This window comes from Mytilus californianus, unplaced genomic scaffold (assembly GCF_021869535.1).
Source record: "Mytilus californianus isolate M0D057914Y unplaced genomic scaffold, xbMytCali1.0.p SCAF_8, whole genome shotgun sequence".
Classification (NCBI taxonomy): Eukaryota; Metazoa; Mollusca; class Bivalvia; order Mytilida; family Mytilidae; genus Mytilus; species Mytilus californianus.
The window spans coordinates 111,910,612-112,054,790 of record NW_026262734.1 but is presented as its reverse complement, the minus strand read 5'-3'; the positions used below and the strand labels follow the sequence as shown (position 1 = coordinate 112,054,790).

Below are 144,179 nucleotides of genomic sequence, written 5' to 3'. Positions count from 1 at the left end.
AAATACGAAACATTTCATTATTATTCAACTATAAACTTTTTAAAGACGTTTTTGACACATATTGAATATCCTGTTACTGTCACCATAGCAACCATAGTAACAGGATAGACATAACAGGATAGACAAATTTCTTCATTTATGAATGATGTTGTGAAATAACTACTCCCTTTGATGAAGCGATAAAGTTTTTCTGTTGTGAATTTGGTTTCCAACAAGTTATTGCACTTTTTACAAGTATAATATTGGTGTAATTAATAAATATGTTAGTAACATCATAGACATGACTAAAAGGTACACACTAATTTGTGTCACTAAATGTCTTGAAATTTCTTTTCTCTTCACTGTTATGCAAGAAGCGTGCTGTGTTGAATTTTTAGGTTGCTTTGTGCTTTTGAAATCAACACTCTATAGTTCAATATTCATAGGGAGAACAATTTAACGGTTGATTTAAGTAGCGGTAAAAGGATGGACACGAACTTAATGTACGCTGATTGAATTTTGTTTGTAGAAAAAATGTTACATAGAATAATAAAGAAGCTGCGATTTTTCATTAGAGTTATTATTAACATTCTTAAAAAGTCCCTTTAACAGATATCAAGGCAATCAGAAAATAGGGAAATAATAATTTGAAATGTGGTATCCTGACACTGTACGCACATAAATTACGCAAAAATCGGCCTTAAATATATTTTAATCGTATCAAAATAGATCTAAATCTTATTTACTATTAATGTTCTGACTCATGAATTCTACAAACTTTCATCTAAACACTTACAACTGCATTTTCCTTCGGATATAAAATTTTTAGCATAGGTGTACGTAAAATTTTTGAAAATGACCCATATATATGACAAATGCATATACTTTTTACATGGATCACTTGGCCAAACGTTGGCTTGTCAGAGGGGCCCCTTTTTCAAAATCTTGGATCAGCACCAGGATTTTGCCTTAGTCTCACCAGAGACAGATTCATAGTGTATAAATCCTTGCTAATCTGTACCAGAGACATATGATACAATTTATACGTATCTGTTAGCCTGGGATCCTGGCTCACTGCTCGACAGTAGACTATCGACGAAGTATTAGATTGGGTCAGGATGCCAGGCTAATGTATCTGTCTGTACTAAACCAAATGACTGAAAAAAGCTGGGGGCGCAACACCAATTTGCCAGCTGTCTGAATGCAAGCCCGGAACATACTAAATATATTGGCTTTGGTTATTCTTTTCCCGGAGACAAGTCATTAAAAAGGAAAATAACAAAAATACCGAACTCCAAGGAAATTTCAAAACGGAAAATCCCTTATCAAATTGCAAAATCAAAAGCTCAAACACATGAAACGAATAGAAAACAACGGTCGAATGTAGAAAAAGGTGGATTAAACCTGGTTTTATAGCTAGACAAACCTCTCACTTGTATGCCAGTCGCATAGAATTCCATTATATTGATAACAATGTGTGAGCAAAACAAACAGACATAATAGGTAAAAATGTCAAAAATTGAGGGGGGTAATACGGAATCCGTTAACATGTTAACAACACCTCGATTTTGGCAAAAACAGTTAACAACAAATTTAAAATGCTGATAACAGTTAACACCAACTTTAAATGAATAACTGATAACAGTGGTGTAAAAACTTCAATAACACTTAACAACCATATTGAAAAATAGAACTATGTTACAGCAAAATTCATTGAGTAAGTAGGTAAGGGTAATATCTTTGGTTAGCTTGCTTGCTAGCTGAACCGTGAAGTCATTCTTAGGTTAGGTATACTGCCCTCCTTTAAGAGTAGACTAGTCCGACATATAACCAATCTATCTGTCTGTAGGACTAGACTACTCCGAAAAGAGGGTAGTATAGTTATTCTTATAATGACTTCACGGTTCAGCTAACAAGCAAGCTAACCAAATATATTACCTTTACCTACACACTCAATGCATTTTGCTGTAAGGTTTTTGATTGTTCTATCCGAATTTGAAGAATTTTCAAAGCAAAATGGCGGGTGTCTTGCAAAAAGCAGGAAATGCTCACCCTTTCAAAGCATCTGAGTTCACTCCAGTTTTGATCATCGCAAGATGTTTTAGCGCGCGACCGCGGGTCTTACGACGAACAGGGGGAAAACAATATTTCATCGAGGGGAGAAATTTTTGCGTCCGAGAATTTTTTTTTCTACGAGGACCATCGCAAGATGTTTTATCAGGCGACCGCGGGTCTTTGCGATGCACCAGGGGAAAAAGAATTTCATCGAGGGGAGAAATTTTCACCTCATGGAAATGTTCTACGAGGACCATCAGAAGAAATTTTAGCGCTTTATTATAGCGGTAATGATCCTTCCGCAGGTTCACATACGGAAACCTTGTTACGACTTTTACTTCCTCTAGGCATTCAAGTTTGCGCGTCTTTTCAATCCCTAGAACGAAGGAGGTTCAACGGGTTACCCGACCTTTCCAGGAAAGGGCAAATACACGCTGATTCCTTCAGTGTAGCGTTCGTGCGGGTCCGAACATCTAAGGGTATCACAGACCTGCTATTGCTCAATCATGTGTGGCTAAACGCCACTTGTCCCTTTAAAATGTTGCGCTGACGTAAATGGGGATCAGCGATTTATTATCTGTTTTAACTGCAACAACTTTGATATACGCTATTGGAGCTGGAATTACCGCGGCTGCTGGCACCAGACTTGCCTTCCAATAGATCCTTGTTAAATGGTTTAAAGTATACTCATTCCAATTACGGGGCCTCGAAAGAGTCCCGTATTGTTATTTACATCACTACCTCCCCGTGCCAGGTTAGAGTAATTTGCGCGAGTGCTGCCTTCCATGGATGTGGGAGCCGTTTCTCGTTGCTCCATCTCCGGAATCAGTTACAACCATGGTAGGCATATCACGTACCATCGAAAGTAGATAGGGCAGATATTTGAAAGATACGTCGCCGGCGCGAGGCCGTGCGATCAGCACAAAGTTATCCAGTCTCACCAATCCGACCGGCACCTGCGAACCTGACTGGTTTTGATCTAATAAACGCACTCTTTCCGCGAGATGAGAGCCGTGCTTCATGTATTATCTCTATAATTACAACAGTTATCCAAGTAGGATTGTACGATCTAAGGAACCATAACTGATTTAATGAGCCATTCGCGGTTTCACTATGTAAAAGTATGTACTTAGACATGCATGGCTTAATCTTTGAGACAAGCATATGACTACTGGCAGGATCAACCAGATAAGTACCCGCAACCGATTTTTTTCTTTGGTTTGTCCCGTATCGGTATCGCCGGGCCAAAAGCCAAGGTGCCGTGGACATTGAAGGGGGGAAAGTTAGGGCCGCGCGTGACCCTACCGTCCAAAATCTTTGTTGTACCTCGCCACCAGCCTGACGTATCAACTTTTATGCATTTTTTTCCATCGTTTGTCCCGTCTGGTTGGGGTTCGTTCATTTCGACGTTTTTCTCCGTCGGAGAAAACAAGTCGATCGTTCGGACGAAGAAAGAAAGCTAAAAAGTGTGACGCAACCGACTCCACGAAATTAATGACTCGTAGGGGATAAACCAAGCTCTATCCCCATCCTCGCCCTCCTCCGTCGTGCCGGCGAGGCGTGTATTATTTTTTGTTTTTTCTTTTCTTTTCCGCCTCTCCTTTCTTTTTACCGTGCGCCGGCCGTTTCCCGGTTTAGACCGGGGCGACCTTTGAGAGACGTGTCAGATGCATGCGATGATACCAACGCTAGTACCGTGCGACTAATTTTTGCCAGCGTCTCTGGACCCATGCTTTGTCTTGGCTGACTATAGCCAGCGGGGTAGGGTCGTGCAGCCACTATGTCGCTTTACCAACTGACTTTTCTTGGGAGATTGGACAGGTAGCAACAGGACCGCATTCTACTACCTTCCTTTAGCAGTGAAGATCGGGTCTTCATTGCACTCATGATATGAAGTTGCACTTGACGCCTGGGGATTCCAAGATTTCATAAATACGGCGCAACCAGGGGGGGGGGGGGTTACGGACGGCTGTCAACCTGTTGATCTCCGCTATGTACCTGACACATTAGTTGTTTGCCGTTCTGGCTGGGAAGGAATTTTCAAGATTTTCACATTTTTCTACGAGACCTATTTTTACACATATGCTGTTTATGTTACTCATTTGATGTAGCACCGTAAACAAAGAGATTAATAGCAAATTTAATGTGATTAATGTGAATCTTGAAAATTCTTGTAAATAACGGTTAACAGAGATAGATCATGTCAAAAATAGTGAACACTTAAAGTATCAAGTAACAGATAACAGGAATCCCATTTCCATATAAAACAGTTAACATCATTGCCAATTTTAACAGAACAGATAACAGACAGTGGGTTGAAAACAGTTAACAGTTTATATAATATTTCAAATAACAGTTAACAACTGTCACCTTGAAATAGCCCAAAACAGGTTAACAGAAAAAGGTATTGCCCCCTCCAAAAATTGAGGTACGGCAGTCAACATTGTGTTATTACCATAAAAACAAACAACTAAGTCAACAAAGAAAATGATAGCATATAGACACATACCGAAAATGAAAGAGATCGAGAATAAAACAAATGACCATAGCACAATAATACAATGGCGGGATGTATAAATACCTTGCCACGCGAAAAGGATATCACCTGAAAAATGAAATAAACAGTAAAGGTTAAAAATATACAAAGACAAATAAATAGAACAGTATAACCCGTAATTAAGATGATTAACAACGTCAGCACATAGAATCTATAATTCAAGACCATCATATATTATTTGTGAAGTTGATACGGAATATTCATCAGCAAGGTCTTGGTATCTTCCGATATCAGATGAACGTTTTTTTTTAAAAAGGACGAGACGCTCTTTGGCATAACCCTGGTTCATTAACTTTCTGCTGACACTGGTGCCAATTTATAAAGAGTGAGTAGCAAAAGACAATACAATCTGTTTCTTTCAAATAGATCGTTAATCAACATGGAAGAAATGTTTTCGATGAGGGCCGCCACTTTACGTTGTTTGCGTTCTTTTACGTACGCGTTACTAGAAACATGTATCATTAAGGATGTAAAATCAAAACCTCTCGATTGCTTTTGTTCATCATTCCTATCCAATCCACGGTCCATCTACATGGGAAAGAAACTTATAATATAAGATACTGATGGAAATTTTATCTGAATGGATCAATGCTGTTGTGTCATATATTCAGAATAACATGATTACTACGATGTACCACATGATGAGCATAAGAGCTTCTAAGGACTTTGAAGAAGCTTGTAGAGTTATGAAGGCTATTTCTTTTCTAGATCGTATAAACCGACTCGAGCGTTGTTATCCAACACCTACACCGTCAAAACAGTATTATGTGTATATGCAAACTAGAGGTTCTAAAGAGCCTGTGTCGCTCACCTTGGTCTATGTGCATATTAAGCAAAGGACACCCTCCAACATTGTAGACGAGAATAGAATGCATGACAACAATCTCTGTTTTGTTGATCGTGTAGTGCTAATCATTTTGTCTGTTCAGTTTCTCTCTATCTTCTTTTGTTTATGCGAAAAGCACAAAAAAGGGTAAAAAAATCCTCATGTAAGGGCAATCACTCCTATTCTACTAACTATATCGGAAAAAAATTGACTTGTTAGTAGATCTTGCCTTGCTGATCACTTTTGTGATTTAAAGTGTCTATTTATCTATTATAATTTTTATCATATAGGGTAAAACGCAAAAAAAAAATGGTAAAAATCGTCATTAAAGGGCAAGAACTGCAATAAGGAGTCGTCAGACCGGTTCTTCCATTTGTCTTAATTATAGGACTTGTCTTGCTGATAATTTTTTTTTATTTCAATTTCTATCTATCTATTATAATTTTTAAGATACAAGGCAAAAACGCAAAAAAATGGTAAAAATTGTGACCAAAGGGGCAATAACTCAAATAAGGAGTCGAATGACGACTTTGACTATGAGACTTATTTGAAGAACTTGTCTTGCTGATCATTTTTGCATTTTAAAGTTTCTTTCTATCTTTTATAGTTTTTAAGATAATAGACAAAATTGAAAAAAAAATGGTAAAATTTGTCATTTAAGGGCAATAACTCCTTTAAGAAGTCGTCTGACAGTTTTTACGTATATGAACAATTGGTAGAACTCAACATTCTGACCAATTCTTCCCTTGTTAGATTTTCCCTATTTATAACGGTTTTCAAAATAATAGACAAAACTTGCATTATACCCCTATGTTCTATTTTTAGCCATGTCGGCCATCTTGGTTGGCAGACGATACCCCAGTGATGATTGTGGCCAAGTTCCGTTAAATTTGGTCCAGTAGTTTCAGAGAAGATTTGTGTAAAAGTTATTGGATGACGAAGACGACGGACGACGGACCCAAAGTGATGATAAAAGCTCACTTGGCCCTGTGGGCCAGGTGAGCTAAAAATGTCATTTTTCAATTTTACTACTAAACTATACAAATTGTAATTCACAGCAAATCCGGGAATCAGGATTAGTACACATTCATCATTCAAGCGTACTGAGGAGGATATTTATAACTATATATACAATTATTACGGGCTCGACTAGATGTTCAACTTATTTTTAAACCAATTTCTAAGATTCTTAATAACATTCTTCTAAAGTGAATATAGAAATAAGATGATGTGGTATGATTGCCAATGAGACAACTCCCCACAAGAGACCAAATGACACAGAAATTAACAACTATAGGTCACCATACGGCCTTCAACAATGAGTAAAGCCCATGCCGCATAGTCAGCAATAAAAGGCTCCGAAATGACAAATTTTAAACAATTCGAAACGAGAAAACTAACGGCCTAATTTATGTACAAAATAATGAACGAAAAACAAAAATGTTACACAGCAACAAACGACAACCTCTGAATTACAGGCTCCTGACTTGGGACAGGCACAATGGCATACAGAATGTGGCGGGGTTAAACTCGTTTGAAGGCGCCAACCCTCCCCTAACCTGGGACAGTGGTGTAACAGTTCAACATAAGAACAAACTATAAAAATCAGTTGAAAAAGGCTTAACTCATCAGATGGGTCCAAAAAGAAATACATCTAACAAAAACACAGAGAGAACGTGGACGGGTAAGCTGTTTTGATGGTTTGATATCTTAAAATACCAGACAAGTCATCTGATCTGTATATACTTAGCGATAGTGTCTTAGGCCAGTCCACCTCTCTGGGTTTCAAATTCATAGGTTCAATATTCAAAAACGTTAGCCCAATATAGACATACCACATTTTGAAATCCAGCCACCATGATCATAATCTTTATTATCTAAATTTACTATTCTAACATTTCCCTGTAATTATTGCATAGAAGCATTAGAGTTGTGTCCCTTTAACTGTGTGTTTTGATATTTTTAATGTTTCAAATTTATCATGAAAATTTATTCAAACTGAAATAAAACGGCTGTATTATTTAGAAGAGTAAGATTTTTTTTCTTCAAGGAAATGTTTTGCTTAAAAATAAAGTTTAATGACATCAAACTTGTCATATGTATGAAGGTATCTTACTGTTTAACAAAGTTGAAATAGACGAAATAAGAATAGCATGATACAAGCTTAATAGCAGTAAAACGGGATGCGTTGTACACATTTTGTAAAAATCAATGAGACAACAACCCAACATCGCCCAAAAACCAGGATACATTGGTTTAAGTAATGATAATTTAATCTCGACTATAGTTCAAAGATGCTGTCACTGAAGTCCAAACTCCTCTGGTTGAATTAAATTCAGCCCTGGTCGAATCGAGTCATGACACGGTTATCATCAACTTGAACTTTCGTATGAGTACATTTAAGACTTGGTAATCAAACCTGCACTTGTATGATTCTATGGTGGCACATTCCTGGCTGCTACTTGCCATATAATTAGGTTAACATAAAGGAAAACATGTAAAATAAGTATGTCGACTTTTTCATGAATAAAAGATCTGGACATCTCGCCTCTATTGGAAGCTATTACATTATTTTAGGAATGCCTGTAATATTTTTTTCTGTCTATGAAGAAATAACACCAAATAAGAGGTGCACGCAAAGCGAGTTATTTAAAAGTGTGCACCACATATTTGAGGTTATTTCGAATAAACAGAAATAAATATTACAGACTTTCCTTATAATTTAATTCTAAATTCCATTTTCAAGGAGTACATTATCACCGTGTCGAACGCCACATACGGGGTGTTGGCTAAGTTATAGTATCAAAATTTCTTTTTTTTGGTAATTGTTAGCACCAAATAAGATATTGCACGGAAGGAACCGAACCATAATCTATTTCCATCAAGCAGAAACCGACGTTTTCAGTGCTCTGTTTGCTCAAACACCTCTCCCTAGTTTTCCATGTTGCAGATTTTGAGACTTCATATGCAAGTTTCAGGATAAAAAACTACTTTGACAATTTTTTCCCATATGGTTTATATAAAAATTAATTCCTATTATAGAATTTAACCAAATGCCAGCTTCTTAGTCAACATTATTTGGGTTTAAAGTTGATTTTGCGTTTTATCGAAATGTAATGTGTCGCTCGGATGTCAGATTTTGCGTCTCATGCAAGGGAATGAGGCATTGATTAAAAGAAGGATAGATTTGCCTATAATTTGGTCCTAATTTGATAGTTTGTAATTCAAGCACACCCACTAAGTTATGATGACTCATCACAAAATTAAGGTATTTCATTTGGCACCATAACACGGAGCAAAAACACATGCAGAGCAGGTCTCCGTATAAGATTTACACAAGGCCGAAGCCACAAACACATAAACTTAATCAAATTTCTTCACCAGTTTTCTCTACAAAGCACACATGCACGCTGCATAAAGGACTTACTCCGAAACATTTGCCTACTAATTCCACAGAAATACTTACTGGCATCTATATTTACATTCTTTTCCTTAAAGAAAGTAAAAAGATAGATCTTGTTGGCATACATCTGTTTCTAAGGTAATTAAAAGTGAAATGTAGCTGCATATTTTGATACTTGTATTATCTATTATGATTATTCATACATATACTAGAGTATTGAGCAATGCAAGCTAACAAGGAAAAGAAGAAAGGAAATATTGTCTAATGGAAATTTGTTTTCTTTTAAAATTTTCTTTCATTGTTCACCATTTACCATTCATTCGTTAATTTCTTAATTTTTGTACACGTTAATCACAGCACTGTTCACTTTTAAACCACAACAAAACTGTATCTTATAGATAATTTTATATCATAATTATACTGTAACGGTATCACTTATATTTTTATCCATATGACAAAAATCTTGAAACAAGAAAAATTTGTCAATACCTTTTTCATTTCAAATACTAAAAAAATCATAGTTGTTTAGTTCATTATTCTTCAAGTCTACACTATTTGTCATCATTTGTTTATAGAAATTAAGAATCCTAAACAATTTCTTTGGATTTACCAAGTTATTATACCCCACCTAACAAATTAGATAAGGTTTTAACCTGTCAGTCTGCTTGTCTATTAGTCCTTTTCTTTTCATTGCAACTCCTCTGAAACCATGGTGGAATTTCAGAAAACTTTGTAGACAATTAGAACATATTATGTAGATTTTCATATCCACAAGAAGTTTTATCAGATGATTTTTGTAGGAGTTACGAGTCTTTGAAGCATGCTTTGAAGCATGTTCGTAAAGGTTCTTTAATTGATATCATTTTCATACTGGTCAATTATTTTTTACTTCCACCAGGCTTTGGAGAAGACATTTAAAAAAAAAGAACTAAATAAAATAAAACAGAAGTGTACTTCCTAGCTTATCTAGCCCCAATCGTCATGCCAGGTTTGGTCATTATCTAAAACTATCAGATATCTTCTAAGAAACAATTTCGACATTTCATTTAAACGAAATTTTTTACCAATGATATTTTTCAAATATCAAATTTACACCCCCTCCCCCCCCCCCCCCCCAAAAAAAAAAAAAAAAACCCAAGTAAGAAATGACCACCACAGAGGAACATAAATAGAACTATATAAATAGTGCATGCATGCAGGTTCTCAGATACCATCTCACATATTTTATCAGAATCATTTGATAATCCATGCAATTAGTGTCTCCTCCACTATGTAGTCTTGAACATAAAAACTAAATATTAAATAAACGACATTCTAGTTGTTTGGTGTTTGGTACAGGTTGGCTGTCACTGTGCAACACAGTTTAACATAGAACCCATTGGAAAAACAGAGAACTTGTTTTGTCAGGTCACACTGTCAAACATCAACACATACTATCCACACTGATCTGTGTCCATACTTGTTTTCTTTTACAATTAATTTGGATACATGAAAGAAAATCAGTCGCCAGATTATGTTCTTCTAGATGTTTAATTCCTGTTTTGAAATAGTTTAAAATTGATGTGTTATCTTCTTCAGGTCTTCTTATAGCGTTATTGTCATATGTGAATATAGATGCCGGTGAGTATTTTTGTGGAGTGAGTAAGCGAAATTGAATTCGTTTAGGAGTAAGTTCATTTTGCGGCATGAACGTGTGCTTTGTAGAGAAAACTGGTGAAGAAATTTGATGAAGTTAAGGTGTTGGTGCTGCGGCTTCGGGCAAAACTTATAAGGAGGTCTGCTCATCATTTGAGTTTGGTCCATGTTTTGGTGCATTAAGCCATAGCCATGACTTCTTCCTGACCATGATAGTAACTGAAAAGGAAAAAAAAATCATGTTCAGGTATAAAAAAATTTACTTCGAGGCTTATCTGTATTTCTAACATTAAATGCACATTACTCAAAACAAAAGTATGTGCCAAATTAAATTCTTTAACTTTTTGTTGAGTCATCATAATAGAGTAGGTGTGTTTGAATTACAAACTATCAGATAAAGACCGAGATATAGGCAACTCTATACTTCTTTTAATCAATGCCTCGACCCCTTGAGATGCAAAATCTGACGCCCCGGGTTAAATTCTATGATAGGACTTTATGTAAATCATACGGGAAAAATCGCCAATAGTACTTTCTTTATCCTAAAACTAGCATATAAAGTCTCAAAATCTGCAACACGGAAAACTAGGGAGAGGTGTTTGAGAAAATGGAGCACTGGAAACGTCTGCTTCTGCTTGATGGAAATAGATTATGGTTATGCTCCTTCCGTGCAATACATTATTTGGTGCTAACAATTATCAAAAATGAAATTTTTATACTTTTACTTACCTTGATCGCTTTTTCTCCGCTTCAAAACCGACACCACGTGTCAAGTATAGCCAACACCCCGCATGTGGCGTTTTACACGGTGATTATGTAAAAGTTGATGACGTTACGTTCACATGACAACATTATGTCCATGTTCTGATAGACAAAAAACTTTCAGCCAATCAGAAGACGTGTAACATCCAAAATATTATTATTACCTAATTATAAGTTAATTATATGACATGTCATCATTATTATTTGAGCAGTCGATATAAAGCATCTGACAAAATGACATACATATATGCTTTAGGTTAACTGGGTATACATTTATCTCAGGGAAGGGGAGGGTGGCACTTCAATCCTTAATTGATAGTGGGTGCCACTGGGGTTCTGTTACCCCACCCTTTTCATATTATTTAGTCTTAAAAATGTATGCCCTTTTCATATATTGCGTAGATAAAAATGTACCCTTTTCCCATATTGGTTGGGTTTCGTGTAGTGTGTTGAAAAGTGGAATATTTGAGGCTAAGATTCCTCATGTAATGTTACCTTACAGCGAGACTTTCGGATGTGAAAAAAATGACAGGACTTTTCATATCACAAGTAATGGAAACTTTATTGACCTTATCATATATTTCTGATAGCTTTCCCCTCCTATTCGCATATTTTCAAGCTCGAAAATGTGACCTATTCTAGTGGCACGTCCTATCATTTATAAGCTGTTGTTTACGAAACCACCTGGCAAATTTGAACCACCCTTGTACGCTCACACCGCCTTCCAAGGTTAAAGGGATGGTTGATCACTCACAATTATTTCAACCCTCCCCACATTCTTTATAAGAATGTCCCAAGACAGGTGTCGGTAAGTCGGTGTTTGTCGTTGGTTGCTGTCTATCATCATTGCTCAAGTTGAAGTATGAAGTGGGATATTTGGTTTCTCATTTTTTCATCCCCATGTTTTTGTATAGTCAGGAATAATATTTAGAACTATTTTCACAATAACCTGAATTGGGAAACGTGATTGCCATCAACCATATTTGATTCTGAATACCCAATTCTCTTAGCAATTTCTGGCCGAAACATCACGGCGAAATGTTTCAAAACTATAAGAGAGATATGATTGAAAGACACGTTACGAAAGATCCTCACTAAATGTTGATCAGATGGCAAACAAGTAGACAATGTTGACACATATTTCACATTAAAATCCCTTTTAATACTAAGTATCTCATTTGCATCCTCTTTTTATGTAACAGACAAATATTTAAGCGAACTCTGTCGGATAGATATACGGAAGGGTCTCTACTAACAATCTCATTTGGTCCAATTATATAAATACATGATCGCAAATAGCAAGTTTGTATTTTGATTGGTAATGTTTTTTAAATTTCATTTTCTTTTAAACTACATAGTTGATTTTAACAACAAAACTTTCCACAAATGGGGTATGAAAGGAGTGACCATCGGTGACTGAGTGGTCTAAGTAGTGGAACTGTTGTGAGTTCGAATTCCGCACGTGGCAGGTGTGCTCGACTCCAATTCTAATTGACTAAGATTGTCAGTTTTCCTACCGAAGGGCGGTGGTTCTCTCTGGGCATTACGGCTTCCTCTAACAATAAAAACTGACCACCACGAAATAGCACAATAGTGCTTAAAGTGGCGTTATACACCAACCAATCAATCAGGTATGAAAGGTCATCTACTGACTTTAATAATAAAGTATAACCAGTTGTCACTTTTGATTATGATCCAAGAATTGTGAAGAATCTCCTTTGAAACTATAGGGCAAACTCTCTCGAAGGCGCCTTAGTAAGAGTTTAAGAAAATACCAAAATAATGTTTCAGTAAACATTGTCTAGTAGTAAATTGCTTACATTGAGTGCGGGAGGTTCTGAATATGTATTTCAGTTGTTACTGGCTGTTAACAGCGATCGATCATCATCATCATATCATAACATTCTTGCTACCGCTATTTTGATATGGTTACCTTTCGAGTGCCAGACAATACGACAGCTTGACGTCTGCGACGTCAATTACACAACAATTACGTCATTTGATATATTACGTCACGCCCTATTGACCTACATTAGAGACCCATTGAAGAAAAACATTACACTGCTCGTGTGTCCCTCCGGCAGCAAGTAGCTTTTCTTATTATAGTTAACGCAATATTACATATATGCATTAAATACGTTCAGCAAATACTTCATAAATCTTCATTGAAATCTGTTGCATGAAATAGACATTGTCAAATAGAAAACGTCGGAAGCCCAGGATGTATGTATAGAATAATTGCCTTTTTGTTTTTGATACCGACTTAATCAGCAAGAATATCAAGCAAGCCCGCTAGGGTGAGCTGATATTCGAGCTGATGAAGTCGGTATCAAAACATAAAATGCCCTTATTCTTTTTACCGGCAATTTGTCTTAACTGTATGTTTTTTTGTGTGTTGCGAATATGAAATAAAATGAAATAGTTAGTAAAACTATTTTACGCACACAAAACGTTGTGATAGTTGTTCGGTTGTACGAATGAAGTCGTATGCATTTCATTGATGAATTAACGCGGATGGACATGAACATGTGACGGTGCGGCACTGATTCATGACGTCATTGCCTAATATTTTCAAGTATCAAGTCCCGTCCATGATCGAGAAAATATTAGGCAGTACGATCAAAGGGAAAATGTACAAATTGCCGATAAACATGCAATCTGGATTTTTGTTTTATGAATGACTTTCACCAATGATGTCATTGAACTATCGGTTCTTACTGTGACGTATATAATCATTGTGCAATAGGAAATAAAATTGAGAATGGAAATGGGGAATGTGTCAAAGAGACAACTACCCGACCAAAGAGCAAAAACAGCTCAAGACCACCAATGGGTCTTCAACACAGCGAGAAAATCCCGCACCCGGAGGCGGGCTTCAGCTGGTCCCTAAACAAAAATGTGTACTATTGCAGTGAAAATGGACGAGAAAATACATGTAGGAATTTGAAAACTCCAGGAGCTATATGACGAAAAGGGACCTTTGATAAACATCAGTTAATCAGTTTATATAAACTAAAACCTAACTTAAAATGTATTGCAATATTGTTATGAAAGTCCCCAAACAAATGGTAAAAAAAAAAGCTGTAACACATCTAACGAATGGTAAACAACTGTCACACTCCCTTGTTTTATAGCTAGCTAAACCTCTCACTTATATGACAATCGCACACAATTCCATTGACAACAATGTGTGAGCAAAACAAACAGACATAATATGTAAAAAAAATGTCAAAATTGGGTACAGCAGTCAACATTGTGTTATTATCTTAATCACTATAAAAACAATCAACAATGTCAACAAAGAAAAACAAAATGGCATAAAGACAATCTATCGACAAAAAGTAAAATAACGAAAATACCAAACTTCAAAGAAAATTCAAAACGGAAAGTCCCTTATAAAAAGTACATAAGCTAAAATGAAAAACTAGAATACAAGAAATGACTATAGCACAATAACACAATCATTATGGCAGAATGTATAAATACCGAGCCTCGCCAAAAGGATATTACAAAAAAGGAACTAAAATAGTAAAGGTTAAAAATATACAAAGACAAATAAAACGAACACTATTACAAGTAATTAAGACGATAAACAACGTCAATACCTAGAATCTATACTTCAAGACCATCTCATGTATTATTTGTAAAGTTGATACGGAATAAATATAGGTCTTTGTATCTTCCGATGAACTGTTTCCAGAAAAAGTACTAGACGTTCTTTGACATAACCCCGGTTATCATCAATTTTCAGACACTGGTGACGTTTTATGAAGTCTGAGTAGCAGCTGCAAGCTCTAGAATACCGAATATACTAATAAGTTGGGAAACGTATATCCCATATGCAGGTGACGTTGATATATTATTGATGCAAAAGTGGAGAAATTATTTATTTAAGACAGTTTTTCAATTTCCTATGGGAAATGGTGGTATAAAGTGTTGATACCATTACGCCAGTGAATACTTTCACAGTAACCAGGAGGACCTTCTTTCGCTGCGGACAGAATTTTAGTCAATCTAATGGACAGTTCCTTTGTACAAAATGCAGATGAGCTAGCAATGTAGCGTTTTTTGACCGGCATTTTGTGAAGCTTAGGTATCCAATACAAAACAAAATAAGTCTTCAGATTTGCTGTTTAATGTAATGTTCATTGAAGCCATTAAAGACTGATGATTGGCCAGAATTTCATCCTTGTGGAATGATATGTTTTTGTATGTGGAATTAGCTGAGTGCTCATTTATTCCTAAATCTGTTACAAGATGCTCGTAGTAGTACCATTTACATACAATAACAATATTATTTGAAGTTTTGTCAGCCAGAACAACAACGATTTCATCGTGAAGAGATGATATACATTTCACAGCTTCTTTGGTCGATCAATTTCACAGTTTTTTTAACTTTTTGATTCAATGTTTTATCAGATACTTGATGGCTTTAACCCCTTCTGACAAGGTGTCAAGTTAAACTTATTCTCGTTTAGCCCATGCTCTGACGTAGTCCTCAATGACATCCATAATTATTTTGAAGATAGGGTTCCAATTGATGTCCTCAAATTCTCTGAACTTAGGACCATGCTATATCACCTTTCGGAGATGTTTATGTTGAATTATGTTTAGATCCCCAGTAATGACATGGTCAGAGAGGCTGTAGATATACGGGAGCAACCATTTAACTTCAAGGGGTTATGGTTTTTATTTCTTAGTCAGAATTTCTTTTTTAGTTTTTCGACGCGATCAATCAGATTATTTTTCTCAAAATTTAACACTATAAGGTATGGGGGAGGGGGGGGGGGGGGATTTGCATTCAGAATATATTTTTTTGGTCATCTGCTTGACCAAAATATTTTTTTTCATCAAATTGGGGATCAGAATATAGTTGAATACTTTATGTGTAATGGTTTTGGTTTGTCTGTATGATACAATAGGAACAGACCGATTTTGAAAATAAGGTTGGATGTTAGATGTTACCTCTTTGCTGATGTTGGTATCATCGATTCTTTTATTAGACAACTGAAGTGGAAGGAACTTCCTTAATTCATCATGTAATTATCCCGATCTTACTGGTTTAAAAAGAAGGAAAATAGTTACACCACTAATTATACTGACCTGTCTGTATTTGGAGAAAATGTATAAGTGCATTCCGTGTCAAGTGCAAACTTCGAGTATTCTGATACTAAAAATCTGTGTCATGTTTTATGTGATTTATGCCAATCTAATTAATCAGGCCGTTTTCAACTGATTTTAAACAGTGTATTCTTATATCTTATGTTGTGCTGTTTACAATTGACCCAAGTTAAGTGAAGTTGAAAATTCTCAAACATGTTGACCAGGTCTGATATGGTGGTGTTACTTCTATCAAAGTCTATCCGAATTTTTTTTGCAAAGAATTCTGCTAGAGCCAGTGATAGGGACCGTCTTAGACTTGCAGTGAGGTGAGAGTTTTTCCCAATTCAGGAACCTTTTTATCATTTGTTTTCGTTGGCTGGTGTTTATCATATTTGTTTTTCGTTTATTGCTTTGCCGTTAATCAGGTCGTTGATTTGTCTTTAAAATTGTTTAACACTTTGTCATTATGGACACTTTTTTAGCTGTATTACTTTACGACATGGATTTGTTATTTGTTCCAAACCATAAGATGACCCATTTGTTGTTTAATTCCACGTCATTGGAACTCTGGTGGATATTTGAATCATCAGTAATCTTCTCATCTTCTATTTTCTATATGAAAGAATAGCCAAATCCAATTTGGTCTGATGGATTTTGTGTCTTAGTTTGATGATTCTTTAGACATATCAATAGAGAAAGTTTATTTTTTTTGTATGGTTTCGTATGAATTTTCAAACCTAAGTTTGTACCTAAGTATCAGGATATTTTCTTTATTCTATGATTATAACTATTATTTGTTAATATTTGTGTTGATTTATTTTGGTTTTCAATAATTATACTGGTTAAAGCATAATCTGAAAGGTCTTCTTTGACTCAAGGGAAAGAATAAGATAAACGTTTTGATATTTAATTGCTATATACATGCTATAAAAAGATGATGATGATGATGATGGATGGATGCTTTACTTCCAGCGGCAAAGTAATACGATATTCAGGACAAGAATATGTTAATGTAGTATGAACACTTACACTGCTTTGTACTATACCAACACGCTGAGCCGGATTTTTCACGTGCTAGTTCACAAGGTAACAGTCCACAGGAAGACATGTCACCTTACACCTTACTCGAGGCGAACATGCTACCACGAGACCACCGAGGCGGTTCTAAATGAAGAGAACACGAGAGGCAAACAGATAACATGGATATTTTCGGTGTATGATATAATTCTTTGTACTGGATGTGATATCCGACAATGATACACTGTTAATCACGAAGGGTGCCATAAGCGCAGTAGGAAGTGCTTCTAAAATAATTGTTTCCTTTGTGATACACGAGGGACTTTCCGCTCTGAAATCTACAATCGTATACAAACTGAGAAAGGACAAAAGTGAAGTCAAACCTGCACATAGATATTCAGATATATACATGAGGGAAATATAGTCTTAAAATAATAGCAAATTTTTACATCAAGTTATTTTCGGGGTATCTTTCAATATAATTTTGAAAACTGTTAAGAGTTGCCTAAAATGTACACGAAACGACTGCGAAATGTTTCGAAAATGAAACGCACCAGTTTTACATCAGTAAAAAAATCCCCATACCTATGCTTTCAAAACATAAAAAATGATGAAAGAAATAATTAAAAAATCACTACCATAAATTTTTTTCTTCACTCAAACATGTAGAAATAACAGACAATAGACAACAATGATAAAATAAAAGCAGCTACTGCTGACAATTATAGGAGGAGCATTCTTTTAAAGTGGCAATGTTGATATCTTTCAAATTGAGCTACTAAAATTACTTATACACTCTGCTGAGCTTTCCTGATGAAGTGCTTACTACGTTACGTGAGAGGTTTAGCTAGCTATAAAACCAGGTTCCATCCACCATTTTCTACATAAGAAAATGCCTGTACCAAGTCAGGAATATGACAGTTGTTATCCATTCGTTTGAGCTTTTGATTTTGCCATTTGATAAGGGACTTTCCGTTTTGAATTTTCCTCAAGTTCAGTATTTTTGCGATTTTACTTTTTACGTTATAGGTATTGATGACACGAGAACTTTCCCGTTCACATTGTTCAGTTTTCTAAGTACAAATTTTGCATATGATTTCTGTATGTTTCATTTTAATCAAATGTAAAATTGAGAATGGAAATTGGGAGTATGTCAAAGAGACAACAACCCGACCAAAGAGCAGTTAACAGCCGAAGGCCTTTCTTCAAACGAATTTAATGGGGGAAATATCAACATTTAAGAAAAACCTGTTTTGTATTCGAACTGTAGTTTAGCAGTGATAAAATATTATACGTATGTTAGTCGTAGAGTTTTCTAAAGGGAAACTTATATAGTTCGTTTCTTTGTATGCTGCATTGTCGTTTGTTTTTTTGTTGCACTTCAGTGTTTCTGTTGTTTCGTTGTTTTCCTCTTATAGTTGATGTGTGTCCCTCGGTTTTAGTTTGTAACCCGGATTTGTTTTCTCTCAATCGATTTATGACTTTTGAACAGCGGTATACTACTGTTGCCTTTATTTATAAGAATCTTTATTCGATACTTTTGCAAATTTTAAGTTTATATCCCTGAATTGCTGGAATGTCACAGGAAAAACAACAACACAGTTTGGTTTTTGTAAGCCAAAAGATTTTAAAATGACCATGAATAAGTGTAAAGTTATACAAATAAAACACTAGACAGAAAACTGATAAACATAATAATTGAGGTTATATCAATAGCCGAATTTTAAAAGGGATTTGTTTAAGGAGGTTTTTATATTATAGTTCGTTTCTGTGTGTGTTACATTTTAATGTTGTGTTTCTGTTGTGTCGTAGTTCTCCTCTTATATTTGATGTGTTTCCCTCAGTTTTAGTTTGTAACCCGGATTTGTTTTTTTCTCAATCGATTTATGAATTTTGAACAGCGGTATACTACTGTTGCCTTTATTTATCAACTATCTACCCGAGAGATCGTATTACTTTAAATGCAATAGAACGATATTTACAATAATGTGCACATACGATTGAGCACATACACTTTTCGGCTGTACTTTTAACTTTATGGAAGTCCTTCGACAGAGTAAATTTGTTAAATGATTGTTTAGGTGACATGAAAAAATAGATTTAGTTAATAACACTTCATACAGGATAAAAGGGTGAGTACAGTAATTTACGTTGATATTTCCTTAGAGGGATTAGTATTTATATTGACTTTCACTACATGGCTTTATGACGTGTAAAACTCAAATCTTTTTAAAACAGTATTTGTATTTCAAGAGTAAATGTGTGTTTAAAACACAAAATGTGTACAATATTTGTGTTAGACGATTAAGATACCTGGAACATATAAATAAGTGAAATCTTTTAATTTTACAGTAATGACAGGCCTTTTGATGTGTGTATACTTTACATTACTATTTCCTTGTCTGAACTGAAAGATCGACTTGGACAGAAAATTTTAGTCTTTGTACAAATATGGGAATCGTAGACACAAATTATTGTGGATACCAATTTTCGTCGATTTCGTGTGTACAGAAGAACCTCGAATTTAAATGTTCAATGAATATACATGTATAACGAATTTTCCAAAGGAATGTATGCAAACTTTGTCAAAACAACGAAATTAAATATCGACGAAAATGCAAGTTTTGCTCAATCCACAAACATTTGTACCCACGAAAATAGATGAATCAACAGTATTTCATTGCGTTTCCGATGAATTTACTTCTTAGCTGGTATTACCATCGTGGACGTAACGGTCACCAGCAGCGGTATTGACCTAGTGGTAGTAAGATAGGATGAACTGACTACTTAGCTGGTATTACCATCGTGGACTTAACGTTGACCAGCAGCGGTATTGACCTAGTGGTAGTAAGATAGGATGAACTGACTACTTAACTGGTATTACCATCGTGGACTTAACGTTCACCAGCAGCGGTATTGACCTGGTGGTAGTAAGATAGGATGAACTGACTACTTAACTGGTATTACCATCGTGGACTTAACGTTCACTAGCAGCGGTATTGACCTAGTGGTAGTAAGATAGGATGAACTGACTACTTAACTGGTATTACCATCGTGGACTTAACGTTCACCAGCAGAGGTATTGACCTAGTGGTAGTAAGATAGGATGAACTGACTACTTAACTGGTATTACCATCGTGGACTTAACGTTCACCAGCAGAGGTATTGACCTTGTGGTAGTAAGATAATAAACGGTACCAATTATACTACACCAATTGCGGGGGTAAATTAAACTACTCTTCAATTTAACCTTTTGTCATAATGGGCCCTTTTATAGCTGCATGGCTATATGGTAAGGATTTGTTATTTGTTCAAGACCGTATGATGACCCATAGTTGCTTAAATCCATGCAATTGGAACTCTGGGGTGGATATTTGTCTCATTCAATTAATCAGGCCGTTTCAACTGATTTTAAACAGTGTATTCTTATATCTTATGTTGTGCTGTTTACAATTGACCCAAGTTAAGTGAAGATGAAAACTCTCAAACATGTTGACCAGGTCTGATATGGTGGTGTTACTTCTAACAAAGTCTATCCGAATTATTTTTGCAAAGAATTCTGCTAGAGCCAGTGATAGGGACCGTCTTAGACTTGCAGTGAGGTGAGAGTTTTTCCCAAATCAGGAACCTTTTTATCAGTTGTTTTCGTTGGCTGGTGTTTATCATATTTGTTTTTCGTTTATTGCTTTGCCGTTAATCAGGTCGTTGATTTGTTTTTCAAATTGTTTAACATTTTGTCATTATGGAGACTTTTATAGCTGTATTACTTTACGACAGGGATTAGTTATTTATTCCAGACCATAAAATGACCCATTTGTTGTTTAATTCCACGTCATTGGAACTCTGGTGGATATTTGAATCATCAGCAATCTTCTCATCTTCTATTTTCTATATAAAAGAATAGCCAAATCCAATTTGGTCTGATGGATTTTGTGTTTTAGTTTGATGATTCTTTAGACATATCAATAGAGAATACATATATTTGTTTATTTTTTTTGTATGGTTTCGTATGAATTTTCAAACCTAAGTTAGTACCTAAGTATCAGGATATTTTCTTTATTCTATGATTATAACTATTATTTTTTGTGTTGATTTATTTTGGTTTTCAATAATTATACTGGTTAAAGCATAATCTGAAAGGTCATCTTTGACTCGAGAGAAAGAATAAGATAAACGTTTTTCTAAAGGAATGTATGCAAACTTTGTCAAAACAACGAAATTAAATATCGACGAAAATGCAAGTTTTGCTCAATCCACAAACATTTGTACCCACGAAAATAGATGAATCCACAGTATTTTATTGCGTTTCCGATGAACTGACTACTTAGCTGGTATTACCATCGTGGACTTAACGTTCACCAGCAGCGGTATTGACCTAGTGGTAGTAAGATAGGATGAACTGACTACTTAACTGGTATTCCCATCGTGGACTTAATGTTCACCAGCAGAGGTATTGACCTAGTGGTAGTAAGATAGGATGAACTGACTACTTAACTGGTATTACCATCGTGGACTTAACGTTCACCAGCAGCGGTATTGACCTAGTGGTAGTAAGATAGGATGAACTGACTACTCAACTGGTATTACCATCGTGGAATTAACGTTGACCAGCAGCGGTATTGACCTAGTGGTAGTAAGATAGGATGAACTGACTACTTAGCTGGTATTACCATCGTGGACTTAACGTTCACCAGCAGCGGTATTGACCTAGTGGTAGTAAGATAGGATGAACTGACTACTTAGCTGGTATTACCATCGTGGACTTAACATTCACCAGCAGCGGTATTGACCAAGTGGTAGTAAGATAGGATGAACTGACTACTTAGCTGGTATTACCATCGTGGACTTAACGTTCACCAGCAGCAGTATTGACCTAGTGGTAGTAAGATAGGATGAACTGACTACTTAGCTGGTATTACCATCGTGGACTTAACGTTCACCAGCAGAGGTATTGACCTAGTGGTAGTAAGATAGGATGAACTGACTACTTAGCTGGTATTACCATCGTGGACTTAACGTTCACCAGCAGAGGTATTGACCTAGTGGTAGTAAGATTATAAACGGTACCAATTATACTACACCAATTGCGGGAGTAAATTAAACTACTCTTCAATTTAACCTTTTGTCATAATGGGCCCTTTTAAAGCTGCATGACTATATGGTAAGGATTTGTTATTTGTTCAAGACCGTATGATGACCCATAGTTACTTAAATCCATGCAATTGGAACTCTGGGGTGGATATTTGTCTCATTAGCAATTTTGTCATCCTCTATTTTTGTATAAAAGAATAGCCAAATCTAATTTGGTCTGATGGATTTTGTGCCTTAGTTTGATGATAATTTAGACTTATACATAGATATTTTTACTTTGCTTTATATCCCCGATGGTAATACCAGCTAAGTAGTCAGTTCATCGGATACAGATATTGTTTCATTAAATTTTTTTTTTAAATAAAAAACTTGGCTGAAACCTCGATTAAATCTCGGCTATACAATAATCTTGCCATGCTTAAGGTGTTTTGTAAATTGTAAAATGTAGCTAGAAAACAATGCAGCTTGAAAACTTCCCGTTATCTTTATTTATCAAATATAGTAAGAAAGTGATCTTTCGTGCAATGATTTATTTTTGTACTAATATTTTCTTAACTATGATGCTGTAGCTTTTTAAGCTGTAGAATTTTAACAAATTAGGTCAATACCAGAAAAATAAGCCTCAAACAAAAAGTTTATATTTTTCTGACATTAATCTAGTTTTGTATAATTACGATATGAGTGTATTGGTTAGGTAATAATCCTTGGCATAATGTTGCTCAATCTGTGTCGGAATATATTTAAAAATTTAAGTACATTTTGTAGTTTACCGATGTTCATATCAAATAAATAGATCGATCGATCAAGAAGATAGAACTCAAACAAATAAAGATTCCATATAAAAACTAAAGAATTCGCATGAACTCCAAAAGGAGTACGACTGAGCATGTCCAGAAGGTAAGCGTCTTCTGCTATAAAAAAAGTAAAATCACAAAAATACTGAACAACGAGGAAAATTCAGAACGGAAAGTCCTTAATCAAATGTCAAAATCAGAATCTCAAACACATCAAACGAATGGACAACAACTGTCATATTCCTGACTTGGTACAGGCATTTTCTTATGTAGACAATGGTGGATTAAACCAGGCCTTTTCTTGTGTATAAAATTGTAGATTAAGCGAATGCATCACATGCCATTCAAATTCATACTCATTTATAAAGACCGCGCTGGCGATCGAGACACATGTTATCGGTCGACCAATTCGCGATGGTGACCGTAAATCGTATGTAAGGTCGATTTCAGTCGTACTTTGTCATAAGCTCTGATATCTTGTCAGGTTTTGGCTATACTTTATGGCCCCATTGATTGATCAGACTGGTCGATACCTCTGCTGGTAGGTTGTTAGTCACTGAGGAAATCCCCAGGCAAGAAGTCAGTACTTAATACATAACAATACGGATATTGTTTAATTTGAATTGTCCGATATAAACTTTTGAAATTATGGAATTTATCTCCCTCGTGTAACGCTCTGACACCTTGTTGTCCAACTTCTGCTATACTTAATGTCCTTTCTGGTTTAATAAGCTCTTCATCAGGTGTATTATAATTTGGCTATACTTAATGTCCTTTTTAATTTAATCAGCTCTTCAGCAGGTGTGTTATAAAATGGCTATACTTAATAGCACCTGAGATCACCCCCAGTTTTTGGTGGGGTTCGTGTTGCTTAGTCTTTAGTTTTCTATGTTGTGTCTTGTGTACTATTACTGTCTGTTTGTCTTTTTCTTTTTTAGCCATGGCGTTGTCAGTTTATTTTTCTATCTATGAGTTTGACTGTCCATCTGGTATCTTTCGCCCCTCTTTGAATGTCCTTTCTGGTTTAATCAGCTCTTCAACAGGTGTGTTATAAAATGGCTATACTTAATGTCCTTTCTGGTTTAATCAGCTCTTCAACAGGTGAATTAGAATATGAATTTTTAAATATTTTAGCCTCGAGCATCACTTAAGAGACATTAATACTGGTTCTCTGTAACAATTTAAACTCTTATATAGGGAGTGTGGCACGCATGGTCATGGATTTCCTTAAAACTTCACACACTTACTAGTCTTGATGAAACAAACAAAAAATGGCAAAATTTTTGTTGCTAAGCATATCGGTTGCCATAGCAACCGATGACCAGTTTTACCTCTTCTTAATATCTATGATTTTAAGCTGAAAAAGGCTATTTTCAACATAATTTTTCATAATAAATAATTAAGAGAATGAATATTGTTTTATGATTTTATTAAATATATGCATTTTATTAATGTAATTTAATAACTGATATTTTCATATTCCATTTCAATCATTATCACATATACCCCCCTTTTTATGTGGTTTGCATTAGGTAAAAAATACCCTGTTGAGGTCATTTTTAAATGCTCACCATAATTGTTTGCGGACACCTGAGTTAAAGTCAACCATGAATTCATAAATATCATAGACTTATCTTATCAATGATGCGAAAAAGTAATGGGGAAGTATGTCTCAATATTTTGTTACCATGGATACAAAATGCTTAGTTTTCATTTTTGGAGAAAAATTTTTTTTTGAAAATTTTGAAAAAAAAATGTTTTAAAACCTAATTCTGCAGTCCGATAAAAAAAAATATACAATATGCAGAAGTTATTGTAATCATCCAAATTTTAAACATATTCATATATAACGGTATTATAGTTTTAACTGTGTTGCTATGGAAACAATTTCATTTTGATACACAAGTTTAAAACAATTTTGAAAAAAGTTTCAGTTAGTTTCTTAAATGTGCACAAAAGTAGGAAAACTAAAACACTTATTAAGTTTCACTGTATACACACATCTGTATATATAAATGATTTTGCTAGTATAGTATTTCGATAATGATGTTACCACTTGAAGGAAACAAACACAATTTCTCTATTCTGGATAAAAGTGATGATTATAAAGAAATTTCAGTCTGTTTTCATGATCATGAAAAATATACAAGAAAAACAATTACTCAATCTAGAAAAAAACAAATAAAATCATGTAAAAAATTACATGTTCAATTGTTCAATATTTGCCATTCAATGTGCTGCCATGAAAACAAGTAGTTCATTTGCAAAAATACGGATAAGTATTAATTTTTACAAATGCGTTTTAATGAACTTCGATACATATAACAATGAATGTATACAGTTTTGCTTACATAAGCAGGTTTTCTTGTATTTGAGAAATATTAATAATATTCCAGGCATTATTAGTGATAGTGTTGCCATAGAAACAACAAATTACATGTATATGCATAAACTTTGAAAACGCTTGAAAATAGACTAAATCTCTCATACAAAAACTCTCTTCTGTAAGTTTTCAATTTAATGCAGTGTCAAAGAATGATGGCTTTTACAAGTCAGTCCATCAACTAGTATTCAAATGCTGTAGTGAAGATTAAAGATCAAAGTGCCACTTGGTGTTGACAGTTTGGAATTTTAGCTACTAGCTCCTAACTATTTATACATAATATTAAGAAGATACATTGACATTGACAGTTCAAGAAAGGCCAAGCTTAAAATTGTTTGTGTGAGGCACAGAAATATATACTTATCACAAATGAAAATAATCAAGATCGTTGGGGAGGGGGGGGGGGGGGGGGGTAAGATTTTGTAAAAATGAAATGATCGATTAGTTATGGTTTGATTTGTGTCCAGTGTCAAATATCTCATGCATATTTCAGAAGAGAACAAAATCAATAAAAATTTAATAGGAACATTGTTGGTCCAGTGCTAGTCTACTGACCCAAAATTAATTAAAGACAATAATTTGATACACTTCAACACAATAAAAAATAGAACAAAAAGAGTCAGACGGTGGTCCTCTAAGTAAATGATAATTGACCATCTAACCTTTTTTTCTATAAAGGAAAAAATACCTATATTATGAGCTGTTTATTTTTCTTATTCATTATTAAACTCAATGTTGAAATGGCAAAGCATGTATAGCTATACGTTTTGAATATTATTGTATTATTGGATGATGAGTATCTACATGAAGATCATTTTCGAGGTGAAGTTGAAAAAAATAGACAATTTCAAAAAGGTCCGGCAATATGGGTAGGCTGGGATGAAGGCGGACAATTTGAAATATCACTGGAAATCGGGATCAATTGGACAAGGACAGAAATTTCAATAGGTCAACTTGGGTGCCCCTAAAAGAATTAACACAAGGGTTCTTTAGCAAACAAAGGGTGTAACCAACAAGGGCGGGTACTGTCGGCCGTTGACCCGATGGTCCCTGCTATCCATCCGACACATTTCTTGTTTGCCGTTCTGGCCGGGGAGGAATTTTCGAGATTTTCCAAAAAGATTCGTTTCCCTACGAGAACCCGCGGAAAGTCTGTCAGATGGTGGCTGCGGGTCTTAAATATGGACAATTTTCATATAACGGGTCCCACTGACTGCCTACAGTGATGGCCCGCTACATTTATGCTTCAGTGATTCCATATGTAATCAACCAAATAATTCCAATAAATAAGGAGGGGATGGGCCCTCAGGGCCCCTGGATCCGCCTATGGTAGCACTATCTTAACATTAGTATTAGGCATTGGATTATTGAAATTTGAGAAAATAACAATTATCTTAAATTTATGGATTTTTAGCAGCAAATTAAAACAATATTGACCATAAATTATGCTAACTCTTTACCGTGAAAGGGTAACTTTAAAAGAATTATATACATGTGCATATAATTTGATTTTCACTGAACATGCTGAAAGCCCATTACACAAAGATGTTTCTCAAAATTAGTATATTGTCTTTCTTTTAACAAAAATAAAATTAGATTTTACTTTGAAACAGGACTCAATGTTTATAACATATAATACATGTGACTTTTTGTCCTTGACTTTTTGTCTGTGACTTTCTGTCCTATATTCTAACCGTTATCATGACCAGGAAAAATGACTTTATACCTATTTATATGTAATAGGCTTTGCATCAAATTTATAGAAACACTTAGATTGAACCATTAATTTTATCAAATAAGAAAATATAAAATGCTTTTCAAACATATTAGCAAACGATAAATGTATTGACTTTCGAGAACATTTGGCATACCTCAAGTTCAGTCGTTGAATATGTTTACTTATATTTTATTAAAATATTTTAAACTACTAAGATATCGTGCATGCAGGGGCTCGGGCATACCTCAAGTAGTCCGCGAAATTTTTATTTTTTTTATGAAAATATTTAAAACTACCAAGATATCCTACACAAGGCTCGGGCATGCCTTAAGTTGTACGTGGAAATAATTATTTACTGTTATGAAAATATTAAAAAACAATTATATTGGATTTATCAACTTACATGTATTTTTGGCCTACTTCACACCTTTTGTGTGTTACTTTATATTTGTAATCAAACGTGTCAAATTATAAACGGTAATATACAACATAATTTACAACACAGTAAAATACAATATATTACTCAATACCATAAAAGTTTAAATAACCTGGTGCCCGTCACAGTACCCTAAACTGTTTTTCCCGTTTTTTTTTATTATTTGATAAAGACTTTACCATTCAATCTTAATGGGTTTTTTTAAATAAGTTTTAAGCAAATCCTGTAAGATATAAATAGGTATTAGGTAGTACAACGATCAGGACACAGTCAATGTTGGTAAGGTCAAGTTTTTTTTTACCCAAAAACATATATTTTCTCCCTTTTTTTAATGATATAAAATAACACAGAAATTTTCTTCGGTAAGGTCATTGCTGTTGTTGGTCAGGTCATTGTCAACATTAGAAGGGTCACGTTTTCGGAATTTTTCGGAATTTTTTTAATATTTTTTTCTATATTTTTCATATAGTTATATATTAAATGATCAAATTTTATTATATTTCAAATTTAACCTAAATCCTTTAAGAAATAAAAAAGTAATGAGCATTTTCATTTGGTCCTGTCATTGTCAGCGTTGATCAGGTCACGTTTTATGAAGATTTAAAAGTTTTCTATAATTTTTCTTATATTTATGTATTAAATGGACTAAATTTATAGCAATTCAAATTTGACAAAATTTTTAAGAAATAAAAAAGTTATAAGCATTTTCGTTTTGGTCCAGTCATTAGTGTAACCCGTCAAAGGGAGATAATTCGTATTGTGAGGAATATTGCACAATGACCATTTTTTAGAAATTAATTTCAGATGTTTCTAAGTAGATTCCCCATAACTTTTTTTAAATTTTTGATAAAAACAAGGCTGAAATTAATTGTTTTTGTGTTTCTTTTTAATAGATGTAGCCGCATAATTTCACAACACTACACCAAATATTGTATTTTTCTCAAAATTCCCAACTTTCTCTGCTGTTACCATGGGAACCAACCAATATATATATCGGTTGGCATTATTTTTCTGACTAGGCTAAAAGGATATACATATCAGCCAATTTTCAGAAAGATCGGTGACTATGTGTGCCGAAAAAGTTTAAGTGGTTACAGAGAATGAGTATTAATTGTTAAAATGCGCATCTGGTGTAGTAATGTTATTTGAACAGTTTATGAGCACATGCATGTTAATAAGGTCAATGAGGTCCGTATAGTGTGAAAATGTATAAATGAGATATGTAAACGTCATACGACAATGCACAGGATATGTAACTGCTGAGAAATGGTAAGATGATAATTGCAAAATCAAATTAATTGTCGCAATGGTGATACATTCCAATGGAAGCGCACGCCAAACAGTGACAGGATAGTCAACCTAATGACGTTGGTCACTTAGTGGTAGAAGAAGAAGTAGAAGAAGGGAGTCTTTCCCGCGTAAATGTCATGTGTAAAACGGGATATACCATTTTCAGGGCTATACTGTCTTTAATATTTAGGTCTTTTTGAAACAGCAAAATACCAAGAAAGCGTTAACTAAATATAATGTTTCTGTATAAAGGAAGTTCATCAGGAAATTTAGTTGTTTTCGCAAAAAAAAAAAAGAAAAAAAAACACGAAGTAACATACATTAACTCGACTCTGATTGTAAACGCCCCTAAAAATATATTGGTATATGGAATCGTCCATATCGATTTTTATAAAGATGAAAGACGTAGAATTCGCAAAATGTACACTGATTCTGTTGATTTTATCAGTTGAATGGACTGGAATGAGATTAAATGTATATGCATAAAGGTCTATTCAACAGTAGTGTAAATCAGGTGTATTTGTTGGTTGAAATATGATGGGATATGCTGTACATCTACTTCAATTCTGACTAGACTAGGGACTTAATGTGTACAAACCTGACGTCAAATTATGTACTATAGAAGAAAAAACAAATAATATCACATTAAATCCTATCACATTACATCCAAAAACAATTTACATCTCATTACAATAATCCAAATTCAATCATATGACGATGTCAGTGGAAGAAGTTCCCGCGCAAATGTCATGTGTTAAACGGGATAGACTAAACAGAGTTTTAGGTCTGTGTTGTCATTCACATTCCGATCAATTTACACAGTTAAATAAAATATATATGTTAACCGCCTCCGGGTGCGGGATTTACTCGCTGTTTTGAAGACCCATTGGTGGCCGTCGGCTGTTTTCTGCTGTTTGGTCGGGTTGTTGTCTCTTTGACACATTTCCTATTTCCATTCTCAATTTTAACTACATTTATTTTGGTTTTGAATTTAGTTAACTTATCAGAAAAATGATTTAGTTCTCGCAGAGAACGCTAAATAGTATACATTAACTCGACACTGAATCTAAAAAACCCTAAAACATAATGGTACATGGAATCGTCCAAACAGATTTCCTAATATTGATAAAGGTGAAATACTAGAATCAGAATTGTTTACACAGAAATAAGATCAGAAATAAAGCCCTATGTAAAGTGTAAACCAAAAAAAAAAACCTGTATAAAATCATTGTTTATTACATTTGCTTGCATAAGAACCTTGAAGTTGAAACTAATAACGATTACGTGTATCCTGTCAACCCCTGAAAAAAATAATATTGTCTTCTTGACTACTTCCCCGCGCCACGGACTGATTTGTTAATATATTGTTATAGAATATGTTAAAAATAGGGAAATATTATCCTCCTTGAGGTATCGTTAGACAAATTTTAAATTTCTTTTTATGAAATATTTGAATATAGAATTGTGTTAGTAATAGTGTAATTATTTGTATATCTGACTATGAGTGATTTTGAAATCCAAAAGTTTATACAAACTTTGAAGACCTGATAAGTCAAAAAGAAAGACCAAAAAGTGAAGTCAAACCTGAACATAGATATTAAGATATATACATGAGGGAAATATAATCCTTAATACAAAATGATTGCAAATTTTTAAATCAAAAAGTAGTCGGAGCCTCTTGCAATATAAGTTTGAAAACTGGAAAGAGTTGCTCAAATGTACACAGAACGACTGCGATATGTTTCGAAAATGAAACACACCAGTGTTACATCAGAATTAAAATTCCCATACCTTTTCTTTACAAAATATTAAAATGGATGAAAGAAAAAAAATCACTACCATAAACATGTTTATGGCTCAAACATATAGAGATATATAATAGAGGCAATAGACAACACTATGCAATGTCAACATATACTGCTCAAAATTATTCGAGGGGAATTCTTTTAAAGTGACAATGTTGATATCTAACACATTGAGCTACTAAAATACTTATACACTCTGCTGAACATTCAGGATGAAGGTATTCAAGTAAAGTGTTTACAACGTTCCTATAAAGGTATTGATGACAGGACAATTCATTTTCATATTGTTCAGTTTTTCTAAGTACAATATATTTGATATTATTATGTCCGTATGTTTCATTTTAATCAAGTTTAGTCATTCTCAAAACGAACCTAATTATGGGGGGGGGGGGGGGGGAGTGTATCTATGTAGACTTAATGCCTATGTCCATGCACTTGCTGGAAGTTAAAAGAAAATTTATTTGTTTTTTGTAATTATAGACATTTGAATTGTCCGAAATAAGTGAAAGATACATAGGTACTGGTTTTTTTTACAAATAAAATTAAACCGAAAACTTATAAGCATAATTGGTGTTATGACAATACACGACCCTTAGAAATGGTTTTTATAAGGAAGTCTTTATATAATGTCTACTCGAGATATCTTATTACTTTAAATGTAATAGATCGATAATACACGGGTTTTGTTTATTTAAAGTTTAGGCTTTTATATTACGTGTGCACATAAGATTGAGCACACATAAACTTTCCGTCTGTAATGTTAACTTCATGGAAATCCTTCGACAGACTAAATGTGTAGAATGACTGTTTAGGTGGGATGAATAAATAGATTTGGTTAATGATACTTCATACAGGATAAGCAGGTGAGTGCTGTAAGGTGATACTTCCTTAGATAGATTAGTATTTATATTGACCTTTCACTACATAGCCTTATGACGTGTAAAACTCAAATCTGACTAAAACAGCATTTGTATTTCAACAGTAAGAGAGTAAATATGTGTTTGAAACACAAAATGTGTAACATATTTTTTTCAGACGTTTAAGATACCTGGAACATATAAATAAGTGAACTATGGCCACCATGTTTGATTTGAAATGACTGTGCTATTCTTATAAACAAAATGATGACATATTGCATGATCGATCTTTAATTTAAAATGTGTTTTTTTTTTTCGATTCAATGGTTCAACAATTCTAAAAGAAAGTTATTATGTGAAACAAAATACCGAACTTCAATGCAAATTCAAAAAGGGGGAGTCCATAACAGCTGACAATTCAAACTCTATCAACCAACGAAAAAAGGGAAAAAGAAGTGCAATATTCCTGACTAAGTACAGACATTTTCCGATGAAAATGGTAAGTTAAACATAGTTTCATAGCAAGCTAAACCACTCACATGTATGACAGGTGTAACTATTATTCAGTCATAAAAAAGAGTTGAAAAGAAGTCATGTAAGTATCTAACAATACAGGTAAATATGAAACACACTATTGTTATGATTTAAATTAGTGTCATTGAACGCCATGTGTACATTTTGAAAATTTAAATCGCACCCTATTTTCGTGGAAATCTGAAAATCTTTACCAATAAAGATTACCGGTATATATAACTTTGAACCGAAAAATTAAGAATCCCAGATATTGCCTTACATCATTCATTAAAGAGGTGTTTTTAGAAAATCACTTATCCGTCTATCCATTGGTATTAACAACTGGATATATAACCTTCACAAAATTTCTTATAAAAAACGATATGTAGCCGGGTGGTCAAAATGTTTGACTAAACGTCTTTCTTACTTTCTTTCCACAATTTTTTCTAAGATTGCGTACATACATACTAGGATGCTACTCTTCTAACAGACTTGGGTTTGTTTGTACGAAACGTAATTCATGCAGATTATTCGCAAAGACAAAGAAAAATATATATCTTGCAAGGTTCTTTGATTTTATTTTCAGATACATTGAACATGTCCTGTCATTCATTAACACACATTTCAGTGAGTGCTGGCATCTCATAAATACCAGTGAACCTTAAATAAGGGAAACTACCGAAACTACCTGCATATCTTGATCTTGTCCTCGATATTGACACAGATGGACGACTTCAAAACAAACCCAATGAGACGCATGATAATTCAAATTTTCAAACTATCAGCTTACCATTTCTCAGCAGTTACATCCCTGTACCCCGTCGTATGGCGTTTACAGATCTCAATTTATACATTACGCTCGATAATTTTCACACTCTACGGACCCCATTGACTTTATTAACAAGCATGTGCTCCTAAACTGTTCAAAAACATTAGCGGTACCAAGTTTACTACATCAGATGCGCATTTCGACAATTAATGTCTCTTCAGTGATGCTCGAGGCTAAAATATTTAAAAATTCATATTATAATACACACGTTGAAGAGCTGAACTAATAAAAAAAGACATCAAGTATAGCCAAATTTGGACAACAAGGTATCAGAGCTTTGATTGAGGGAGATAAATTCCATAATTTAAAATTATTTCCAAAAGTTTTATCGGAAAATTTAAGTCAAATAATATCCGTATCCCTAGCCAGTATTGAAGTACTGGATACTTGCCTAGTGATACCCCGGTGACTAACAGTAAACCAGCAGAGGTATCGACCAAGTGGTAGTACCTATTTAACTACACCAGATGCGCATTTTGACAAGTACTGTCTTCCCAGTAATTTTCTAATCCAAAAAAAATCACTACCATAAACATGTTTATGACTCAAACATATAGAGATATATAATAGAGGCAATAGACAACACTATGCAATGTCAACATATACTGCTCAAAATTATTCGAGGGGAATTCTTTTAAAGTGACAATGTTGATATCTAACACATTGAGCTACTAAAATACTTATACACTCTGCTGAACATTCAGGATGAAGGTATTCAAGTAAAGTGTTTACAACGTTCCTATAAAGGTATTGATGACAGGACAATTCATTTTCATATTGTTCAGTTTTTCTAAGTACAATATATTTGATATTATTATGTCCGTATGTTTCATTTTAATCAAGTTTAGTCATTCTCAAAACGAACCTAATTATGGGGGGGGGGGGGGGGGGTGTGTATCTATGTAGACTTAATGCCTATGTCCATGCACTTGCTGGAAGTTAAAAGAAAATTTATTTGTTTTTTGTAATTATAGACATTTGAATTGTCCGAAATAAGTGAAAGATACATAGGTACTGGTTTTTTTTACAAATAAAATTAAACCGAAAACTTATAAGCATAATTGGTGTTATGACAATACACGACCCTTAGAAATGGTTTTTATAAGGAAGTCTTTATATAATGTCTACTCGAGATATCTTATTACTTTAAATGTAACAGATCGATAATACACGGGTTTTGTTTATTTAAAGTTTAGGCTTTTATATTACGTGTGCACATAAGATTGAGCACACATAAACTTTCCGTCTGTAATGTTAACTTCATGGAAATCCTTCGACAGACTAAATGTGTAGAATGATTGTTTAGGTGGGATGAATAAATAGATTTGGTTAATGATACTTCATACAGGATAAGCAGGTGAGTGCTGTAAGGTGATACTTCCTTAGATAGATTAGTATTTATATTGACCTTTCACTACATAGCCTTATGACGTGTAAAACTCAAATCTGACTAAAACAGCATTTGTATTTCAACAGTAAGAGAGTAAATATGTGTTTGAAACACAAAATGTGTAACATATTTTTGTCAGACGTTTAAGATACCTGGAACATATAAATAAGTGAACTATGGCCACCATGTTTGATTTGAAATGACTGTGCTATTCTTATAAACAAAATGATGACATATTGCATGATCGATCTTCAATTCAAAATGTGTTTTTTTTTCTCGATTCAATGGTTCAACAATTCTAAAAGAAAGTTATTATGTGACACAAAATACCGAACTTCAATGCAAATTCAAAAAGGGGGAGTCCATAACAGCTGACAATTCAAACTCTATCAACCAACGAAACAAGGGAAAAAGAAGTGCAATATTCCTGACTTAGTACAGACATTTTCCGATGAAAATGGTAAGTTAAACATAGTTTCATAGCAAGCTAAACCACTCACATGTATGACAGGTGTAACTATTATTCAGTCATAAAAAAGAGTTGAAAAGAAGTCATGTAAGTATCTAACAATACAGGTAAATATGAAACACACTATTGTTATGATTTAAATTAGTGTCATTGAACGCCATGTGTACATTTTGAAAATTTAAATCGCACCCTATTTTCGTGGAAATCTGAAAATCTTTACCAATAAAGATTACCGGTATATATAACTTTGAACCGAAAAATTAAGAATCCCAGATATTGCCTTACATCATTCATTAAAGAGGTGATTTTAGAAAATCACTTATCCGTCTATCCATTGGTATTAACAACTGGATACATAACCTTCACAAAATTTCTTATAAAAAAACGATATGTAGCCGGGTGGTCAAAATGTTTGACTAAACGTCTTTCTTACTTTCTTTCCACAATTTTTTCTAAGATTGCGTACATACATACTAGGATGCTACTCTTCTAACCAACTTGGGTTTGTTTGTATGAAACGTAATTCATGCAGATTATTCGCAAAGACAAAGAAAAATATATATCTTGCAAGGTTCTTTGATTTTATTTTCAGATACATTGAACATGTCCTGTCATTCATTAACACACATTTCAGTGAGTGCTGGCATCTCATAAATACCAGTGAACCTTAAATAAGGGAAACTACCGAAACTACCTGCATATCTTGATCTTGTCCTCGATATTGACACAGATGGACGACTTCAAAACAAACCCAATGAGACGCATGATAATTCAAATTTTCAAACTATCAGCTTACCATTTCTCAGCAGTTACATCCCTGTACCCCGTCGTATGGCGTTTACAGATCTCAATTTATACATTACGCTCGATAATTTTCACACTCTACGGACCCCATTGACTTTATTAACAAGCATGTGCTCCTAAACTGTTCAAAAACATTAGCGGTACCAAGTTTACTACACCAGATGCGCATTTCGACAATTAATATCTCTTCAGTGATGCTCGAGGCTAAAATATTTAAACATTCATACTATAATACACACGTTGAAGAGCTGAACTAATAAAAAAAGACATCAAGTATAGCCAAATTTGGACAACAAGGTATCAGAGCTTTGACTGAGGGAGATAAATTCCATAATTTAAAATTATTTCCAAAAGTTTTTATCGGAAAATTTAAGTCAAATAATATCCGTATTCCAATGCCAGTATTGAAGTACTGGATACTTGCCTAGTGATACCCCGGTGACTAACAGTAAACCAGCAGAGGTATCGACCAAGTGGTAGTACCTATTTAACTACACCTGATGCGCAATTTGACAAGTATTGTCTTCCCAGTAATTTTCTAATCCAAAATATTTAAAAATCCAAATTATATGAAAAATGTTGAAGAGCTGATCAAACCAATGAGGAACTAAAGTATAGCCAAATCTTGACACGATATCACAGCTTAGCATCCATCACAGTTATTTGAAAGAACGACTGAAATGGATCAACATACGTTTTACGGTCGCCAGCACGAATTGGTTGAACGATAAGATGTGTCTTTGTCGCAAGCGCGGTCTTTAGATGCTAAATTGGCAAAATAGCCACTGGTCTGAAATTTCATTTTACCGATTCTGTCCAATTCCCGATATATAGATACTAGTAGTGATATTCTTTATAGATACTAGTAGTGATATATATAGATACTAGTAGTGACATATATAGATACTAGCAGTGATATATATAGATACTAGTAGTGATATATATAGATACTAGTAGTGATATATATAGATACTAGCGGTGATATATATAGATACTAGTAGTGATATATATAGATACTAGTAGTGATATATATATAGATACTAGTAGTGATATTCTAACTGAGTATGGATTCAAATGTCGGGTGATGCATGTCCTATCCCAGATATATATAGATACTAGTAGTGATATATATATAGATACTAGTAGTGATATATATAGATACTAGTAGTGATATATATAGATACTAATAGTGATATATATAGATACTAGTAGTGTAGTGATATATATAGATACTAGTAGTGATATATATAGATACTAGTAGTGATATATATAGATAATAGTACTGTAGTGATATATATAGATACTAGTAGTGATATATATAGATACTAGTAGTGATATATATAGATACTAATAGTGATATTCTAACTGAGTATGTATTTAGATACTAGTAGTGATATATATAGATACTAGTTGTGATATATATAGATACTAGTAGTGATATATATATATACTAGTAGTGATATATATATATATATACTAGTAGTGATATATATAGATACTAGTAGTGTAGTGATATATATAGATACTAGTAGTGTAGTGATATATATAGATACTAGTAGTGATATTCTAACTGAGTATGTATATAGATACTAGTAGTGATATATATAGATACTAGTAGAGATATATATATATATACTAGTAGTGATATATATATAGATACTAGTAGTGATATATATAGATACTAGTAGTGTAGTGATATATATAGATACTAGTTGGGTAGTGATATATATAGATACTAGTAGTGATATATATATAGATACTAGTAGTGATATATATAGATACTAGTAGTGATATATATAGATACTAATAGTGATATATATAGATACTAGTAGTGATATATATAGATACTAGTAGTGATATTCTAACTGAGTATGTATATAGATACTAGTAGTGATATATATAGATACTAGTAGTGATATATATATATATACTAGTAGTGATATATATATAGATACTAGTAGTGATATATATAGATACTAGTAGTGTAGTGATATATATAGATACTAGTTGGGTAGTGATATATATAGATACTAGTAGTGATATATATATAGATACTAGTAGTGATATATATAGATACTAGTAGTGATATATATAGATACTAATAGTGATATATATAGATACTAGTAGTGATATATATAGATACTAGTAGTGATATTCTAACTGAGTATGTATATAGATACTAGTAGTGATATATATAGATACTAGTAGTGATTTCTATAGATACTAGTAGTGATATATATAGATACTAGTAGTGATATATATAGATACTAGAAGTGATATATATAGATACTAGTAGTGATATTCTAACTGTTTATGGATTCGAATGTCCGGTGATGCATGCATAGCAGTAGATGCTTACCTTATCGGTGCACGCAGTCGCACTCGTTTTGGAGTTCATGCGATTTCTTCAGTTTTTGTATGGAATCTGGATTTGCTTGAGTTGTATATTCGTGATCGGTTTGTAAGATTTGAACATAGGTGTACTACTGTTGCTTAAATATATCCGTATACTAATATAGAATATGCTAATTGAAGAAAATGTACAATTAGAACAATAACTATTCATATTTTAAACACAAAAATGTGTAGATGGAGTGAAATTATGCCAAAGATTATAACTTAACCAATGCACTCACATCATAAATATACAATACTAGATCAATGTTAGAAAAATATAAACTTTTTGTATAAGGCTTACAGAAAAAGTTGCTTTTTTCTGGTGTTGACCTAATTTGTTAAAATCTACAGCTAAAAAGCTACAATATTATAGTTATGAAAATATTAGCACAAAAATAAATCATTGCACAAAATATGTGTTACTATATTTGATAACTAAAGACAGCAGGCAGTTGTCTAGCTGCATTGTTTTCTAGCTGCATTATAAACATTGTTACAAAACACCTTAAGCATGACAAGGTTACTGTATAGCCGAGATTTAATCTAGATTTTAGCCCAGTTTTTAATTTAAAAAAAATCAAAATTCAATAAAACAATAACTGTATCCAATGAACTGACTACTTAGCTGGTATTACCATCGGGGACATAAATTCACCAGCAGAGGTATTAACCCAGTGGTAGTAAGAATATAAACGATACAAATTTTACAATACCAACTGCGAAGGTAAATGAATATCTCTTCAGTAATGCTCTTGACCGAAATATTTTATGAATTTCCACATTTAAATACAAACATTGAAGAGGTGATTTAACAAAACAGGACCTGGAGAAATGCAAACATATGACTTTAGATATAAAGGTTTAACGATGTTGTCTGTTATTTTTACCATGTGTAGATATATTAATTATAACTCAACCTTGTGATATCATAATAAGACGTGTGTAATGGGAAGAATTTAAAAAAAAATCTATATTATACACCAATATGTAAATATTATCCCCATTGAGGTATTGATAGACAACTTTTAAATGCCGTTTTATGAAATGAATGTTCCTAATACAATAATTAAAATGAATAAATCCCAAAAGAACAATAAAATTATTGTCTTTAAACTGAAAAAATCTCAGCTTGATATTTATCTTGTCATATTTATTGATTTTGTGTAACAACGACGGGACAATTGTTATCGGTTTTGTTTAATTATATGAAACTACTCATTGATTTGTACTTTACGCTATATATGTGAAATAAAACATTATAAAAACTTTAGTGAGTTAAATATTCTAATTACTGCAACACAACATTACAACGAACTACAAAAATCCTTTTAAACGGAGGCTTGCCTGAAAGGAGCTGCACAATGTTCAAAATTAAACTAACAAAAAGAAAAAAAAGACACAAAGATCTATGCGAACTCGAATCTATTTTACCGTTTGTCCGTCAAAGACTAATCTTCTTATTTGACGAACCCCAAAATATATTATTCTGACTTTTTTCACATTTATTTCTCTGATGAAGTATTAGCTTTTCATCTTCAAAAAATGCAGCTCTTAGGTAAATTCAGCATGTATTATGTTTTTGATGGCCTAGTATCAATTCCTTTCGAATGTTAAAGTCGTATTGACGTCTATGACACAAAAATCTTTCCTCGATGGTGCTTTGATAATTCTTTAATAGAGACAGCAGATACCAAAGGGATAGTCAAACGAAAACAAACTGACAATACCATGGCAAAAAACTAAAAACTAACAAACGAAGTACAACAGTCTACAAAACACATTATAGACTGAGCAATACGAACCCCATTAAAAACCGTTGGTGATCTTAGGTGCTTCATATAAATACAAACCCGGTGATAAGTCAACACATGGGACATTGTTGAACGGGGCAGAGATAAGGAAGAAAAGAAGGGACATTTCTATGACCTATGAGGCATTATAGAATAGGACACAGATCAGAGAAAAGGACACACATTTGAGGCTGGGCATATATTTGAGGCTTGCATATCAATAGACACAAATTGCGCCGTTTTGATAGCAAATTTGTTCCTGTAGTGTAATGAATCACAGTTTATAGCCATACTATAAATATCTTTATTCTCAAACAGCCAATGCATAACATCGGTACATATAAAACTTACACGATCAAGATACATCTAAATATCATTTCATGGATGAATCCAATGAACTCTTACCACTACCTTGATAATATTTTTGCTTTTAAATAATCATGAATTCTGTAATCATACTGCGGAAATTTACCCAAGAAAACATATTCTAAAGAGATGTAACATAAATAACAATTATTGTTATTTTCTTGATTTTGATATTTCACTTTCACACGAAAACATTTTGCTAAAATATACTACTGTGAAGAGTTGTCTCATTGGCAATCATACCACATCTTCTTATTTTTTATACAAAAATGTAAAGTAACAAAAATACAGAACTCCAAAGAAAATTCATAAATATCATCCATAAACGGCATTTTCTGACATTGATATATTAACGATATGAGTGCATTGGTTAAGTAATAATCCTCCATCTACACATTTTTGTGTTTAAAATAAGAATAGTTATTGTTCTAATTAGACCTTTTCTTCAATTAGCAAATCTATATTAGTATAAGAATATATTTAAGCAACAGTAGTATACCGATGTTCAAATCTCACGAATCGATCACGAATATACAACTCAAGCAAATCAAGATTCCATACAAAAACTGAAGAAATCGCATGAACTCCAAAACGAGTGCGACTGCGTGCGCCAAGAAGATAAGCATGCATCAACGACATTCGAATCCATACTCAGTTAGAATATCATCACTAGTATATACATACGGGAATAGGAACAAACGGGTAAAATGAAATTTCAGACCAGTGGCTATTTTTCCAATTTAGTATCTAAAGACCGCTCTGGCGACCCAGACACATCTTATCGGTCAACTAATTCGTGATGGTAACAGTAAAACGTAGGTAGTGTCCATTTCAATCGTCTTTTCACATAAATGTGTTGGATGCTAAGCTGTGATATATTGTCAGGATTTGGCTATTCTTTAGGTCCTCATTGGTATGATCAGCTCTTCATCATTTTTAATATAATTTGGATTGTTTAAATATTGTCCGCTAGAAAATTACTGAGGAGACATAACTTGTCACAATGCGCATCGTGTGTAGTTAAATATGTATCGTCAATGTGGTTCATGCTATTACTACCACTTGGTCGATACCTCTGCTGGTATACTGTAATTACCGAGGGTATCACGAGGCAAGTATCCAGTACTTCAATAATGACATACGGAATACGGATATTATTTGATTGAAATTTTCCAATAAAAACTTTTGGAAATAATTTCAAATTATGGAATTTATCTCCCTCGTGCAAAGCTCTAATACCTTGTTGTCCAAATGTGGCTATACCTAATGTCCTTTTTGATTAGGTCAGCTCTTCGATGTGTGTATTATAATTTGGATTTTTAAATATTTAAGTCTCGAGCATCACTAGAGATACATTAATTGTCGAAATGCGCATCTGGTTTTGTAAAATTGGTACCGCTAATGTTATTTGAACAGTTTAGGAGCACATGCATGTTAATAAAGTCAATGAGGTCCATATTACGTGAAAATGCACGAGCGTAATTTATAAATTTAGATATGTAAACGCCATACAACGGGGCACAGGGCATGTCACTGCTGAGAAATAGTAAGCTGATAATTGGAAAATTTGAATTATTATGCGTGTCATTGTGTTTTGAAGTCGTCCATCTGTGTCAATGTTGAGGACACGATCAAGATATGAAGGTAGTTTCGGTAGTTTCCGTTATCTAAGGTTCACTGGTATTTATGAGATGCAAGCAATCACTGAAATGTGAGTTATTGAATGACAGGACATGTTCAATGTATCTGAAAATAAAATCAAAGGACTTCGCAACGATTTTTTTTTATATCAAAACGGAAAGTTCATTATCAAATGGCAAATTTAAAAGATAAAACACATTAAAAGAATGGAAAACAACTGTCATATTCCTGACTTGGTGCTGGCATTTCCCTTTGTAGAAAAAGGTGGATAAGACCTGATTTTATAGCTAGCTAAACCTCTCACTTGTATGTCAGTCACATAGAATTCCATTATATTTACAACAATGTGTGAGCAAAACACGTCATTAAAGTAGGATAAGTTTGCAAGTTGACTGGAATTAACAAGACTATATTCATTATTAGTTTGCATGTGTTTAACACATAATTTGTTATCTTCAGATGATTTGTTGATTAGAATGGCAACAAATCAACCACAGAACTTGTTAGAATGGCAGCTGCATTGTGTTCTTAAAAGAGCCAACCTTCTTCAATATTATGACAGTTTCATCGGACAAGGTACAGTATATTGAATTAAATTCAGATTTTTTTTATAGGTTATAAAATAAGGAGATGTGGTATGATTGCCAATGAAACAACTATCCACCAAAGTTCAAATGAAGTGGATTACCCCAGGTTACAAAATTAAATCTAATAATAGTTTACAAATTCCATTCCCTTACGCTGATTCTGCAATTGGAGGCCACAGAAGTTGGTTATGTCCGATAACATGCCATAGACAGAATAACATTTTCTATAAAATTTTTGAAAAAAGAAATGATGGAGTAGTGTTTGAAAAATTAAGACTGATCAACACGAACCCCGCCCATCAGGTGCACAGGCAAAATAAGCAGATTTTTAAATTTTCCAATTTGAAAATCTTTACACTAGCAATTTTGTTGTGGATATTTTTACTTCTGGTGATATTTTCAGACATCGCATCAATGTAACGTCATTCAGTGTTATGCTATTCAATATAAGGTACATAATGATATAGATTTCTTGTCAACGAATTAATAATCCAGCTTCCTAATTGTGAACTTTCGATGTTTATGGAGCATCATTCCAGCAACAGCTGCATATTGAATATTTATCGGTGTTTTAACGATATCCAGGAGCTTGAAAGTCCAATAAATATGATATGCAATTTCAAAACCATTCAAGACATTAGCAATGTTAACAAATTTAAAACTAAGAGGATGTGTTATTGTCAGTAATGACACGTTATTCCAGGGTTGGTTAGAACATATGTGTTATTTTACCGGCATTATCAAACTTAGACACCAACCGTACAGTCAAGCGAGTTTTTCTTTTAGTGTGAAATGGAAAGCAATTATCAAGCATTTCATAGACTTTTTTCAATAGAACCTTAACACAAACATTGACGTATATATTATATAACAAATACAACACCGATACCTAAGTAGACTCATTATAGATACCAGGAATATAAAGCAAAATAAACATAGACTCGACTGAATACTAGTAATGGTAAAAATGTTCAGGACATTTAGCAGTATCACCGGTCATGTGCTCTTATGTTTTGTCTCATGTACCACACTTTAGAAGTAACTAATTTTCATATCCATTCACCAGGAAAATGCCTGAACCAAGTTGGGGATATGACAGTATTTTTCCAGGCGTTTCGTTAGTTGATATAGTTGCGCACTTGTTTGTGTCAACTTTTTGAACCGCCCAATCTTTTTTCAATATACTTGGAGAAACATTTTTATTTTATATATTTTTTTTCCCTCATGAAGTTACAAGTATTTACATATATTTATCCTGTGGCACAATAATCAAGCAAGTGAAATAAATTAGTATAATAATGTATAACAGTATGAAATTTACGGATTATGTATGATAATACCATTTTCACTAATATAATAACACAAGTAATGATAGTGCATGCACATAAATACACCTACATGTACCCATGTACATTCAAATATACATATTTACAGAAAATATACACACATATGCATATGAAGTTACGCCATCAATATCTAATCAGTAACTTTAACCCAGGGGTTCAGTACAAGTTGTATTCTAGTAATTTTTTAAGTCATTTGGTATGAAGTTTTACATCTTGCATCTTACATGTAGATCTCTAAATAAAGTACTTTGTCAGTAAAATGACTTTACTTTTTATAAAATTCAATTTAAAATGTTCAAAAAGGCCAAAACTGACAATATCCAAATTTAGTGAAATTTCGATCTGTACGAAATCAAATCCGAGAATTCAGACTGTGCCGACTGTCGGATACATGTGACAACTCCAAAGTAAAAGTTCTATAGATTCTGTCTCTTCCTTGTAAACTGTATATATAATACAGTTTACAAGTTTCTTTATAAAGAGTAGAGCGTTTTTATCTTCAATATAAAGGATAAATCTAGACCGATGACAGTATTTTTCGTAACTTGGTAACCAAAAGTGTATTTTTTCCCAATTTCCAACAACTCATTTAGAATACCATCCCATTTTGTTCTGCTGCAAAATCTATAGTTTTGAAATAGTAAATGAACTCTTTTCTGATTTGAGGAAACTATCAATATTAAAAAGCACAAATCTTGTTGCTTTTTTTCTCATTTTCAGTGTTGAGGTCAATAGGTTGCAACCATCTTTTAGTGCTAGTATAGGCGCCATAAAGCCAAGAGAAAATTGGTTTGAAACTATACATTCCTTCAAAATTTGCATAGGTTAATACATTTCCATGTTCATTGAACAGGTCATTTACATTCGATACCCCATGGGCTGCCCAATTATCATAGATAACACTGACATTATCAATTTCAATGTGCTCATTATTCAATAGAGATGCCTAAATGACTTCCTCAAATGATATGTAAGTCTGAGTTTTGACATATTTTTCCAGACTATAAAAACTTCATTAAATTTTTTTTTATATTTTAAGTGTTCCAAAATAAGTCTGTAAAATTTATGTTTTGTGTAGAAGTAAATAGTTTTGTCCACTTAGAATTTGACTTAAATAATTTTATAATCCAAGTCAGTTTTAACCCTTGTGTAAAATTTCTCAAATTGATTATTTTTAGGCCCCCTCTGTAGTATTCTTGTCATAGAAGATCACGCTTTATCTTGTCATGTTTATTATCTAAAATGAATGAAAACATGTTGCTACTAAGTTGACGTTCTCTCTAGACCTGGGAGGGACAAGAACATCTGATTAAATTTTGATATCATAAGAGACTTTAAAATGTTATTTAACCAAATTGAGTAAGTGGCTGTTTTGACAATTTTTGTATGTTATTTTCTATTTTTTGTTTTTTAAGGATCATAATTTAGGTTCAACATTCTATCTAAATCAACCCAATAATTTTGATCCCCACTGCAGTCCCAACTTTACACATATTTTGTCTTGATTCTTTCTTTTCCTACCTATCCACGTAACGTTTGTTTTGTCTAAGTTTATTTTCAGTCCTGATATATCAGCACATAATTGAAATATGAGGAGGGATGCATCTAGCGAGGAAAGCTATCCATCTAAAATGAGTGGTGTGTCGTCTGCATATTGAGACAGGATAAAATCTGAACCATCTGTCAGACTGCTAAAATATCATTGTAAAATGGATCTTTTTTATCCAATTCATAACGGAACTTCCAAAAGAAAGATATTTAAGATTTTCAAAGAAAATGCCAATGATATAGAGTCAAAAGCCTTCTCAAATCAATGAATATCATATACCTTGGATATTGTTGTATTCCGTGAAGTTTAAAATAGCATAACAAGTCTACGATTCACCCCAATAAATCAACCCGGGATAAAGCCTTTTTGATCAGATTCAATAACTTTGTTTAGTACTGACTTTATCCGCTCAGCTATACAACTAAAAGCCAATGTTTATGTTGGATTCAAAAGTGTAATTGGACACCAATTGTTTAAGACCTGTTGTGACGTGCCTTCTTTAGGAATACATGTGATAACTCCCTCTCGGTTTGTGACAGACATTCCCCATATTTGATATGCATAATCTATCAACCTCAGGAAAAAGTTTCAAGTGTTTACCCAATTATTGTAGTAAAACCATCAGGACTTGTATTATTTTTCATCCTTTCAATGCTTGTGTTAATTCAGTAAAGGGTGTGTTACATCATAAGGATTTATTTTCATTATCTTTTAATTTAGGTGTCAAAAACGGTATTTCCCTTGATACATTTACTTTTTTTTAAGAAACTCATGTCTTTTGAAAAGTTTCTCATTAAATATTTTTGATAGTTATAAGATTTCTTAATGATTTCTTACTACGGCATTTTCATCTATACTAAAATTTTCAAATAGTTTAATCAACCAAATTTTTTATGTGTCTAAATGGCAAAAGAAATCAGTTGGAAAAGAAATCAGTTGGCCTCTCTACTTTTTCAATTCACTGGGTTCTTTACCTAACATACTGACATTTAACCCTGTTCTGTCTCAAAATTCATATTTTATTGCTTTGTGCTAACCTTTTTTTCTAGTCTCTTTGGTCAGCGGATTTTCCTTTTTTACTCTTTTTCTACTATCTTGGATTGTTTGTATTTCTATAGTTTAGGGTGTAAAGATTGAAAATTTGAATAAGATTAAATTTTCAACAGATAATACAAAACTGATTTCTCAAGAAATCTATAATTTCTGTTAATTTGTCATAGAAGCAAGGACTATCAACATTCGGCCCATAGATATTGATAAATGTATATAACTTTTTTTCAACATTAGTATCCAATCCCACCAGATTGCCAACCAACATATTTTTTTTCAACACTATGTATTTTATAGTCAAAGATATTTCAAAACAGAATAGCAACTCCTTGCTTATTTGAAGCATATATATTAAACAGACATTGCTCCTGTAGTTTTTAATTAGATCTTCATCTTGTTCTACAACGTATGTCTTAGAGACAATAAATGTTTGAATCTTTTGAATCCAGATAATGAAAATATATAATCTCCGTGTTTTCTTATTAAGAAGTCATTGTAAAGTGTAGGACAATGTTTTAATGTTTTCCTTCAATTATGATAATTCCTCTTCAATAATACTGTGAAGTAAATTTTTTGTAAACACAAACAACACGAAGAAACAAATAGTTCATGTGTGACACCAGAACTGTTTTCATAATCATTTACTACTTGTTCCTTCAATTATGATAATTCCTCTTCAATAAAATATTTGTAAACACAAACAACAAGAAGAAACAAATATGAGACATCAGAACTGTTTTCATAATTTTCTACTTGTTCATAAAATATACCATATATGTGCCAAATAAAAGAAATCCATGTTTGTAATAAATATATACATACAATAAACAAAAACAAAAGAAAATGAAACACATTTAAAACAAATAATATGAAGCTATGATATTTCCTGTCTTCATTCAGATTTACATTTGTGTTCTATGGGAGATAAATCTGATTTTTTTTGTTTATAGAATTTAAGTCAAACTAAGTTTTTGTATTTATCTGCATGATATTCTTAACTTCATTTTAATATTTAAACACCATTTTTTTCAATTTATGAATTAAATTTATTCATTAAATAAGGAAGACAATAATTTCGACAAAAGGGACGAGACCACACAAATAGCACATGCTCACAAAACTGTTCATTGTTTTGCGTTCCATGTCTGATCTAATCAAGTTTATCTCATGTTTATATCACATCACTCCGACAAGTGAGGTGTCATATAACATCTCTAGATTTAAGTAAACATATACAATTTGCTAAAGGAAGATGAATAATAACAAAAACTAAACATTCATTCACTATAAAGCTCACCTAAAAATATATATTTCTTTCCTCTAATAGTATGGAATATACATGTCTGATTTATATCCAAATTTTATTTATCTAGAAACATTGAGAAATGTAGAAATAAGAAATTATTTTGTTAACACGTTTCACGCACTGTCTTTTTTTCATTATTCCAACACTTAAAGGTAAGGATGGAGGAGAACTCATAAACTATGTTGAATATATCAGTAAGTTATCTCCGTGTTTATCCACATTATGTATACATATTTTACTTATATTAAATGATTTAATGTTGATCGTTAGTGGACAATTTTATACAAATTTGAAATATATACACTATATATGCAGGTACTTCCGATATAATGACACGCAAAGATGAAATTTTCACATTGGAAAAATTATTGTCATTGCCTTTTCTGTAAACTTTATTTTTCAACCTTCCACACGGTAAATAACGTATGCATCTTAATCATACAGGGAGGCATCATTTAATTTATTTTTGGGTGAGTGAATAAGTAGAGCGGCCATTCTTCTATAAAGCAGGGAAATTTATGTTTATATCTTATTTTGTTTTCTAAACTTTTCACCGTTTGTATAAGGTTTTGGATTACCTCGACCATAACTGCAGCGATATTAATTATTGACTCTGCATTGGTACAGTAAAATTTATAATGTTAATGTTTTTATAACATGTTGTTATTAAAAATGTCAACACCCACAAACATAATACATTTAGCAATTACATGTATTTATCTTGAAGATCAGGAACATGGTTAATTGACCATTGCATTATAAACTTTGTTTCAGGTGAGTGCGATGTACTGCAGTTATCTGAAGCAGACGATTTGAAATTTAAAGACGTCATGCAGAAGGTTGGAATGGCAAAAAAATCGATACATGTTCGTCAGTTCAAAAACACTCTTCTTGAATGGGTGAAAGATCCAGGTAAATCATGTGTACATTTCTCTTCTTTATAATGCATACGTAATTTGTTTTGGAAATAAGACTGCAGTGCTTTTTGTCAAACAAAAGTTGACGCAAAGCTGTGGAAAGGACAGGAGTCCATATTTTTCATCTGTTTCTTTCTCTTTTTTTCATATAGATAAACTACCGTCGCATATATATAATTCTTTGCGGATACCATACGGCTTGTTTTGTTAATTTTGAGCAATAGGGTAATATATGCTACACCGAGGAACAAATGATCAGTAATTGGTGTTTCTTATTTTCTTATTAACAACATATCTGTTTAATTTGGAGGTAGACTTTTATAACAAATTGTCGCCATTCCTATGGGAACGAACGTTTTTCTCCTTGCCGACTTCTTCTTATTTTCATATGAGTCGGAGTTCCTTCAAACACTTGTCAAAAACAAAAAGATCTAAGAAGCCAGATCATTTAATTTGACATTCAGATATATTGATGATGTTCTTTCAATTAACAATCCAAACTTCTGATTGGGTTCCATCATTATTTCCTCCAGAACTGGAAATTAAAGAAACAACAGATACAGCTTCCTCTGCCTCATGTTTAGACTTATACCTCGAATTTGACATAAGCGGTCATCTCAGTATAATAATCTATGACAAACAAGACGATTTTAATTTTGAAATTATAAACTTCTTCCACCTTAGCAGCAATATACCAACTTCACCTTGATATTAGATATACATTTCCCAACTCATTCAGTATTCAAGAGCTTGCAGCTGCTACTCAGACTTTATAAACGCCACCAGTGTCTGAGCAGAAAGTTGATGAACCAGGTTTATGTCAACGAACGTGTCGTCTTCTAAACAAGTTCATCATAAGATACCAAGGCCTTGTCGATAAATTTTTTGTATTAACTTCATAAGTAATACAGGATGGTCTTGAAGTATAAATTTTAGGTTCTGACGTTGTTTATCATCTTTATTACGTGTTATAGTGTTAATTCTATTCGCCTTTGTATATTTTAACCTTTACTGTTTTTTCCATTTTTGGTAATATCCTTTTGGTGTGGCTCGGTATTTATTCATCCCGCCGTTGTGTTATTGTTCTATGGTCAGTTTTCGTAGCGTCAAACGTAAACATCAGACGTTTCCATTTTTGCATATGCTTCAGAATGATACAAATACTGATAAAAGAGAGGCAAAAGATTCCAAAGGGGCATTCAAACTCATCAGTCGAAAATAAACTGACAAAGTCAGGGCTAAAATAGAAAAGACCAACAAACAACAGTACACAAAGCACAACATAGAAAACTAAAGACTTAGCAACACGAATCCCACAAAAACTTGGGTTGATCTCAGGTGCTCCTGAAGGGTAAGCAGATCCTGCTCCACATGTGGCATCCGTCGTGTTGCTCATGTAAGTAAAAACCGATATTAAGTCTTATTTGGTAAGTCACAGTAGGGGAAAAGGGGACGGGATTGTAGTTACGATAATTTGAACATATTCGACGTCATTTATGAAACAGATAATTTATAGCAGTCAACAAACTCGTGATGGCGTCCGTGATTTACGAAGGGATGATTCCAACTACACCGTTTGGAACTCTTAGTTTAATAGCTTCCTTGTGATAAAAATATGCTAAAGAAAACAATGCGACTTTTTGGTTTATTCTTTACTTCAATATCTCATACTAAAATATTCCGGAATACAAAATTGAAAGTTACCTTACTTACAGACCGGTATACCATGGGAACATTGTATGCGACTGCCATGCAAGTGAGAGGTTTAGCTAGCTATAAAACCAGGTTTGATCAACCAATTTTTACATAAGGAAATGCCTGTACCAATTCAGGAATATGACAGTTGTTTTCCATTCTTTTGATGTGTTAGAGCTTTTAATTTTGCCATTTGATAAGGGACTTTCCTTGAAGTTCGGTATTTTTGTTATTATACCTTTGAGCTATTTTTGATAAAGAAACAAACTGGTTTTTTTTATCGTTTCTAACATCTTTTTCATCCTGATTCCATGACTAGAAATAAATAGTGTTACTCTTTTAAAAGAAAGTTATTAAAGGCTATCTTATTTGTATATACTATGCAGCCAACAAGTTTAACTTCATTTCCCCTCATTTCATTGTTCACAATAAATTATAAATGTGACAAAGGGATTACAATAAAATAATCACCAAAATGTATAATTGTTAACTGAGCGATGCTTTGGTTTTAATTCGATATGTTTATTACAATTTCAGGAAAGGATTCGCATGTACCTAGCTACATAAAGGAAGATGACGACTCTAGAATGCCTCCAGCTCCAAGAAGCTTGAATCCTCGAACTGCGACACCGCCACTGCCTGATAAGTATTCTGTGGTACAACAATTGCCAAAATCTACACAAGGAAATCAGACAAAAGAAAAAGATGAGCTAACAAGCAGTGTAAGACTTTAATCTAACTGATAAAATAATAAAAGATTCGTTTAACATATATCTAATCAAAATATATAATAGTAAGGAAAACGGAAAATTCATTGTCGAAGAAAATACTTATAAGCAAAACAAGCATAGGAGATTTACTGTAATACATGTTTCAAGAATGGTCTCTTCAAGCATATAAAAAATATTCTTTCAGTTCAAATGACATGACACCTGACATCATATGTGCCAAATATAGTCGACCAAGATGGAAGACAAATTGACCTATATAACAAGTAGATTGATCAATAAAAATTACATTTTTTAAAGATATTGATACTTCCCAGTCAGCAACATAATTTTGGATTGCTCTTTACCACTTATATACAAGTATTTTTTCTTGTCAGAACGTGCATCTATTTTAAGCGGGTACGAAACATATCAACTTAAATTTTAAAGATGCTATGCTATTTGAAAACTTGCCTGATATTTAGTATAAATATCTCATTAATTTATATTTTGAGTAATACATGTTTTTCATTTTTATTTTAATTATTCGTACTCAACAGCTATAAGTAAAGGCAACAGTAGTATACTGCTGATTAATAGTAATAATTCGAGTAAGCAAAGACAAATCCCGGTAACAAACTTAAACCGAGGGAAACACATCAACAATACGAGGAAAACAACAGAACAACCGAAACACTGAACTACAACAAAAGCAAACGCCAACATACATAGAAACGGAGTGTAGATAACAACTGCCATATTCCTGACTTGCTAGTTGAACCTGGTTTTATGGCTAGCCAAATCTCCCGTTTATATGACAATGTTACAATGTTAAAAATACCGCTAAAATGACAACACTACGTGACAGGAATACAGTACAAACAAACACAAGAACACTCAGCAAAGAGAAATACATAAATAAATAATATAATAGTACATTACAACATGTAAACCGCAGAATAACAACGGACACCTCCCATGATTTACGGCAGCACACCATGACACCATAAACGAAATATAAACTGCGCGTCTCATGAATGCATACGGTTAGGTTTCAAAGCATTTGTTCTAATAAACTGGGCGTGATTTATAAATTTCTGCACTTTAGACTGATCGCTATGCTGCGATTCAAACTTTGATGTCTGACAATAACATTTTTACAAAAGGTTCACCGGAAAAGACTAAGACCTAATAGACAAATATGCAATGTCAACTTCACACATAATACAAGATGGTCTTGAGGTAAAGATAATAGGCGCTGAAGTTGTGTATCTCTTTATTTACCTAACAGTTTACCCTTATTTGTATCCATACTATGTTGTAGCTTTTGGTCGTATAATTTTTGACGTGACTCGGTATTTATGCATCCAGCTATTGGGTATTTGACTTCGACCCTCTTGTTGTCTTCTCATTGGATTCGTTAGATTTGAACATCGGTAGACTACTCATTTCTTAATTTACAGATGACCGATATATGTTCTAGAGTTAAAGGCCCCTTTCATATGTATTGTGATATATGGGTGTTACCTTCTTCAATAGTATCAACCTGAGGTAAAACATTGAAAAAAATAGATCTTTACCCTCAAATTGTCACTTATTACAATTCATGTTCAAACAAATGAGATAAACAATCTGTCAACAGGTGTAACATTGTTCATTCGACATAATCTCTAGTGAACAACACCAGCTACATTATTACTTTAATTTGGAACTTTTGTCTCTCTGTGATCTGCCTGTACCAAAATCAGGAATATGGCAGTTGTTTTTCACGTGTTCCGGTGATTGACAGCGTTTGATTATGTCAATTTTTATGGACTTCCCCTTTTTGAATTTGCCTTGGAGTTCAGTATTTTTGTTATATTTTTTCCAGTATGCCTTAAAACTAAGAGTATTTCTCTAAGTTCTTTTGAAAAGCTTATGCCTTGGAAAGATCGATTGTATGACCGGAACTACTATAAAGTAGTTTATTGTGCTGTTGTGCCTTTATCCACAATTCATATACCAGGTGAATCTGACATTGAAGCTACTTCATATTTTGCAATACTTTGGGAATCACGCAAAGAGGGGGAGACATCTAAGGCGAACATTTGAGGATTTTGAATTCATAATCAAACATTTTTGTTTGAAGTTTTTCTGTCGAGGCAAACAAATCTTTCAGAGGTTGGCACCACAAATGTAAAAAAAAGTTTGAACATTTTGTAAGCTTAATTTTGTTCTGCTAAACTGATCTGCAATGATATTTTTCTTTCACATTATGTAAGCAGCCTTAAAGGTTCTATTGGTCCTCTATTATTTGTTAAATTACTGGACCACCGTTTTGCTGTCTGAGCTTATCAAAACTGATTGACATATAAAATTCGTCAGAAATTATTTGATCGCGCGTACTACTGCTTCAATTCATATGTAGCTTATGTGTTTTTTACTCTCTGATGCAGTCCACTCTCCCTGAAAAATGGACTTGTGCCTAACAACCCATATTAATATGTGGCATCTCGGTGAAAGTTAGTTTGCAAAAACATCAACTTGACACTTAGTACGCATGTTTATTATGAAGTACACTGTTTAATATAGTGATATAATTAAAAGTAATTAAAACAAATACTTTTTTTAGAATTCAGAAAAAAGGGAGTTCCCTAAGCAACAAGACACAACGCAACATCAAACACACAGTGAAGTCAAAGGTACTTATTATTCTAAATGTGTAGTACATGTAAGACAGTACTTGCAATTAATGTACCGAACGTTCAATATTTCATTTTTTTAATTTTGAACAGTTTACATCATATACAGCATGTACATTAGAATAGGAATAACAGTTCTGTTTTTTAAGATTTGTAACCATAAATTTAGAAGATGAATGTATTGTATATAATGCTTTGCCTATACGAAAAACGTAGGTTTTACCGTCGGGGTTCAGCTCATATGCATTTTCTACAAAGAAATTGTTCAAGAGATTGACAAAAGTTCTGTCCGCAATGAAAGAAGGTCTTCAGAATTACTTCATATGTTTACTGGCGTAGTGGTAATAACCATATGTGGATTCTAATAAGCTCTAAAGAACTTCTGGGTAATTTTCAATCTCAATTTTCTCTGAAATTAATTCTATGAATAAAGGCAACAGTAGTATACCGCTATTCGAAATTCATAAATCGATTGAGAAAAAAACAAATCCGGGTTACAAACTAAAACTGAGGGAAACACATCAAATATAAGAGGAGAACAACGACACAACAGAAACACAACACTAAAATGCAACACACACAGAAACGAACTATAATATAACAATTGCCATTTTTCTGACTTGGTACAGGACATTTTAAGAAAAAATGGTGGGTTGAACCTGGTTTTGTGGCTAGCCAAACCTCCCGCAAACAGGACACAAATAAACAAAAACGACAATGCAACACTCACAGAAACAAACTATACGATAAAATTTGCCATTTTCCTGACTTGGTACAGGACATTCTTTAGAAAAAAATGATGGGTTGAACCAAAACCTTTTATTTTTCAAGCTTTTATACCACCATTATCCCATGTGAAATTGAAAGATCGTCTAAAAAAATAATCTACAATGCTTTTCAATACAAAAATGGTAGTATACGCTAAATATTTATTGCTTTAGGATACCATACGGCATGTTTTGTTAAAAGTGAACAAAATGGTTATATATGCTACACCGAGGAACAAGTGATCAGTATACTGGAGTTTCTTATTAGCAACATATTTGTTTAATTTGGAGGTAGACTTTTTCATCAAATTGTCGGCATTCCTATGGGAACGAACTTTCTTCTCCTTGCCGACTTCTTCTTATTTTCATATGAGTCGGATTTCCTTCAGACTCTTGTCAAATACAAGAAGATCAAAGAAACCAGATCGTTTAATTTCACATTCAGATATATTGATGATTTCCTTTCAATTTTTTTTCTATATCCTCCAGAACTAGAAATTAAAGAAACAACAGACACGGCTTCCTCTGCCTCATGTTTAGACTTATACCTCAAATTTGACATAAGCGGTTATCTCAGTACCATAATCTATGACAAACGAAACGATTTTAATTCTAAAATTATGAATTTTAGACAACTTAGCGGCAATATACCAACTTCACCTGGATATTGGAGATGTATTTCCTAACTCATTTGGTATTCAAGAGCATGCAGCTGCTACTCAAAACTTTACAAAATGTCACCAGTGTCTGAGCCGAAAGTTGATGAACCAGGTTATGTCAACGAACGTCTCGTCCTTTTTTAAAACAAGTTTATCAGAAGATACCAAGACCTTGTCGATAAATATTTCGTATCAACTTCATAAATGGTACACGATGGTCTTGAAGTATAGATTTTAGGTTCGGACGTTGTTTGTCATCTTAATTGCGTGTTAATGTGCTCTTTCTTTTTATCTTTGTACATTTTTAACCTTTTCTGTTTATTCCATTTTTGGTAATATCCTTTTGGTGTGACTCGTTATTTATTTATCCCGCCATTGTGTTATTTTGCTATAATCAGTTTTCTAAGCGTCAAACGTGAACACCAGACGTTTCCAAAATTTGCATATGCTTCAGAATGATACAAATACAATGCAAAAGTTACCAAAGGGACATTCAAACTCATCAGTCGAAAATAAACTGACAACGCCATGGTTTAAATAGAAAAAGCCCAACAAACAACAGTACACAAAACACAATATAGAAAATTAAACACTGAGAAACACGAACCCCACCAAAACTAATTCTGATTTTGATTTTGCCATTTGATAAGGGACTTTCCATCTTGAATTTTTACTGACGTCCGGTATTTTTGTTATTTTACTTTTAAGCTATTTTTGATAAAGAAACAAACTTTTTTTCCAATCAATTCTAACATCTTTTTCATCCTGATTCCATGACTAGAAATACATAGTGTTACTCTTTTAAAAGAAAATTATTAAAAGTTATATTATTTGTACGTACTATGCATCCAACAAGTTTAACTTCATTTTCCCCTCGTTCACAATACATTATATATAGTTGAAAGGGCTTGCAATAAAACACTACCCAAAATGTATAACTTTTAACTGAGCGATGCTTTGGCTTTAATTAGATATGTTTATTACTAACTCATACAGGAACTTCTTAGGAAAAAAGAAAAGAAGTTAGCAGTATCATTTAACTTTACATTCCGCTATAAAGATGATGTTCTCTCACTAAATAATCGAAAAGTTGGTGACTATGTTGAACGCATCTATCCCATCGAACTAGGGATAAAGGATACAACAGATACAGTTAAGTCTGCCTCATATCTTGACGTACATCTAGAAATTTACAATGAGGGTAGGTTGAAAGCAAAACTTTACGACTAAAGAGATGATTTTAGCTTCCCAATTGTGAAGTTTCAATTTCTATGTAGCAACATTCCCGCAGCGTTTGCATACGGAGTATATATCTCGCAATTGAAACGATATTCCCGGGCTTGTATTTCCTATCATGATTTTCTTGATAGAGGGTTGCTGATCACAAGGAAGCTATTAAAACAAGAGTTCCAAATGGTGAAGTTGAAATCATCACTTCGTAAATTTTACGGACGCCATCACGAGTCGGTTGACCGTTATGGAATATCCGTTTCACAGATGATAGTCGTAACTACAATCCCGTTCCCTTTTCACGAATGTGACCTACCGAATTAGACTATTTACCGGGTTTGTACTAACATGAGGAACTCGACGGGTGCCACACACTACAAACCAGTAAAAGTCTGAAATGGCCTATATTTGTATTCGACTGTACTGATTTTTACTCGACCAGTCTGAACTGGTCTGAAATTTACTTGATAATACTCGACTGTAGTCTGAACCATACTTAACAGTCTGAACTTGTACTCGACCTTTACTCGACCAGTACTTAACCATTTTATTTTCGTCTGAACCATGCTCGACCTAGTCTGAACCATGCTCGACCTAGTCTGAACCATACTAGACCTAGTCTGAACCATACTTGACTAAGTCTTAACCAACCTAGACCTAATTTTTGTATCTATCTATTGTATTTCATCAATTTAGGAACTGTTTTTAACAGCTATTTCCCCTGGCTAAAAATTTAAACAACAATTTGAAATTTAAAATGTATTCAATATGGCATTGAAACCAAAATTTCACAATAAACATGATATAAATTCAACACCAAATTTATCAACACTTACATATATATATATATATCACCTTTAAAATAAAAATAAAACAAGCTGATCAAATAATCTCAAAACTGAATGTTGACTTATATTTTCAATGTTATTCAAATTTTTTTGAATGTTTCAGATATATTTTATGGTTACTGGACAATTTTCACCATTTACTTAAGCCTTGTATAGATCTATGGTGTCAGTTGAGTTTAGTTAATAATGCAGTGAACATTTTGTTTATTAAAATATATCTAAAATAGTATATAAAGCAACTTAACAAATTTTAAAAATCACACCTTTGTTTTGTAAAACCAAGAATGTAATATAATCATGATACTAGAACTTCCATAGCAATCCTTGATAACCATTTAAAAAAGGAAATGTGTTCCAAAGTTGCAGAAAAAATTTATTTCAATTAAATTTAAATAACGTTTGTCAAAATTAAAGACATGGCATACAAGAAGCATTTTAATAAGGTGTAATTACCTCAGTACATGTGTGTTTTACAGGTAAAAAGAAAGCCCTTTTTTCTTAAACTCGTGTATTACTTATCTAGTGAATTCAAAAGCCCTTGTGATTTAAGTTTTACGGGATGTTGCAATTTTTAATGAATGTTAATTAGAAATTAATACTCTCCGACCAGGTGTGATCTTTTTAATGAGTTTGCCCCAAGCAGGAGGTATAACTTTATACTTTAGCACTAATCAGAAGAAAAAAATAATCTATTTCTTTAATTTTTTTATTCCTTTTTGATTTTGATATATAATATATCCCAAATTATAATAAGAATAGATATATTTCTAATATAAGGTTAAACAATTTCAGTGATTTTTTTGGCTGTTGTTATCTCATTAAAAAGATAATTATATAAGTATTGTATGTAACCATGAAACCTATATAGTTTTTCTTAAGAAATTTAGGAAAATTAAGTTTAAAAACAAAAAACACATGCCAAACAAGAAGCACCTTAATAAGGTTTTATTACCCTCAGTAAAGGTGTGGTTTTTAGTTAAAAGAAAATCTTTTTTTTAGCAAAACTCTAAAACTTTAAAATTAATATAATTAAATTATTATATAAGATAATTTAATGTAACTATCTCTATTTGATAAATCTGAGAATCATGTAAGGATGTAAAAATATGTTTTTATATATATCTTTATTTTATTGTGGATGTTGTCATGTCATAAAAAAATTAATTTTAACATCTAAAATTAAAAAAAGTATAGGTTTTTTGGTCAAGTATGGTTCAGACTGGTCGAGTATTGTTCAGACATTTGGTCGAGTATGGTTTAGACTGAAAAAATAGGTCGAGTACAGGACGAGAATGGGTTAAGACTGTTTCAGACTGGTCGAGTAATAGTTCAAACTATTTTCAATGGCAAAGATAAGGGTCAAGTACAAATCAGTACGGTCGAGTATGGTTAAGACTGGGGTCGAGTAATGTCGAGTAAAATTCAGACCAATTCAGACTGGTCGAGTAAAAATCAGTACAGTCGAGTACAGATATAGGCCATTTCAGACTTTTACTGGTTTGTAGTGACATGTGGAGAAGGATCTGCTTACCTTTCCGGAGCACCTGAGATCACCCAGTTTTTTGGTGGGGTTCGTGTTGCTTAGTCTTTAGTTTTCTATGTTGTGTTTTGTGTACTATTGTGTGTCTGTCTGTCTGTTTTGTTTTTTTTTCTTTTTTAGCCATGACGTTGTCAGTTAATTTTCGATTCATGAGTTTGAATGTCTCTCTGGAATCTTACGCCGCCCCTCTTTTATTACAATTTCAGGAAAGAATTCGCATGTACCTAGTTACATAAAGGAAGATGACGACTCTAGAATGCCACCAGCTCTAAGAAGCTTGAATCCTCGAACTGCGACACCGCCACTGCCTGATAAGTCTTCTGTGGTACAACAGTTGCCAAAATCTACACAAGGGAACCAGACAAAAGAAAAGGATGAGCTTACAAGCAGTGTAAGACTTTATTTTAATTGATAAAATGATAAAAGATTTGTTTAACATATATATAATAAAAATATGCCATAGTAAGGAAAACGGTAAATTCATTGTCGAAGAAAATACTTATAAAGCAAAACAAGGATATGAGATTTACTGTAATACATGTATCACGAATGGTCTTTTTAAGCATATATAAATTATTCTTTCTGTTCAAATGACATGAACCGCTGACATCATATGTGCCAAATATAATCGACCAAGATAGCAGCAAACTTGACCTATATTACAAGTAGATTGTTCAATAAAACTTGAAAAGGTTGTAGCTCAAATTACATTTTTAAAGATATTGATACTTCCCGGTCAGTATCATAATTTTGAATTGTTCTTTACCACTTATAGACAAGTATTTTTCTAATGCTGCTCATTTGTCAGAACGTGCATCAGTTCAAAAGCGGGTACGAAACACCTCCACTTAAATTTCAAGACGCTATGCTGGTGTTAACTTGCCTGATATTTAGTATAAATATCTCATTAATTTATATTTTGAGTAACATATTTTTCTTTTTTTCATTTTTATTTTAAATATTCGTACTCAACCGTTTAAGCATACTGTTTTAGGTTCAAAAGCATTTGCTCTAATTAACTAGACGTGATTTACAAATTTCTGCACTTTAGACTGCTCGGTATGGTGCAATTGAAACTTTGTATGTTTGAGCAAAACATTTTTGCAAAAAGTTCATCAGAAAAGACCAAGACCTAATAGACAAAAATGCAGTGTCTACTTCCAACATATAATACAAGATGGTCTTGAGGTATAGATTACAGGTGCTGAAGTTGTGTATCTCTTTATTTACTTTACAGTTTACCCTTATTTGAATCCATACTATTGTGTTGCTTTTGGTCGTATAATTTATGACGTGACTCGGTATTTCTGCATTCAGCTATCGGATATTTGACTTTCACCCTATCTTTGGCCGTGAGTCTCGCTACTTTTGGAGTTTATTCGAATCTCAATGGTTTTGCCTCGAGCATCTCTGAAGAGACATTGATTGTCGAAAGGCGCATCTAGTACAGAAATATTGGTACCGTTTATGTTATTACTACCACTGGGTCGATGCCTCTGCTGGTGGACTGATAGTCCACGCGGGTATCACCAGCCCAATAGGCAGTACTTCGGTAATGGCATGAAAATACGGATTTTTTTTTATTTAAATTTGCTGTTACAAAATTTTGGAAATTATTTTAAATTAAGGAATATATCTCCCTTATACAAAGCTCTGATTCCTTGCCCGGCTTTGGCTATACTTTTGTGTCCTTTTTTATTTATAGGTCTTCATCTTTTTGATAAGTTTTGGATTTTCACATATTTTTGCCTCTTGGAAAACTGAAGAGACATTAATGGTCAAAATACGCACCTGGTGCAGAAAAAATGATACCGTTTATGTTATTAGATTCTGTTTGTTACCTTGATATGTCTCCTCATTGGATTCGTGAGATTTGAACATTGGTAGACTACTTATGTCTTAATTTACAGATGACCGATATGTCTTCTAATTATTCTAACCACAATCCCGTTCACTTTTAATCAATTATGACATACCCGGGTGAAAGCGAACATACCACGAACAACACGACAAGTTCCTATAAAAAAACGGCCGGGATATTGTTACTTTTCGAAATACCTGAGAAAACCACATTTGATGTAAGCTGTATCCTCTTAATTATAACGACGCTTTTTTCAACTGCGTTTTCAACTCAAAGTTTTCAAGAGGTTCAACATGCACTTTTTGCAATCAGTTTAAAACCAACTGCAAATCTCATTCAGGTTATAATTTTGATGTATGTGGTCTAGAGTTAAAAACCCATTTCATATGTATTGTAATATAAAGGTGTTACCTGCTTCAATAGTATCAAACCGAGGTAAAACATTGGAAAAATAGATCTTTACACTGAAATTGTCACTTATTGCAATTAATTACCAATCAAATGAGATAAACAATCTGCCAACAGGTGAAAAATTGTTGATTGGGAATAATCTCTTGTGAACAACACCAGCTACATTATTACTTTAATTTGGAACTTTTGTCTTTCTGGGATCTGCCTGTACTAAATCAGGAATATGGCAGTTGTTTTCACATGTTCCGGTGATTGACAGCGTTTGATTATGTCGGTTTTTATGGACTACCCCTTTTTGAATTTGCCTTGGAGTTCAGTATTTTTGTTATACTTTTTTTTCAGTACGACTGAAAACTAAAAGGTTTTCATTAAGTTCTTTCGAAAAACTTTCGCCTTGGAAAGATCAATTGTATGACTGAAACTACTATGAAATTGTTTTGTGTGGTGGGGTGTCTTTATCCACAATGTATATTACAGTTGAATCTGGCGTTGAAGCTACTTCATATTTTGCAATTCTTTGTGAATCACGCAAAGTGGTGGATTAACATATGGATACATTTGCCTCGCAGGTATTTCTGAGACATCTACGATAAACAGTTGAAGATTTTGAATTCATAATCAAACATTTTTGTTTGAAGGTATTCTGTCGAGGCAAGCAAATAGATCAGGGGTTGGCACCACAAATGTAAAAAATAGTTTGAAAATTTTGTAAGCGCTTAATTTTGTTCTGCTCATGATATTTTTCTTTCACATTATGGAAGCAACCTTAAAGGTTCTATTTGTTTTCTTTTGTTTGTTAATGTCCTGGACCACCGTTCTGCTGTCTGAGCTTATCAAAACGGATTGACCTATAAGATCCTTCAGAAATTATTTGATCGCGCGTACTACTGTTTCCATTTATAAGTAGCTTATGTGTTTCTTGCTCTCTGATGCAGTCCACTCTCCCTGAAAAAAATATGACTTGTGTCTAACAACCCATATTAATACGTAGCGTCTTGGTGAAAGGTAGTTTGCATTGACATCCGCTTGACACTTTGTACTCATGTTCATTATAAAGTACACTGTTTAATATAGTGATATAATTGAAAGTAATTAAAACAAATACGTTTTTTAGAAATCAGAAAAGAAGGAGTTCCCTAAGCAACAAGACACAGCGCAACAACAAAAACACAGTGAAGTCAAAGGTACTTATTATTCTAAATGTGTAGTACATGTAATAAAGTACTTGCCATTAATGTATCGAACGTTCAATATTTCAAAATTGCGGCTAATTGTGTAATATGATTTTACTACAAGGATTGACAAAGTTTTAGATATAAAGTCATCAATTAGATTAATCCTGTCCGGCAGTAACACAATTGCTGAAGTGCGACGTTCGTTTGACTTTGCGGGCTGTATAAATACAAAACCATGTCAAGTCAGAATGATGACGTTAAATCTGATGACATGTGTATAGTGAGAGTCAAACACTTTCTACGCGTACCATCTTTGCAACAACTTATCGATTGGTTTGAAGGTGGACGATTGCAAGGAAACAATTTGGTTCCAGCCCAAAACTACCCTCATTTTCCAGTGTCAATAGACATTTAAGTCCTTCATCCTGGTCGACTCACTTTCGAGGATCTACTGATTGCAGTAATTGTAGATTTGTCATCGTCCTGAATATGCATGATATATTTGCCTCTGGTAGGTAAACAAACATCATTTCATTAATCAAATATTGACTTGCTCTTATGTTGTACTGTTACACCAGTGTCATAAGTTAAGGGAGGGTTGCGCCAGCAAAATAGTTTAACTCCGCCACATTCTGTATGTGCCTGTCCAAAGTCAGGAGCATGTAATTCAGTGGTGATCATGGGTTGCTGTATATCATCTTTGTTTTTCGTTCATTATTTTGTACATAAATCAGGTCGTTAGTTTTCTCCTGTGAATTGTTCAACATTTGTTATTTCGTGATACGACATTGGTTTTGCGCATTGTTGAAGTCCGTAGGGTGGCCTTTAGCTGTTAACCTCTATGTCATTTTGTCTCTGGTTGAATGTTGTCTCATTGTCAATCATGCCACATCTCCTCATTTTTATATTAACCCGCGAATATATCTACTCGATACTATCTACCAAAAAAGTCAGTGGAATCCATGAAGTCAAAACAAACATTAGTATGACAACAGAGTTAATAAATCAATTATTAGTATCAGCACGCATGACAGATGCATGGGTGTTGAACAGTTTGAATTCAATCAATTTCTCAGGGTTAATTCAATTATACATGTACCAATTTCCATTAATTAATTTAGACAGTAAACAAATATAATAAGCTGCGGATTCAAATGCGCATGCTTCGTGTTTATCGGAATATTGAAATTGTTGCAAGAATAAAATGGAGAATTAAGAAGACATTTTATCGTAAGTTAATAAGTTATCTAAGCTTATGGTAGGATTATGCAACCCCACACAGGTTTATTCTCGGCACATTCTGTATTTACTTTTCTCTAGTCAGGAGCCTGTAATTCAGTGGTTGCCGTTTATTTTGCTGTATATCGTATTTGTTTTTTCGTTTATTGTTTTGTACATAAATCAGACCGTTAGTTTTTTTGTTTGGATTGATTTACATTCGGGTCTCAGCTTGCCATGCTAAATGAGTGTTGCCCATTGTTGCTAAGATTGATATGTTTAAGTGTGTGAGAAAGATAATAAGGTTTGAAATGTAATAAAATACAAAGATTTACATTTATTACCGATACAAAGGAAGCGGCCCTCAATTTTGATTTAAATGAAGCAGTGGAAATCTGGTTACAAGTGAATAGAATCATACTTAATAATTTATATAAACATGATCAAATAGTAGTAATCAACACCTCACCAATTTTAATAACTGGTAAATCAAATTTTGAAAAATGAGATTTATGGGAAATATATAATAACTAAATCAAAATCAAGGTACAACAGTTGTCTTGTTACACCTGTATGAAACGTGTGGACATAAATGACGTATTTTGCGATTCTGGTCCACGAATTTTTAAGTTTTGAAATTTTCATATTACTTATCTAAAAAAAAATAAGATATTTTATTCATATAGGTTATGAAAAAAATTATTAATATTATCTTCGCTTCTATCATTTGCATATAACTTATGAGAGTATTTTATTTTGTTTAGTTCTCTAATCTTAGAACTGCCGATGAGGTTGAACACAACTTTTTATTTTAAAAGCATCTAAAAAATACAAAAACACATCATCGCATAAACATTTTAATTTCTTATATATTTAAAAACGTTTAAATAAGGAATATGAAAGCCTTTCGATTTGCTTTTGTAAAGACATTACAATAGCGTACCTATACACCGACAACGTTCAAAACGTACGAGTTGAGTGGACAAACTTGCAAGACATTAGATTTGTTCAAAAACGAGGTTTTATTGAGTTAGTAAACTATCAGAAAGTACACAATTGTTTAAAGCGTTCAAGTACAATTACGAAAAAGCACTATCTTACATACTTGAACTCGAATATTTTAATTACTGATGTTGCAACTGATTTTTTACCTGTAAAAAACGGCAAAATTCGATATCGGACATTCTTGCAAAACATTTACTAAATACCGTTGCGTTTTTATTTGTGGCGTGAATGCTCTAAAAACCCGATTTTTAAATGATGTATCCATGTAATTTATTAAGCAGTATTTATCAAAACGCAATAATATATAACCGTATGTAAAAAAAATCTCATAAAGTTTCATGAATTAACATTTTCTGGAATCTGACCATGATGAAAACAATTAATTTTTTTATTAAATATCAGTTCGATCGTTAAATCAGCAAGTATTCGCTAATAAAATCATAAATAAAATATTTCATTAATATTTCTGCAAGTTTTTACGAATTTCATATTCTCACGAAGTGTTCAAAAACGCATACTAAGATTATTATACGTATACTCCGTGTGCATGATTTCGACACTTTATGGCAATAACGTGCGTAACGTCATTAAAGTGACCTATACTTTCTACGTCATTCAGTGTCTGGTGGAGAGTTGATTAATTCGCAATCATACCACCTCTTCTTATTTTCATACAATAGAAAAAACATGCAGTAGAACGCCATTAGGCGTATAAATGTTTCGTCCAATATGACTGTTAAAAGTCCAATATAACAATATTAAGTTCTTAGTAATTTGAGCATACTAGAGCTTGTGCATACCATTCACAAAAACTTTTATTTATTTGATGGTCAAAATCCAATGGAATGACAAATCGCTATTTCTTTTTTAATTCTAACAGTATGTTATGGGTACCAATTCCAAAAATTATATAAAGCTTCCAGTAAACAAATCCAAGCAAACGCAAGCTATTGTAAAATATGTGAAAAATGATTTCAAATCTCACAATAACAGCTGCCGTATCTCTAACGACAAACAGGAAAATATAAAAAAAAAATCGAAGGAACATTCAATTACCTATCCCAACAATAATTTTAAAAAATTAGGAAATTAATCCAAGCACACTGGAGTAATACAAATAAAAGACATAATAATCCAATGAACATGCAAGGGACTCCGTGGGTGTCTTACATCAGATTTAATACATTTCAGATCAGGAACATCACGGACATCATGGCCTTACTCGTTACTATGATGAGTTATTAGATAACACAGTACTTGACAAGATGGTTCTAGATAACCTCATTTCCAGATGTATTTTAATGATAGAGGACAGAGAAGAAATTATCAAACCAACCACACAACGTGAACGTAACAAGGTTCTACTGGGTATCTTAACTGAACGACCATATCCTACCTTCCATTTGTTAAAGGATGTCTTACAGGAATCTGAACCAAACAATAGTTGTGTTCAAGAGCTTGTCAAGAGAATGATGAGTACTGAAATCAGGGACGAACACATAAGTTGCCAAGCACACGAGATTAGTAAGTAGTTTCAGCTAAACATTTGTTGAAATAGATGTAGAATGAGCCATGTACACTAACTTGTAATATTTGAATATATAGTTGTGTGCACACACAATTCCTCAGTATCTTTAAATGTAAACACTTCCTAAATTTCTGACTGAATTTCAATGAAACATGGATCATGGGATGGCCAGTAACAAGTGTTGCTTATTTCAAAAATGCAAAAGGCTGTCAGCAGAGATCAAAGTTTACATTGAAACGCTATGGAAAATACTGCATTGATTTCTATTTAAGAATAGATGAAAGGAATTTAACCCAAGTTATGCAGAAATGTTCCTTAGATGGAAATGTCTGTTTTTTTATTTCTTTTGTTTTAATAAATAAATTTCATAGCATGGCAAAATACATCTTTCGAGTGATTCAGACTCCCAGCAGCCTCTATTTATAATTACTATATGAATTTGTCGTCAAAAATGTTTCAGTGTATTTCAATTTAAGAATTACTTTTTATTTCTCTGGACCATTGATATGTACCAAGTATGCTATTTTCAAAAGGTCATTTATTCAAACTGATCTAACTATATTATACTGCTGTTATGTTAAATATCCCATATTTCCTAATTAATACATTTACTCTGACCAGCATAGGGTAACATGATTGGACTAATAAAATATTGTGTATCAACAAAAACATTTAAAAAATGATGGTATTTTATAGAGTTATGTACATTCCTGCTTTGTGGTGTGAAATAATCTGTGAGGCGTATTATAAGATTATTATTTCAGGCCATTGATTATCCCTTAACCTTTATCACAGCGAATAAATTTAAGTTTTTTTCTTTATCTAAATGCAAAACATGGTAGTTATACAAGTTTTTGGCGTGAAAAAAAACCCAGTGTAAATGTCAATTAAATTTTAAGAAATAACAATCTAATTAAAATTAAATCCTTGAATTGCTCCCGTTCTGATATGTCGCGCATCAATTCCTTTAAGAGATCAATTCTGATTGGACGAAAAATTAATGTTATTCAAATAAAACGTTCGTGAATCTATGTTACGAAATTTGACCTCTCTATCGGGTTTCGTTAAATCCTTGATGCGCGACATATCAGAACGGGAGTAATTCAAGGATTTAATTTCAATAAGATTGAAGAAATAAAAAAAAAAGGTTCTAGTAACGTAAGGTTTTAGCAAAGTATTGCATTTGTGTTGATTTCAGGTGTGTTAATAATAATAATAATGATAATAATAATAATAAAAAATAATTACAGTAAATAATAATGACTTTATTTAAAGAGGATGACTCAATAAGCATTCACTAATCTATATTGAGGCCCTCACATAAAAAATACTGAAGAACATGAAGAAGTATTACAGATATTACAATTTTTGAACAATTTATTAAAATTTCATGCTAAATGATTGTCTGTAGATCAAGAAAAACAAAACAAACAATACAATACATTATACAAAAACGTTAAACAGACATGAAAGAGTTAGAGAGTTTATATATCATTTATAGTATACAAAAAAAGGAGCTATATGTAAATGATGTTATAATCAAATTGGATTAGGCCTCACTACCGCTAGATTATTGTTTGTAGAAGATCATAAATGATCTGAGATTTTGTATAAATGTAATAGTTGGCAGAGAATGAGGTGATCAACAAAATCAAATGCTTGTTTCAGATCTAGAAAGACTGTTCCTACAACATTACCGTCATCAATATATTTAAGCCAGTTATCTATCAATTTGGTAAGGGCTGTTTGGAGTGAGTGGTTTGATCTTAATCCGGATTGTGCCTCGTGTAATAGTTTATATTTTGACAGATAAAGATAAAAATGATTGGCAACATGTTTTTCAAATACGTTAGATATAGTGGGAAGCATGTTTTGTGATTGCGAACTGTTTACAATAATTCCATTATACTTGATACAGCTACCCACTTACACACTGTTAACTCCAATTCGCGCGAGTACACGTGCTGTCATGATCGTTGATGTACTACTGTTGTAAACGGAGAGCATGATTTTCACTAGAAAATCCCATTGCCTCCTCCGGAACCTCTATGTTACAAGTCAGCACCCGAACCGATTGAGCTAGAGAAGTACTTCGAATCCCTAGCTTAATCGATAACTGCTTGTTAAGTATCTACTACACTAAATACTGACGTACTGTTAATTTGGATCGTCCATAGATCTTATGGGCTGGCGAATGAATAATATAGATTTTCATGCATCTATCGACTGCAGGAAGTATCTTGCAGTTGCTTCGTACTTCGAGTGATAAAACATTTCAGCCACATTTAAGAAGATAACATATTTAGCAAATGATCAAGTGAGTAGGTTATGTTAGCACAGAGGATCGAAAAGGACAACTGGATAGGTGAAAAGTGTTTTACACTGAACATACACCTTCCCTAAATACCAGACTGGAGAAGTTTATGAGACTATCATTCTATACTCGTACGCGGTGGTTGTCCCTTTTCCTTAAAGAAAATCACATCGTACACTTTTCTTATTTTCAATATTTTAAAAATACATTTAAAAATAAGGAGATGTAGTATGATTGCAATTGAGACAACTATCCACCAAAGTTCAAATGAAGTGGATGTAAGCAATTATTGTTGTCTTTGTTCTTTGATGAATAGTTCAAATTTAAAAAGCAAGACCTCATCTATTTTCATTTTCCTAATCATGCCATGATCAAACTAATGCATACATTATAATTTTCGCGTATTTTATGCAACGTTTAGGACAGCAATAGGTTAAGTTGACTAGATAAATTGTTCTAACGGAAAATATAACTCGCGGAAGCCTATTTTGGTTCGCTAAGCTTTATCAGTAGTGGACCCGGGAACTTTTGAATTAACAACATAAACGGTTCAAATTGTATTGCACCATGCTTTACAAAGGGTGAGTGGTAACATGTGAATAAGGAGAGGAAGAGGGAGCCAAACCTTATATTATATTTTAATGCTCAAGACATTCTTGATCTTGACACATATATATATAGCATAGACACCTCTCTATTTTGGAAGACCGTGTGTCTATTGCGTGACTCATGCGTTTGTACATGCGAATTCATATTAATAGATATATTTGACTTTAAGATCACAGAGGTAGTGCCAATATCACCTGAATTAATAAGGACTATTTCAAAAAGTATGCCAATCTTTACGTAATTTGTAACAGTTGTCCACATTATAAAAGCCTGACGATAACCAAAAACCGAAAGTTTGACAGAATTTTGCAACTTATGAGTATTTATCTAAAGATATATAGGAAATATATTCATAAGAAAGACCAAAATTATGTTTGAACTAAGGTTTTATATTATCTATCTGGTACATAATAGTTTATTTTGATTTGTGATGTCCAATTGATAATGTTGTATCAAAATGATTTCAACATTTAGCGCCGAATTATATTTTGATTGTATTAAAACATGTTGAAATTTTTGGCCAAAGTATACGATAATCAAAAAGGCTCTTCAATATCTAAAATTGCACCTCAGTGGTAAAATGAATCGGTATCTTGAAACCATCGCTGATGACATGCATCAATAAATATGTATTATTTCGTGAAACAAACCATTTCAAGCATTAATTTGACAAAAAATGATTAAGGAAAGGGACACTACTTCATTTCTGTTCACAGCGTTTACTTGAAATTATTGTATTCATAAATATCAAACATTTTCCTTCTGATATTATATAATATGCAAGTTGTGTATTGATCTCCATGTATTGAACATATCACACGCTAATAAATAGAATTCAAGAGAGTGCAATTGTGACAAGATAGGAAATTGTCTCCATGGTCAACATTATAAATAGTAACCATGACAATATCTGTCGTGATAAAATATCACTCTTGAAAAGTAGATTAGATATTAAAAACATAAAGGCTTATTATGATAAAAAAACATGGACGCACACATGAAATATTGTAGAAACAACTATTGTTTATATGAACCAGAAGTTTTCACAAAATAAGTGCATTCAATTTTTATGTACTATCACATATTTGTAACGCAAACATTATGTTTTGCATATGGAATACACTTAGATTTGTTCTAGTCATAATTCTGTCCGGGGGAAAATCACCGATTAGTTCTGCCCAGGCAAACAACCGATAAGTGTGTTCTGTTATGAATGACGTCAGTGGCGTTTCTAACAATGACGGACGAGGGAGCTGGAGTCGGTTTCACAAAAAAAACTTACGATTAAGATTGATCGTAAGTCATGAACAATTCAGTATACTTACGATAAATCTTAGTCGTAAGTTTTTTTGTGAAACCGACTCCTGATCTTAGTCGTAAGTTTTTTTTTGTGAAACCGACTCCTGCTGATTTTGTAAACGTCGATTAAAATTTCTGCGGAGGAAAAAATGTTTGCCCTGCCAGACCAAATAATATGTTTTTTCTTCACTTTTTTAAGCATTTGTATAATAGGTGATCAATAAATTAGACCATCTCCTTTTCCGTATGGCCCATGACGTCATCCCTTGACCCATCAGAGCCATGGGCTAGCGACCAGGGCTGATATGGGAGTCTCGGAATGATACCAGGGTCGGTATTGAAAAGGACATTGTTATAATCTGTTAACCGTATTAGTTAAACGTTTCCAGTTATGTGAATACTACAACCCATGGTAATGAGTGATACCTGATCGATTGATGATGTAATATAACTGTAATGCTTCTCTACCATTTAAAACCTTTGACTGCATGGTATGCGTCATTAAATCTGGATTTTTCACCACATCTAAATTACTGTACTGGTTTTGTTCTCTGGAAACCAAAAGCAACCCTGTTGCAATAGTTTCATAAAGAATCTAAGGAATCTGGTGTAGGAATGTTTGATCCATACCTAACACACTTTACAAAGAAAAAAATATATTTTGGTGTAAAAAATCGTCAGTAGGCGCAAAAACTCCTATAAGGATTCATTTAACAAATTGTGTTTGTCCTGCCAGATTTTCTGTATCTTCTGATTTTCATAGGGATACTTGGGACCCGGGGCTTGTTTAACAGGGGCAAAAAGCCCTAGAAAACGGTATATATTGAATAGGAATGAAAGAAGTTACCTGTTTTCACATGTGGAGCAGGATCTGCTTACCCTTCTGAAGCACCTAAGATCGCCTTCGCTTTGTGGCGGGGTTTGTGTTTCTCAGTCTTTACTTTTCTTTTTGTGTTTTGTAGACTGATGATTTTGTTTTATCAAGTTTTATTTTTTGCCATGACTTTGATTATACATTTTTTTCTCCTCCTTAAAATCGCTATATGTATAATTCAGTCCAGTTCAGTTTGAACATCGTTTTGTTTAATCATGTCAGTTCAGTTTGAAAATCGTTTTAGATTAAAAAGATTCATACACGTACAGTTTTATTCAGTTCGCTACTCCTGTTTTTGATATAGTGTCAGATACTCGTAGTCCTCTAGTTTTATCCATGTAGTGCTGATAAATATTTTACCCGGTAACCCCTTCTTTTCTTTTCATAATTTTATAACATTTAGTTTAAAAAAGCCATATTTGAAATAATATAAAACCCTTTTTTTTCAAAGTTTTTGAAAGAAAAAAGGTGCAATGGCTTATATCTCGAAAACAAGGTTACGGATCCTTCATTTTTTTCTACTTCTTTAGTTCCGTTATTTATATACTATTAATTTATATAAGTCTTTTAAAGAGCTTGTTTTTTTTAAACAAAGTAGCGAACATCCTTAAGGTAAACGTCGCGTTAGCTTTGTCTATTGTGTGTTTACATGCCATTTTGGTTTTTTTAGTTGACATAGTTGTTTGTTTTATAGTGATTAAGATAATTACACAATATTGACTACTATACCCAATTTTGGACATTTTTACCTATTATTGTCTGTTTTGCTTTGGTCACACATTATTGTCAATACAAGGAATTTTATGCGACTGTCATACAAGTGAGAGGTTTAGTTAGCTGTAATACCAGGTTCAATCCACCAGTTTCTACCTAGGAAAATGCCTGTACCAAGTCAGGAATATGCCAGTTATTTTCCATTCGTTTGATTTTGATTTTGCCATTTGTTAAGGGACTTTCCGTTTTTGAGTTTTCCTTGGAGTTCGGTATTTTGTTATTTTACTTTTTACATACCTTATATCTTTTTTTTTCCAAATATGCAAATTTGAAATATGTCAAGATTTTCTATATGTATCATGAGGATACCACAGACTTAAACATAGTATATCATATGGTCTTGGTTACTTTCCACTCTCAAAGGATTACTATTTTTGTTTAAAATGCTGAATATCGTCCTCCGTCGAAAATAAATTGAGAAGAGTGTCGTCAATTTATAGTTGCTCTTTCATCCTATGGTAAAAAATTGTGTAAACGGGAGAAATTTGACAAAAAGTCACTTAATTCCTATTTGAATAAATGTCTCAATATTGTTGATATTCGCATATCACATTTCGCAAAATAATTTGGAAATACATAAAAGATTAAGTAATACGTTGCTGTAACTCATGTAAAGCCTTTTTCTCAAACGAAAAAAGTAAATGTCCTATATATACTTACTGGAGGTGTGATAAGATGATTCAGCCATGAATTTTCTCCGGGAAAACATTTATGTACGTTTCGGCAGTAAGGTTTATCGACAGATTGTAGGTATTCCTATTGGCACCAATTGTGCCCTTTTGACTTTAAGTTATTCCTGTACTGTTATGAATAAGTTTATGGACAAACTCAGTAAAGATCCGTCTAAATTCCATTTAATTGATAAATTCAATAACACTTACTGTTATCTTGATACTTTTCGTTAAATAATCAAGAATTCTCTAAGTATACTGCCGAAATTTACCCACAGCAATTTACTTTAAATAAATCAAATTTTAACAGCAATAAGTGTCATTTCCTAGATTCAGATATTTCAATTTTACACAAGAAACTTTACACAAAAATTTCCAACAAAAGGGATGATTTTTCTCTCCCTATTGTTAATTTTCCTTTTTTGGACGGTGATGCTCCTCTGGCATTGCACAAGGTCATGTTTTTTTTCTCTGACGTCTTTATCCTAAATCCATTGGATGTTGAATGTGAACTGATTGATATTTTAATCTTAAAAACATGATTTTTTGTTAGTTGTTATAGCACTGAACTACATATAACTGTCAGTTACTGTGTACTCTCAGATCTGTACTTAGTGTGCTATTTGTTCTTAGGGATGAGGGATGGATAGATACCCTACCACGTCCGGTCTGTGTTTATGTCTGAGGGTTTTCTTCTTTGTATTGATCTGATGAGTTAAGCCTTTTTCAACTGATTTTTATAGTTTGTTCTTATGTTGTGCTGTTACACCACTGTCCCATGTTAGGGGGAGGGTTGAGTGCTCACAAACATGCAAAACCCCGCCAACAAGCAAAATCAGGAGCCTGTTGTTCAGTGATTGTCGTTGGTTCGTGTCTGTCATATTTGTTTTTCGTAGATTGTTTTGTTATAAATTAGGCTGTTAGTTTCTTCAAATTGAATTGTTTCATATTTTTCATGTCGGGACATTTATAGCCGACTATATGGGTTTTATCATTGTTGAAGGCCACACGGTTGCAAATAATTGGTTACATCCACTTAATTTGAACTTTGGTGGATAGTTGGTCTCATTGGCATTCATACCTTTTTTTTTTATACAAGACTAAACACCCACGTTCATTTTTATCTATTAAGAGGTTAACTCCTAACTATCCTACTGCCTGTCGATACATTTATTTTTGGCATTGCACAAGCCATGTCTTCTTTGACTGTCCATGACGTTAAAATACTAAATCCCTGGGATGTGTTTTAGTTGATTTTAGTCTCTGATGCATGATTTTTTATTATTAACTGTTTTTGATATTCTATATATCAACATTGATAAGTGTTTGGTATTACTATAAATTTTCACTTCTTCGAACTATGTAAAATAATTCCTTTCTCCTTTTAAACTGTATATCTAACAACAAAATTATTTTTATTTACCTGTGTATAATATTATTGGGAATGACGGATTTTTGTTCATGGTTATTGTTGTTTTTCTGAAATTGTTTAACATTTCACAGCGGTATAATACTGTTAATTTAATTATTCATCCCTTATCTTATTGATTTTGTATATACATTGTATCATTGATCAAATTTATTCGTTCAGTGTATGTTGATATGTATTAATATGTCTTTTGATTGAGTTAAGCCATTTCAATTGATATTTTATAGTGTGTCTTTCTATGTTGTGATGTTACACTATTGTTTCAGATAAGGTTAAAGGTTTGGTACCATTAAAACGTTTAAACACGCTGCAATTGTTTGCATCTGTCCTTAGTCAGGAATCTGATGTTCAGTAGTTGTCGTTTGTTGATGTGGTTTACAAGTGTTTCTCGTTTCTTGTTTCTTATATAGATTAGACCGTCGGTTTTCCCGTTTGAATGGTTTTACACTAGTAATTTCTTGGGGCCCTTTATTGCTTGCTGTGCGGTGTGAGCCAAGGCTCCGTGTTGAAGACAGTACTTTGACCTATAATGGTTTACTTTTTTTAAATTGTGACTTGGATGGAGAGTTGTCTCATTGGCACTCATACCACATCTGCTTATATCTATAAACAATAATTGAAAAACGAGATTAAATTTCTATCAATCTGTGAGAGGGGAACAGTTTTGTTTTCTTTAAACATGTTCATATAGATTAAGAGGTGTCTGTTGTAAATTTTTGAAACTACCCCGATGTCATGGAGGATATGTGCTCACGTTAAGTGTGGGAGGTAGTGGTTTCGATCCATGGCAGGAGAAAACCAGACTTGGTAATTGCCTTGGAGGATATGTGCTCGCGTTAAGTGAGGGAGGTAGTACGTGGGTTCGATCCCTGACAGGAGCAAACCATACTTGGTCATCACATGACATTTGCTGCTTATTAGCTATGCATACGTATTTACTAGGCAATGGCTGAAAATTGTGCACGCATTGGGTGACATTTCTTTGATGCCCCTCATGGGGGGGGGGGGGGGGGGGGGGGGGGTCCAAGTAATCATATAATCACAAATTTTTTGCCAATATAATCACATAATCATTATTCATTTTTTTTAAACAAGATAATCAAATAATCAAAAATACAGTCCTAGGTTATCAAATAATCATGACATTTTTGGTCTGGTAATCAAATAACCATTATAAAAACGGCCAAGTAATCACATAATCAAAACGAGGAGGCTCGTTTTTCTGGAGGCTCTTACCATGCTTACCATAGTTGACCACGGGTGCCTTATGAATTTTCACGTTTCAAATCCTGCTCAGCATGTCGATCATGCAAAATCAATATTCATATTGATATCAAATTAACTCACGTTGAACTTCTCGTCCTGATTTACATGAAATATTTGACACTGGACATAAAACACTTATACATCCATCCATGTTATTTTCACGTTTAAATACTGATATTCTTATATTAACTGTTATTCGTTTTGATAATTTCCATATAATTCAACTGAGTAATTTTGGCACACTGGTACTTTGAATCGAATTACATCGGAATATGAAATCAAAAATGGGGGTCACTATTTTTGTTTTTTTATAAGAGAACGTCAATTTTGGCGACAAATTTACTTTAAGGAATGACTGTAATATTTTTTCTGTCTATGAAGAAATAACACCAAAAATGTGGTGCACACTGAATAACCCGCGTAGTGTGCACCACATTTTTTATGTTATTTCGCATAGACAGAAAAAATATTACAGTCATTTCTTATAATTTAATTCTAAATTTCATTTTAAACCGGAGTAAACCATGAAAAAACGTTGATGACTTCACGGTCACATGAAAATTATTTCTATGAGCTGATAAACAAAACAACGTCAGCCAATCAGAAGACGCGTTACATCCAAAATTAAATTATATAGATATATAGGGAAAATGCATTTTTTTTAACTTAGTTTTTTAGATTTTTCAATGGATGGCTGTGTTCTTATATACGGAGAAAGACTAAAAATTAACATAATATCCAGGATTGTATACTGAATACATGCATGTATAGAAACACATATGTTACCATCATATTTTTTTTCAGAGGTATTGAAAAAAAAATATGTAACGGGATCTGAACGGTGTTTGTTATTTTATTTTCATTCCCCCTGTCGTAAATTTCCTAATAATTCAATATAACATTCGACCGAGTTAATTTTATTTCGTCCTAACTGGGTGCACTTTTAGCTTTTCAAAACTGAATCTTCAACTTTACCCTACCAAACTACACAATGGTGATGTCACCGATGTATCCATGCATGAATAAAAAAAAGTGCTTCAAACATTTTCTTTCGAAAACAGTGATGTTGAAGTAAAATTTGAATTGATTGATTGGCGGTTGCTTAACGTCCAGTGGCAAATACTTCATGCATTTTCAGGACGATGCAATACCATTTGAAATAGTTGTGTCTAAAAGAAACATTTGATGCAGCTATCAAAAAAATGTTAAACATTCTGTTAGTTGTGAAAATTAAAAAGAAAATCAACATCCTGATAAAATACACATTCTAAATAAAAAGTACTCTGTATGATGTAAACGTGTAGGTTGTGTGCGTAGTATTCGGATAAACCTTGCAAACTGTATGCCAAATTTCACTTAAATAGACAAATTTCAACATTCTGTCATTCGTGGAAAATTATTGAAAAAATGATCCTAAGAATATAAATGTACCCTCAATATAGGTAAACAAAAATTTGGCGCAATATTTTATCAAAATGCCAAATTCAGCAACCTGTCATAAAAAAAACATCTGAAAAGATGCTCATCTTTAATGTGTGTATATACTAACACCAGGTACATATATATAATTTAAGATTTTAAGTTTAAAAACTGTAGTCATAAGAATCTGCCATATAAACCCTATATACAAAGTGCGGAACGGATTGTCGAACGGACATGGGTAAAACAATATGCTCCCAGCATTTAGTCAAGGGAGCAAAATATATATTAGCATGGATGATGATTTTCTATTTTATAAATCATTTGGTGACAAAATATCTTTTTGAATAAGTAGTTCATAGTGGAATGGTTATTGGGAAATCTCAAATGTAGCAGCGTAAGCAAGCTAACATCTACGTCATTTGGTCTTTGATGGAAACTAGGATGGAAAGTTGTCTCATTGGCAATCATACCACATCTCCTTATTTCATAATGGATTGCGTTTTCTCCTGAAATACAAGAAGTTTAGAGACTAACAAATACGTGCTAGGAGACTGAAATATGTTGCTGTTTTTTCTATAATCTGACATTTGTTGTGAACATTTGATGTTATAATTTGATTGATTTAATACTTGCCATACTAAATATACCTATTAAATTTCCAATTCAAAGGACCAATGAATCTTAACTAAAACTACAAATTAGCAGTAAAACAATACTCGTCCATCCTACATTAGTCACGTGTTATCTAGATGTCTTTGGTTTTGTGTGTCGTTAATTCGCCAGCTGCTGTTTTAATTGTATATCCCACATTTCAATATATATATGCACACACAGAAATAACAACCCTTTTAATTTATATAAACACTTGTATACTTGTCCTTATAACACTGCGAATACTCTCTGGCTTTTCCTGAAGTCTATGTGAGCAATATGCCACTCCCCCTAAAGGCACTTTTGCTAATCGTCTGTGAGTCGTTTTGTCTTCCCACTTTGTGCAAAGGTGCGTTTTTTATCAGCTGTACCTGTACATCACGTCGAACTCAAAATACCAAAAACACACACATCCCCGAAGACCAAAGTGCAAATTAATATGAATCTAAAATCAACATGATTTTAAGATCTCGTTGGATTTTTGTCCCCCGCGCGATGCGTTGTGGGGGACATAGAAATACCGGGCGTCCGTCCGTTTGTTCATCCGCGGTCTTGTTACCTCTCTCACGTGTACAATTCTTGCCAGATTTTTATAAAACTTATATATTAGGTTTATATCAGCATTGTCGCTGACAAGTTTGAAAATCAGTTTTTATTTTTAAAAGAGTTATGCCCCTTGGAAATATTTATTATATGGAAAATTGCATTTGTAAGCGCTCTCACATGTACAATTTTAGCCAGATCTTTAAATAATTTATATCATTTATATTAAAGGTTTATATCAGCATTGTCCTGGATAATTTCGACAGTCAGTGCCGATCAAATATTTTTAAAAGATTTATGCCCCTATGAAATATTAATTATATCGGAAATTGCATTGCATTTGCTCTCAAGCCTACATTTCTCTATTGACGATGTTTATAAAAATAAATCAACGAAGAAGCAAATGTGTTTAAGTTATAATGGCCATTGATAGATACAATATGTACAACGCGGGAAAAAAAGGGGGGGCGGCGATTGGAACTCTGTTCTTTTAATCGTTTTGCCGTTTGAATAAATAGGTTAATGAAAATATCTATTATAACTTGTTTGCGTTCCAAGCGTTTTTCTGGATTTACCTCCATCGAAGCACCGATCATTCGTTTACTATGAGGCCACAGGTATTTAATGAATCGTTTGATTGTAAATTTCGAGAAAATAATTTATTTCAGAATGAAATTGAAAGAAAAAAATGTAACGGGATCTGAATGATTTAATTTTATTTCGTCCCAACCGCGTACACATTTTTTGTTGACATCCCATATGTTTAAGCCTTTGTTAACTTTCTCCTTATTCCAATGTTGCTGTCCTGTATAGACTGTGCTTATACCATTACAATGCTAGTAGTTTATCTTAAACAAGCTTCCGAAACCATACCGGACTTCTTCTGTACAGACCAATAAATTTCAAATACAGTTTACACTTAAAACATAGGGAAAGTTGTTCGGCCAAATAGCCAAGTTCAACTACCCTTCAAAGAAAAGTAGGGGTTAATGGGCAAAAATGTTTAATGGCACTACATGGATAAAACCAGCGGATTTCGAATATCTGGCAAAAATTCTAAAACAAGAGGAGCGAGCATCCTTAACCACTACTTTTTTTCCAGAATTTGATTTCATATAGTTTTAAATGTTATCTTTGAAAATCTTATAAAATCCTTGTTATTTTTTCATCGTTTTTTAAAGAAAAAACGTGCCAATTTCAAATGTATGAAAAGTTTAGAAAGAATTATTTCCCGCCAAATTTTCAATGGCTTATATCTCGAGAACAAGCACACGGACCCTTCATTTTTTCTGCTTTTTTAGTATCTTTATTTATATACCATCAATTCATAACAGTCTTTAAACAAGTTTGTTATTTTGAAACAGAGTAGCCAAGTTCAACTACCCTTCAAAGAAAAGTAGGGGGTTGGCAAAAATGTTTAATGGCACTACATGGATAAAACCAGAGGATTTCGAATATCTGGCAAAAATTCTAAAACAAGAGGCACGAGCATCCTTTACCGCTACTTTTTTTTCCAGAATTTGATTTCATATAGTTTTAAATGTTATCTTTGAAAATCTTATAAAATCCTTGTTATTTTTTCATCGTTTTTGAAAGAAAAAAGGTGCCAATGTTAAATGTATGAAAAGTCTAGAGAGAATTATTTCCCGCCAAATTTTCAATGGCTTATATATCTCGAAAACAAGCACACGGACCCTTCATTTTTTTCTGCTTTTTTAGTTTCTTTATTTATATACTATCAATTTATAACAGTCTTTAAAAAAAGTTTGTTATTTTGAAACAGAATAGCGAACATCCTTAACAATGCTTTGTAAAATATTTATTACGGTTTTCTTCTTCTCTAAGTAGATTCCTCCGATATCGGAGCATCCGTGTCACACGGTATTAAAAGCCCTTACTTTTACTGGTATAATTAATTAAAAAGTAAAATAATAAAATAATAAAAGGGTCTATATACAATCTAGCATAAGTATTTTAATGTTTAAAATGTCTTAAAAATAGAAAGGATATACACCTAAATGTTAAAATAAAACAAAACACCATAATCGAGCTCTATTTACACATATTAGTGCGAGTGAATCATTTACATAGTGCCTATTCAAAATATACACATATTTTCAGTTTGATCTTTTTATTCCTTGTGGAATAAGGAATAAGAAGATCAAACTGAAAATCTGATCATCTGCAGAAAACTTTTAAGCATAGGCTACGTTTCACTCCCCTGCGTCTATTCATCCCTTGGTAGAAAAGGCGGGATACATCAAACATGGAGTGGAGCCGACCGTGCAAGGGCTGTATAGCCAGTCAAGGTCGTTAAAAACTTCCATTTGTTTGTCATGGATTGGAACTTCCTTCGTACTGGGTTTATACGAATGCTAGTCGTTTCTTAACCTGGTCGTTTCGTACCTGGTCGATTCGTAACTAGGTTGATTTGTAACCGAGACGTTTCGTACCTCATGTAATTATATATGGTTTTAAAGTGTGTCTCTATTAGTTTTGTCTCTGGAATTGTTTATATCTCAAAATTGTCTATATATTGAAGCCAAAATAAATTTCTCGAGTTTTGTTCTTGTTATATATATATATACTTAAAAACTGTGAATCTAATAATTTTTAAAATTTAAAATTCTTGGCTAATTGATGATTACGCTTAATGGTTTTATGACAGGTGGTAAAAAGTAATTAGGTGTAAAGTGATTAAGAAGAGTATTAAAAAAATGGCTTCTGATCTGAAAAAAAATATTTTCTACTTTTTTTTCTTACTATTACATGCAATTATTGAATAACATTCCTCCTTTTCACGTGGGCTGGGGACCGGTAGACCGGCGTTTTTTTTTGTTTTTAATCGTCATCCTTTAGAATATTAACTTCACTATGTTGTCCTTTGTTTGCATATTTATACTGGCATAAAGCCTGATTTATTATTTTTAATCGAAATATTTAATTAACATTATTTCCATAACAACTCATATTATTAAATATTGTTATAAGGTTACGAAACGTTTCAGTTACAAAATGAACTAGCTAGTTACGAATCGACTAGTTACGAAACGACCAGGTTACGAAACGACCTGCACCCGTTTAACTTTATACATATAATACATATTGCTAAAATGGTAATGATTCAGTTGCATAATCCCAGAGAAAGGTGGTTTTCTATGGATGTCATGTCGATATCCCAGAGAAAGGGGGTTTTCTATAGATGTCATGTCGATATCCCAGAGAAAAGGGGTTTGCTATACATGTCATGTTGATATCCCAGAGAAAGGGGGTTTGCTATACATGTCATGTCGATATCCCAGAGAAAGGGGGTTTGCTATATATGTCATGTCGATATCTCAGAGAAAGGGGGTTTGCTATACATGTCATGTCGATATCCAGAGAAAGAGGGTTTGCTATACATGTCATGTCGATATCCCAGAGAAAGGGGGTTTGCTATATATATGTCATGTCGATATCCAGAGAAAGGGGGTTTGCTATACATGTCATGTCGATATCCCAGAGAAAGGGGGTTTGCTATATATATGTCATGTCGATATCCAGAGAAAGGGGGTTTGCTATACATGTCATGTCGAAATTCCATGAGAAAGGGGGTTTGCTATACATGTCATGTCGATAAAAGCGGACTGGAAAAGATTTGCCAAGGGAATGGATCCTTCAACATCATCGACATTCAATGTTAAAATCTTCAATTTGAAAGGATTTTTTCCTTGCAATTGGGTACCAAAGTCAATCTCTTATTTTTTACCCTGAACAACAACACACAAAAACATATTTTTTTTTATATAGTCAATCACAAACAAATGGTTAGATATGAGCATGGGTAGTAAGTACTCAATCATTGCCATATTGCCACTGGGTTGTGAAGTGGTGGGTCGACATGACTGGTACTTGTGAGTGGGCGTTGTACTCAATCATTGGGTGGGGAAGTATTAGGTTGAAATATTTGGTACATGTGAGTGCGAAAAATTTTAATTTCACAGTATGTTTCGGAATGGTGTGAGGCGTTGAACACAAAAGCAGTTCCATTCCACATATTTAATTGGCCACATCATAACAAGTGAATGCCCATTCTACATCAGCAATCTATTTATTAGTACATTTTGGTTGTGCAGGTACTACATGTACTATTAATAGTATTGTTACAGATGCTAGCTTATATTTGTCATACCTTGTTTCCTCAATGAACACAATTTTTACAGAAGAAAAGAATTCTTGCAACAGCAAAAAACACAAACTCTTACCTGTCAACATTTCAAAATGGCCATGGGGGATTTCATGTGCAAGATGGCTCTCATAGTTCTACAAAACCTTTTAAGGGGCTTTCAAATTCATTTTAATGTTGTTAATTTGCTTATTCATACTTTTATAAACCTATAGCCATTGTTAATTGATTGTTTTGTTTTAAATTGTGAACAAAATCATTTTGAAAATTGCTCTTTCAAAATTCCGTTTAGGAACTTTCATTTGGGAAATCCCCAGCAAATAGTGACAGTTGGCAGGTATGCAAACTGTAGGACAGAAAGTCGCAGGACATAAATACGTGTTATTATATATTTTTTTATTTGAGATGTGGTATGTCTCAGTTGATACATGTATAACTAGATAATATCATGAATATGAAAATAGGAACAAACAAAAAAGGAAAAAATTATAATCGCAATTGTCGTTTTCTCTAATAAAATTTAGAGGGTGGCTCTGTTCTAAAACATATCTGTCAGGAAGGTATCATCTGACCTTGACCTCATTTGTATGGTTCAATTGTCAATGTTAAGTTTTTGTGTTTTGGTCTGTTTTTCAAATACTAAATACTAATAACAATAGGTCAGCTATACTTGGTGTACATGGTGTAAGGAAGAATTGTAAGGTATATATATGTCTGTCTGTTACAATTTATCTGACTTTCCCCTCATTGTTATAGATTTTTTAAAATGTTAAGTTTCTGTAATGCTTTTAGTAAAACCTTTATCTTTGAGACTTTCAACATAAAATCAATGGTCAGTAAAGCAGGCGAGACATTTCAACGTTTCCACTCTTGTTTTTAAATAGTTCACTAAATTGAAGTTATTAACATGCAGTTAAAACTATAGGTTTTTGTCTCTCCTGAGACGAAAGTCGTGGAAAGCGAGACAGATTGCTTGGCGGTGATAGCGTCAACAATTGTTAAGATTTCTGCTTAAGTTAGTTTAATAGGATCTACTTGTGATATGTCATTAATATTTAATATAAAGTTGCATTACTATCAGTTCACATTAGCTGGATGACTATTTCGAGGCCCTGTCCGGTAGGTCATGGTCCAGCAACTTTGAATAAACTAGCAATTTTTAATTAAAAGTTTTCTGCTTAAGTTAGTTTGATATGAACTACTTGTAACAGATCATTGATATTTGATATGAAGTTTCATTACTATCAGAACATATCAGTTTGACGACTATTTCAGACTACGTCGGACCGTCGGACAAATCCGGTGAATAATGGATAGGTCTCATAAAATTTTGTTGAATTCCGGTCCGAATGTCCGGTGTTGTTTTTTTCGTTGATTTTTTAAAAACCCTACATTTTTTCAAATGTTGGGAGCAAAATTCCCAAACGATCTCAAAATTCCCAAACGATCTCAAAATTCATTCTCATCTTTATTATTCATGACAGCGATGTTTATTTTGTTCAACCGCTAGCTTTATGCCGAAAATCGCATACAAGTATATGTAAATCCGAGTAAAAACATATCTGACTGACAAAAACAACAATGGCTGCCATCAACCGGAAATATAAAAAATACCGGATCAGATTCTGGGAACGGATAAGGTAAATTTCCGGGTTTGCCGATCAAATACAATAGAAACATAAAAAAAAATCCAAGCAGGTTCACAAAATACAGCTATGAAATATAAACACTAGAATTGAAAACCAAAAGATATATGAAAATGAAAGAAGATACAGGAAATATTTTATACAGAAACTCAAAATTATTTTTAGTTCACAAATAATTTTCATGTCAAAATCCAATAAAATGTGACATTACTTTTCTTTATCACTGAAATGCATTCAAGCAATTGTGCACAACTTTCATCAAAATATACACTCTTGTCACATTATTTTGTTTTTGTGCATTTTGGAGAGGAGTAGGGCACAACAAGTCATAAGATTGTTGTATTTTGTCGGATAATATACAATTAGATGTAAAAAAAATTGGTCTGGTAAAATTTCATTCGGTCTGGTAAAGCTAGGTTGTTTACCAGACCGAATGTCCTGTAAAAATAAAATTCATTCGTGTAGTCTGCTATTTTGAGGCTCTGCCCCCTATGTCATGGTCCAGTGACTTTGAATTAATTAGGAATTTTCAATGTTAAGTTTTCTGCTTATTAAGTTAGTTTTGATAGCATCTTCTTGTGATATATAGATCAGTGATATTTTGAATGAAGTGGCATTTCTATCAGTGCATATCAGTTAAGTTTGACGACTTTTTTGAGGACCTGCCCCAGGTCAGTTCCAGCGACTTTAAATTAACTAGCAATTTTGAATGTTAAGTTTTCTGCTTAACAAGCTTAAGTTAGTTTGATAGGAACTACTTGTAATAGATCATTGATATTTAATATATAGTTTCAGTGACTATGAATTAATAAGCAATTTTCAATGTAAATAGAGAAAAACTAGATGGTCAAAAATGTTCAGAATGTGGAGATCTACCTACTGTCCATTTACATCAAAATTGTTAAGACTAATTCTTATAAGAGTCATTGAGAGTTATTACCCTTAAATGATAGAATATTACTTTTTAGCTCACCTGGCCTCGAAGGGCCAAGTGAGCTTTTCTCATCACTTGGCGTCCGTCGTCGTCTTCTGTCCTTGTCCGTAGATGTCGTTAACTTTTAACATTTTGAACTTCTTCTAGAGAACCACTGAATGGACTGAAACCAAACATGGCATGAATATTCCTTATGAGGTGCTGACCAAGTGTTGTTACTTTGTAGCCGATCCATCATCCAAGATGGCCGCCAGCGGGGGACTTCGTTTAACATTGGACCCTATGGACAATACATACAAATGTCTTCTTTTAGAGAACCACTGAATGGAATGAAACCAAACATGGCATGAATGTTCCTTATGAGGTGCTGACCAAGTGTTGTTACTTTGAAGTTGATCCTGGCATCATCCAAGATGGCCCCCCAGAGAGGGACTTAGTTTAACATAGGCCCCTATGGGAAATACATACAAATGTCTTCTTTTAGAGAACCACTAAATTGAATGAAACAAAACGTGGCATGAATGTTCCTTATGAGGTGCTAACCAAGTGTTGTAACTTTGTAGGCGATCAATCTTCCAAGATGGCTACCAGTGGGGGAATTCATTTAACATAGGACCCTATGGACAATACATACAAATGTCTTCTTTTAGAGAACCACTAAATGGAATGAAACCAAACATAGCATGAATGTTCCTTATGAGGTGTTGACCAAGTGTTGTTACTTTGAAGCCGATCCATTATCCAAGATGGCCGCCAGATAGGGACTTAGTTTAACATAGGACCCTATGGGAAATACATACAAATGTCTTCTTTTAGAGAACCACCAAATGGAATGAAATAAATCATGGCATGAATGTTCCTTATCAGGTGCTGACCACGTGTTGTAACTTTGTAGGCGATCAATTATCTAAGATGGCCGCCAGCAGGGACTTAGTTTAACATGGGACCTTATGGGAAATACATACAAATGTTTTCTTTTAGAGAACAACTGAATGGAATGAAACCAAACCCTAATGAGGTGCTGACAAAGTGTTGTCACTTTGTAGCCAATCAATCATTCAAGATGGCTGCCAGCGGGGAACTTAGTTTAACAAAGGACCCTATGGGAAATATAAAAAAATGTCTTCTTCTAGAAAACTGCTTAATGGATTGAAACCAAACATGGTATTAATGTTTCTTTTGAGGTGCTGACTCAGTGTTGTTACTTTGTAGCTGATTTGTCATTGTCCTTATAAAGTCATTTTCCACAATTTCAATGAATTTATTGGTAATTTCTGTAAACTTTTCAAAAGTCTTCTGCTTTTGATTAAATTAACGGAGCCAATATTCATGATATTTAACCAAATTTGGTCTCAATCATTATTAGGGTATCTGTTATGATTTTAATCTATTTTTACATGATTTACAAAACCAAAGTAGAACCAGGTGAGCGACACAGGCTCTTGAGAGCCTCTAGTTTTCATTTTTGTCTATTATCGTAAAAACTACGATAAATAGAGACAACTTTTAATAGCAAAAATGATCAGGAAGATAAAATATACCAGTAAGTTAGCATGATCCTAATTGTCAAATGACTTCTTAAAAGAGTTATTGCCTTAAATGACAATATTTCACTACAAAAGTCAAAAAGTCTGAAAAGACCAGTTTTTGTCTGAATTTGCATGAATTTTTACTCGACATTCTTAATTTGTCTGAATAATTTTTAAAAATTCTTGACATAGTATGAATTTGTCTAATAAGGTTCTTGATTTTTCTTGACAAGTGTCTTGACAGTATGAACATTGTCTTAAAATTTCTCTACACTTCCTGTATCATCTGATAAGAGTCTGGATTAGTCTCGACCAATTCTTGACTGTCTTAAATTTGTCTCGATCTGTCTTGACATATTCTTGACATTCTTAATAATGTCTGAATATGTCTAGACATATTCTTGACATTCTAAATAATGTCTGAATATGTCTCGACACATTCTTGACAGTCTTAAATATGTCTTGACACTATCTCAACAGTATAAATTTCGCCTGAAATGTGAACAGACTTATTCTGCACTGTTTATGACATTCTATTGATGTTATATACTACTTTTTATTATGGCTAAACTAAACTTTGAAGAATCAAGGATTAATTTGGTGTAATAAGATACCCTTTTGGTGCAACTAAGTTGGAATACCCTGAATAATCCCCCATGTAGTTGAATTTTGATTTATTTTTATTAAACATTTAAGTAATTGTTTTTACTTGGAATATAAGTCGAAGGTATTGACAAACAGCATTTAGATTTTTGCCGTTCGCAAAACTGCCAGTCAAATTTGCTTTACTAAAATAGGTGTCTTGTATCTCTTTTGGACCCCACAATTCATCTTTTGGGTTTGTGTGGCTATAAAAAGAGGGGGGGGGGGGGCTTTCGTTTAGGTCAAAGAATTTGTTCCCATCTTGATTCAAAAACCTTATTCATTTTTTAGAACAACCCAAAAACATTTTTTATTCAAATTTGAGTGTTGAATTTTATAATTTTTTATCAAAAATAAATATATGTGATAACTCCTTCCTGAAAAGAAAAAAATGTTTAGATCTATATTATGCATGTCTGTTTGAGAACCATTTCATAAGACCAATGATTTCTATAAAAATCATTGATGGGACCCATCCTAATTATCATTAAATAATCATAAATAATTCCTGGAGTAGATAATAATTTTCTTTGGGAATTATTCAATTTGTTTTTATGTTGAAATAATTAACTTCATAATTTTGATGAAGAAAATCCATTTCAATTCAATTTTTTTTTCATCAAAATGATGATTTTCATTTTCATCTATCAACAAACTTTTTAAATTGAAGTGGCATGGTCGGTCAACTGATAAGTTGTATGGCTGATTACAGGTAAAGCAATAACTTCTATTTGACAGTTGCGTGTACTCTGGGTGTGGAATACCTTAATTTTATGGGGAACATCCTGTCCATGTGTAATACTTAATATATTCCAACAGATGACATTACACAAATTTTTCTTCTGTTAAATGAATGATTTGTATATCATCATAATTTGCTATTTATATAAACCACATTTTGGTATAATAATTATTTACCATATCAACATTGAATATTATGAATGTAGAATGAAATATGTCTACAGTATGATTGGTTTGAATCATTTAATTTATAAGATTTAGGAATCAAAATTTGTAATTATTTAAAAACCCACATTGAAATTGTTTTATATCAACACACCCACATTTGAATTATTTTATACTTTAGATTTCATAGCCATATATGCATTTGTAAAAATATTTATATACCCAAATTTTCAATTATTTTACATGCCCAACTTTTATTTTTGTTGTAAAGAAGTGTAACTTGAAACAACAGTATATCATATAAAGAGAAATAAAGATTAAAGTTATATCATGAATATTGGTCATGATTTGTAAAACTCAGAACTGTCAAGTAAATTTAAGACACGATTCAAAATGTTCAGAATATGTCAAGCCATACTGAGAAAAAATAAGAATGTCGAGAATATGTCGAGAAATTTCAAGACAGTATTCAAATGTCAAGAATTTGTCAAGAAATTTTAAGACCATATTCAGAATGTCGAGAATATGTCGAGTAAATTTCATACAAATTTAATATAAATGAGAATTTGTCAAGAAAAATTAAGACACAAGTCATACTTTTGGAGAATGTCGAGTAAAAGTTCATGCAAATTAAGACAAAAACTGGTCTTTTCAGACTTTTAGACTTTTGTAGTGAAATTTACAATTTTCAGCTCACCAGGCCCAAAGGGTCTACATTGAATCCGTATTCATGTGACCTTCAATTTAACCCCCAAGCTAGAGATGTGTTACGAATGTACCAGGCGTATTAAGCTATCAAAAGGAAAAAAATGACAAAATTGAAAGTTAAACAAGGGTAGACCATATTGTTGACTGTTTCTTTCCACAAAAAAATCATTCTTTATAAGCAGCTCAAAATGAATGATGATTAACACATTTTTTTACGCAATAATATGAAATCAAACCGAGCTAGAAAATAAAATGCGGTTGCTGATAAGCTATCTATATCTATTTATTGTTATATAAATAAGAAGATGTGGTATGAGTGCCAATAAGACTACTCTCCATCCAAGTCACAATGTTTAAAAAGTAAACAATTATTGGTCAAAGTACGGCCTTCAACACGGAGCCTTGGGTCACACCAAAGAGCAAGCTATAAAGGGCCCCCAAATGACTAGTGTAAAACCATGCAAACTTGAAAACCAACGGTCTAATATATATAAAATACGAGAAACACTTATGAACCACACCAACAAACGACAACCACCGAACAATAAGCTCCTGACTTAGAACAGGTGCATACAAATGCAGCGGCTTTAAACGTTTTAACAGGCGCCAACCTCCATGTTTATATTAGGTTATATGACGGTATTATTAGCTGATTAGGAGGTCATCTTGATGGTTAATTATATGGCATCTAGACTACATTACACATGAAATGCTGATACATAAACATGTTATCCAGTCCATGCATTGTTAATTGTTTGTATTAGGCTTTTTGTGATATGGTTATATGTTTTAGTATGTTATAAATCAAATATTAGAATTTGAGTCAAATCGGTGAACATCAATTTGACAGCTATTTCCCCTTTAAGGAGTTGTAGCATTAATTGATGATTGTTAACTAATTTTCTTGTCCATCATATACTTTTTATACCTCTGTTTACAGGACGTATTATGGTATACCGTTGTCCGTCTGTCTGTCGTCAACATGTCGGACATTAACTCAAAAACGCTTCAACCAATTTGCATAAAACTTTAGTGAATTGTTCATATCTATTGATGTGAGCTCCCTTTCGTTTTTTATAAATTTTGGATTTACCGTTTCCGAGTTTTGGGGTTTTATTCATTAAAAAAGGGGGAATTTTCCAGTTTTCGGACAACCAAGAAAAAAATATCACCAATTTGCAAGAACCTTTTGTGAATTGTTCATATCTATCATGTCTATTGACATGAGGTCTCTTTCGTTTTTTATAAATTTCGGATTTACCGTTTCCGAGTTTTGGGGTTTAATTCATTACAAAAGGGGGGATTTTCCAGTTTTCAGACAATAACTCAAAAACAATTTCACCAATTTGCAAGAAACTTTAGTGAATTGTTTATTTCTATCGACATGACCTCCCTTTTGATTTTTAAATTTCAGACTATACATTTCCGATTTATGGGGTTTTATTCATTACAAAAAGAGGATTTTTCCAGTTTCGGACAATAACACTAAAATGCTTTCAGCATATGCATTTTTTATGAAACTTTGGTTAATTGTTTATATCTATTTTTGTAAGCTCACTTTTGATTTTTATAAATTTTCGATTTTATGTTTCCGAGTTATAAGATTTTTGTCGAGCCTTCGACTTTTGTCGAAAAAGCGAGACATAGCGATCCTACATTCCGTCGGCGTCGGTGTCGTCGTCGTCGTCGTCGTCGGCGGCGTCCACAAATATTCACTCTGTGGTTAAAGTTTTTGAAATTTTAATAACTTTCTTAAACTACCTTGGATTTCTACCAAACTTGGACAGAAGCTTGTTTATGATCATAAGATAGTATCCAGAAGTAAATTTTGTAAAAATAAAATTCCATTTTTTCCGTATTTTACTTATAAATGGACTTAGTTTTTCTGCCGGGAAATATTACATTCACTCTGTGGTTAAAGTTTTTAAAATTTTAATAACTTTCTTAAACTATCCTGGGTTTCTACCAAACTTGGACAGAATCTTGTTTATGATCATAAGATAGTATCCAGAAGGAAATTTTGTAAAATAATAAATCCATTTTTTCCGTATTTTACTTTTAAATGGACTTAGATTTTCTGCCAGGAAACAACACATTCACTCTGTGGTTAAAGTTTTTAAAATTTTAATAACTTTCTTATACTATTTTGGATTTGTACCAAACTTGGACAGAAGCTTGTTTATGATCAAAAGCTAGTATCTAGAAGGAAATTTTGTAAAATAATAAATCCATTTTTTCCGTATTTTACTTTTAAATGGACTTAGATTTCCTGTCAGGAAACAACACATTCACTCTGTGGTTAAAGTTTTTTAAACTTTAATAACTTTCTTATACTATTTTGAATTTGCACCAAACTTTAATAGAAGCTTGTTTATGATCAAATGCTAGTATCTAGAAGGAAATTTTGTTTTCTTCAAGTTAACATTACATTCAGTCTGCAGATAAAGTTTTTAAACATTTATTAGATTCATAAACTATCCTGGATTTTTACCAAACTTGGACAGAAACTTCTTACAATCAAAAGATAGTATCAAGAGGAATATTTTTATTGATTTACTTCCTCATTTTTGTTGAGCCTGCGATTAACAGAAAAAGTAGGCGAGACACTGGGTTCCGCGGAACCCTTACGAATTTTATTTGTTTATAGTCTGACAACAGATTTACTAAGTATTACGTTACAGCACAGTGTATTGCACAACAGCAAGAAATCTTTCATATAACCAATTTCAAGTTCTTTGACTACATTTATTCAGAAACCTATAATATATCAAATATTTAATTACAATCCAAATTCAGACCTGTATCAAGCTTGAATATTGTGTCCATTTTTGCCCCAACTGTTCAGGGTTGGACCTCTGCGGGCGTATCCAGCTGCGCTCAGCGAAGCAGTTTATTTAAAAGAGTTATGCCCCTTGGAAATATAAAATATGTGCCAAGCGGGGCACATTGGAACTCTGTTCTTTTATTAATCTTATTTTCAAATTTCTGCCTACTATTTGGAAAATTATCATGACTATAATCATGATAATCATGATAATAGATAAGTTGAAATTGCAAACAGAAAAAATAATTAGATATATAAGATCAACAAAAAAAAAACAATGAAATTCAAACCATCATGTGACTCCTTAAAGGAGTTATTGCCCTTCAAATGTGATTTTTTGACTTATTTGTAAATTTTTGCCTTTTATCTTGAAAACTATTATATATAAGTAGAATTTGTAAACAACAAACATTATGAACAATACAAGGCCTGTACAAACAATGTATATGTCTGAACACATTGGTTGACTCCTTATTAGAGTTATTGCCCTTAAATGAAGATTGTTGACATATTCACCAGTTTTTGTCCATAATCTTGAAAACACAGAAAAGTAAATACTGTGAACAGCAAAAATGATCAGATATTCAAGGTCAACAAAAGTTCATACATGACCGTAGCTATTAGATAATTGCTTATAGGAGTTTTTGCCCTTTAAAGACAAATTTATTTAGAATTTCAGAGTATTTGCCTCTTATCTTGAAAACTGTAAGAGATAAATAGAAACTGTTATCCTCAAAAATGATTGGTATATATAAGAATGACAATATGACAGAAACCATTGGCTGACCCCTTATAAAAGACAATTTTTTACACTTTTAAGTTCTTGACATTAATTTCAATTTTGGAATCGATAGTATATCATGTATATATATATAGGGAGAAACTAAAAAGAAAAAAAAATATCAGCAATACAAGGGCAACAAGAAAGAGATTTTAGTCATGCATTAAATTGTAGTCTACAATGTTGGAGAAAGGTCATTTTTCATGTTTCGCATAGACTCTTAAGAGCCTCCAGTTCGCCATGGCATTGTCAGACTCTCAGATGAGTATTGAATATCCCCTTGCTATCTTGAGCCTTTTAATCTTAAAAATACTGTTTTGTTCATTCATTTTCATACCAATATTTCAATAATGAAAAATTACTCCTACAACTGATATTTAATGTAGTAACTTAAACAAAACAGCCAATCACAGTTGAAAAAAAAATTATGTGTGTGAAAAGAGGAAGAGAATATTTCATTCATAGATATAGGAAGATGTGGTATGAGTGCCAATGAGACAACTCTCCATCCAAGTTACAATTTATAAAAGTAAACCATTATAGGTCAAGGTACGGCCTTCAACACGGAGCATTGGCTCAAACCAAACAGCAATTAAGCTATAAAGGGCCCCAAAAAATTACTAGTGTAAAACCATTCAAACGGAAAAACCAACAGTCTAATCTATATAAAAACGAGAAACGAGAAACACGTATGAACTACATAAACAGACGACAACTACCAGTCAGGGGACTTACTTAAATGAGTGATTTTCTAAATCACTGATTCAAATAACATGATGTCCATAAAGGTTGGAAGTAAGAGTTGTCTTTCTTTAATAATCACCTATTTAAGTAGTACAAATTAATCACTAGACTTAGTGATTTAATATTATTGTAGCTTTAAATATAGAATACTAATGATCCAGGGACTAATTATGTTGCTAAAATTCCTGTACGAAATGTGACGCCTGGAAATGACACGGAAACCAGGCGTAGAAATCATACTTTATCCTAGTGTCATTGCAGTGTTTAAGGAATGCATGTCCAGGCGTCAACCAGGCGTAAACCAGGCGGAAACCAAGCGTAACTGAGGCGGAAACCAGGCGTAAAATTAGGCGTAATATTTAAATGAGTACGCCTGGTTGACAGAAAACCAGGCGTAATATGCAAATGAGTACGCCTGGTCAATAAATAAACCAGGCGTAATGTCCTTACATAATACTACACTTAATTTAAATCAGTGTATTACCCTAGCTGTGTACTTTGTGTATTTGATACAAACTTGTACTGTTGCTTAAAGTTCTCACTGTTTGACATAAAACTTGAAATATTAACCATTGAAGAAGTTAGATAGATAAATACATATCAGACAGACACTGGCTCAAATAAGTTTTAAGTTTAAATAAGAATTATGACAATTAAAATTTCTTGAAATAAAACTAGCATTTTGACTAAGTTGTTTTCAAAATTAATGTCATTTAATTACTAAAAAAAATCAATGATAATACTGTAATTCAACTTGTGAAAGATTTAAATGTTATTATCCAAGGATGAGGGTCAATTCCAGAATTTGAAATTAATGGTAAAAAATAAAAAATTAATAACTTAGTTACTCACATAATTATTATTTACCATGGCCATGTATACTACTTTCCTTTCATTTCACAATTTTCATTCATCAATTTGATTCCATAATTCCAATTTCAAATTCTTTCAAAAAGCACTTAAACTTAGCTAATTTCCCCTGAATATATCAAGCTGCCATATGTTCAACTCTTGCAAGTTACCAGAGAGCCAAATTTTGAAAACATTTCCCATGATCCTTTAAACAAAGCATTATGGGTATAATGATTGACGCCTTTCCAACAGTTTTACGCCCTTAGAAAATGTACGCCTGGCTTATTTCAATTTACGCCAGGTTTACCACTTTTTTCTAGGCCTGTAAATGCTACAAATTTACATTTCCTGCTCCATTACGCCTGGATCTGGACATGTAACTACTGTCACGGAATAAAGTTCCTTCATAATATAAGTTCCAAAAGGAAAAAATATTCTGGAATATTATTTCCACAGGAATAAATATTACAGTATATGTTCCTAACAGAATAAATGGTATAGAATATTTGTTCACAACAAAGTTTCCAGTGGAACTTCTGTTAGGCGGAACAAATATACGTTGACACTACCACTTATGCCTGGTTTACGCCAGATTTCCAGGCATAATACGCCTTATATTTTCGTACGGGTTATCAGAACCAACATCTGTGTTGATAGGATGACCAGGTCATGTCAGGTGATGACCTTGTACTAAATCTAGGATAATGACATAAAAATCACTTGTTTAAGTATCATGCCTCAATTTCCTTCCAAAAAATCACTTCTTTAAGTATCATTATTTTAATAACCCCCACTTATTTCAACACCCCCGAACAGTGAAATTTTGATAGCGAACAGAAGAATTTTATTACATAATCTATAAGATGAAACCTTGAATTTTACAGGAAAAATACTGACCCACTGCTGGGAAAAATCTGTTAAGAAAGTGTCAGTTCATTATGTAAAGCCATTTTTAGCTCACCTGGCCCGATGGGCCAAGTGAGCTTTTCTCATCACTTTGCGTCCGGCGTCGTCTGTTAACTTTTACAAAAATCTTCTCCTCTGAAACCACTGGGCCAAATTTAACCAAACTTGGCCACAATCTTCATTAGGGTATCTAGTTTATAATATGTCCGATGACCCTGCCAACCAACCAAGATGGCCGCCGTGGCTAAAAATAGAACATAGGGGTAAAATGTAGATTTTGGCTTATATCTCCGAAACCATTTAGCATTTAGAGTAAATCTGACATAGGGTAAAACTGATTATCAAGTCAAGATCTATCTGCCCTGAAATTTTCAGACAAATCTGACAACCTGTTGGTGGGTTGCTGACCCTGAATTGGTAATTTTAAGGAAATTTTGCAGTTTTTATACGACCGCAAAAAATTTTTTGTGGTCGTATATTGGTATGACGTTGGCGTCGTCGTTGTCGTTGTCGTCGTCGTCCGAAGACACATATGTTTTCGCACTCTAACTTTAGTGTAAGTGAATGGATATCTATGAAATTTTACCACAAGGTTCAATACCACAAAAGGAAGGTTGGGATTGATTTTGGGGGTTATGGTACCAACAGTAAAGGAATTAGGGGCCAAAAATAAGCATTTTTGTAACTTCCAGACATAACTTGTGTGTTAGTGTATGGATCTCTCTGACATTGTACCACAAAGTTCCATATCACAAAAGGAATGCTGGGATTGATTTTGGGGGTAATTGCCTCAAAATTTTAGGAATTAGGGGCCAAAAAAGGGGCAAAAAACAAGCATTTTTCTAGTTTCATGACAATAACTTGTGTGTAAGTGTATGGATCTTTCTGATATTGTACTACAAGGTTCCATATCACAAAGGGAAAGCTGGAATTGAGTCTGGGGGTAATTGCCGAAACGTTTAGGAATTGGGGGCCAAAAAGGGGCCAAAAACACATTTTTCTAGTTTCCAGACAATAACTTGTGTTCAAGTGTATGGATCTCACTGAAATTCTACTTCAAGGTACCATACCACAAAGGGAAGGATGGGATGGATGATGGGGGTAATTGCCTCAATATTTTAGGAATTGGGGGCCAAAAAAGGGGCAAAAAACAAGCATTTTTCTAGTTTCAGGACAATAACTTGTGTGTACGTGTATGGATCTTTCTGAAATTGTACTACAAGGTTCCATATCACAAAGGGAAAGCTGGGTTTGAGTTTGGGGGTAATTGCCCTAAACGTTTAGGAATTTGGGGCCAAAAAGGGGCCAAAAAACACATTTTTCTAGTTTCCAGACAATAATTTGTGTTCAAGTGTATGGATCTCTCTGAAATTGTACTGCAAGATACCATACCACAAAGGGAAGGCTGGGATTGAGTTTGGGGGTGATGAATCATAAGGGGGTTCAAAAAATTGGGGGGGGGGGATTTATTTTTTTTCCTTTTTTTTCTTTTTTTCCTTTTTTGTTTCTTTTAAAATTTTCCATTTTAAGTTGGTTATTTCTGATTTATATTTAAAATCAAATAATAATGATATGGTAGGAGATACACACCAAACAGGATGTGTAAATTATTATATAATAAGTATTGTGCAATAGCAAGAAATTTTCAATTGCACAGTATTGCACAATAGCAAGAAATTTTCAATTGCACAGTATTGCACAATAGCAAGAAATCTTCAATTGAACAGTATTGTGCAATAGCAAGAAATATCCAATAGCACAATATTGCACAATAGCAAGAAATTGTCAATTGTACAGTATTGCACAATAGCAAGAAATATTTAATAGCACAGGATTGTGCAAAAGAAGATACTTCCTATAAATTGCTTATTTCTTGACCAATTTCAGTGGGGTTTTATTCTTGAATTCTTGGGGTTCTTTAATATGCTGAATCTAACCGTGTATTTAGTTTTTGGATTTTGGGCCCCGTTTTTAAATTGGTCCACATTGAGGTCCAAAGGGTCCAAAATTAAACTTTGTTTGATTTCATCAAAAATTGAATTATTGGGGTTCTTTGATATGCCGAATCTACCCGTGTATTTAGATTCTTAATTTTTGGTTCCGTTTTCAAATTGGTCTACATTAAGGTCCAAAGGGTCCAAAATTAAACTTAGTTTGATTTTAACAAAAATTGAATTCTTAGGGTTCTTTGATATGCTGAATCTAAACATGTATTTAGATTTTTGATTATGGGCCCAGTTTTCAAGTTGGTCCAAATCGGGGTCCAAAATTAAACTTTGTTTGATTTCAACAAAAATTGAATATATGGGGTTCTTTGATATGCTGAATCTAACTATGTATTTAGATTTTTGATTTTTGGGCCCCGTTATCAACTTTGTCCACATTGAGTTCAAAAGGGTCCAAAATTAAACTTTGTTTGATTTCATCAAAAATTGAATTCTTGGGGTTCTTTGATATGCTGATTTTGGATATTGGACCATAATAGGTGAATGTCCAATTTAAAATTTTTAAGTTCTTAGACCACATTCATTCTGTGTTAGAAACCTATGCTGTGTCAAATATTTAATCACAATCCAAATACAAAGCTGTATCAAGCTTGAATGTTGTGTCCATACTTCCCCCAACTGTTCAGGGTTCGACCTCTGCGGTCGTATCAAGCTGCGCCCTGCGGAGCATTTTATTGGTTATTATCTTGAATATTATTATAGATAGAGATAAACTGTAAACACCAATAATGTTAAGCAAAGTAAGATCTACAAATAAGTTGTCATGACCAAAATTGTCAGTCGACCCCGTTAGGAGTTATTGCCCTTAGTAGTCAATTTTTTACAATTTTTTTACAATTTGTAATCTTTTACAAAAATCTTCTTCTCTGAAACTACTAGGACAAATTTAACCATACTTGGCAATAATCATTATTAGGATATCTAGTTTAAAAAATTTGTCCGATGACCCCGCCTTCCAACCATCATGGCTGACTTGGTTAAAAATAGAACATAGGGGTAAAATGCAGTTTTTGGTTTATATCTCTGAAACTAAAGCATTTAGAGCAAATCTGACAGGTGGCAAAAATGTTCATCAGATTTAGATTTATCTGCCCTGAACTTTTCAGACGAATCTGACAACCCGTTGTTGGGTTGCTGCCCCTGAGTTAGTAATTTTACAAAATTTTTGCAGTTTTTTGTTATTATCTTAGATATCATTATAATATCTAATATCTAATACTATTAATCATGATTTTAACCTTATTTTACATGATTTCCAAAGCATCAGTAAATACAGGTGAGCGACACAGGCTCTTGAGAGCCTCTAGTTATAGCATTTTTTCAACTAAAATAGAATTTGCAGCTAAATGATTGCATCAAAGGCATTAAACCTTGCTGCTTAAAAGAAGCAAAAAGTTCATTTTTTTCAATTTTACTAATGAAAAGATATTATCTAAACCTATGTGTTTAAAATTTTGGTAAAACTACAAAATCACACAATTTGTGACAAAACTTCAAATTTGCTACTTAAATAAGTGATTTAAAAATCACTTATTTCAATAAGTCCCCTGACTGACTACTGTAATCAGATTCCTGACTTAGGACAGGTGCAAACATTTGCAGCGGGATTAAACGTTTTAATGGTACCAAACCTTCTCCCTTTTCTGAAACAATAGTATAACATCACAACATAGAAAAACACACTATAAAATATCAATTGGAAGGCTTAACTCAATCAAAAAACGTAAATTAATACACAATGAACGAATAAATTTGACCTGTGACACTTGAATGCAAATACACAGTTAATAAAAAATTAAATAATTAAAGTAAAAAGTAAATAAACAGGTTAAAACAAAGTTAACCTTTCTTATATTACAGCGTTGAATAAACACAAAGTTAAACTACAAAAGAATTACATGATGTTTGTCCATGGTGTTGACTCCAAAACAGACATAGCTGACCACCTGTATCAGTCTGATGTTTTAAGTACTGAAGAAAAAGAGGAAATTTGTAATTCTTCACTCACTCAACAGGAAAGTAATAGACTTTTATACAACAAATTGATTCGCAAAGGTGGAGATGCATACAAACACCTTCTTGAAGCTGTAATACACGGAAAATACCATGATGTTGCTTCAGAAATGGAGAAGACAGAATTGTCAGATCAAGACATACAATTGTGTCAAATAGGTAATTATAGCAGATTCTGAAATTAATATTGTACCTGATTTACTTAGATGATTCCAATATATATCATAAATTTTACATTATAATTATAAAAATCTGCCCATTTTCTTATACATCAGAGCATATTGAGTGTATCTATTCAGAGAAGCAGCCCCCCCCCCCTTCCCCCTTTGTGAGAAAAATTTGGTTGATTATTTAGGGAATCACTGAAGCATGACTTGAGTGGGTCCCCCTCTCAGGCAGTCAGTGCCCCCTCCCATTATATTGATCTGGCACATAATATGCTAAAAAAAATACAATTTTAGGAAAAAAAGACATGTTTTCATCAATATATGTTTAATTGTAAAAGGAATGATTTAATGTTGGAAACAAACATACTGCTAAATCAGAAAAGAGAGAGGAACTATTAAAAAACTGGTTTTTAATTATTGTCGAGCCTGCAACTTCTGTTGCAGAATGCTCGACATAGGGATAGTGATCCGGGAGCGACAGCGGTGGCGGCGTTAGCTAACTTCTTAAAAGCTTAATATTTCAGAAAGTAGAAGACCTGGATCCTTCCTACAATGTACTTTGTATATAGATGCCTTATGTTAGGAAGTTTCCGTCTGCCATATGTCCATTGTCCTTGACCTCATTTTCATGATTCAGTGACTTCTTGAAAAAAAGTTAAGATTTTTAGTATTCTTAATTTCTCTCTTAATATGAGTAATAGGATAACTATATTTGGTATGTGCGTTTCTTTGCAAGGTCCTCATAGCTATCAGACAGTTTTCACTTGACCTCGACCTCATTTCATGGATCAGTGAACAAGGTTAAGTTTCCGTGGTCAAGTCCATTTCTCAGATACTATAAGCAATAGGTCTACTATATTTGGTGTATGGAATGATTGTAAGGTGTACATGTGCAACTGGCAGGTGTCATCTGACCTTGACCTCATTTTCATGGTTCAGTGGTTATAGTTAGGTTTTTGTGTTTTGGTCTGTTTTTCTTATACTGTATGCAATAGGTCAACTATATTTGGTGTACGGAATGATTGTAAGGTGTACATGTCCAACTGGCAGGTGTCATCTGACCTCTTGACCTCATTTTCATGATTCAGTGGTTAAAGTTAAGTTTTTGTGTTTTGGTCTGTTTTTCTAACACTGTATACAATAGGTCAACTATATTTGGTGTATGAAAATATTTTACGATGTACATGTCAGTTTGGCATGTTTTTATTTGACCTCGACCTCATTTTCACCTTTCATTGCTCAATGTTAAGTTTTTGTTTTTTTGGTCTGTTTTTCTTGTACTTTAAGCAATAGGTGAACTATATATGGTGTATGGAATGATTGTAAGGTGTATATGTCTGTCTGGAAATTACCATCTGACCATGACCTCATTTTCATGGTTCATTGGTCAATCTTAAGTTTTCCTGGTTAGGTTTGTTTCTTAGATACTGTATGCAATAGGTCAACTATATTTTAAGCATGTAATGATTGTAAGGTGTACATGTCCGTCTGGCAGGGTACATCTGACCTTGACCTCATTTTCATTGTTCATTGATCAATGTTTTCCTGGTTAAGTTTGTTTCTTAGATACATGTACTATGTGCAATAGGTCAACTATATTTAAAGCATATTTGGTGTATGGAATGATTGCAAGGTGTACATGTATTTCCAGTTTGGTTTATCTGACCGTGACCTCATTTTCTTGGATCTTATTAAGTTTATCATGTGTATGTGATGGTTGTAGTTGAGCTTTATATTTAGGACTATCAACATAAAATCAATGGTTAGTAAAGAATGCGAGACATTTCAGCGTGTGCAAACTCTTGTATTTAAAATTTTCTGGAAAGTCCGTTTAAAATCAAGGACAAATAATTATATTGAATTTGAAAGGACAAGTTACGTTTTTATACCCCCGCTTTAAAAAAGTGGGGGTATACTGTTTTACCTCTGTCTTTTAGTCCATCCTTCAATCCGTCCGTCCATGCATGCATCCATCCGTCCATCCGTCAGTCTGTCCGTCTGTCCCATGAATATTTTTCGTCGCATCTTTCTCAGGAACTACATTACAAGGATTTCTGAAATTTGGTTTCAGGGTTTATATGAGTCAGCTGTACCGTGTGATGCGTTTTCAGATTCGTCACTCAACAATTTCCTTTTGCCTTATACTTTTAGCGGGGCGGGGGTATCATTAGGGAGCAGTAGCTCACAGATTCACTTTGTTTTTTTTCCCCAAGAAAATAAGGCTTGTGACCCCCTTATTTTAATTGATATTTCGAAGGTATTTTGAAAAGCTGAATCACCTCATTGAATTTCAAAAAAAATTATTGTTTGATGTTTCCTCAATAAAAAGAATTAAGTTGCCCCAATATTACACTTATAAAATAACTGTGATTTCGTAAATTTCAATGTACTTTAACGAGACAATATGGTCCCTAACTTCCAGTTTTTATACTTAATTTAGAAAGTTCATTGACAAAGATGTCTTACAGAAGGTTAAGAAAAATCTATTGGCCAATATTTAGACACCCCATCTACCTTAACTGCTAATAGTAATTTATTAATTCTTTTAACACTTTCGTCAGTTGTGTTCAATTTGTTAAATCTTCAATTTTGTAAATTATTGATAAAAAAATGACTTGAGATATAAATATTGTTTTTGCTTTACCTTTATGACAAAATTATGTTGTACAATGTTGGGTTTCAGTTATAGAAATATTTAGACTATGAAACATCTAGGCAGTTTGTCTTGTTTCAGGAATAAAGAAACTCAAAGACAGACATGAGAAAAAAGGTAACCATATAATATAGTTCACTGAACTTCACGCAAGACTGAAAGATGTATATTTTTTTCAAATTGATGTTAATTGTCTTATAGCAGTTTTACCCTTAGTGTGATTATCTACAGCTATTTTTAGTCCCTTACTGACGAAGTCGAAGGGGACTTTAGGTTTGCACTCCATCCGTCTGTCTGTCTGTCAAATATTTCCACACGGCGGCGGCGGCGTCAACAATGTATTAGTTTGTGATTAGGTCTAGTTTATGGTGAACCACTAGTGTAAGGTCAATGATATTTGGTATGCAGTTGTTAAATCATTGGCACATCTCATTGCCATGGAAATTATTTGGCCCTGCCCCCTCAGTCATGTCCATGGTCTATTGAATTTGAAACTTTTGCTTAGTTTACGTGTATTAGTTTGTGATTAGGTCTAGTTTATGGTGAACCACTAGTGTTAGGTCAATGATATTTGATATGCAATTGTATTATCATTGGCACATCTCATTGTCATGGAAATAATTTGGCCCTGCCCCCTCAGTCATGGTCTATTGACTTTGAAACTTTTGCTAATAGTTTACATGTATTAGTTTGTGATTAGGTCAGTTTAAGGGGAACCACTAGTGGAAGGTCAATGATATTTGGTATGCAGTTGTATAAGCATTGGCATATATCATTGCCATGGAGATAATTTGTGCCGCCCCCTCAGTCATGGTCTATTGACTTTGAAACTTTACTTATAAAAAACATGAAAAAGAAGATGTGGTGTGATTGCCCATGAGACAACTCTTCACAAGAGACCAAATGACACAGAGATTAACAACTATATGTCACTGTACGGCCTTCAACAATGAGCAAAGCCCATACCGCATAGTCAGCTATAGAAGGCCCCGAAATGACAAATATAAAACAATTCAAACGAGAAAACTAACAGCCTAATTTAAGTACAAAAAATGAATGAAAAACAAATATGGGCAATAATTTGGTATTCGGCCTTTGGTTTCTTTTTGTATCTTTTTTTTTAAGTTCTAAAACTTTAACTTTTATTCTGTGGGTTGTGTTGGTGTGAGAATAGTATTAATGGAACAAGTGGGTTTTTTGAGGAAAAATTAATCCATTTTGATTCACCGTTTTCGTGACAGGAAACCAAACAGGAAACAAAACTTTATTTTCTTTATTTTGCACAATTTATTTCAAAAGACATAAATGAACACCATTACTAGTGTTACTTGCTTCATGTTAATATTTAAAATGTATTTTCAATGTTAAATTAAGGTTTTTTTTAAACGCGACAGGAAACCTCAAGAAACCGAAAGCATTTATTTAGTTTTATTTTAATTGGAAAATCAGCTTAAAATAATCTGTACAGTAAACTTTTTCTTGATAATGTTACTTATAACTTTGGTTTTTAAATTTAGGACTGTTTTTGATAATTTTTCCAATAGACAATAAAAACTATGAGAATATAGAAACAAGGGCACTTTAGGATGTCACTATAATAAATTATTTTGAGCGCCGACTTGCATCTACTGATTTTGACTACCAATGTATTTTCTCTTGCTTTTTGTTATAATTCTTATATACACTTTTATATGTAGCACATGTGCCTACTAACCCTTCATGCCCTTAGAAACCCAATGCAGTGTGCTAGCTAGCTCAGTAACACAATTGCATGGTTAACACTTTGTGCTTATGCGTCACTAACCAGAAAATTCAAGCACTGTAAAAACTGGGAGATCTAGCTAGTGCTACTTATCTTATATAATGTACTTTTCTATAAGGGGCTGTTCCAGAAGTGAATGTATGGGGTGTTGGGAGGCACTTTCTCAGCTCTCACTTTTGATTCAATTGGAAAGATGCAGGACATTTTAAATTTCTAAATTTTATTGAACACAAAACAAAAAGCATGATCCAACAAACATATTAATGTTTTGAACATCCAATATGTGAGTGATGTCCATTTTATCCACAGTATAAGTAGTATCTTGTAACGTCCACCCTGTCCCTTGCTTTTTGTAAAATTTAAAATTGAGAATGGAAATGGGGAATGTGTCAAAGAGACAACAACCCGACCATAGAGCAGACAACAGCTGAAGTCCACCAATAGGTCTTCAATGTAGCGAGAAACTCCCGCACCGGAGGCGTCCTTTAGCTGGCCCCTAAACAAATATGTATACTAGTTCAGTTGCATGTTTTTATATAGATTAGACTGTTGGTTTTCCCGTTCGAATGGTTTTACACTAGTATTTTTGGGGCCCTTTATAGCTTGCTGTTCGGTGTGAGCCAAGGCTTCGTGTTGAAGACCGTACTTTGACCTATATTGGTTTACTTTTATAAATTTTGACTTAGATGGAGAGTTGTCTCATTGGCACTCACACAAAATCTTCTTATATCCAATAAAAGTTTGAATTGTTTTACGTTTGTGATTTCGGGACCTTTTATAGCTGACTATGTGGTATGGGCTTTGCTCATTGTTGAAGGCCGTACGGTGACCTGTAGCTCAGCTGTAAATTTCTGTATCATTTGGTCTCTTGTGGAGAGTTGTCTAATTGGCAATCATACCACATCTTCTTTTTTATAAAGACAAGATTCCATATACAAAACATTATTTTGTGGGTGAATAGACATGATAGAAATTCAATGAAATCCTATATTAATTGTTTACACCCATTCATTACAACTGCTGGAAAATTACAATTAAGTACCATGGATTACAGAAATATAACCAAAAACCTCATATACCAAAAAGAATAGCCTAGTTTATTTCACTAAATTTCTTTCCAAAATTTGTGACCACAAATATATAAATCTGATTAAAAAAAAAATTCTGGTAAGTTGTTATTGGGCTCGTTTCTCTAAAGGTCACAAGTTTGATGGTAACTTCTTATCATTCAATACAAATTATGACCGATCTTCAAAGTCACAAGTCCTTAGATTAAACAGAACCCTAGTTCCTTTCAGCAAGGGCAACTGTAAAAATGCTTATTTTACATGTCAACATTAAAGTGACATGTTATTTCATGCAATGTTTTATGGCAAATTTGATATCTAGGTGAACATATTTTCAAAGCAAAATGTTACTTTTAAGTTGAAAAGAAAAGTGTTTTGATATATTGGCCATGCAGGCAGTGAACCGGCACTACTTACCTGAAGGGAACTAACACTTTTGAAAAGCTATGAAATTGTGACGCATACAACTGAACTGGATACAACATTGGCCGTTTCCGTGTATTGATTTATTACTGGCATACTTATGCATTTAGATTTGCATCTCTGGTTAAAGTCTGTCTTAAATGTAATAGTATTACTATTAAACTCCTGAATATGTGTTTGTTTTGAAAAAAATTAGTGCAATTTATTCAGAAATTTCAACGTTTTCTTTACTGTTACAGGATACCATAATCGTTGTATCTTGATGTTTTAGCGAAAAAAATGTATTTATTGGTTTTTAAATTCCAGTTTTATACAATTAATTCCAATGTCAAATTCCTATTAATCCAGTAAAGTAAAAAACTTTTAACTTGGAATTAAAATCTTATAATAGGCATCTGTACATGTGCTATCTGTGACCTGTACACCATCTACATGGTTTCCACATATTTTTTTGTTAACCTTCTTTAGTGGGCTAAAATCGATAAAGTACTTCCTTTCAAGTCATGCATGGTAAAAGTTTACTTCTCCTTTGACAATATTATTGCATTTTTGAAAAGTGTTTGCAGAATATGATTAAAATTAAAAAAAAAAAAAAATTTGTGACAAAGATACCAACTCTGTACATTCCAAGTGTAAGGGTATATCAACATGTATTTTTTTAAAAATTATCTTTATTTACCTTAAATATCAAGTACAATTTACTGCTAAAGCAAAATCAATTCAACAAGCATCGGCAGAATGATAAGAAATGTAATGTTGATAGAATTTTCCAAGGACCCTTTTCATCGTTATCCGGAAACAAAGTGTGTTGTAACGTCCCCCGAATAAGAAATTGATTTTGTCAAGCCGTTGGGCATTTATTTTCACTCAAGATCGTATGTTTAACATTATGCACGTATGAAAAATAATAGACCCCCGGCGCGATCTCTTTGAAAATTGTATTTTCCTTTTTTAAACAATATGAAAACAGTCTACATAATATGCTTGCTACTATCCCGTTGGAAACAAAAACGATGCTTAGACCTAATATTTCATATACCCGGCCGTAAGCGCTTAATCACATGTTAGCCACACGTTTCACGTATGACCGGAAATGATTTGGACTGAACGACAAAAACTATTTAAATAAAAAAAAGTAAATAAAATGGACTTCTGTTTCGTGTGAAATGTAACGCATAACGATAACGTCATTTTCTAACTTAATTATTACAAAGAACAAAACTAGAATGTAAATAATCAATGATTTACCTGTTTGAACATCTCATGAGAGTTCATATTTGCATATTGTTATGAATAATTCAAGTACAATAAAGCAGACTACACCATCTAAAATTTGCGTTACGAAATCGGAAACCAAAATAACGCTACTTTTCTTACACCTGCTACAAAAATACTTAAAGTTCTTGGCAATTTCTTCTGACTATTCTTTTTGATCGATGTTTTTTATTATTTGAAAGCAAAAGTTACGATTTTGCAGGCAACGATTATCTTTAAATCGGGCAGCGTCACCCACTTCGGAAGCGAAAATAACGGTAAGAAACGACATACAAAAGTGGCCTGATAATCTTAAACATTTGTTTATTTCAAATTCCCTCTAGGGGAGATTAGAAAGCACCTATATTTTAATAGAAATAATAGCATTTGATGGTGGAGCAACAATTTCTCTCAACAAAATACAATATTTTATCACTTTTCTATCGTTATCAGAAACAGTCCCAATACCAAATTATTGCCCATATGTAACACTGCAACAAACGACAACCACTGAATAGTGTACATGTATTAGTTTGTAATTAGGGAAACATTAATGATAGGCCAATGTTAATTGGTATACAGTTGTATAAGCATTGGCACATCTCATTCCCAATGAGAATATTTGGCCCCGCCCCCTCATGCATGGTCTACTGACTTTGAAACTTTTGCCTAGTTTACATGTATTAAGTTTGTGATTAGATCAGTTTAAGATGAACAGCTACTGTTAAGTCAATGATATTTGGTATGCAAATTAATTGGCATTTGCAAGTCTTGATCGTGGTTCATGGACTTTGAAACTTTTACATAGTTTACAAGTTAGTGTTAATGTTTGTGTTTAGGTTTGTTTAAAAGGAAGGACTTATGATAAGTCAATGGTATTTTGTATGCAGTTGTATTAGTATTGGCACATCTCATTTCTGTGGACAATGATGGAGATTGTTTAGCCATGTACCTTCAGTCATGGTTCATTGACTTTGAATATTTGCATAACTTATATGATAAAGTACTGCTATGTTAATTTCAACATTTGCATTATCAAAAATACAAATAGGCGAGACGTATCTCTGTGTTAACAGTTTATTTTCTTTTTTGTTCATGTCTGAAGATATTGACTTCATATTTGTTATATAGTTTACACCATGACAACTTATAGATGAAGTTAGCATTTTGTTCCAGTACAATGAATTTTTAACCGGTAGGGGACTTTGTATTGCCATAACATTTCTTGACATTTGCAGTTATCTTAGACATTACTTGGGACTGTCAACAAATTATTCAGTAATGATCGATTTAGCAGGTGCAACATTTCAGTGCACTCTTTTTAGTATTAGGCCGTGTAATTTTGGTGTAAGCCAAAACTTATTCATAATTGTTAATAGGAAAAAAAGAATATGTGGTAAGATTGTCAATGAGAAAACTACCTGCCAGAGACCAAATGACGTAAAAGTTAGCAAATATAGGTCACCATACAGCCTTCAACAATGAGCAAAATCCATACCTCAAAGTAAGCTATTAAAGGCACTGAAATGACAAATGTGAAACAATTCTAACAAGACACTAACAGCCTGATTTATGTATGAAATATAATACACAGCAAAAAATGACAATCACTGAATTACAGGCTCCTGACTTGGGGCATGAACATACATAATGTGCCAAGGTTAAACGTGTACCGGTGGCAAACCCTCCCCTAACTTGGGGCATAAACATACATAATGTGGCAAGGTTAAACATGTGTACCGGTGTCAAACCCTTCCATAATTTGGGGCATAAACATACATAATGTGGCAAGGTTAAACATGGGTACCAGTGTCAAACCCTCCCCTAACTTGTGGCATGAACATACATAATGTGGCGAGGTTTAACATGTGTACCGGTGTCAAACCCTCCCCTAACCTGGGGTATGAACATACATAATGTGGCAAGGTTAAACATGTGTACCGGTGTCAAACCCTACCCTAACTTGGGACATGAACATACATAATGTGGCAAGGTTAAACGTGTGTACAGGTGTCAAACCCTCCCCTAACTTGGGGCATAAACATACATAATGTGGCAAGGTTAAACAAGTGTACCAGGGTCAAACCTTCCCCTAACTTGGGGCATGAGCATACATAATGTGGCAAGGTTAAACATGTGTACCGGTGTCAAACCCTCCCCTGACTTGGGGCATGAACATACATAATGTGGCAAGGTTAAACATGTTTACTGGTGTCAAACCCTCTCCTAACTTGGGGCAGGAACATAAATAATGTGGAGAGGTTAAACATGTGTACCATTGTCAAACCCTCCCCTAACTTGGGACATGAACATACATAATGTGGCAAGGTTAAACATGTGTACCAGTGTCAAAGCCTCTCCTTACTTGGGACATGAACATACATAATATGGCGAGGTTTAACATGTGTACCGGTGTCTAACCCTCCCCTAACCTGGGGTATGAACATACATAATGTGGCAAGGTTAAACATGTGTAAAGGTGTCAAACCCTCCCCTGACTTGAGACATGATCATAAATAATGTGGCGAGGTTAAACATGTGTACCGGTGTCAAACCCTACCCTAACTTGGGACATGAACATACATAATGTGGCAAGGTTAAACAAGTGTACCAGGGTCAAACCTTCCCCTAACTTGGGGCATGAGCATACATAATGTGGCAAGGTTAAACATGTGTACCGGTGACAAACCCTCCCCTGACTTTGGGCATGAACATACATAATGTGGCAATGTTAAACATGAGTACCGGTGTCAAACCCTCCCCTGACTTGGGACATGAACATACATAATGTGGCAAGGTTAAACATGTGTACCGGTGTCAAACCCTCCCCTGACTTGGGACATGAACATAGATTATGTGGCAAGGTTACACATGTGTACTGGTGTCAAACCCTCCCCTAATCTGGGGCATGAACATACATAATGTGGCAAGGTTAAACATGTGTACCTGTGTCAAACCCTCCCCTAACTTGGGGCATGAACATACATAATGTGGCAAGGTTAAACGTGTGTACCGGTGTCAAACTCTCCACCAACTTGGGACATGAACATACATAATGTGGCAAGGTTAAACATGTGTAACGGTGTCAAACCCTCCCCTAACTTGGGACATGAACATACAATATGTGGCAAGGTTAAACGTGTGTACCAGTGTCAAACCCTCCCCTAACTTGGGACATGAACATACATAATGTGGCGAGGTTTAACATGTGTACCAGTGTCAAAGCCTCCCCTTACTTGGGACATGAACATACATAATGTGGTGAGGCTTAACATGTGTACCGGTGTCTAACCCTCCCCTAACCTGGGGTATGAACATACATAATGTGGCAAGGTTAAACATGTTTACTGGTGTCAAACCCTCCCCTACCTTGGGACATGAACATACATAATGTGGCGAGGTTTAACATGTGTACAGGTGTCAAACCCTCCCCTAACTTGGGACATGAACATACATAATGTGGCAAGATTAAACGTGTGTACCGGTGTCAAACCCTCCTCTGACTTGGGGCATAAACATACATAATGTGGCAAGGTTAAACGTGTGTAACGGTGTCAAACTCTCCCCTAACTTGGGACATGAACATACATAATGTGGCAAGGTTAAACAAGTGTACCAGGGTCAAACCTTCCCCTAACTTGGGGCATGAGCATACATAATGTGGCAAGGTTAAACATGTGTACCGGTGACAAACCCTCCCCTGACTTTGGGCATGAACATACATAATGTGGCAATGTTAAACATGAGTACCGGTGTCAAACCCTCCCCTGACTTGGGACATGAACATACATAATGTGGCAAGGTTAAACATGTGTACCGGTGTCAAACCCTCCCCTGACTTGGGACATGAACATAGATTATGTGGCAAGGTTACACATGTGTACTGGTGTCAAACCCTCCCCTAACCTGGGGCATGAACATACATAATGTGGCAAGGTTAAACATGTGTACCTGTGTCAAACCCTCCCCTAACTTGGGGCATGAACATACATAATGTGGCAAGGTTAAACGTGTGTACCGGTGTCAAACTCTCCACCAACTTGGGACATGAACATACATAATGTGGCAAGGTTAAACATGTGTACCGGTGTCAAACCCTCCCCTAACTTGGGACATGAACATACATAATGTGGCAAGGTTAAACATGTTTACTGGTGTCAAACCCTCCCCTGACTTGGGACATGAACATAGATTATGTGGCAAGGTTACACATGTGTACTGGTGTAAAACCCTCCCCTAACCTGGGGCATGAACATACATAATGTGGCAAGGTTAAACATGTGTACCTGTGTCAAACCCTCCCCTAACTTGGGGCATGAACATACATAATGTGGCAAGGTTAAACGTGTGTACCGGTGTCAAACTCTCCCCCAACTTGGGACATGAACATACATAATGTGGCAAGGTTAAACATGTGTACCGGTGTCAAACCCTCCCCTACTTGGGACATGAACATACAATATGTGGCAAGGTTAAACATGTTTACTGGTGTCAAACCCTCCCCTAACTTGGGGCAGGAACATAAATAATGTGGCGAGGTTAAACATGTGTATTAGTGTCAAACCCTCCCCTAACTTGGGACATGAACATACATAATGTGGCGAGGTTTAACATGTACCAGTGTCAAAGCCTCCCCTTACTTGGGACATGAACATACATAATGTGGCGAGGCTTAACATGTGTACCGGTGTCTAACCCTCCCCTAACCTGGGGTATGAACATACATAATGTGGCAAGGTTAAACATGTTTACTGGTGTCAAACGCTCCCCTACCTTGGGACATGAACATACATAATGTGGCGAGGTTTAACATGTGTACAGGTGTCAAACCCTCCCCTAACTTGGGACATGAACATACATAATCGTGGCAAGATTAAACGTGTGTACCGGTGTCAAACCCTCCCCTAACCTGGGGTATGAACATACATAATGTGGCAAGGTTAAACATGTGTACCAGTGTCAAACCCTCCTCTGACTTGGGACATGAACATACATAATGTGGCGAGGTTTAACATGTGTACCAGTGTCAAAACCTCCCCTCGCTTGGGACATGAACATACATAATGTGGTGAGGTTTAACATGTGTACCAGTGTCAAACCCTCCCCTAACTTGGGACATGAACATACATAATGTGGCAAGGTTAAACATGTGTACCAGTGTCAAACCCTCCCCTTACTTGGGACATGAACATACATAATGTGGCGAGGTTAAACATGTGTACCAGTGTCAAACCCTTCTCTGACTTGGGGCATGAACATACATAATGTGGCAAAGTTAAACACGTGTACAGGTGTCAAACCTTCCCCTGACTTGGGGCATAAACATACATAATGTGGCAAAGTTAAACATGTGTAAAGGTGTCAAACCCTCCCCTGACTTGGGGCATGAACATACATAATGTGGCAAGGTTAAACACGTGTACAGGTGTCAAACCTTCCCCTGACTTGGGGCATAAACATACAAAATGTGGCAAAGTTAAACATGTGTAAAGGTGTCAAACCCTCCCCTGACTTGGCGCATGAACATACATAATGTGGCGAGGTTAAACATGTGTACCGATGTCAAACCCTCCCCTGACTTGGGGCATAAACATACATAATGTGGCAAGGTTAAACACGTGTACAGGTGTCAAACCTTCCCCTGACTTGGGGCATAAACATACAAAATGTGGCAAAGTTAAACATGTGTAAAGGTGTCAAACCCTCCCCTGACTTGGGGCATGAACATACATAATGTGGCGAGGTTAAACATGTGTACCGATGTCAAACCCTCCCCTGACTTGGGGCATGAACATACATAATGTGGCAAGGTTAAACATGTGTACCGATGTCAAACCCTCCCCTGACTTAGGGCATGAACATACATAATGTGGCAAGGTTAAACTTGTGTACCGATGTCAAACCCTCCCCTGACTTTGGGCATGAACTTACGTAATGTGGCGAGGTTAAACGTGTACCGGTGTCAAACCTTCCCCTTACTTGGGAAAGTGATGTAACAGTACAGCAAAAGAAGGAACTATAAAAATTAGTTAAAAGGGCTAATCTTCTTATTTCATTTAACCTACCAGATTGATACAAAGCACAAAGGACAACAAGTTCAATCTGAGAGTATCATGTTCATAATTTGTTGTTTTTATTTTTTTAAGATATTCTGATGGATCACGATGAAGTTATTCCTAAACATATACTTGGTAAGTTTATTGATGTAGAACATTGGAACATTACTTACCATTAATCCTACAATAAGGCATATTAGTATATATAACTGGAAAATACACATGTTTTGATTGATAAGGGCTTGTATTGAGGATACAATCACTTTATACTTTTCATGTTGTCATGCAGGCACTCAAATTTAAGCTTTGCTTGTAACATGAAATAAAAAAAAAGGAAAATGATTCGCTTTTTTGGCATCAGTATTTATCATTTGTTTCTATGACACAAAAAAATGTGCAAGCGGTGTAAGTTTTCTAGTTTGTATTTATCGACTCCTTTTATACTGCTTGTATTTTGATTCAAAGGTAGAAATCAAATTATTTGCATGTCACAGTTTATTTTGGGGTCATTTAAGAGATCTGCGACACCAACTTGAAAACACACAGAACATGCAGAAAATAAGTGCTTTGGAATAATAAATTAGGCACTTATTAATTTTATGACAAAAACCATAAACAAACATAGTACATGTAGTGTGAACATATAGAAGTTACTACAAAACATATAAAATGTCACAACAATGATAATAAATAATAACATACTTGTCAGAGTATTTTTCTTAAGGGGTAATACCACCACTGATATTCTCCTATTAGTCTTTGTTTAGCTGGCATTTAACAGTATGTTTCTTTGATTTAAGTAAAGAAATATTTACCATGGATTAAATTTAAATTAGTACATCAGTGAAAATTTCACACCACATTTCATCGCATTGCAGAAAATAACCATCATCTTAAGTTTTAAAAATATGAATAAAAAAAAAAGAATGGTGCTTCAAAACACCCAAGATATATGAACATGATGAAGTATACTTTATTTTTGTGGTATTTCACCTTGAAATTTGAACTTAAAATCGATAGTTAATTTATTGTATTTCATTTTTTACAGAGCAGTTCGAAAGACGTTTGGAACAGTGGAAAAAGGATGATCAACAGTTTGTTAGCACTGAAGCAGAAAAACATGTAATGCAAAAAGTTTTGACACAAAGTTCCGTTACCCTGGTTGGAAATTCTGGCACTGGAAAAAGTTTTCTTTCTAAACACATTGCCCTCATAATGAAGAAACATGGCTATACTGTAATTCCATGTAGTAAACCTGAAGATATTGGAAAATGGTTTAAACATGATAGGAAAACATTATTTGTCTATGATGATGTGTGTGGCAGATATACTCTTAATCAACAAATTTACAATGACTGGAAACAAAATCTTAATGACATTACATCTCTTCTTACAGACCAATGTTGTAAAATTATATCTACATGTAGATTGGAAGTTTACAAAGATGAAATATTTAGCGACCTATCTATTTTCAAAATGTGTAACATCGATTTGAGTGCACAAGAATTCAGATTTAGTGCTGCTGAAAAAATAGCTTTAGCTGGAATGTATTTTAAGGAAAATACTGATGAAGCAATGAAATTGTCTGAAAAATATGACTTTTTCCCGCTTTTATGTAGCTTGTATCATAAACAGAACCTCCAGAAAAATGTAAGCCTAAGTACTTTTTTTAGCAATCCTTTTGGCGTTTTTAAAGATCAAGTTGCTCAAATGTATAAAGAAGGTGATACTGGTAAAATGAAATATTGTAGCTTGGTCCTTTGTGTAATGTTCAACAACACGTTGACAGAAGAAAACTTCTCCTCAAAAGATAAGAAGATAGGAGCAGTCCTAGAAGATTTACTAGAAGAATGTGAATTGAATAAAGGAGCATCCATCAAACGTTTAAAGAAATCACTTGAAACACTTGATGGTACCTACGTGGTCAAGGAGGATAATAAATACAAAATAATCCATGATAAGTTGTTTGATTTCCTTGCTAAATACTTTGGGGAGAAGATGATACAGATTTTCATTGATCATGCTAATACTGATTTCATTGAGGAGAGATTTCTATGGAAGATAACAGATAACATGGGCACAGAAACAGAGTTTGTAATAAGAATACCTGATAAATATATAAATAGATATATAGAAAGGTTACTGATAGACTGGGAGAATGGTTATGTATACAGTGTATGTGTCAACAGAAACATGAAGTCTACTACATTTACAGAAAACTTCATAACACGTTTAAACCAACTTGATTTATCAAAACAACAACAACTTGTTTCTACTAAAGATATTCACAATAAAGATATAGCACTTTCAGGAAGTTGTTATATGGGTACTATTGAACTTGTCAAATGGTTGATAAGTAGGAATAGTGACATTAATTATTGTAGAGAGGATGGTAACTTCCCTTTATTATGGGCAAGTCAGGAAGAACATGTTGATGTTGTTAAAGAACTGTTACAACATTCAGCTGATGTCAATAAATGTAGTAATGATGGAACCCCACCACTACAGATTGCTTGTTACAACAACAAGATAGAGGTTGTACATGTACTTCTTCAGAGTGATGATGTTGATATTAATCTCTGTGATGATGATGGATGTTCTTCACTTTATATAGCAAGTCAGGAAGGACATGTTGATGTTGTTAAAGAACTGTTACAACATTCAGCTGATGTCAATAAATGTAACAATGATGATGTATCACCTCTGTATATAGCAAGTGAGAAAGGACATGTTAATGTTGTTAAAGTACTGTTACAACATTTAGCTGATGTCAATAAATGTAGGAATGATGATGCATCACCTCTGTATATAGCAAGTCAGAATGGATATGTTAATGTTGTTAAAGAACTGTTACAACATTCAGCTGATGTCAATAAGTGTAGTAATGATTGTGTATCACCTCTGTATATAGCAAGTGAGAAAGGACATGTTGATGTTGTTAAAGAACTGTTACAACATTCAGCTGATGTCAATAAATGTAGTAATGATGGCACCCCACCATTACAGATTGCTTGTTACAACAACAGGATAGAGGTTGTACATGTACTTCTTCAGTGTGATGATGTTGATATTGATCTCTGTGATGATGATGGATGTTCTTCACTTTATATGGCAAGTCAGAAAGGACATGTTAATGTTGTTAAAGTACTGTTACAACATTCAGCTGATGTCAATAAATGTAGTAATGATGGTGTATCACCTCTGTCTATAGCAAGTCAGGTAGGACATGTTGATGTTGTTAAAGTACTGTTACAACATTCACCTGATGTCAATAAATGTGACAATAATGGTGTATCACCTCTGTATGTAGCAAGTCAGAATGGACATGTTGATGTTGTTAAAGTACTGTTACAACATTCAGCTGATGTCAATAAATGTGACAATAATGGTGTATCACCTCTGTATGTAGCAAGTCAGAATGGACATGTTGATGTTGTTAAAGAACTGTTACAACATTCAGCTGATGTCAATAAATGTGACAATAATGGTGTATCACCTCTGTATGTAGCAAGTCAGAATGGACATGTTGATGTTGTTAAAGTACTGTTACAACATTCACCTGATGTCAATAAATGTGACAATAATGGTGTATCACCTCTGTCTATAGCAAGTCAGAATGGACATGTTGATGTTGTTAAAGTACTGTTACAACATTCAGCTGATGTCAATAAATGTAGTAATGATGGCACCCCACCATTACAGATTGCTTGTTACAACAACAGGATAGAGGTTGTACATGTACTTCTTCAGTGTGATGATGTTGATATTGATCTCTGTGATGATGATGGATGTTCTTCACTTTATATGGCAAGTCAGAATGGACATGTTGATGTTGTTAAAGTACTAATACAACATTCAGCTGATGTCAATAAATGTAGTAATGATGGCCACCCACCATTACAGATTGCTTGTTACAACAACAGGATTGAGGTTGTACATGTACTTCTTCATTGTGATGATGTTGATATTAATCTCTGTGATGATGATGGATGTTCTTCACTTTATTGGGCAAGTCAGAAAGGACATGTTGATGTTGTTATAGAACTGTTACAACATTCAGCTGATGTCAATAAATGTAACAATAAAGGTAAAAATTCTCTTAGTGTAGCACAGTGGCAAGGACATATAGAAATAGAACAATTGTTAAAAGGAAAACGAATAGATCAACATTTATGTCAAAATGATTAGTGAACATGGTGAAGGATGTTTTTTTTTTTTTTTAGAATTTGGACATTTTCATACATGTATCGTAATTCATTTATTTAAAACCTCATAAAGCTGAAATTAGTTTATAGTTTGAAGTATCGGCACTAGTCTATACTTATATTAACCTTTACCGGTTTTGTTTTTTCTCTCTATTGTATTGTTAGGTTGCTGTCTATATTAACAAATCTCTTTTTATACATATATATACATACATATCTTGTTTTAAAGAACTATTGGAAAGATTTTAGTGAAAATACTGTTAAATCAGATAAAGTAACTAACTGTTGGCTTGTTTTTCAATTAACACGATTAAAAAAATACAGCAAATTATTTGGAATTGAAAGCATTTAAAGATAGACCAGCAGTATGAAAGATAGGTGCACACCCCCTAAAAACAGAGACAGATGGATATGCAAAAAACAATTATATAGATAAATCACAAAGGTTATGTTGGATAAAGTTGAAGATGAAAAACATTGTATATGTGAATGTCCTCGTTATAATCTCTTGAAGAAATAGTTCTATAATATCATTTGTAAAATTGTAAAAATGTAAAATTCAAATTGTCTTTTTATTCAAGAAAACGTAGAGGTATTAACAATTATCATGATTATTGGAATGTATAAGGAATGTCTTGAAATCAGAAAACTATCAATATTGTACAGATATGTTTATATGTAACCCATTAAGAATATTTACCTGTTAATATTATGTATTATCTGTTTTATAACTGCATGTTTACTCACATGCTTATGGCTTTGGACTGGCTTAACATTTAGTTGATTATATTCATATTTATATATGATTGACAACAATATTTTTGTCAATTATGAAAAATCATCATTTTAAACTACTTTAATCTCATGGGCTATTTAAATGGAATAAAAATATCTTATTATATCTTAATATCTTGTACATAAAAAGTCATGAAAGTAGACAGTTTACACTGCCTTTTTTGAGTTTTACATCTGCGTTCATATCTCCATGACTTTAAATACTAGTATCAATAGTGCTGAAAGTGGCGTTAAACACCAATCAATCAAATCAAATCTCATCTCCATGTCTATAAGTACTAGTACTAATAGTGCTGAAAGTGGCGTTAAACATCAATCAATCAAATCAAATCACATCTACATGTCTATAAGTACTAGTACCAATAGGGCTGAAAGTGGCGTTAAACACCAATCAATCAAATAAAATCACATCTCCATGTCTATAAGTACTGGGATCAATAGTGCTGAAAGTGGCGTTAAACACCAATCAATTAAATCACATCTCCATGACTATAAGTACTGGGATCAATAGTGCTGAAAGTGGCGTTAAACATCAATCAATCAAATCAAATGATATCTCCATGACTATAAGTACTGGGATCAATAGTGCTGAAAGTGGCGTTAAACACCAATCAATCAAATCATATCTCCATGTCTATAAGTACTAGTACCAATAGGGCTGAAAGTGGCGTTAAACACCAATCAATCAAATCAAATCACTTCTCCATGTCTATAAGTACTGGGATCAATAGTGCTGAAAGTGGCGTTGAACACCAATCAATCAAATCATATCTCCATGTCTATAAGTACTAGTACCAATAGGCTGAAAGTGGCGTTAAACACCAATCAATCAAATCAAATCACATCTCCATGTCTATAAGTACTGGGATCAATAGAGCTGAAAATGGCGTTAAACATCAATCAATCAAATCAAATGATATCTCCATGACTATAAGTAATGGTTTCATTTTAAATCTGAAGATGATACATAATTAGGAAGTAGGTCACTATAACTGTAAAGGTCAACATCGAAGAAAATGTAGTTCTATCTGACCTATATTTTATCATCATGACTAGGTTAACATTAGACATGTTAAAGCTTATAGATCCCACTGTCATTATGTAGTAAATTGTTATGTTATACTGGTAAATTGTATTTGTTTTAATATCCATGTTATATCAATGTATGGTCAAGTATTTAAAGGTGTCATGTTTGACTACCAATATATTTCTTTAAACAGCTACATGTAATTCTGACTTTAATTTTCCTTTTTGTTTTCATGATGATTTCTTGCTGAGGAATGTATGCTTTTAGGTATGAAGTGCTTTGCTATGAAGTTGTATATTGAAACTGCAAAACATGAAATTGTGCATAAACATGATAAACATTTTCCCAGAAAAATTGAGCTTGTGTAACAAAAAGTAATATATGCAGAATGATTAAAGCAAATCATGTGTTATATATCATGTATGTAAAGAACAAAAATAATGAATTATATTTAATGGAATCAAATTATTATACATATACAATATATTTATTAAAATTAAGGAATATACAATATAACTAATGTGTTCGTAGAACTTGTGAATTCAAAAAATGCCCTTTTTACCATCTTAGTAAAATAAATTAATTTTCTTTTCATTTAATTATATATACCATTTGATAAAGAACTTTCTGGTTTGAATTTTCCTTGGTGTTCGTATAATTTTGTTATTTTACATTTAATAAAATAATAAGTTTCAAAATTCCAATGAATAAATCAGAATATTTAAATTTAATGTGTAAATCTGGACTAATAAATCATGTTAATGTATACTATAAGCCTAATATATATTTTTGCTAAGTGTTATCTGTATCAAATATAAACAAAAAAGTTTGATAATTTGATAATTTGATTTATTCTATATCAAGTTATGTATTATAATTTTTCAATGTTTTTATCTCAAAAGAAAGGAAAGACCATGATATCTTTTTAATTAAAGTATATAGTATTTTAGATTTATATGTTTACCAAAATGATTCATAACATTTGGTCATATTTCTGAATATTTATTTAAATGAGAATTCAATACAAGTAGCTTAAAATGTTTATTGATTTTGACACATTCTGAGAAGTTATCAAAATAAAACCAAAAAATAGACATTAATTGTATATTATCTTTTAAGAAGTGCTCAATTATAAATTAATGTATTATTGTATTTGGAATCTTTAAAGAACAGTGGAATATGACAATGTTTTTATATTCTTAATAGAAGATGGGACTTCCATACACTGGAAAGGAATTACAGCCTCAATGAACCAATTTATTTCGTATTTATTTAAATTTAGATTTATATTGTAGATATAATCTACCATTGTAGTGTTTCATATTAACTTATCATTTCTAATAAACTTGTATACGTATGACTGAATTTTTCTTTTTCGTCATATAATTCAAAACTAATGGGTGATTATTTGTCGTCTTTGGTGTTAATCGTTCAAATCTATATCAAGACTTCCCATATATCTGTATAATTTTTGACAAAATTAACCCTGAATAACCTTTTCAATGTATAAAAAAAGAAACAAAAAATCTACAACAACTGAAACTTACAATCCACATTTTTTCTGTTAGAGAAAACGGCCATTACACATCAAAAGGCGAAATCGGCCATCGCACATACAACAGGAGAAAACGGCCATTACAAATACGACAGGAATAAACGTCCATTAACACATGCAACAGGAAAGAACAGCCATTAGATATACAACAGGAGAAAACGGCCATTACACATAAAACGGCCATAAAAGAGAATATGGCCATTAAACAAACAAAAGAGAATACGGCCATTCCACATATAACCGGAGAAAACGACCATAACACAATAAAAAGAGAATACGGCCATTACACATATAACAGAATAAAAAAAGGCAATAATGCATGCAAGAGGAGCGAACGGCGATTAAACATACAACAGGAGAAAATGGTCATTTCACATAAAACGAGAATATGGCAATTACACATACAACAGGAGAAAACGACCATAACACGACATACAACTGGAGAAAACGGCCATTACATTATAATAAGAGAACTACCATTAGACATACAACAGGAGAAAACGGCCATATTACACAAAACCAGAGAATACGGCCAGTACACATACAACAGGTGAAAACGGGCATTACACATACAACAGGGAAAAACGGCCATAACACATACAACAAGTGAAAATGGCCTTTACACATAAGACAAAAGGACACGGCCATTACACTTACAAAAGGAGAAAAACAGCCATTAAAAAAACAAAGAGAATACGGTCATAACACAGACAACAGGAGAAAACAGCAATTACACATGCAACATGAGAGAACGGCCATTTTACATACAACAGGAGAAAACGGCCATTTCACATAAAACAAGAGAACACGGTCATTACAAATAAAACAGGTGAAAACGGCCATTACAAATGCAACAGGAGAGAACGGCTATTTTACATACAACAGTAGAAAACCACCATTACAAATATAACAGAGGAAAACGGCTATTACATATAAAACAAGAGAATAGGGCCATTACACACACAACAGGAGAAAACGGCCATTACACATTCAACACGAGAGAAAAGCCATTAGACATACACCAAAACAAAACGTCAATTGCACATAAAGCAAGAAAATATGGCCATTACATATACAACAGCTAGTTGAAAACGGCCTTTACACATAAAACAAGAGGAAACGGCCATTTCACATAAAACATGAGAATACGACCAATACACGTACAACAGGAGAAAACGGCAATTACACATGCAATAGGAGAGAACGGCCATTTGACATAAAACATGAGAAAACAGCCATGACACACAAAACAAGAGAATACGGCCATTACGTATACAACAGGTGAAAACGACCATTACACATAACACAAGAGGAAACGGCCATAACACATGCAACTAGAGAATACGGCCATTACATATACAACAGCAGAAAACGACCATTACGCATAAAAATGAAAATACGACCATACACATATAACAGAAAAAAAGGCCATAACACATGCAAGAGGAGAGAACAGCCAGTAGACATACAACAAAATAAAACGGGCATTATACATAAAACAAGAGAAAACGGCCAATACACATACAAAAGGAGAAAACGGCCATTACACATACAAAACGAGAAAACGACCATTACACAATAAAAAGAGAATACGGTCATTACACGTACAACAGGAGAAAACAGCAATTACACATGCAACAGGAGTAAACGGCAATTAGACATACAACAAGAGAAAACGGTTATTACACATAAAACAAGAGAAAACGGCCATTGTACATATAACAGAAGAAAACGGGCATTAAACATAAAACAAGACAGTACGGCCATTACACAAACAACAGGAGAAAACAGCCATAACACATGCAACAGGAGACAACAGCCAATAGACATACAACAGGAGAAAACGGCGATTTACAACTACAAGAGAATACGGTCATTACACATACAACAGGTGCAAGCGGTCATTACACATAAAACAAGACAATACGGCCGTTACACATACAACAGGTGCAAACGGCCATTACACATAACACAAGAGAATACGAACATTACACATACAACAGGTGGAAACGGCCATTACACATAAAACAAGAGAATACGGCTATTACACATACAACAGGAGAAAACCGCCATTACACATTCAACAGGAGAGAACAGCCATTAGACATACAAAAGGAGAAAAATGTCGATTAACTAAAGAGAATACAGTCATTACACATACAACAGGTGCAAACAGCCATTACACATAAAACAAAACAATACGGCCAGTACACATACAACAGGAGAAAACCGCCATTACACTTATAACAAAGGAAAACGGCCATTACACATACAACAGGAGAAAACGACCATTACACATTCAACTGGAGAGAAAATCCATTAGACATACAACAAGAGAAAACGGCCATTACACAATAAAAAGAGAATACGGCCATTCCACATATATCCAGAGAAAACGACCATAACACATGCAACCGTAGAAAACGGCCATTAAGACATACAACAAGAGAAAACGGCCGTTACACAATAAAAAGAGAATACAGCCATTACACATATAACAGAATAAAAAAGGAAATAACGCATGCAAGAGGAGAGAACAGCGATTAAACATACAATAGGAAAAAATGGCCATTACACATAAAACAAGACAATACGTCCATTACACATACAACAGGAGAAAACCGCCATTACACATCTAACAGAGGAAAACGGCCATTACACATAAAACAAGAGATTAGGGCCATTATACATACAACAGGAGTAAACTGCCATTTCACATTCAACACGAGAGAAAAGCCATTAGAATTACAACAAGAGAAAACGGCAATTAAACATAAAACAAGAAGATACGACCATTACATATACAACAGGTGAAAACGGCCATTACGCATAAAACAAGAGGAAACGGCCATTTCACATCAAAACAAGAGAATACGGCTATTACACATGAAAAAAGGAGAAAACGGCCATTACACATACAAAACGAGAAAACGATCATTACACAATAAAAAGAGAATATGGTCATTACACGTACAACAGGAGAAAACGACAATTAAACATACAACAGGAAACAACAGCCATTAGACATACAACAGGAGAAAACGGTTATTACACATAAAACAAGAGAAAACAGCCATGGTACATACAACAGGAGAAAACGGTTATTACACATAAAACAAAAAAAACAGCCATGGTACATATAACAGAAGAAAAACAAGATAATACGGCCATTACACATACAACAGGAGAAAACGGCCATTACACATGCAACAGGAGAGAACAGCCATTAGACATACAAAAGGAGAAAACGTAGATTAACAATAACAAGAGAACACAATCATTACACATACAACAGGTGCAAACGGCCATTACACCTAATTAAGATAATACGGCCATTACACATACAACAAAAGAAAAACCGCTATTACACATATAACAGAAGAAAAGGGCCATTACACATACAACAGGAAAAAACGGCCATTGCACATTCAACATGAGAGGAAAGTCATTAGACTCACAAGAGAAAACGGCTATTACGCAATAAAAAGAGAATACGGCTATTACACATATATCCGGAGAAAACGACCATAACACATGCAACCGGAGAAAACGGCCATAAGACATACAACAAGAGAAAACGGCTGTTACAAAAAAAAAAGAGAATACGGCCATTACACATATAACAGAATTAAAAAAGGCAATAAAGCATGCAAGAGGAGAGAACGGCGATAAGACATACAACAGAAGAAAATGGCCATTACACATAAAACAGGAGAATAAAGCTATTACACATACAACAGGAGAAAACGGCCGTAGCACATGCAACAGGAGAAAACTATCATTAGACATATAACTGGAGAAAACTGCCGTTACACTATAATAAGAGAATTTAATCATTACGCATTCAATAGGAGAAAACGGCCATTACACATGCAACAGGAAAGAACGGCCATTTGACAAACAACAGGAAAAAACAGCCATTACACATACAACAAGAGGAAACGGCCATTACATATAAAACAAGAGAATACGGCCAATACATATATAAAAGGAGAAAACGGCCATTACACATACAAAAGGAGAAAACATCCATTACACAATAAAACGAGAATGCGCTCATTACACGTACAACAGGAGAAAATGGCCATTACTAATAAAACCAGAGAATACGGCCAATACACATACAACAGCAGAAAACGTCCATTACGCATAAAAAAGGAAAAAAAGGCCATAAACATATAACAGAAAAAATGGCCATAACACATGCAAGAGGAGAGAACGGCCATTATGCATACAACAAAAGAAAACGGGCATTATACATAAAACAAGAGAATACGGCCAATACACATATAAAACGAAAAAATGACCATTACACAATAAAAAGAGAATACGGTCATTACACGTACAAAACGGCGATTTACAATTACAAGAGAATACGGTCATTACACATACAACAGGTGCAAGCGGTCATTACACATAAAACAAGACAATACGGCCGTTACACATACAACAAGTGCAAACGGCCATTACACATAAAACAAGAGAATACGACCATTACACATACAACAGGTGGAAACGGCCATTACACATAAAAGAAGAGAATACGGCTTTTACACATACAACAGTAGAAAACCGCCATTACACATGCAACAGGAGAGAACAGCCATTAGACATACAAAAGGAGAAAAACGTCCATTAACAATAAAAAGAGAATACGGTCATTTCACATACAACAGGTGCAACCAGCCATTACACATAAAACAAAACAATACGGCCATTACACATACAACAGGAGAAAACCGCCATTACACATATAACAGAGAAAAACAGCCTTTACACATATAACAGGCGAAAACGACCATTACAAATTCAATAGGAGAGAAAATCCATTAGACATACAACAAGAGAAAACGGCCATTACACAATAAAAAGAGAATACGGCCATTAAACATATATCCAGAGAAAACGACCATAATTAACACATGCAACCGTAGAAAACGGCCATTAGACATACAACAAGAGAAAAACGGCCCTTATACAATAAAAAGAGAATACAGCCATTGCACATATAACAGAATAAAAAAAAAGAAATAACGCATGCAAGAGGAGAAAACATCGATTAAACATACAAGAGGAAAAAATGGCCATTACACATAAAACAAGAGAATACGATCATTACACTTACAACAGGTGAATACAGCCATTACACATAAAACAAGACAATACGTCCATTACACATACAACAGGAGAAAACCGCCATTACACATAAAACAACTACGGTCATTACACATACAATAGGTACAAACGGCCATTACACATTAAACAAAACAATACGGCCATTACACATACAACAGGAGAAAACGGCAATTACACATGCAATAGGAGAGAACGGCCATTTGACATAAAACAGGAGAAAACAGCCATGACACACAAAACAAGAGAATACGGCCATTACGTATACAACAGGTGAAAACGACCATTACTCATAAAACAAGAGGAAACGGCCATAACACATGCAATAGGAGAGAACTACCATTAGACATACAACAGGAGAAAACGACCATTACTCATAAAACCAGAGAATACGGCCATTACACATACAACAGCAGAAGACGACCATTACGCATAAAAAAGAGAATACGGCCATACACATATAACAGAAAAAAACGTCCATAACACATGCAAGAGGAGTGAACGGCCATCGCACATACAACAGGAGAAAACGGCCATTACACATAAAACAAGAGAATACGGCCATTACAAATACGACAGGAATAAACGTCCAATAACACATGCAACAGGAAAGAACAGCCATTAGATATACAACAGGAGAAAACGGCCATTACACATAAAACGGCCATAAAAGAGAATATGGCCATTAAACAAACAAAAGAGAATACGGCCATTCCACATATAACCGGAGAAAACGACCATAACACAATAAAAAGAGAATACGGCCATTACACATATAACAGAATAAAAAATAGGCAATAATGCATGCAAGAGGAGCGAACGGCGATTAAACATACAACAGGAGAAAATGGTCATTACACATAAAACGAGAATATGGCAATTACACATACAACAGGAGAAAACGGCCATAACACGACATACAACTGGAGAAATGGCCATTACATTATAATAAGAGAACTACCATTAGACATACAACAGGAGAAAACGGCCATATTACACAAAACCAGAGAATACGGCCAGTACACATACAACAGGTGAAAACGGGCATTACACATACAACAGGGAAAAACGGCCATAACACATACAACAAGTGAAAATGGCCTTTACACATAAGACAAAAGGACACGGCCTTTACACTTAGAAAAACAGCCATTAAAAAAACAAAGAGAATACGGTCATAACACAGACAACAGGAGAAAACAGCAATTACACATGCAACATAAGAGAACGGCCATTTTACATACAACAGGAGAAAACGGCCATTACTCATAAAACTAGAGAATACGGCCATTACATATACAACAGCAGAAAACGACCATTACGCATAAAAATGAAAATGCGACCATACACATATAACAGAAAAAAAGGCCATAACACATGCAAGAGGAGAGGACAGCCAGTAGACATACAACAAAATAAAACGGGCATTATACATAAAACAAGAGAATACGGCCAATACACATACAAAAGGAGAAAACGGCCATTACACATACAAAACGAGAAAACGACCATTACACAATAAAAAGAGAATACGGTCATTACACGTACAACAGGAGAAAACAGAAATTACACATGCAACAGGAGTAAACGGCAATTAGACATACAACAAGAGAAAAAGGTTATTACACATAAAACAAGAGAAAACGGCCATTGTACATATAACAGAAGAAAACGGGCATTAAACATAAAACAAGACAGTACGGCCATTACACAAACAACAGGAGAAAACAGCCATAACACATGCAACAGGAGACAACAGCCAATAGACATACAACAGGAGAAAACGGCGATTTACAACTACAAGAGAATACGGTCATTACACATACAACAGGTGCAAGCGGTCATTACACATAAAACAAGACAATACGGCCGTTACACATACAACAGGTGCAAACGGCCATTACACATAACACAAGAAAATACGAACATTACACATACAACAGGTGGAAACGGCCATTACACATAAAACAAGAGAATACGGCTATTACACATACAACAGGAGAAAACCGCCATTACACATTCAACAGGAGAGAACAGCCATTAGACATACAAAAGGAGAAAAACGTCGATTAACTAAAGAGAATACAGTCATTACACATACAACAGGTGCAAACAGCCATTACACATAAAACAAAACAATACGGCCAGTACACATACAACAGGAGAAAACCGCCATTACACTTATAACAAAGGAAAACGGCCATTACACATACAACAGGAAAATCCATTAGAAATACAACAAGAGAAAACGGCCATTACACAATAAAAAGAGAATACGGCCATTCCACATATATCCAGAGAAAACGACCATAACACATGCAACCGTAGAAAACGGCCATTAAGACATACAACAAGAGAAAACGGCCGTTACACAATAAAAAGAGAATACAGCCATTACACATATAACAGAATAAAAAAGGAAATAACGCATGCGAGAGGAGAGAACAGCGATTAAACATACAATAGGAAAAAATGGCCATTACACATAAAACAAGACAATTCGTCCATTACACATACAACAGGAGAAAACCGCCATTACACATCTAACAGAGGAAAACGGCCATTACACATAAAACAAGAGATTAGGGCCATTATACATACAACAGGAGTAAACTGCCATTTCACATTCAACACGAGAGAAAAGCCATTAGAATTACAACAAGAGAAAACGGCAATTAAACATAAAACAAGAAGATACGACCATTACATATACAACAGGTGAAAACGGCCATTACGCATAAAACAAGAGGAAACGGCCATTTCACATCAAAACAAGAGAATACGGCTATTACACATGAAAAAAGGAGAAAACGGCCATTACACATACAAAACGAGAAAACGATCATTACACAATAAAAAGAGAATATGGTCATTACACGTACAACAGGAGAAAACGACAATTAAACATACAACAGGAAACAACAGCCATTAGACATACAACAGGAGAAAACGGTTATTACACATAAAACAAGAGAAAACAGCCATGGTACATACAACAGGAGAAAACGGTTATTACACATAAAACAAGAAAAAACAGCCATGGTACATATAACAGAAGAAAACGGGTATTATACATGAAACAAGATAATACGGCCATTACACATACAACAGGAGAAAACGGCCATTACACATGCAACAGGAGAGAACAGCCATTAGACATACAAAAGGAGAAAACGTAGATTAACAATAACAAGAGAACACAATCATTACACATACAACAGGAGAAAACCGCCATTACACATATAACAGAGAAAAACGGCCTTTACACATATAACAGGCGAAAACGACCATTACAAATTTAATAGGAGAGAAAATCCATTAGACATACAACAAGAGAAAACGGCCAGTACACAATAAAAAGAGAATACGGCCATTAAACATATATCCAGAGAAAACGACCATAATTAACACATGCAACCGTAGAAAACGGCCATTAGACATACAACAAGAGAAAAACGGCCCTTATACAATAAAAAGAGAATACAGCCATTGCACATATAACAGAATAAAAAAAAGAAATAACGCATGCAAGAGGAGAAAACATCGATTAAACATACAAGATTAAAAAATGGCCTTTACACATAAAACAAGAGAATACGATCATTACACTTACAACAGGTGAATACAGCCATTACACATAAAACAAGACAATACGTCCATTACACATACAACAGGAGAAAACCGCCATTACACATAAAACAAGAGACGACGGTCATTACACATACAATAGGTACAAACGGCCATTACACATTGAACAAAACAATACGGCCATTACACATACAACAGGAGAAAACGGCAATTACACATGCAATAGGAGAGAACGGCCATTTGACATAAAACAGGAGAAAACAGCCATGACACACAAAACAAGAGAATACGGCCATTACGTATACAACAGGTGAAAACGACCATTACTCATAAAACAAGAGGAAACGGCCATAACACATGCAATAGGAGAGAACTACCATTAGACATACAACAGGAGAAAACGGCCATTACTCATAAAACCAGAGAATACGGCCATTACACATACAACAGCAGAAGACGACCATTACGCATAAAAAAGAGAATACGGCCATACACATATAACAGAAAAAAACGTCCATAACACATGCAAGAGGAGTGAACGGCCATCGCACATACAACAGGAGAAAACGGCCATTACACATAAAACAAGAGAATACGGCCATTACAAATACGACAGGAATAAACGTCCATTAACACATGCAACAGGAAAGAACAGCCATTAGATATACAACAGGAGAAAACGGCCATCACACATAAAACGGCCATAAAAGAGAATATGGCCATTAAACAAACAAAAGAGAATACGGCCATTCCACGTATAACCGGAGAAAACGACCATAACACAATAAAAAGAGAATACGGCCATTACACATATAACAGAATAAAAAAAAGGCAATAATGCATGCAAGAGGAGCGAACGGCGATTAAACATACAACAGGAGAAAATGGTCATTACACATAAAACGAGAATATGGCAATTACACATACAACAGGAGAAAACGGCCATAACACGACATACAACTGGAGAAATGGCCATTACATTATAATAAGAGAACTACCATTAGACATACAACAGGAGAAAACGGCCATATTACACAAAACCAAAGAATACGGCCAGTACACATACAACAGGTGAAAACGGGCATTACACATACAACAGGGAAAAACGGCCATAACACATACAACAAGTGAAAATGGCCTTTACACATAAGACAAAAGGACACGGCCTTTACACTTACAAAAGGAGAAAAACAGCCATTAAAAAAACAAAGAGAATACGGTCATAACACAGACAACAGGAGAAAACAGCAATTACACATGCAACATGAGAGAACGGCCATTTTACATACAACAGGAGAAAACGGCCATTTCACATAAAACAAGAGAACACGGTCATTACAAATAAAACAGGTGAAAACGGCCATTACAAATGCAACAGGAGAGAACGGCTATTTTACATACAACAGTAGAAAACCACCATTACAAATATAACAGAGGAAACGGCTATTACATATAAAACAAGAGAATAGGGCCATTACACACACAACAGGAGAAAACGGCCATTACACATTCAACACGAGAGAAAAGCCATTAGACATACACCAAAACAAAACGTCAATTGCACATAAAACAAGAAAATATGGCCATTACATATACAACAGCTAGTTGAAAACGGCCTTTACACATAAAACAAGAGAAAACGGCCATTTCACATAAAACATGAGAATACGACCAATACACATACAAAAGGAGAAAACGGCCATTACACATACAAAACAAGAAAACGGACATTACACAATAATAGAGAATACGGTCATTACACGTACAACAGGAGAAAACCGTAATTACAAATGCAATAGGAGAGAACGGCCATTTGACATAAAACATGAGAAAACAGCCATGACACACAAAACAAGAGAATACGGCCATTACGTATACAACAGGTGACAACGACCATTACACATAACACAAGAGGAAACGGCCATAACACATGCAACATGAGAGAACTACCATTAGATATACAACAGGAGCAAACGGCCATTACTCATAAAACTAGAGAATACGGCCATTACATATACAACAGCAGAAAACGACCATTACGCATAAAAATGAAAATACGACCATACACATATAACAGAAAAAAAGGCCATAACACATGCAAGAGGAGAGAACAGCCAGTAGACATACAACAAAATAAAACGGGCATTATACATAAAACAAGAGAATACGGCCAATACACATACAAAAGGAGAAAACGGCCATTACACATACAAAACGAGAAAACGACCATTACACAATAAAAAGAGAATACGGTCATTACACGTAAAACAGGAGAAAACAGCAATTACACATGCAACAGGAGTAAACGGCAATTAGACATACAACAAGAGAAAACGGTTATTACACATAAAACAAGAGAAAACGGCCATTGTACATATAACAGAAGAAAACGGGCATTAAACATAAAACAAGACAGTACGGCCATTACACAAACAACAGGAGAAAACAGCCATAACACATGCAACTGGAGACAACAGCCAATAGACATACAACAGGAGAAAACGGCGATTTACAACTACAAGAGAATACGGTCATTACACATACAACAGGAGCAAGCAGTCATTACACATAAAACAAGACAATACGGCCGTTACACATACAACAGGTACAAACGGCCATTACACATAACACAAGAGAATACGAACATTACACATACAACAGGAGAAAACCGCCATTACACATTCAACAGGAGAGAACAGCCATTAGACATACAAAAGGAGAAAAACGTCGATTAACTAAAGAGAATACAGTCATTACACATACAACAGGTGCAAACAGCCATTACACATAAAACAAAACAATACGGCCAGTACACATACAACAGGAGAAAACCGCCATTACACTTATAACAAAGGAAAACGGCCATTACACATACAACAGGAGAAAACGACCATTACACATTCAACTGGAGAGAAAATCCATTAGACATACAACAAGAGAAAACGGCCATTACACAATAAAAAGAGAATACGGCCATTCCACATATATCCAGAGAAAACGACCATAACACATGCAACCGTAGAAAACGGCCATTAAGACATACAACAAGAGAAAACGGCCGTTACACAATAAAAAGAGAATACAGCCATTACACATATAACAGAATAAAAAAGGAAATAACGCATGCAAGAGGAGAGAACAGCGATTAAACATACAATAGGAAAAAATGGCCATTACACATAAAACAAGACAATACGTCCATTACACATACAACAGGAGAAAACCGCCATTAGATATACAACAGGAGCAAACGGCCATTACTCATAAAACTAGAGAATACGGCCATTACATATACAACAGCAGAAAACGACCATTACGCATAAAAATGAAAATACGACCATACACATATAACAGAAAAAAAGGCCATAACACATGCAAGAGGAGAGGACAGCCAGTAGACATACAACAAAATAAAACGGGCATTATACATAAAACAAGAGAATACGGCCAATACACATACAAAAGGAGAAAACGGCCATTACACATACAAAACGAGAAAACGACCATTACACAATAAAAAGAGAATACGGTCATTACACGTACAACAGGAGAAAACAGCAATTACACATGCAACAGGAGTAAACGGCAATTAGACATACAACAAGAGAAAACGGTTATTACACATAAAACAAGAGAAAACGGCCATTGTACATATAACAGAAGAAAACGGGCATTAAACATAAAACAAGACAGTACGGCCATTACACAAACAACAGGAGAAAACAGCCATAACACATGCAACTGGAGACAACAGCCAATAGACATACAACAGGAGAAAACGGCGATTTACAACTACAAGAGAATACGGTCATTACACATACAACAGGAGCAGGCGGTCATTACACATAAAACAAGACAATACGGTCGTTACACATACAACAGGTGCAAACGGCCATTACACATAACACAAGAGAATACGAACATTACACATACAACAGGTGGAAACGGCCATTACACATAAAACAAGAGAATACGGCTATTACACATACAACAGGAGAAAACCGCCATTACACATTCAACAGGAGAGAACAGCCATTAGACATACAAAAGGAGAAAATGTCGATTAACTAAAGAGAATACAGTCATTAAACATACAACAGGTGCAAACAGCCATTACACATAAAACAAAACAATACGGCCAGGACACATACAACAGGAGAAAACCGCCATTACACTTATAACAAAGGAAAACGGCCATTACACATACAACAGGAGAAAACGACCATTACACATTCAACTGGAGAGAAAATCCATTAGACATACAACAAGAGAAAACGGCCATTACACAATAAAAAGAGAATACGGCCATTCCACATATATCCAGAGAAAACGACCATAACACATGCAACCGTAGAAAACGGCCATTAAGACATACAACAAGAGAAAACGGCCGTTACACAATAAAAAGAGAATACAGCCATTACACATATAACAGAATAAAAAAGGAAATAACGCATGCAAGAGGAGAGAACAGCGATTAAACATACAATAGGAAAAAATGGCCATTACACATAAAACAAGACAATACGTCCATTACACATACAACAGGAGAAAACCGCCATTACACATCTAACAGAGGAAAACGGCCATTACACATAAAACAAGAGATTAGGGCCATTATACATACAACAGGAGTAAACTGCCATTTCACATTCAACACGAGAGAAAAGCCATTAGAATTACAACAAGAGAAAACGGCAATTAAACATAAAACAAGAAGATACGACCATTACATATACAACAGGTGAAAACGGCCATTACGCATAAAACAAGAGGAAACGGCCATTACACATCAAAACAAGAGAATACGGCTATTACACATGAAAAAAAGGAGAAAACGGCCATTACACATACAAAACGAGAAAACGATCATTACACAATAAAAAAAGAATATGGTCATTACACGTACAACAGGAGAAAACGACAATTAAACATACAACAGGAAACAACAGCCATTAGACATACAACAGGAGAAAACGGTTATTACACATAAAACAAGAGAAAACAGCCATGGTACATACAACAGGAGAAAACGGTTATTACACATAAAACAAGAAAAAACAGCCATGGTACATATAACAGAAGAAAACGGGTATTATACATGAAACAAGATAATACGGCCATTACACATACAACAGGAGAAAACGGCCATTACACATGCAACAGGAGAGAACAGCCATTTGACATACAAAAGGAGAAAACGTAGATTAACAATAACAAGAGAACACAATCATTACACAAACAAAAGGTGCAAACGGCCATTACACCTAATTAAGATAATACGGCCATTACACATACAACAAGAGAAAACCGCTATTACACATATAACAGAAGAAAAGGGCCATTACACATACAACAGGAAAAAACGGCCATTGCACATTCAACATGAGAGGAAAGTCATTAGACTCACAAGAGAAAACGGCTATTACGCAATAAAAAGAGAATACGGCTATTACACATATATCCGGAGAAAACGACCATAACACATGCAACCGGAGAAAACGGCCATAAGACATACAACAAGAGAAAACGGCTGTTACAAAAAAAAAGAGAATACGGCCATTACACATATAACAGAATTAAAAAAGGCAATAAAGCATGCAAGAGGAGAGAACGGCGATAAGACATACAACAGAAGAAAATGGCCATTACACATAAAACAGGAGAATAAAGCTATTACACATACAACAGGAGAAAACGGCCGTAGCACATGCAACAGGAGAAAACTATCATTAGACATATAACTGGAGAAAACGGCCGTTACACTATAATAAGATAATTTAATCATTACGCATTCAATAGGAGAAAACGGCCATTACACATGCAACAGGAAAGAACGGCCATTTGACAAACAACAGGAAAAAACAGCCATTACACATACAACAAGAGGAAACGGCCATTACATATAAAACAAGAGAATACGGCCAATACATATATAAAAGGAGAAAACGGCCATTATACATACAAAAGGAGAAAACATCCATTACACAATAAAACGAGAATGCGCTCATTACACGTACAACAGGAGAAAATGGCCATTACTAATAAAACCAGAGAATACGGCCAATACACATACAACAGCAGAAAACGTCCATTACGCATAAAAAAGGAAAAAAAGGCCATAAACATATAACAGAAAAAATGGCCATAACACATGCAAGAGGAGAGAACGGGCATTATACATAAAACAAGAGAATACGGCCAATACACATATAAAACGAAAAAATGACCATTACACAATAAAAAGAGAATACGGTCATTACACGTACAAAACGGCGATTTACAATTACAAGAGAATACGGTCATTACACATACAACAGGTGCAAGCGGTCATTACACATAAAACAAGACAATACGGCCGTTACACATACAACAAGTGCAAACGGCCATTACACATAAAACAAGAGAATACGACCATTACACATACAACAGGTGGAAACGGCCATTACACATAAAAGAAGAGAATACGGCTTTTACACATACAACAGTAGAAAACCGCCATTACACATGCAACAGGAGAGAACAGCCATTAGACATACAAAAGGAGAAAAACGTCCATTAACAATAACAAGAGAATACGGTCATTTCACATACAACAGGTGCAACCAGCCATTACACATAAAACAAAACAATACGGCCATTACACATACAACAGGAGAAAACCGCCATTACACATATAACAGAGAAAAACGGCCTTTACACATATAACAGGCGAAAACGACCATTACAAATTCAATAGGAGAGAAAATCCATTAGACATACAACAAGAGAAAACGGCCATTACACAATAAAAAGAGAATACGGCCATTAAACATATATCCAGAGAAAACGACCATAATTAACACATGCAACCGTAGAAAACGGCCATTAGACATACAACAAGAGAAAAACGGCCCTTATACAATAAAAAGAGAATACAGCCATTGCACATATAACAGAATAAAAAAAAAGAAATAACGCATGCAAGAGGAGAAAACATCGATTAAACATACAAGAGGAAAAAATGGCCATTACACATAAAACAAGAGAATACGATCATTACACTTACAACAGGTGAATACAGCCATTACACATAAAACAAGACAATACGTCCATTACACATACAACAGGAGAAAACCGCCATTACACATAAAACAAGAGACTACGGTCATTACACATACAATAGGTACAAACGGCCATTACACATTAAACAAAACAATACGGCCATTACACATACAACAGGAGAAAACGGCAATTACACATGCAATAGGAGAGAACGGCCATTTGACATAAAACAGGAGACAACAGCCATGACACACAAAACAAGAGAATACGGCCATTACGTATACAACAGGTGAAAACGACCATTACTCATAAAACAAGAGGAAACGGCCATAACACATGCAATAGGAGAGAACTACCATTAGACATACAACAGGAGAAAACGGCCATTACTCATAAAACCAGAGAATACGGCCATTACACATACAACAGCAGAAGACGACCATTACGCATAAAAAAGAGAATACGGCCATACACATATAACAGAAAAAAACGTCCATAACACATGCAAGAGGAGTGAACGGCCATCGCACATACAACAGGAGAAAACGGCCATTACACATAAAACAAGAGAATACGGCCATTACAAATACGACAGGAATAAACGTCCATTAACACATGCAACAGGAAAGAACAGCCATTAGATAGACAACAGGAGAAAACGGCCATTACACATAAAACGGCCATAAAAGAGAATATGGCCATTAAACAAACAAAAGAGAATACGGCCATTCCACATATAACCGGAGAAAACGACCATAACACAATAAAAAGAGAATACGGCCATTACACATATAACAGAATAAAAAAAGGCAATAATGCATGCAAGAGGAGCGAACGGCGATTAAACATACAACAGGAGAAAATGGTCATTACACATAAAACGAGAATATGGCAATTACACATACAACAGGAGAAAACGGCCATGACACGACATACAACTGGAGAAATGGCCATTACATTATAATAAGAGAACTACCATTAGAAATACAACAGGAGAAAACGGCCATATTACACAAAACCAGAGAATACGGCCAGTACACATACAACAGGTGAAAACGGGCATTACACATACAACAGGGAAAAACGGCCATAACACATACAACAAGTGAAAATGGCCTTTACACATAAGACAAAAGGACACGGCCATTACACTTACAAAAGGAGAAAAACAGCCATTAAAAAAACAAAGAGAATACGGTCATAACACAGACAACAGGAGAAAACAGCAATTACACATGCAACATGAGAGAACGGCCATTTTACATACAACAGGAGAAAACGGCCATTTCACATTAAACAAGAGAACACGGTCATTACAAATAAAACAGGTGAAAACGGCCATTACAAATGCAACAGGAGAGAACGGCTATTTTACATACAACAGTAGAAAACCACCATTACAAATATAACAGAGGAAAACGACTATTACATATAAAACAAGAGAATAGGGCCATTACACACACAACAGGAGAAAACGGCCATTACACATTCAACACGAGAGAAAAGCCATTAGACATACACCAAAACAAAACGTCAATTGCACATAAAGCAAGAAAATATGGCCATTACATATACAACAGCTAGTTGAAAACGGCCTTTACACATAAAACAAGAGGAAACGGCCATTTCACATAAAACATGAGAATACGACCAATACACATACAAAAGGAGAAAACGGCCATTACACATACAAAACAAGAAAACGGACATTACACAATAATAGAGAATACGGTCATTACACGTACAACAGGAGAAAACGGTAATTACACATGCAATAGGAGAGAACGGCCATTTGACATAAAACATGAGAAAACAGCCATGACACACAAAACAAGAGAATACGGCCATTACGTATACAACAGGTGACAACGACCATTACACATAACACAAGAGGAAACGGCCATAACACATGCAACATGAGAGAACTACCATTAGATATACAACAGGAGCAAACGGCCATTACTCATAAAACTAGAGAATACGGCCATTACATATACAACAGCAGAAAACGACCATTACGCATAAAAATGAAAATACGACCATACACATATAACAGAAAAAAAGGCCATAACACATGCAAGAGGAGAGAACAGCCAGTAGACATACAACATAATAAAACGGGCATTATACATAAAACAAGAGAATACGGCCAATACACATACAAAAGGAGAAAACGGCCATTACACATACAAAACGAGAAAACGACCATTACACAATAAAAAGAGAATACGGTCATTACACGTACAACAGGAGAAAACAGCAACTACACATGCAACAGGAGTAAACGGCAATTAGACATACAACAAGAGAAAACGGTTATTACACATAAAACAAGAGAAAACGGCCATTGTACATATAACAGAAGAAAACGGGCATTAAACATAAAACAAGACAGTACGGCCATTACACAAACAACAGGAGAAAACAGCCATAACACATGCAACAGGAGACAACAGCCAATAGACATACAACAGGAGAAAACGGCGATTTACAACTACAAGAGAATACGGTCATTACACATACAACAGGTGCAAGCGGTCATTACACATAAAACAAGACAATACGGCCGTTACACATACAACAGGTGCAAACGGCCATTACACATAACACAAGATAATACGAACATTACACATACAACAGGTGGAAACGGCCATTACACATAAAACAAGAGAATACGGCTATTACACATACAACAGGAGAAAACCGCCATTACACATTCAACAGGAGAGAACAGCCATTAGACATACAAAAGGAGAAAAACGTCGATTAACTAAAGAGAATACAGTCATTACACATACAACAGGTGCAAACAGCCATTACACATAAAACAAAACAATACGGCCAGTACACATACAACAGGAGAAAACCGCCATTACACTTATAACAAAGGAAAACGGCCATTACACATACAACAGGAGAAAACGACCATTACACATTCAACTGGAGAGAAAATCCATTAGACATACAACAAGAGAAAACGGCCATTACACAATAAAAAGAGAATACGGCCATTCCACATATATCCAGAGAAAACGACCATAACACATGCAACCGTAGAAAACGGCCATTAAGACATACAACAAGAGAAAACGGCCGTTACACAATAAAAAGAGAATACAGCCATTACACATATAACAGAATAAAAAAGGAAATAACGCATGCAAGAGGAGAGAACAGCGATTAAACATACAATAGGAAAAAATGGCCATTACACATAAAACAAGAGAATACAGCTATTACACATACAACAGAAGAAAACGGCCATTAAACATGTAATAAGAGACAACGGTAATTACACATACAACAGGAGAAAACCGCCATTACACTTATAACAAAGGAAAACGGCCATTACACATACAACAGGAGAAAACGACCATTACACATTCAACTGGAGAGAAAATCCATTAGACATACAACAAGAGAAAACGGCCATTACACAATAAAAAGAGAATACGGCCATTCCACATATATCCAGAGAAAACGACCATAACACATGCAACCGTAGAAAACGGCCATTAAGACATACAACAAGAGAAAACAGCCGTTACACAATAAAAAGAAAATACAGCCATTACACATATAACAGAATAAAAAAGGAAATAACGCATGCAAGAGGAAAGAACAGCGATTAAACATACAATAGGAAAAAATGGCCATTACACATAAAACAAGACAATACGTCCATTACACATACAACAGGAGAAAACCGCCATTACACATCTAACAGAGGAAAACGGCCATTACACATAAAACAAGAGATTAGGGCCATTATACATACAACAGGAGTAAACGGCCATTTCACATTCAACACGAGAGAAAAGCCATTAGAATTACAACAAGAGAAAACGGCAATTAAACATAAAACAAGAAGATACGACCATTACATATACAACAGGTGAAAACGGCCATTACGCATAAAACAAGAGGAAACGGCCATTAAACATCAAAACAAGAGAATACGGCTATTACACATGAAAAAAGGGGAAAACGGCCATTACACATACAAAACGAGAAAACGATCATTACACAATAAAAAGAGAATATGGTCATTACACGTACAACAGGAGAAAACGACAATTAAACATACAACAGGAAACAACAGCCATTAGACATACAACAGGAGAAAACGGTTATTACACATAAAACAAGAGAAAACAGCCATGGTACATACAACAGGAGAAAACGGTTATTACACATAAAACAAGAAAAAACAGCCATGGTACATATAACAGAAGAAAACGGATATTATACATGAAACAAGATAATACGGCCATTACACATACAACAGGAGAAAACGGCCATTACACATGCAACAGGAGAGAACAGCCATTAGACATACAAAAGGAGAAAACGTAGATTAACAATAACAAGAGAACACAATCATTACACATACAACAGGTGCAAACGGCCATTACACCTAATTAAGATAATACGGCCATTACACATACAACAAGAAACAACCGCTATTACACATATAACAGAAGAAAAGGGCCATTACACATACAACAGGAAAAAACGGCCATTGCACATTCAACATGAGAGGAAAGTCATTAGACTCAAAAGAGAAAACGGCTATTACGCAATAAAAAGAGAATACGGCTATTACACATATATCCGGAGAAAACGACCATAACACATGCAACCGGAGAAAACGGCCATAAGACATACAACAAGAGAAAACGGCCGTTACAAAAAAAAAGAGAATACGGCCATTACACATATAACAGAATTAAAAAAGGCAATAAAGCATGCAAGAGGAGAGAACGGCGATAAGACATACAACAGAAGAAAATGGCCATTACACATAAAACAGGAGAATAAAGCTATTACACATACAACAGGAGAAAACGGCCGTAGCACATGCAACAGGAGAAAACTATCATTAGACATATAACTGGAGAAAACGGCCGTTACACTATAATAAGAGAATTTATTCATTACGCATTCAATAGGAGAAAACGGCCATTACACATGCAACAGGAAAGAACGGCCATTTGACAATCAACAGGAAAAAACAGCCATTACACATACAACAAGAGGAAACGGCCATTACATATAAAACAAGAGAATACGGCCAATACATATATGAAAGGAGAAAACGGCCATTACACATACAAAAGGAGAAAACATCCATTACACAATAAAACGAGAATGCGCTCATTACACGTACAACAGGAGAAAATGGCCATTACTAATAAAACCAGAGAATACGGCCAATACACATACAACAGCAGAAAACGTCCATTACGCATAAAAAAGGAAAAAAGGCCATAAACATATAACAGAAAAAAACGGCCATAACACATGCAAGAGGAGAGAACGGCCATTAGGCATACAACAAAAGAAAACGGGCATTATACATAAAACAAGAGAATACGGCCAATACACATATAAAACGAAAAAATGACCATTACACAATAAAAAGAGAATACGGTCATTACACGTACAAAACGGCGATTTACAATTACAAGAGAATACGGTCATTACACATACAACAGGTGCAAGCGGTCATTACACATAAAACAACACAATACGGCCGTTACACATACAACAAGTGCAAACGGCCATTACACATAAAACAAGAGAATACGACCATTACACATACAACAGGTGGAAACGGCCATTACACATAAAAGAAGAGAATACGGCTTTTACACATACAACAGTAGAAAACCGCAATTACACATGCAATAGGAGAGAAAATCCATTAGACATACAACAAGAGAAAACGGCCATTACACAATAAAAAGAGAATACGGCCATTAAACATATATCCAGAGAAAACGACCATAATTAACACATGCAACCGTAGAAAACGGCCATTAGACATACAACAAGAGAAAAACGGCCCTTATACAATAAAAAGAGAATACAGCCATTGCACATATAACAGAATAAAAAAAAAAGAAATAACGCATGCAAGAGAAGAAAACATCGATTAAACATACAAGAGGAAAAAATGGCCATTACACATAAAACAAGAGAATACGTCCATTACACATACAACAGGAGAAAACCGCCGTTACGCATAAAAAAGAGAATACAGCCATACACATATAACAGAAAAATACATCCATAACACATGGAAGAGGAGAGAACGGCCATTAGACATACAACAAAAGAAAACGGGCATTATACATGAAACAATAGAATACGGCCAATACACATACAAAAGGAGAAAACGGTCATTACACATACAAAACGAGAAAACGACCATTACACAATAAAAAGAGAATACGGTCATTACATGTACAACAGGAGAAAACAGCAATTACACATGCAACAGGAGGCAACGGCCATTAGACATACAACAAGAGAAAACGGTTATTACACATAAAAGAAGAGAAAACGGCCATTGTTCATGTAACAGAAGAAAACGGGTATTATACATAAAACAAGATAATACGGCCATTACACATACAACAGGAGAGAACTATCATTAGACATACAAAAGGAGAAAACGTCGATTAACAATAACAAGAAAATACGGTCATTACACATACAACAGGCGCAAACAGCCATTACACCTAATTAAGACAATACGGCCATTACACATACAACAGGAAAAAAACCGCCATTACACATATAACAGAGGAAAATGGCCATTAAACATACAACAGGAGAAAACGGCCATTACACATATAACAGAATAAAAAAAAAAGAAATAACGCATGCAAGAGGAGAAAACATCGATTAAACATACAAGAGGAAAAAATGGCCATTACACATAAAACAAGAGAATACGATCATTACACTTACAACAGGTGAATACAGCCATTACACATAAAACAAGACAATACGTCCATTACACATACAACAGGAGAAAACCGCAATTACACATAAAACAAGAGACTACGGTCATTACACACACAATAGGTGCAAACGGCCATTACACATTAAACAAAACAATACGGCCATTACACATACAACAGGAGAAAACGGCAATTACACATGCAATAGGAGAGAACGGCCATTTGACATAAAACAGGAGAAAACAGCCATGACACACAAAACAAGAGAATACGGCCATTACGTATACAACAGGTGAAAACGACCATTACTCATAAAACAAGAGGAAACGGCCATAACACATGCAATAGGAGAGAACTACCATTAGACATACAACAGGAGAAAACGGCCATTACTCATAAACCAGAGAATACGGCCATTACACATACAACAGCAGAAGACGACCATTACACATAAAAAAGAGAATACGGCCATACACATATAACAGAAAAAAACGTCCATAACACATGCAAGAGGAGTGAACGGCCATTAGACATACAACAAAAGAAAACGGGAATTATACATAAAACAATAGAATACGGCCAATATACATATAAAAGGAGAAAACAGTCATTACACATACAAAACGAGAAAACTACTATTACACAATAAAAAGAGAATACGGTCATTACATGTACAACAGGAGAAAACAGCAATTACACATGCAACAGGAGACAACGGCCATTAGACATACATGTACAACAAGAGAAAACGGTTATTTCACATAAAACAAGAGAAAACGGCCATTGTACATGTAACAGAAAAAACGGGTATTATACATAAAACAAGATAATACGGCCATTACACATACAACAGGAGAAAACGGCCATTATACATGCAACAGGAGAAAACTATCATTAGCCATACAAAAGGAGAAAACGTCGATTAACAATAACAAGAAAATACGGTCATTACACATACAACAGGCGCAAACAGCCATTACACCTAATTAAGACAATACGGCCATTACACATACAACAGGAAAAAACCGCCATTACACATATAACAGGAGAAAACGGCCATTACACATACAACAGGAGAAAACGGTCATTGCACATTCAACAGGAGAGAAAAGCCATTAGACTCACAACAACAGAAAACGGCCATTACACAATAAAAAGAGAATACGGCCATTACACATATATCCGGAGAAAACGACCATAACACATGCAACCAGAGAAAACGGCCATTAGAATACAACAAGAGAATACGGTCATTACACATATAACAGAATTAAAAAAGGCAATAACGCATGCAAGAGGAGAGAACGGCGATAAGACATACAACAAAAGAAAATGGCCATTACACATAAAACAAGAGAATAAAGCTATTACACATACAACAGGAGAAAACGGCCGCAGCAAATGCAACAGGAAAGAACTATCATTAGACATACAACTGAAGAAAACGGCCGTTACACTATAATAAGAGAATTTAATCATTACACATTTAACAGGAGAAAACGGCCATAACACATGCAATAGCAAAGAACGGCTATTTGGCATACAAAAGGAGAAAACGGCCATTACACATACAAAACGAGAAAACGGCCATTACACAATAAAAAGAGAATACGGTCATTACACGTACAACAGGAGAAAACGTCAGTTACACATGCAATAGGAGAGAACACCAATTTGACATAAAACAGGAGAAAACAGCCATGACACACAAAGCAAGAGAATACGGCCATAACGTATACAACAGATGATTACGACCATTACAAATAAAACAAGAGGAAACGGCCATAACACATGCAACAAGAGAGAACTACCATTAGACATACAACAGGAGAAAACGGCCAATACACATTCAAAACGAGAAAACGACCATTACACAATAAAAAGAGAATACAGTCATTACACGTACAACCGGAGAAAACAGCAATTACACATGCAACAGGAGGCAACGGCCATTAGACATACAACAAGAGAAAACGGTTATTACACATAAAAGAAGAGAAAACGGCCATTGTACATGTAACAGAAGAAAACGGGTATTATACATAAAACAAGATAATACGGCCATTACACATACAACAGGAGAGAACTATCATTAGACATACAAAAGGAGAAAACGTCGATTAACAATAACAAGAAAATACGGTCATTACACATACAACAGGCGCAAACAGCCATTACACCTAATTAAGACAATACGGCCA

The 144,179-nt window shown here is 34.1% G+C and overlaps 1 protein-coding gene and 1 long non-coding RNA gene across 14 annotated transcripts; one reads left to right on the top strand and one right to left on the bottom strand.

Moving 5' to 3' along the window:
- Positions 1–31,527: 31,527 nt before the first annotated feature.
- Positions 31,528–116,362, top strand: LOC127711594 (uncharacterized). Of its 13 annotated transcripts, none has more exons than XM_052217685.1 (14): positions 31,528–31,716; positions 42,369–42,485; positions 48,522–48,659; positions 50,897–51,081; positions 53,678–53,747; positions 58,998–59,182; positions 62,178–62,247; positions 65,653–65,985; positions 98,345–98,656; positions 101,399–101,434; positions 111,970–112,014; positions 112,928–114,414; positions 114,913–115,098; positions 115,198–116,362. In XM_052217685.1, exons 2-14 carry the CDS (start codon positions 42,386–42,388, stop codon positions 116,065–116,067), a joined length of 4,017 nt encoding a protein of 1,338 aa, XP_052073645.1. In that variant the 5' UTR covers positions 31,528–31,716; positions 42,369–42,385; the 3' UTR covers positions 116,068–116,362. The 13 variants fall into 13 exon arrangements, with proteins under 13 accessions (XP_052073645.1, XP_052073646.1, XP_052073643.1 ...); XM_052217686.1 differs by lacking the exon at positions 31,528–31,716 and adding an exon at positions 31,895–32,209; XM_052217683.1 differs by lacking the exon at positions 31,528–31,716 and adding an exon at positions 34,015–34,409.
- LOC127711601 (uncharacterized) lies at positions 114,455–115,611 on the bottom strand. The gene is made up of 4 exons (XR_007986802.1): positions 115,475–115,611; positions 115,142–115,375; positions 114,680–114,841; positions 114,455–114,580 (listed from the first exon to the last, which is right to left on the bottom strand). It is a non-coding gene; the product is annotated as an uncharacterized LOC127711601 (long non-coding RNA).
- Positions 116,363–144,179: the final 27,817 nt, after the last annotated feature.

What these genes read in the sequence shown, in the direction of transcription:
- LOC127711594 (XM_052217682.1), top strand. Translation starts at nt 42,338, where the DNA reads ATGTGTTTAACACATAATTTGTTATCTTCAGATGATTTGTTGATTAGA. An exon ending in AGGATGAGCTTACAAGCAGT is followed by an intron (nt 59,183 to 62,177) that starts GTAAGACTTTAT and finishes TACGTTTTTTAG; the next exon opens with AAATCAGAAAAGAAGGAGTT. An exon ending in AAAACACAGTGAAGTCAAAG is followed by an intron (nt 62,248 to 65,652) that starts GTACTTATTATT and finishes AATACATTTCAG; the next exon opens with ATCAGGAACATCACGGACAT.